Raw genomic sequence first — 142,322 nt, 5'->3', positions numbered from 1 at the left:
TGGTCATACCACTGTTCCGGGACCATTTGTGGAAAAGAGCACCCTTTCCCCTTTGTTAAAATCAATTGACCTTATTTGTATGGAGCTTTTACTGGACTCTTCTGTTTCATTTATATACCTATTTTTGTACCAATACCACACCATCTTGTTTACTGTGGCTTTAGAGTAAGTCTTAAAACCAGGTAGTATGTGTCCTCCAAGTTTGTTCTTTTTCAAAGTTGTTTCAGCTATTCCAGATCCTTTTGAATTTACATATAAATTTTGTAATCAGCTTGTCAGTTTCTGTGCATATACCAAAAAAACTGCTGGGTTTGATCAGGATTGCATTGAATCTATAAATCAATTTGAGGAGAATTGATATTTTAACAATATACAGATCCACGAACACAGTGTATTTCTCCTTTTATTTAGGTCTTAATTTCACTCAGCAGTGTTGTGTAATTTTCAATGTTGGAGTCTCGAATATCTTTTGACAATTTTATCCTTAAGTATTTCATATTTTTGATGCTATTGCATGCGGTTACTTTTAAAACATGAATTTCTAATCATTTGTTTCTAGTATATAGCATACACAATTTCTGTATTATTAGTACGTGAGATACAATTGATTCTTGCACATTGACCTGGACCCTTGTCAAACTCCCTTTTCTTCTTCTTCTTTTTTCTCCTTTTCCTTCTCCTTCTCCTTCTCCTTCTCCTTCTTCTTCTTCTTCTTCTTTGAGACAGAGTCTTGTTCTGTCACCCCTGCTAGAGTGCTGTGGCATCATTGTAGCTCACTGCAGCCTCAAACTCCTGGGCTCAAGCGATCCTCCTGCCTCAGCCTCCTGAATAGCTGTAACTACTGGAGCACGCCACTACACCCACCTAATTTTCCTACTTTGAGTAGAGACAGGGTCTCGCTCTTGCTCAGGATGGTCTTGAACTCCTGAGTCAAGCAGTCCTCCTGCCTTGGCCTCTCAGAATGCTAGGATTACAGGTGTGAGCCACTGCACCTGGCTTCCCTTATTATTTCTAGTAATTTTTTATAGGATTTGTAAGATTTTCTACATAAGTGATCATGTCATCTGTGAATAAAGAAATTTTACTTCTTCCTTTCTAATCTGTCAGCATTAAATTTCTTTTCTTGCCTTATTGCACTGGCTAGAGCCTTCAGTATAATATTGAACCGAAGTGATACAGAAGACATCCTTGCCTTGTTCCTGATCTTAGAAGGAAAGCATTCAATCTTTCACCATTCAGTATAATATTAGCTGAAAGATTTTTGTAGATGTCTTTTTCAAGTTGAAAAAATTCCCTTCTGTCCTTAGTTTGCTGAGAACAATTTTTATCATGAATGGAGACTAGTAGATTCTATCAAAAATATTTTTCATTTATTGAGATGATTGTAGTTTTTTTTTAAGTTGTTAATATGGTGAATTATAGAGATTGGTTTTAAAGCATTAAACCAACCTTACGTTCCTGGGATAAACTCCACTTGGTCATGATGTATTATCCTTTTAGATACTGTTGGATTCCACCGGATAAAGTTTAATTACGAATGTTGCATCTATGACTGGAACACAAACCATTCCTTATTTGTGTGGGCTCCAGACATTGCTCCCCTGTTGCCTTTGGGTGGCTCTTCCTCAGCCTCAGGGGGACTCCTCACACACATACACCGATCAGTTCTCAGCTGAAGGCACAAGGGAGGCCCTCTGCAAATTGCCAGAACTTTCTTTCTGGGCAGCTCTCTCTACTTGGATACTCTGCCCTGTGAATTCCAGCACCGTGGCTCCCTGGACTTACCTCTGTTTCCTCGACACAGGTGACCAGGCTCCGCCTGGCTTCCCCTCTCTGCCCTGCAGTCTGAAAACTCTCCACGCAGGCAACTGGGCAATCAAAGGCTCGCTCCATTGTGTCCCCTCTCTTAGGGGCCACTGCCCTCATGGCCTGCTGCCCAGTGTCTGAAATCCACTGTTGCACATACTTTGTCTGGTGTTTTAGTTGTTTCCGGTGGGTGGCCAGTCTGGTCCTTGCTACTCCATTATTGGATGGAAGCAAAGTTCCAGGCTTTTTTATGTGAGAAATTTTTTCTATTTTTAGGAAGTTGGGATCATCTGGCCATATAATTTTATATCCTATTTTTCCCACTCAGCATTTTAACGTAAGCATTTTCATGTGATTTTAATCTTTCCCTAGATGTCAATTTGAGGGAGGTGGAATAGTCCGTCAAGAGTGTGGCCGAGTTGCAATGACTCTGCCCCTGTGTCCGGACAACCCCCACGAAGCCCAGTCCGAGGGGCGGGGCCTCCGCACGTCAGGGGCTCTGCCTCCCTCCCAGACTTTGCCTGTCACTCTGATGACTTCCTCAGCGGAAGACATTTTGCACCATAAACTTCAATAAGGTGGTAATTAAGGACTGCAGAAGAAGTGCTTTTCAATTTAAACCTATTTTTTTTCCTGAATGGAGCAGGTGTCTGGAAGTCACAGTTGCAGGAAAGAAAGAATCACATTATTCACAGTGTGCCTGTAATTAAACTCATCCACTTTCTGAATGAAGCCCTGTGCCCAAAATAATAACAAGTAGAGCTCCCACGTGAGGAGCACTTACTGTCTTGGCACCAGCACTGTCCTGGGCCCGGAGCTGGGCTGTGGTTTGCTCCGGATACTGGTGAACCCCAAGAAGGCTTCTCCTGAACTCCTGCTCTGACTGCCCCTCCTTTCCTCAGGCGCCGCTGGAGATCCGGAGGAGGAGGTAAAGGGAGTATGTTAGCAGGGTACTGACAAGATAGACTGAGCGACAACATAATGCTAAGGCTACCACTTACTAAGGCTCATCCTCACAAAAACCCTTTGAGGGACAGGTTGATATATTATGGCTCAGAGAGGTGAGTTGACTTGCTCAAGGTCACACAGCAACTTGGTAGCGTTACTGGGATTATAGCTTGGACAGTCTGATCACTCCAGACCTGTTTCTTTTAGCCACTATGATCTGTTTAGCTAATAGAAGCCATTCACCCTTCTCTCCACAAGAAGCCCAGGGGAGCCAGGTGGCCGGGACAGCCTGGGAAGTGCCGAGCCCCAAGGAACACTTCAGCTCTGGGACACCATTCAGTGGCATGAGCACACCCAAAGCCAAGGGCCACACCGAGGCCATGCTTCCACCCTGGAGGGAGTCGAGTGGGCCTTCTGCCCCGTGCAGGTCTCTCCTGCCCCCTATCCCAGCGCCCTTTTCCTGCCCTGACCTCTGAAAGAACCAGAAAATTCTTTGGTGAGGTCAGCCGTCGTCCTGCCCACCAACACCACGAATGTGGTGCGTCACCGTAGTCTCTTACGAATTCTCTCGGTGTTATCCTTTCAACTTTACCAATAAGGAGACCAAGGCTAGGACGTAGGGGATGGTTTGTCCAAGACAGTGATGCAGACAGAATGTGAACTGAGATCCGCCAAGGATGCTGGTATATGTGCTGCAGTATGACCCACTGGGGGTGAAATTCTTCGTAATTGACTGACAGCCTTCGGGTGTCTTATCTCATTTGTGAACCTCCAAGTCCTTATTGAGCAAGTGGAAACAGAAGGCGCTCTGTCCCTCTTGGCGGGAGTGGAGGATCAGAGATAACGGATATTACATTCTTAATCCAAGGCAGCTCTGACCACACAGATTGATTCTGAAGCTTCCTCTAAAGCGTTCTGTGGATTAATTATGGCATGTACCAGTCAGGGTCCTTGGTTAAGGACGAGAAAAACAGACTTAACCAACCTAAACAGGGAAGGGGCTTGTTGAAAAGATATTGATTTGAGCCAAGGTTGCCAGGCCCCTGAGGACCCAGCCACCGGCCCTCAGCATCAGCCTGCTGCAGGCACCTCTGCCTGGAGCCGGGCCCTGGGGGGGGGGGGTCCCGCCGGAGACTGGCCTCCCCCTGCAAGACTGCGGTCGTCACCGCCACGAATAACAGCAACAGCTCATCTTCCCTGAGCCCTCACCAGGTCCAGGCACGCCCCAAATGCTTTCCCTCTGTTAACTCATTTTATAGATGAGGAAACTGAGGCACAGAAAGGCAAAACAAGTTGCCCAAGATTAACAGGCGGTAGATGGGAGAGCCAGGCCGCCCGGCCTGCTGGCTCTGGAGCCCACACCCTTAACCACCGTGCTTTGCTTTCTGCCACCGCCTCAGACGGTCCTTCTGTGTCTTGTCCCTCCTTCAGGATTCAAGCTCCCAGCCTGGTTCTGAGCTGAACCCGTGTCCCATCTTTCCGGGGGAGGGGAGGAGCCCAGCAGTTCTGCCTCAATTTCCAAAGTGGGAGGTGTGGCCTTGCAATTCGAACCCCCTGAGATTCCCCGCAGGCGGAAGGGGACTCAGACGCTGGGCAGGCCTCAGGGGTCAGTGGCTCCCACATGACCGAAATGACTCTGAAGGAGAACCCTTTGCCAGGTCCAGCCCTCACGACCACAGGCCCCCAGGCGTGAACCTAAGATACACAGACTTTGGGGTCCTTAGCAAGTAGGGTCATTCCTGAGTTCCAGAGTAGACCGGGTAACTTGTGGTGTGTCCTTCATGGGGACAGCTGGGCTGGGGTCCCCCACGTGCCTGGGGGCCATGTGCGTACAGGCTAGAAGCAGCCCCTGCCCCCAGAGCCGTGGCGTCTCTCACCCCATTTTCCTGAGAGACTGGCGGACGCTTCCCTCTCTCTGGAAGTGCATCTCGAGGAGAGCAGAGCCGCTATCTTTGTCTGGCATTTTTTAATGTCAGCAGCAGAGAAGCAAAATCAGCCCGAAGGCCTGTTTAATTGCAATGTAAAAAATCATGCTTTTTCAAGGGAAAAAAGGAGAGTTCTCCACCCCACCCCTCCTCCCCCCCAGTTTCCAGTGCAATACTGTGTCTGCTGATTCCGTCTCATTCAAATCCAAACAAGCACATTCATCATCCCAAAAAGTGCCATTCAAGTGCTGCTCTCCACAGGGCCGTATTTTGCCTCAAATGTTCCCAAGCTCAGTCAAGCCTGGTGCAAGCTACTGAGCCCAGAGGAGTGGGTGCCGAGGGGAGACGCTCTGACGGCTCCTGGAAAATGCTGCCTCGCTCCTCTGGTTCCCCCGGGGCAGAAGGAAAGTCGGCAGGAGCCCTGAACCAAATGCCAGCTCTGACACGGGGCATGGCCCTTCCTTCCCCCCTCTGGGGCTCAGTTCCCTACCTGTAAAAACAGAAGTTCAGACCGGAGCCGGGATGGCAGCCAGGTGATCCATGCACCCATTCTCCCCCCCTTGCCTGTGCCAACATCCCTAATTACTCAAGGCTGTATTTACTGAGCCCAGGTTCGGTCTCCGAATCCCTCCCAACACTGCACTCCAGGCCACCGGCACTTGAGATGAAGTGTGATGCCACCCTGGGCTGTCTCCCGGGTCCCTTCCAAGTCACACACTTGAACTTTGACAGCAGTGGTAACAGCCAACAGACCCTCACTGTGTCCTTCCTGCGGGCCAGACTGCATTCTAAGTGCTCTGCCTCCATGAATACTTACTGAACACACCCAGCAAGCTCATGCCTATTACTAATGTCCCCACTTTATGGACAAGGCACAGACAGGGTAAGTAACTTGCCCAGGGTTAGCAGCTGGTGAGTGGAGGAGTTGGGATTCAGACCCAGTTTCAGCTTTGGAGCTCTTGACCTCTCACTAGGGTGTGTGTAAGTCAATCAACACAAAAACCAGCCTCTGGACAGAGATGGGGCCACACCTGGGTCATCTTCATGTCCCCGTCACTCTGTACTCAATGTTTGTCGAATAAGCAGATGAACGAATGAATGAAGTGAAATCCAGAACAACACTGGGAACAACACAATAGCACTGATATTATTATAATAATGGCTGCTGTTTATTAAGTGCTTACTCTGTGCCAGATGTGATGCAGCCGCACTTGGGAGGAGCCCAAGAAGTATTTGTTGAAACATGAGGATACTATTAATAATACTTGCCCTTGGCATCCCAAGGGCCGGGAGCCAGGGAAGGAGACAGTCTGACCACACTCAGGCACAGGCTTTTCCATTTTTTTTGACTGTGACCCACAGAAAGAAATTTGTTTTATACACATACCTTGAGACAACAGTCCCACAAAGCAATATTTACCCTTCCTAATTGCGAAGTATTGTGATAACTTTCTAGTCTATCCTATCAGAAGAAAACGCTAGTGGTGACGCACTAGGTTGGTTTCAGGGCCCATTAGTATGTTGTGTGATTTGAAAAACACCACTCGAAGGTCATGCATTAATACCAGCTAATATTCACTGAGCGCTCACTACCAACTGTGCATCCAGTGACCCGTGTGACTCAAACAACAGCTCAGTAGTTAGGTCACTACCGACCCTGTTTTTCAGAGGCGGGATCTGAGAGCGTAACTTGGCAGTGCATCCCTGAGGTCTCGGTCAGCTCCTGCAGGACAAACAACTGCAGACTCTCAGTGGTGCAGAGCAACACACATTTGCTTCTCACTCACAAGTCTGTGGGTTGGCTGGAGTAGCTCTGTGCCACGTGTCTCTCATCCTCCTCCTGAGACACTGGGCCAGCCAGGACACAGTCTGTTCCCGGCAGTGGCGGTGCACAGAACAAGCCCCACTGCAAAGCACATCTCGAGCCTCTGCTTGCTTCATGTCTGCCAGCTCCCAAGTCCCGGGGATGCACCGCTGCACTTTCAATCAAGGCTTTGGGCTCTTCAGAAGAAGAGAGAGGACACAGACCCCTGCATTTCAGCATGGCAGCACCACACGTTGCATTCAGACTGCTTTTGGGGTGTGGCGTCAAATGAAATCAGCATGTGAAAGCCATCCATCTGGCAGAGAGTAGAATGATGGTTTCCAGAGGCTGGGAAGGGGTGTGGGGAGTGGGCATAAAGTGGGGATGGTTAATGGGTACAAAAATATAGTTAGTTTGATAGAATGAACAATATTTGATAGCACAACAAAGTGACTATAATCAACAACAAGTTAGGGTGTACTTTAAAATAAACTAAAAGAGTGGACTGTGAATATTCCTAACACAGAGAAATGTTAAATGCCTGAGGTGATGGATACCCCAGTTGCCCTAATTTGATTAATTCACATTGTATGCCTGTATCAAAACATCTCATACACCCTGCAAAGATATACAACTATTATGTACCCATAATAAATAAAAATTAAAAATTTTTAAAAAGCCATCCATCTACATACTTTATGGAAAGACTTACAATTCTTTGTTTCTGTGCTTCCAGTGAATTCATTCCTTTGAGAAGAAAGGAGGGGGGCAGGGACGAAGGAAGGAAGGAAGGAAGGAAGGGGAGCAGAGGGAGAGAGAATCCAGAGAGTGGACACGTGGGCAAATAGCCTCCCATCTCTGAGCAGAGACTTCTTCACCTTTAACACGATGATACAGATGAATATACATGTTAACATGCCGCTGAGTGACAAAATTAGGTTAGGGCACAGCATGTAGTGTAGTGTCTCATTTTTGCGGCTATGTGTTTGTATTTAATGTATATGCATGTGCATGCATATTTAGGTGCTCAGAGAGATCTATGAAAAAGGTTCACCTAAATCTTACCAGTGGTTGCCTCACAGTGGTGGGATCTGGAGTAATTTTTTGTTTTTTTCTGTGCACTCGAGCTGTTCTGCATGAATGTTTTTACCAGGAAAATGCATTACGTAGGTCATCAGAGAAAGCAGCAAGGGCAGTCATATTTTGCTAATCAAAACTAAAATTCCCAGCACCTACGCCCCATCCCCAGTGCCCTCTGAGGGGGCACCCCCCACCCCCAGCTGGCCCTCCGTTGAAGCCCGGAGTTATCTCCTGGACAGGGTGCATCCTGGCCGCCTGTCCTTGTTCCTCCCGCTCACCACCCTGAACACTCTGGACATCTTATCTTTCATAGTCTGTTTCCCTTCCCCATTCCCATGACCTTTAACAGCATGGAGTTCATCTTCACTAGCACCCTGTGAAGTTGGAAAGCATCCATTCATTCATTCCTTCATTCATTTTTCCATATGTTTGCTCATCCATCCATTCACCAAATATTCACTGGCAGTCACTCCGTGCCAAGGTCTTTGCTGGCCGCCAGGGACCCAGAGATGAATCAGACACCAGCCCTCAAAGCACACCCAGTCCAGCATTGGTGTGTACCAGCTAACAGTGCACAAAATGCCACAGGAGCACAGAGGAAGACTTTGCTTCTCTTGGTCTAACTCCCGGGTTTGCAAATCGGGAAGTATTGATTATCACCTCCATTATACAGACAAGGCACAATAGAAGCCACAATGTCAGAGCTGGAAGGTCCTTAGGAGAATCTATTAGGGACGCCAAACACAGGGTGTAATGGCATGTGTCCTCTCATCTCGTGACCATGGCAGACATTACTAATCAAACAGGCATCTTTCCCAGGAAGCCGGGGCACCTTTGAATCATGTCAGGACTCCTGTTCCAGGCAGCCATACCAGGCAACTGGAGTTGGCGTGTGTGTCAAGTCCAATCCTGGCTTGGGGAATGGAGATGCTGAGAGGCTCAGAGGTACTGAAGGTCACTCATTGAATTTATGTCCCCGCTCCCAGCTCTTAGACACAGAGGGGTCATATTAGAGTTTACTGTGCGCGGCTCCAACCTGCCTCCCTGCACCACTGACGGGTGAACTCATTTCTGAGCCCTGGTGGAAAGAAAGCAAGGGGGATGATCTTCAGCTGAAGAAACCCAGGAGGCGTGGCAGGTGGCTTTTTAGTGGGCCCCATAAATTGCCAAGTGGATTAGGAAGGATAAAGAGGCCAGAAGGCGTCAGGCCCACACACGGTAATGGGACCGGCTTGGACATATTTCATTTCTGATCACACCGGAACTGAGCAAGATTATGAACAAGGTGCATAGACCTAAGCAGCCATGCCTGATAATTTACACTGCTCACTGTCATTTTTAATGTGCTGCGTCTGCCTCGCTGCAACCTGGGAACACTAAATCCAGCTGCTTAAGGAACCACTTCATGCTGCAATATGCCAAGAGTCTTTCTCAACACCTGGCTGGTTCCCATGGAGCATCCACACACATGGGGAGCCCTGGGCCCTCACCCCGTGACCCTGCTGTGGGGACCAACCGAGAGGCTGTGTCTGGCGGAGAGGGTACTCGACACGTGGTCCATATGTTACACATCAAACCTACAAACATTGCCCATCCCACAGCCCTTCATTCTCAAGCCCCATCACATCGTAGGCGTTAGGAGTTGGGAGCACAGACTTTGGAGTCACCTGGACTTGGATTCAAGTCCTAATCCCCCCACTGATGAACGGTGGGACTTTGGATGAGGCATTAAATCCTGCTCAGCCTCAGTGCCCTCGTTCGTAAATGGGCTAGTGAGGTCCACTCGTGGGGTTGCCGTGGGGAGCCCATGCTGAGAGTGTGTGTGGGACACTCGGCTCAGCTCCTGGCACCCGGTCGGTACTTACCATGGAAGCTGGCGTCGTGGGTCGTGTCCAGACACAGGCTGAGGGACTCGCCTCCTGGGGCTTGACAGAGCCACTCCCAGCCACGGTTCACAGAGTCCCCAGCTGGACACAGAGGATGGATGGACCTGTCTGTAGCGGACGGGTGGACGGATGGGTGGGTGGCTGTGTGGCTAGGTGGAAAGATGTCTGAATATAAGTTCTATTCTAGCACAGAAAATACCAAAGACGGGATTTGACAGGGCTCGAAATTGGCCTCCCTCGTGTCAACTTCAAAGGTCACATTTCCTGTTTCCCTCAGTAACCCACCGCTTATCCATATCAGAGAATTTCCGTGAACCCTTCCCAAACCTAGCTAGGTCCTCAGCAGGCTTACACAGACCCCGCGTCCCCTAGCCTTGTTCTGCCACCGCCAGTCTGAAATCCTCAACTTGGTGCTCAAGGTCACCAGGGCCAGGCCCATCCCCCTGCCCCCGCTGGGCACAGCAGGGCACTCTGTGGGGGCAGGCACGGCCCTGGGGAGGTGTTGGAAGCATGGCTCTGGGCTCCTGGGGAAGGACACCTGCCTGCGGGTGTGACAGGGTGAGGCTCTGGGCCCTTCCAAGTCTGCGGAGCTGCTCAGGGCCTGGGGTCCTCAGCTCAGCCCGGCCGTGGGCACCATTCCTTCCCAGCTTCAGTCCAAGGCTGCGAGTTGTCCTTTCGTCCCAGCCAGCGCAGGGCGGCGCCTTCACGCATCTCCTGCGGTCACTTGACACGCAGTAAATTGCTTTTCATGGACTCAGGCAGGAGGCAGTCCAGGGGGAGCCACTGCCTCATGACCAGTGACACCCGCAAGGTGCAATCTTCATTCTGTGCAGACAGGACTGGGGCTGCGGGACGTGGAGAGCAGCCCGAGGCAGCATGGTGCCATGGCACAAGGCCCCCTGCCCTGCCACCTGCTGTGTGAGGCCAGGCGGGGCTCCACGGGGGAGAGACATCAACAGAGACGCCGGTGGAGGTGGGTGAGGCGCCCTGAAGGAACCAAATGCCAGCTGCCCACCGCTAGTTCTGACACTTGGTTTCTTCCTGTCTAAAATGAGTGCAATGGCCTCTCCCACTTCACGGTATTATTCTGAGGATTAAACAAACAGGAGTCATAACAATGATAACAATGCTTGCATGGGTACAGCATGCTGCAGTTAACAAAGCCCTTTCCTTGCCAGGAATACAATTCAATAAATATTTCCCATCCGTCCCCTGTGAGCTGCTGCCTAAAACTGCACCGTGAGACCTGCATTCCTTCAGCCTCAGCCTCACGAGGGCAGGCGGGCTCCGTGGGCCACAGTGGGGGCTGAGGGCACGTCCAGCCAGGCACTTTCCTCCACACCTGCTTGCTGTGAGGGCAGCGTCAGTGAGGAGCAGGGAGGTGCTGGGTGTGGGGGGCGGGTCTGGGGAGAGGCACCCCCAGAGGATGGCAGGAAGTGCACCGGCACACCTGGATGTGAGTGTGAGGGGCCACCCCTTAAAGTGTCCTGTGACGCTCCAACAACCACCGCCAGGTAGGTACAGATGGACACCTCCACTTCACGGGTAGGGGACTGAGACTCTGAAAGGCCAAGAAGCTGATCCCAGCCGCAAGGCCAGGAGGTGGCAGAGCCAGTGTCCAGACCTGTCTGAAGCAGGGGTGTGCAGGTGGGGGAGCAGATGGACAATGAGAGGGGTCTTGGCTATGTGGAGAGACAGGTGAGTAGGGAACGGGTGGGTGAGGGACGGTGAATGGATGAAATTTGGAGGGTCAGGTTAAGCCATGAGTTAATGGCAAAACAAAATCTTGAACCAGGCTACAGCCCTGGAGCCCAGTCCTGTTCCCGGACTCCCTCTGGTCTGGGCTCCTCTGGGCCTCTAATCAAGGCAGGGGAGCCTGACACTGGCCACCGCCTGCAGGGAGCCTGGGTGGGCAGGAGAGGAGGGACTTCCCCCACTCCCCCTTGGAGGGGCTCCCCGCTCCAGCCCCACCCTGCCCTCCTGGCCCTGGAGGTGTGAGCACACAGGCCCGGGGCCATCTGCCAGGAGAGCTGTAGTGGGAAGGCCTGCCAGGCAAAGTCTGTATTAGAGAGGCTCGAGCCTCTACAGCAGTCACAGCAATACTTCTGCTGGAACAGAGGACGGCCACCTGGTGGGCGTGGAGGGGGTAAGGATATGTCCCCTGGGAGTCCTGGAGTGGCCCAGCCAGCGCTATTCCACCTGCCCTCCTGGTTGTGGCATCTTCTCATCATCAAAGGCTCAGCCTCCTCCATTATTCACCAGAGTCAGGCCCCCCCCTCCCCCACTGCACTCGGGCCCACCCCTCCCCAGCTCCTCTCAGCCCCTGGGGCCTTGTACATCAAACACTTCTCTCTCCCTGTGCCCTGTTTCATTTTTAAATATACTCATTTCCTTCCTCATCTCCTAGTCCATCTGCAGGAACAGCTTTTCCTTTAGTTGCTCAGGCCAGAAACCTTGGAATCATCCTAGGAGATTTTCTGTCTCTCCTACCTGCACCCACCTGCAGCCCATGGGCTGCTCCTTCAGACCCCAGTGCCCACCGCACCTCCCACCCCCGCCTGAGCATGCCCAGGCCTGGGCCACTACAGCCACTGCTCCTCCCGTCCCCCCACTTCTGCCAGAGGCCACTGCAGCCTCTTCTCAGCTCAGCAGCAGAGTGAGCTGTGCAAGCCCAGGTCCGATTGCAGCCCCCCTGGCTGGACCCCTGCGTGGCCCCCAGCCCACTCCTGACTGTGGCCCTCAGGCCCCACCTGACCTGGCCTGTTCCCTCTCTGTGTCGCCCCCCTGTCCCTGCCCACTCGGCTCCCACCTCACTGGCCTCTTGGTGGCTCCTGGCACCCCCAGACACACCCCCACCACAGGGCCATCCCCAGGTATCCTAGGTGGATATCCACAAAGGGCGACCTGCCTCCCGGCACAGCACACCAACCCCCTACTCCTCTCCGTCCTCACTGGCAGTCAGTACCTTCTAGCAGCCACATCGTTTACTTATTTACCGTGTCTACTGCTCAGCGTCCCCTGCTTACGCGCCGCACAGGCGGGACTTCTGTCTGTCTCATCCATCTTTGGATCTCAAAGCCTAGAACCGTTCCTGGCACACTGTAGGCACTCAATAAATATTTGTTGAATGAATAATATAACTGTCATGAGACATGTTCTCACCATATAAGTAATGATGTTATCAAAGTAAGGAAACCATGTTCTAAAAATAAGGGAAACAGAAGAAGAAGATTAAAATGACTCAGAGTCTTATCACTTAACACAGCTTATCACTAATATTTTGCGGCAGTGTCTTCTAGTCCCTGTCGTTAGAATTTACATAACAAGTACCACGAATTGCTTGCCAACTACATGCCAGACACTGTCCTGGGCCATTTTCAAATGTCATCTGATTCTTTTTCACAACAAGCCTTGTGGTAGGTGTTGACCTATTTTTCAGATGAGGAAACAGAGGCCCTGAGAGGTGAAGAAATTTGCCCATGTTTAAACCGTTATCTTGACAATTGTGTGAGTATTAGATATAGCATTTTTTGTCCTGCCTTTTTCACTTAATAATATCATGATAATGTCCCCATGTCAGTAAGACTATTTGCGAACACAATTGTTGGAGGCTGCATAATACTCTGCCTAAGAGGACATGCTATTATTTCCTAACCCATCTCTTATTGTTTAGAATTTTGGATATTTCTAAGTTTTATGATTATATATAATACATGGATGTTCTTAAACACAAAGCTTTTCTTACATTTCTGATTATTTCCTTCATCCTGATTTCTAGAAAGGAAAACCCCAGAGGTAAAGTTGTACAAATTTTCAAAAAGTCTCTGATGCCTGTTACCAAAAGCCACGTTGACGACTGCAAGGGGTGGGAGGGGATGTGTTGGGGTGACGGGGGTGGGAGTGGGGTGTCTCAGATGTTTTCCTGTGGTGTCTTTGTCCTCCTCACGGGCTAGATGGGTTCACGTTTCTCCAGGCGAGGCTGTCCTTGGTTATCGGAGCCCCAGCCCTCGGCGTGGCTGCAGCCAATGCCTCTGGCCTGCCACATGAATATTGCAGGCAGGGCTCCTGACGACCTAAATATTTGATCAGAGCGTGTGCCGGGCTGCCAGTGAGCTGTGTTCAGAGCAAATTAGACTCTCCTCCCCTCTGCTGTACCCAAGGCGGCCTGCTCGGGGCCCAGCCACCATCAGACAATGTGGCCAGTTGTCTGTGGAAAGCTGATCACTGTGGGGAAGACAGGTTAAAACGATAATGACACGGATTACAGCAGCCTCAGGCTCCTCTCTTTACATTCCGCGCTGACATCCTGCAACAGCCTCGCTGCTGCCCGGTGGGAGGGGAGGCGGGTGCCACGACACCGAGTCCAAGGCCTGGCACACAATAGGCACACAGTAGGCCCCGTGAGTGAATGACTTGTCCCTGGGAACTGGGGATGTTCATTCAATTCATTCAACCCTTCCACTCACCACTTATTAAGCACCGACTGAGTACCCAGCTTCATGCTATGCACTTTGCTGAGATTAGCTCAATTGTACTTAGAACAGTGCCTGGCACATAGTGTTTTAAAAGTGTCAGCTGTTATGATTATAGCAATAAGTGCTATTATTTATTATTTATGATCTCAATTCTGTGAGGGAGGTGTGATCATTATTCCCATTCTACAGGTGAGGAAACAGAGCTCACGGACTCAGCTAAGGAGTCAAGAGGCTGATCGCGGTACAGTGTCCATGACGATTCCTTCCACACCTAGACCTGGACGGGGATGCCGTGGCCTGGCCCGGGCTCTGGGGCTGCCTGGGACTCTGTGGTCATCCATCCGGTGGCTCCGGCCCCAGCTGTGGCCGTGCGGGGAGACGGACAAACTCCTGGGGCCGGTGGATCTGCCTCACCGCCCCCAGCGGGCACGGCCCTGAGGGGGAGGACCCTGGGTTTCGTGGAGGCGGCCCCAGCCCAAGCTGGCATCCAGCCTCTCGTCTGTTCAGGAGCCCCCAGGCCTGGCAAGGGCCTGGAAGTAGAGCAGGGATAAGGTGTGGGGTGAATGAGGGGTGATACAGTACAGAGGACAGTGACAGAGGGGCCTGGGGCACATCTCCGGCCCTCAGGGACACTCATGCAGAGCTGGCACCCCGAAAATGAGGCTGTCTGGGGCAGCCACATCCCAGGTCCCAGTGAAGAGTGAAGATCTGCAGGTGCCCAGGAAGGGGCCACCCCAGCCACAGCTCACCTACCTGCCTAGGGGTCACCCCCTCCTCGCCCTGGGCCTTGCCGGCTTCTGACAAAAGCATCCTGCTCCCCACCCTCTCCCAGCTCTCTCTGTGGCACCACGTGCTGTCCCATGTCCCAAGAGTCATAATTATTGCCACTTCTAAGGGTGTATTCTGTGAAAATACTCAAGGAGTTTTGCAAAGATTTAGTCACAATGGCGTTCATCATGGTGGCGATGATACACTGCTACGTCCACGTGACTGGATCACCCATGCACACAGTCATCCATTCCTTCCCTCCCTTCCTCAGTCACCCACTCATTTGTCCACTCATTCATTCCTCAGACATGTTAGGAGGAGCAGGGTATCACTCCTCTACCTCAAATCCCCCAGTGACTTCCCACACATTTAGAATAGAAATCAAACTCCTCACCAGGCCCACAGACCCGTAAATAACCTCTTTCTCTTCTGTCTCCCTGTTTCTCGATTAGCATCGGAAGTTCCCTCTACCTGACACTCTTCCCACATCTGCCCATCCTCTTGCCATCTCAGCTCCGCCTCCCCTCCATGGGCTAGCCGACCCCAGCTTAGGGGGCCTCCCTACCTCAGGTCACTTCCTCCCATTACCCTGTTTCGGTTTCTCCATAAATTATCTTAGTAAATCATCGTCCACTCAAAATCTCAAAGCCCCAGGAGAACAGGGCCTTGTCTTGTTCGCCGCCGTACCCCGAGTGTTCACACTCATCCTGTATTGCGGACGGAAAGAAGGAAGGCGGCAGGCTGGGGCAGGCTGGGGCCAGGCAGACCCAGCAGGCTCTCTGCGTCAGCTCGGCCAGCAGAGACTGGGCGTGGAGGGGCAGGAAGGGCGGGTGTGTACCAGGACCCACTGTGCCCAGGGCCTGTGGGGTCCCCGGATCTCTTTACCCCTCAAGAGAGGAACAGGATGGGTGTTCCTTTGCCCGTTTTACAGATGAGCCTTGGGAAGGGATGGCTGGGCCCAGGGTCAGAGGCCTGGCCCCCCTCCCCCAGCTTGCCCAGGCACCCCCACCCCAGCAGCCAGGTGGGGCCACCTGCCCTGCTTGTCATTCCAGCCGCATGGCTTCCTGCCCTCACACTTCCCACCACACCAGGAGTGGATTTGTGATAACATCCGAATAAATTATTGAAGCGACTTTCCTCAAGGTGGGATAAAACTCCAGGCTGATAACCGGGTATAGGGCCGGGGAGGCTCAGGGCTCCTGTGCCTGCCAGGGCCATTTCCTCTGGTTTCGCATGCTAATCACCCTGGCTGCAGAAGGCAGGCCAGGGACTTACTCTCAGGCTCAAAGAACCCACACGAGGAGGCCAGGCCAGGGCCACAGCCTGAGAGGATGGGTGGAGCCTAGAGGTGGAGTGGAGGGAGGGTGGGGGACCCCTGTGGGGGGCGGAGGACGCCCAAGGGGGCTGTGGCTGTTTCTTGGGGAAACACTAGGGCAGAGATAGAGGCTGGGCCGTCCTCGGCCTGGAGTGGGAGGTGCAGGGGCCCAGGTGTGCCTGTGGGATACCAGCAGTGCTCCCAGGTGACCGGGGAGGGGCAGGAGGCTTCAGACAGGTCACTTGCTCTCTCTCCTGGAGGATAACAGCACAGCCTGTCCTGGAGACCAGGGGTGGGGCGGGGCTGTGCCCACTACGCCCAGGTGTGTGAGTGGCGCCTTCCTGTTTTTCCTAAAAATCAGCTTACTCTGTCCAAGGTGGTGAGAGGGGCTTGTGTCTCAGGCTGAGGCTCAGGGAGGGCCCACCAATTACTGCTCCCACCCACCTGGCGCTGGCGTGCCCCGTGGCTCTGTGGCCATGGCCAGGGCCATGTGGGACCTGGGTCTCTTGAGAGGCTGGAACCCCATGGCCCTGCCTGAGGTCCTGTCATTTCAGGGTCCATGTGGTCCCAAACCCTCCAGGGAAAATTCCTTCCTCCTCTCTTCCCAGGCTTTCCTCAGAAGGCCCCCTCATTTCCCGAAGGAGCATTTGAAATCCGAACCAGGAAGGGAAGGGTCTAGCGGCAACTTCTGCTTCAGACCCTACCACAAGCCTCCCCTGAGTCAGGAGAACAGAGCCCCTCCTTCAAAGAGGAAGAGAAGGGGAGAAATACCCCAGAAAGACAAATCAGTATCTCACCTTGTGTTCCTGCCCATCTGTATCGTCAGTAGCTGCAGCATTCTTTGGGGCTGTCAAGATGAATTCTTTCTTCGTACTAAGGTGGGTGATCAGGCAGTCTGGGGCTCTGAGGGACAGGGCAGGAGTCATGGTGGGAGGAGGGGTTCTCAGCTGGGGAATGGGCACCTGAGCCTTGGGTTTCTTTCTAAACATCTCAGGGCAAGTGGGTGCCTAGCTGGTGGGCTCTGTTCAGGACGCCCTAGAAGCACTGCTGTTTGGCAGTGTGGGGCAAAGGACTCAAGCCAAGCAGGTTGAGGCCCTGGCTGCCGTGTGCCAGCTGTGTGACCTTGGTTGAGTGGCCTGACCTCTCTGAGCCTCCACCTCGTCGTCTATAGCTTTAATGCAAAGCACCTGCGCCTGCGTGCAGTAAAGCCCAAGCCCCCTCCTGTGGCCCCAGAGCTGCGCAGTCTGGCTGGGGGCGACTCCTCAGTGCTCAGCACAGAAGAGGTGCTCCTGACTCCCAGAGGACCTTGAGGTAGCAAGCTGGTGTGGCAGCTGGTGTGGCAGATGAGGTGCCAGGAGATGAAGAGGCAGGAGTGGGGCCAGCCACAGTCTGTGGTCCCTTCCTGGGCCTCAGTTTCCCCCGCCCCAGTGGTGATTGTCATCCCTGCCCTCCCCACACACAGGACATGGGAAACAATAACAGCGAATCCTCATGGAGTGGCTCCTGGGGGCTCTGTGCCCTGAGAGCCACACACGGGTTACCTCGTTTAGGCCACACAACAGCCCTGTGGGTGGACACTGTTTTCCACTCTACAGAAGAGGACACAGAGGCACGGAGGGTTAAATAACTGGCGCAGAGACACAGCCAACTACTGTGGCTGATGGTGGCGGCGGCCGGCTTCGGAGTCAGCACTTTTGACCAGCACTGCGCAGGTGGGGAGGGAGGGAGGGAGGGAGGATTTGCAGTCCAAGTTCTCGGCTATCAGAGCTGGCCCTGGCCACCTCCTAAGACCCCGACACTGGCAGGAACTGGAAGGGCACAGAGCCTAGTGGTGCCCAGGCTTCCTGGACTGGGGGGCTCTGCTCGGCCCCCTCACAGAGGACCTGGAGGAGGCTGAGCCCCAGGACTCAGGCTGTGGGTGGGACTGTGGGAGGAGGAGGAGGAGAGGAGGTCTGGGGCCAGGGAGTGGGGGACAGGACAGATTGTCAGCAGGCAGCCGCAGCCTGCGATTCCAACCCCAGTCAAGGGCAGATCTGTGTCACCTTCCCCCGCAGCCGCCTCCCGCCCCGTGCTAGAACCCTGCAATTGCTCCGGAGGGTGAAGAGTCGCTGCCGCCATGGGAGGGATGCCTGAGGCTGCCACCATGGGAGGCCCAGGCGCCCATGCCACCTGGCTCCCAGCCCCTCCATGGCGAGGCTGTAAGGTGCAGATGGTTGGGTGGGCAAAAGAAGGAAGCAACATGCCCACAAAGCCCCTGCTGGGCTAATCCTCACTTAATCTTCATGCAGCCTGCTGCGTGGAATTGTTTGGACAGCCCATTTAACAGAAGAGAACTGAGGACTAGAGAGTGTGGGAAGAATTATACAAGAGAAAACTGAGAGCTGAGCAGGGAGAGTTTGCACCCTGGGCTGGGCCCTGCAGGCGGATGTAATACAAAGTTGCACCCGGCTAAAGCCTGAGAGCAGCATTTACCCGGCAGCTTCTTTCGTGCCTGGCAATGCGCTGGGCCCTTAGCTTCATTTTGCAGATAGGCAAACTGAGGTTCAGGAAAGAGGGCGTGGCCCGGCCCAGGTCACACAGCCTGAGAGCTACTCACTTGCAGTTCTTACTCTCCTAGAACTTCTAGTCTGTTGAGGGAAACAGATTTATAGCAGACCCAAGGCAGCTCAGCTGCGACTGAGACATGAACCGAGTCCTCTGGGAGACTAAGGCAGGGAGAGTGACGGTCAAAAGGGTTTCGTGAAGGAGGTAGCGTCCAGCTGGGCCATCTGGGCTGCTGTGCACCACTTCAAAGGGCAAGACGAGGGGAAGGACTTCCAGGCATGGGGACAGAGGACACCGAGGCAGGGCAGGTTAGGGCCGTGCTCGGAGAATTGTGAGAGGTCCCCGGTGGCTGGAGCACTGGCCACAAGAGCAGCGGAGGGGAGAGAAAGGAGAGTGGGGGAGCAAGGGGCAGGGAGGGGTTCCCTAGGGAGCAGACAGCCTCCTTAGGGGAGAGGTCTGCAGCATGGGAACAGGAAATGGCTGAGAGGAGGGTGAACAGGGCACAGGCCACCGAGAAGCGAGAGCACCAGAGCCAGGTGTGGACACAGGCACTTGCAGGGCTGCTGGGTTCTGACAGCGGCTGTCAGGGGCTCAGGCTCCGGCATCAGGCATGCCTGGGTTCAAGTCCTGGCTCTGCCATTACTAGCTGGGTGGCCTTGGGAAGTTGCCTGCCCTCTCTGAGCCCTGGCTTTCCCCTTCTGTAAAGGGAAATTAGCCACAGAACTACCTCCTGGGGTGGTTGTGGACGGCAGCTGTGAGCACCCAGGGCTTTTCATTTAAGCCCTCTGACTGGGGAGGTCGGAGCTGCCGTTACCCTCATTTCACGGAAGGGCAAACTGACCGTGACTAGGATATGAAGGTGCAGACAGTTTGACCTGCCACGGGATAACCGAGATGGGCACGTGGGCTCCGGGGCTGGCTGGAGCTCTGCTGCACCTGCATCGCATTCCCTCCGTGCCTAACCCTGCCTCCTCCCTGGCCCTTCCCACCTGCTGATCCCTAATAAATATCCTCCACATGAAGTCCATCTTGAGATCTGCTCCTGGACAACCCCGCCTGTGACAGAGCCCATTTATGTTCCAGCCAGCGTGGCAATCCTGAGTCTTGCACAGTGCCCACAGCCTGCTTCGTGGGCAGCATGGCCTTCAGTGGCCAGTCCTCAAGCACCCCCAACTCGAGGAGGAGCAAGGACCAACCCACAGAAAAAAGGACCCTGCCTGCCAAGTGAGCCAGGAAGGGGCCTTGGAACCAGCCACATTGGGCTCCACAGGGGGATGAATGGTCACCCCCAAAGGGAAATGTCCCTGTCCTAATCCCCAGAACCTGTAAATATTGCCTTATTTGGAAAGAGGGTCTTTGCAGATGCAATTAAGGATTTTGAGATGAAGAGATCATCCTGGATTATTCAGGTGGGCCCTAAGCCAATGACAAGTGTCCTTGTAAGAGTGAGACAGGAGAGAGACACAGAAAAGAAGGTGATATAAAGACCTAAGCAGAGATTGGAGCGATGTGGCCACAAGCCAAGGAAACGGATGTAGCCACCAGAAGCTGGGAGAGGCAAAGGGAATCTCCCGCGGAGCCTCTGGAGTGGGTGGCCCTGCTAACACCTTGGTTTCTGAATTCTGGACTCCTGCACTGGGAGCAACTGCGTTTCTGTTGTTTCTGAAGCCACTCGGTTTGTAATTCATTACAGCAGCCACAGGACACGAAAGGCCCCTCCTCCCGTTTCCACGCCACTCCCTTGGGAACTGGGGAAGCGCTTTCTGGAGCCCCCAGGGGTGAGCACGGAGCCGCTGCGCAGGGTCAGAGGAGAGCAGGATGCTCTCTGGGGGAGCCTCCTTGGTCTTGGATTTGGACCTTGCGTAGGAAGTGTATCAGGGAGGGGAACATAATTTGTAACAGCCTGGAGAATTGAAAATCATGGTGCTTCCTAGAAAAGTTGACTTGCAGATATGGTGGGAGTGGGAGGTACCCAGAGGAGAGAGGAGGGGACACAATTCAACAGGGAGGCACAGGCCAGACCGCAGAGGCCACCAGGTGCCCGTGTGGGGCTTGTTCTGGATGTGAGGGTTTTTTCCAACTTTGTATTTTAGAACAGTTTTAAATTTCCAGAAAAATTGCAAAGGTAGTATAGTTTCCATACACTCGGTTCCCATTATTAACATCTTGCATGAGTATGGGTCCATTTGTTACAATTACTGGACCAATGTTGATACATTATCATTTATTATTTCCTTTGTTGTTACCCAATGTCCTTTTCCTGTTCCAGGGACCCAACGAGGACACCACATTACATTTAGTCATCACGTCTCCTTAGACTCCTCTTGGCTGAGACCATTTCTCAGACTTGCCTTGTTTTTCGTGACCTCGACAGTTTTGAGGAGAATGTCCCTCAACTGGGACTTGTCCGATGCTTTTCTCATGATTAGACTGGGCTTACAGGTTTTGTGGGGTTTTGTCCCAGAGGCAGAGGGCAGTTTATTTTTACGCTATAATAAGGTGCTTACTCTCAACATGACTTACCACTGTTGTCGACCTGGGTCACCTGGCTAAGGTGCTGTTTGTCAGGTTTCTGCACCGCTACTCTAGTTACTGTTTTCCCTCCCTTTCCGTTCTGTACTCTTTGGAAGGAGGTCACTGTGCACGGCCTGCACTTACGGGGTGGAGTATTACTTCCTTGAGAGGTGAGGGGTTTTGAGCAGCAAATTCTCATGGTCAGGTTTTCTTCTTAAAACCCAGTGTTGGCCAGGCATGGTGGCTTGCGCCTGCAATCCCAGCATTTTGGGAAGCTGAGATGGGAGGATTGCTTGAAGCCAGGAGTTCAAGACCAGCCTGGGCAACACAGTGAGAACCTGTCTCTACTTAAAAAAAAAAAAAAATTAAAAATTAGTGGGAAAAAAAATTAAAAAGTTAGCAGGGCATGGTGGCATGTGCCTGTAGTCCTAGCTACTTGGGAAGTTGAGGCAGGAGGATCACTTAAGCCCAGGAGTTTGAGGTTACAGTGAGCTATAATGCACTCCAGCCTAGGTGATGGAGCAAGACCCTGTCTCAAACAAACAAAAAACTTTTAAAACCCAATGTTGACAAAGATGTGGGGAAATAGACACCTTCATATTCTGGGGATGGAAGTGTAGATTGAAACAGTGTCTTGAGGGGACAATTTGATACATCCTTCAAATGTTAAATGTATATGCCCTTTAACCCAGAAAGTCGATCCTGCAGAAATGTCCAGCCACAGTGATACTGGACAAGAATTCCTGTGGCAGCCACCAAATGCTCATTAATAGGGCAATGGATGATAAAACTGTGGTAGACTCATATCACGAAATACTAAACAGCCCTCAAAAAGAAGGAGTCAAACGTTTGCATGTGGACATGTGAGGTTCTCCAAGGTATGTTACAAGTGCAAAAGTATTTGCAGGCTTCTATGTATGACCCATATCCATCTGTGTGAACCAAAAAAGTGTAGGTTGATATATGCACGTAAGAATAGAAGATGTGTGGCAGGACCCACAAGGAACCAGAACATGGTGGCTCTGAGGAAAGGGACCCTGGGGGGCCAGAGAAGGAGGAGGTTTGTATTCACTTTATACTTCTCTGTAGTGTTTGATGTTTTGCACAATAAGCAAAAATTATGATAAAATGTTTTAAATATTAAAAATATTTTTTTGAAGACTTCCATTTGAAGGGACCCATGTGGCTGCCTGTGAAGGATGAGGTGGGGGAGCCCAGGTGGGGTGGAGAGACCAGTTAGGAGCTCTCGGGGCGTGTGGATGACACAGGGGGACAGGAGAAGAGGGAGAGTTGGGGAGTTACGGAGGCAGCACTGAGAGAACGTAGTGATTTGGGGGTGGGCTGGGGTGGGGAAGGCAGAGGGTGTTCACGCAGGGCCCTGGCAGGAGGCAGGTGGTGCACTCAGACGGGCTGAGGGAGTTTGACAAAGGGACTGCTTATGAAAGTCTAGGTACACTAAGGGAAGCCCACAAGGGATGGTGCTGTGCCAGGGCTAGCCACATCTGGGAGCTGTCACCACCCCAGGCCTAGAGACAGAGGGAGGGCAAGGTCACTGGAACTGGGGGGTCATGGGAGAGGGTGCCTGAGTGGTGCTGTCACTCAGAGGGACCAGCCTATCTGCGGCCTGGCAGGGAGGGAGTGTGGGAAGCAGGTACCCCAGCCTCGCTCCTGCCTGCCCATCTGCTGCTGGAAGACTGTACCTCCCATTGGCCAAACCTACCTGGAGGCCAGAGGACAAGTTCATGCAGGTCAGGCACCTGGGTGACAGCAGGAAAAGGGTGGAGGGACGCAGAATGGAGAGGGAGGGCCTTGGCTGATGTCCAGACTCCTGGCCTAGGTGTCTGAGGGATGGCGCGCCCCTGGGAGATGGGGCCACAGCAGGAGCAGGTGTAAGGGAGGATGAAGAATTCCACTGGGGTCTATTTCAGACAGGGTGGGCGACCTGCTTCCTGATGGCCCCAACATCTGTTGGGAGGATATTGAGATACTGGGTTGGAGCTTAGATACCAAATGACCTAGCTGCCTGTGGCAGGCCCCCTTCCTGTGGTGACCCCTTGAGATCACCCCCCACCTCCACCTGCCCAGGCACACAGGCCTCTGCCTGAGGTGGGCCCTGGATGGCTTCTGTTGGGGGGCATATAGCAGGTGTAGGGCCTCCCCTAGTTCTGCAGCTTGCCAGGGTGGCTGTTCTGGGACTCATGGACTCTGTGGGTGTAGTCAGGCCCGGTAAAGGCAGCCTAGGGCCGCTGGGCCTCAGGGCTGGGTTAAGCTGATCTCACTCAAAGCTGCTCAGACTAGCCTGGGGCTGGGGGTCCTTGGGCCGCTGTATCGAACCCAGGTAGGGGGAGATCTTTAAAGAGCTTGGCTTTCTCTGGAAGAGTCAGCTGCAGGAGAGGGAGGGGCACGGGGCCTAGTGGGACTGCAGGGGACTGGGGCTCCTCCAGGATGGCGACCAGCTCCTCAGAGCCATGGAGACCCCAGAACAATGCAAATGGAGTGTCTGCAGGGAGAACAAGGAGCCCATTGGCACTCTGGCACATTCCACAGGGCTCTATAATCAGATTAGCTCTCAGGAGGGCCCAGGAGGGATGGGGTGATGGGTGGGGAGAGCAAGTGGGCAAGGAACCAGCCTCCGCACTGCGTTTTCCTACTCCTGTCTCTCCAGCCCGTTCTAAAGCTTCAGGATCTCACCATCTAATTACCCTCACTGACCATAGGGGAAGCTGAGCCCCTGGGGGGAAAGGGGCTTGTCCAGGGCCACACAGTGTCGGGGTAAATCCCGATCCCCTACTTCTGCCCTTCCTCTGTGGGATGTTGTTTTCTCAGCCCCCTTTGGTGACAGGCTCGCCCCCGCCCTATGCGAGACTGACACATAATTTTTGGAACTCAGTGCAAAACGAACAGGTAGGGCTCCTTGTTCAAAAATTAAGAGCATTAAAGCCTTCTGAATGCGGGCGCCTGTGTCAGTGCACAGACTGCCCACCCCCCGCTGGCCCTGAGCCCGCGCCCAGCCCTCAGCACTGCTTAGTGGCCTTACTCTGCTTTCTACACACCCCCGACCTACTCACCCCTGCACCCCAGCCCCAGCACCCCACCTCGCTGGGAGGGAAGGCTTCCTGGGCTCCGGGTTAGGTCGGGGCTCCTCTGAGCCTGCAGCCCCTGGTCGGGGGGGGCCCTAGATGGTGCCGGGGTCAGCATTGCTAACAGTCTGTAGGCTTCCCGAGGGACTCCCCCAGCGTCTCCCACACCCCGCACCGTGGTGTATGTGGTAGAGCACATTTCTTCCAGCAAGGACATTTGGGGTGAACTTGGAAGCCCCTCCCATTCTGACTCCCTGGGGCACAGCCAGTGTGGATGGCGGTGGGGCGGGGGAGGGGGGGTGTCCCAGACTCAGCACTTCCCTCTGGGTCTTCTCAGAGGAAAGTCAAGACCTCTCTCCTCTCTGGTTTCCTGCAGCTGCAGTGGGGTGGGATGGCTCCTCCTTTTCTGGGAAAAAAGTAAGGACTAAGGAAGATTAAGGTGACAAGGGGATTTTGCAGAGAGTAGCTGTAAAGCTCTGTGACGGGGTAGGAATTAGTAGATTAATGTCCAGGGCCAGGCTCCAGGCTCTGGGCCCCGAGCCCACATCTTTGCTGGTAAATGTTGATTCCAGTTCAAGAAGTGTAACTCCCTGGGTCCATCTGGAACAGCGAATTGACATTATTTCCATTGTACAGATGAGAAACTGAGGCTCAGAAAGGTCCAGATGCTTAAAAGTGGCTGAGGTGTGATTTAAATCCAGTTCTGACCCAAACTGCCTCCTAGAGCTGAGCCAGGCCCTGTCCCCACCCTTGTGGCCCTCACTATCTAGTAACTGAGACACAGGGAACTCAGAGGAGGGAGAGATCGCTGTGACAAAGGCAGTCAGGGGAGACTTCCTAGGGGAGGTGGAGGAGAGAAGCACATGAGCTGTCTTTGAAAGTTAATCACCATTCTTTTCAGGAGAGCACCAGGGTAGCTGTCACAGGTGAGCAGAACAGCCAAGGGGGTGGAGGAGGGCTGGGCATGGTGGGTGTGGGGTCTCCATACAGGGCCTAGTAGGACAGAGGTCCTGGCAGGGGGCACCAAGGACAGCGACCAGGCTGAAGCACTTAGCGTTGGTCCCTGGGCCAGGGGAGCTCTGGGTGGGGGCAGGCTTGAAACTCTGGGAAGCTACGAGCAGGCAGGGGCTCCACTCTGGGCTTCAAGGAACAGGGGCCAGCTGAGCTCGCAGAAAGCCCACAGGGTCTGACTTGGATCATCCGGGAGCCACCAAAGGAGATAATCAAGGGCCTGTTTCTGCAGAGTTTGCCGATGATTAGCTTCGGGCACTTGGCCCAAGGATCTGCAGAAATCTCAGTTCCGGCAAGCGGCCCTCACGGCACTGGGTGAGAGCAGGGCAAGAGCCCAAGAGTCCGTCTTCTCTTGCCTGCGTGCCTCACACAGCCCAGGCCTCAAGACGGAGTTATAAAGAAGTAAGACAGTGATGACAAAGGCCCCAGAAATGCCCATTTGGCGGATAGGAACACTGAGGCTGGCAGTGGGAAGGAACTTACCCTAGGCTATACAGCTAATGGAGGGAGTGGTGGGCTGAGAATGTTAATCTAGGATGGGTCTTTTAATTTTTTTCAGGGAGAGGAGCAAACATTGGTGAGCACGCACATTTCAGGGGCCTGTGGGGCAGGAATTATTGTTCATCTTGAGGACGCAAGATGACATCCAAGCTCAGAGAGACCAAGTCCCCTGCCCAAGGGGCATACAGCTGAAAAGTGGGCAGGTGACTTCTTTGCCGAGCCTCGGTTTTTGCCCCCTCCCAGCCTGATGCAAGGGGGCATCAGGCTGGAAGGGGCTCGCAGGGAGTGACGGAGGGGGTCACACTTGCCTGTGAAAACTGGCTTGGACTCCAGGGTTAGATCTAGAAGCTTGATCATATTCATGCTGATTTTCTAGCAAAAATAATTCATAGGAAGTGTAGTGAACTTCCATCAAGAGGAATAAAATGTCTGGTTGTCCTCATTTTGTAAATTTAGCAGTTAGTGAAGAACAATGACTAGATCCATTTTCTCATTATGTCTTTAGGGCTTGCAAAATGAAGATATTCTGATGTATTATTCCTGTATCATTTGTTACCCAGAATATTTCTATAGAGGGAAATTCCCCTTTATCAACTTTGAATTTACCTTGAGGCACAGTCACTGCAGGTGTTGTAGTCCAAGCAGGTATGTGACAGGGTCCAATTTGCCTGTTCTGAAAGAAAATCTAAAAGAACAAAAAAGCATAGAATAAACAAAGAACATTGTTAAGGAGCTATTCCCTCAAACCAATACACTCTAAAGATTCACAGGTGAATTCTTCTAGGCCTTTCAGAAATAGGTATCTTCAATGCTATGTAAACTGTTCCAGAGCACAGAGGTGGGAGAGCTTCCAGGCATTTTCACAAAGGCAGTTTAACATCGATAGCAAATTACAAGAAAGCACAGACTAGAAAACAAATCAATCTCACATAGATATTGGGGATGCAACTATACTAAGTAAAATAATAGTTTTAGGAATATACTTTAGAATACAGAAAATACATTAAAAAAACAGCATATTGTTGTAACTAATCTTTGGAGTTTATACCAGAAATTCAAGGATAGTTCAAATTTAGAAAAGTCTACTAATGTAGGTTAATATCAATTATATAATGTTAATATTAATGTCATTATTAATAGATCAAAAGAGGAAAATCATGTTATTGTTTGTATAGATACTGAAAAGGCATTTGATAAAATTCAACATGTACTCCTGATTTTTAAAAACGTCTTGATAAAATAGAAATAGGTAGATACTTCCTTAAAGGGATAATATATGTCAGGGAAAATGCTGTCAGTATGCATAATGGTGAAAACTTGAAGCACTCCCAATAAATTCATGAGCAAGACAAGGATATCCTCTCTCACCAGTCTTGTTTAACATTACTCTAGCAACTATAATTTCACAAGAACTAGGGAGTATGTTAATAAATATTAGGAAGAAAGAAAGAGATATAAGTACTATATTATTTACATATGCTATATTAATAATTATATACTTGAGAAACTAAAAAAATAATTATTACAAATAAGATAATTTGGTAAGATAAATGGGTAAAAATGAAAATGTAAAAATTAATATATTTCCTATATAACAATGAGTTAGAAAAGATAGTAAAAGGAAAGATCCCATCTGCAAAAGTAGCAAAAAACATAAAATATCTTGCAACACATATAAAAAGGAATATGCAAAATCTATATGACAAAAATTGTAATGCTACTGGACACCTAAAGCAAAACAAAAGTAAATGGAAAGCGGTACCCTATTTTTGGATAGGAAGACAGTATTTTAATAAAATCAGTTCTCCCTAAATTAATGTATGCATTTAGAATGATTCCAATAAAAATAAAAATGAGTTCTTCCCCAAGCATATAGTGGCTAGAACATGATAGATTATTTAGATAGGTTTATTCTTAGCTTACATGAAGTCCAAAATAGATGGTCCTGATTGGTGGGCCTCTCTCTCTCCCTTTTGTCTCCCTTTCCTTCTTTCTCTCTCCCTCTCTCTCTCTACTCCCCCTCCCCCACTCAGATTTCTTTAATCTTATGTCTCTGCTATTCCCAACACTTTGTTTCCGAGGTGATTGTGCTTATCTGCCTCAAGCTGGTAAAGGAACATGAATGATCAAGGATACGCCAGTCCTAGAAGCGATACACACCACTTCCACTCACGTTCTATTGGGTAGAATTCCATCATATGACCTCACTTAATTACAAGAAAGGGTAGGATATGTAGTCTATCTGGGTGTTTAAGAAATAGAAGAATTAGCTGAAGCACTCTTTGAAATGGGAAAATTGACAGATTCTAAATTTCATATGAAAAGCATACGAGAATAGCTGGGGAACATTATAAACAATTTTATGCAAATTTTGGCAGCTTAGATGAAATGGCCAAGTTCCTTAAAAGTGCAACTCCAGCAAAACTGACAAAAGAAGAAATAGAGAAACTAAATAGCCCCATGTCTATTAAAGAAATAAAATTTGTGACAAAAATCTTTCCCATAAAGAAAACTCCAGGCTCAGAGCGTCTTTACTAGTAAATTTACTTTGCTAGTAAATTTAAAGAAGAAATAATACTAGTTCTACACAAACTCTTTAGGAAATAGGGGTTTTAAAAATCAGCAATAAGTGTTGATTTTTATCATGAGTATAGGATAATGTGAACACTTTCTAACTCATTTTGTGAGACCAGCATAATCCTGATACTAAAACCCAATAAGGTATTACAAGAAAAGGAAATGCAGACAAATATTCCTCATGAAGAGATGTAAAAACTCTTAACAAAATATTAACAAATTGAATCTAGCAATATAATAAAGGAATAATATATCATAACCAAGTGAGCTTTGTTCCAGAAGTGCAAGGTTAGTCTAACACTTAAATCAATCAATATAATTCATCATATTAATAAAATAAAGGAGAAAACTCACATAATTGTTCCATAGGTGCAAAAAAATTTGACAAAATTCAAAATCTTTTCATAATAAAAAACTGTCAACAAACTAGAAATAGAAGGGAACTTTCTCAATCTGATAAAGGGCATCTACAAAAAACCTGGAGTTAATACCATGCTTAATGGTGAAACATTAAACCTTTTTTCTAAGTTCAGCAACAGAAGCAAGAATATCCACTCACACCACTTCTATTTGGCATTGAACTGGAAGTTTTAGACAATTTAACAGCTAAGAAAAATAAGTAAAAGGCATAAGCATTAGAAAGGAATAAGTTATAATGTTAGAATTTGCAGATGATGCATTATTTAAATAGACACCCCTATGGAATCTATAAAGAATTACTAGAACTAATTTAGCAAGGTTGAAAGATATGAAGTGAGTATATAAAAATCAATTTTATTTCTATATACTAGAAAAAAAATTGGAAAGTGAAATTTTAAAATGCCACTTAAATTTGTCATCAGGAAACATCAAATACTAGAAATAGCTATTAAAATATGTCTATATGTGTATCCAAAAACTACAAAATATGGGCAAAAGAAATTAAAGAAGATCTAAGTGCATGGAGAGATAAACCATGGATTGGAAGACTTGATATAGTTAAGATGTCCATTCTCACCAAAGTGATTGTACATATTCAATGTAATCCCTATCGTAATCACAGCAGGCTCTTTTAAAGAAGTAGACAAGCCGATCCTAAAATTTACGTGAGAGTTTAAGAGTCTAGAATGGCCAACACAATCTTGCAGATGAAGAAAAGGTTTGAAGAATGAATACTACCTGACTTCATGACTTCCTATAAAGGAATGTGGTATCGATGTAAATATACACAAATATGGCAAAAGAATGGAACATAAAATTCAGAAATAGACCTCACATATATGATCAATTGAGTTTCAACAAAAGCACCAAAACAATTCATTGGGGAAGGAACTTCTTTTTAAACAAATGGTGTTGGAATGACTGTCAGTCCACATGGGAAAATACTAAACTTAGTCCTTATCTCACTCCAAAGATAAACATTAATTTGATGTGGATCATAGACCTAAATTAAAAAGCATAATCATGAAGCTTCTATTAATAGAAGAAAACATAGGAGAATATTTTGGGGGGCCTTAAGGTAAGCAAATATTTCTTGGAGGTCAAGACATAAAATAAGCATAAAAGAAAAAAATGGATAAATTAGACTTTGAAATTAAAAGCTTCTTCCATCAAAAGACATCACTGAGGAAATGAATAGGCAAGCTACACATCGGTAGGAAATATTTGCAAAACATACATATATATGTTTTGCCAGCCTGAACACTTAAAAATCTATGCATTTTATTATATCTAGATTATACCACAATAAAAACAAAAAGAATAGGTGGGAAGATGATAAAAGAAATAAAGAATCCAGAACTAGATACAAACATATGAGAATTTAGTTTCATTTCTAATGAATGGGTAAAAATGGATTATTTAATAATGATGTTGAGGTAACTGGAAAAAGTAAGTTGGAACCATGTCTCACTTCTTATACCAACAATTATTCTAGATGGATCAAAGATTGAAAGATAAATAAATGAAGCCATGAAATTACTGAAGTAAACATGGGTAATTCTTTTGTTGGTCTTAGTTTGGAAACAGGACATCTTTCTTAAAATGATTCAAACCCAGAAGCCATCAAAAAAAAAAAAAAAAAAAGACGAATATGGCCCCACTAAAATTAACCACATCTGATTGGGGAAAAATACCATAAATAAAATTAAAAGAAAATTAATAAACTATTACATAAAGAGAGACATTTTTTTTTAAGATTAATAACCCAAGAGAAAAATGGCCACAGGACATGGACAGATGGTTCACAGAAAATATATGCAAATGTTTTCAAAACAGATGAAAAGAGGTCCACACTCAGTTACAGTAAAAAATAACCGGTAAAAATGACATCATTACCATTTTCCCCTATTGGATGGCATAGATCAACATTTTTGATAATATCTTGTGTTGGTGAGAGTATAGGGCAGTAAGCTCTCTCCTGCCTTGTTGAGGGGAGTATAAATTGATCTACTTCTTGGGAAGACAATCTGGTGATATCTATCAAATATAAAACTGCACTCACCCTGTGACCCAGGCATTCAGCTTCCAGGAATTAATTCAACAGATACACTTCCACATGTCCAGAAAGATGAATGACAAAGATATCAGTGCAGCAGTGTTGACAGTGGAGGAGGCTGGCTAAATAAATGACCGTGTCTTGGTAGAACAGAATTCCTTGAGATTGCTTGAAGTGCACCATAGCAGTCCAGTGTGGTCCCTCAGAACACAGACTCTGGAGCCAGGATGCCTGCGTCCTGAGCCGAGCTCTGCCACTTACTCACTGTGTGACCTCGGACCAGTTCCTTAACCCAACCTCTCTGTGCTCTAGTTTTTTCTTTTAATCTCTGAAATGGGATTGGTAATAACAAAAATAACAGCAGCAACAGCAATAGTTATAGTAATAATAATACACCTACCTCAAAACATTGTGCTGAGGATTGAATGAGTATTTAGACCAATGAGGCATTTAGACCAGTGCCTGGTATATGGTAAGTACCAAATAGGCTAGAATTATTACTTACCTAAAACAATCTCCAAAACATACCAAATGCAAAAAGCAAGACGTGGTTCCAGTTGTATAAAACTGGGGTGTGCAGGATAGTTCTGCATATTTATGCTTGTATATGCATAAAACATCTCTAGACGGACACACCACAAACTACGAACTGCATCTGAGGAGCAACCAGGGGTGGGAGTCACAGTTCTCACTGAGTAACTTTTCTGCCTTTAAGCATTTTTTTTTTACGAAGTATATGTATTTTTTTTTTTTTTTTTTGAGACAGAGTCTCACTTTGTTGCCTGGGCTAGAGTGAGTGCCGTGGCATCAGCCTAGCTCACAGCAACCTCAAACTCCTGGGCTCAAGCGATCCTACTGCCTCAGCCTCCTGAGTCGCTGGGACTACAGGCATGCGCCACCATGCCCGGCTAATTTTTTCTATATATATTTTTAGTTGGCCAGATAATTTCTTTCTATTTTTAGTAGAGACGGGGTCTCGCTCTTGCTCAGGCTGGTCTCGAACTCCTGACCTCGAGCGATCCACCTGCCTCGGCCTCCCAGAGTGCTAGGATTACCGGCGTGAGCCACCACGCCCGGCCTTACGAAGTATATGTGCTATTTATTCCAAAATATTAAAGTTAAAAAAGACATATTTTGGAAAGAAAGCCCCTTGGGGTGATAGAACTCTTCTGTATCCTGATTCTGGTGATGGTTATACAAATTTATACATATGTTAGAATTCATAGAACTGTACATCAAAAGAAAAAAGTAAATTTTCCTGTATTTTTTTTAATTAAAAAAAGAAAGCCCCTTTGCCTCCAATGCATAATACAGAGCAAGCCTGGAGGACGGGAAACCCGTGAGGAGGTGACTGCATTTTGTGGGGAAAGAAAGTCTTAGAGCCCAGGGACCGAGCAGCAGCAGTGGGAGCAGAGAGGAGAGAATTCAAAACTGCACAGGGAAATACTGTGCTTCACTCTTTCGTGAAACACACGCTGTTTGCCAGGCACCATCCATGCGCTCTCTCCTCACAGCAATGCCCAGGGAGGGCAGCTATCATCCCTCCAGATTTCTAAATGAGATTAAAATGCCTTGCCCAAGGTGTAAGCAGCAGGGCCTTTGAACCAGGCTTGTCTGACTCTAAAAGCTGTGCTCTTTTTAGCACAGAAAGTTCCTTTCCCCTAATAAATTAGATACAGGAGAGTCCGGGAAGGCTTCACGGAGGAGATGACATTTGAAGTAGGGTCTTGCTGAGTTTACGCAGGCCTTCTGTCTTGCATAATTCCAACCAGTGCCATTCACAATGTGGTCTCTCTGACTGGCTCCCCTCACAGTTGTGCAGTGCACAACCTACACAGCCATGGGCAGCAACTCTGAGTTTTTCCCACAGAGATGGAGAAGTTGTATCCATTAGATGTTGCTGTGCAACGAACCACCTCCTAAATGCAGTAGTTGGTTTAAAACCGTAAGCATTTGCAGGCCAGTGGGACAGTTCTTATGACCTCAGCTGGATTCGTTCCTGCACCTGAGCCAGCCGGGGGATCAGCTGTAGGGTGATAACCACCCTGGTTTGCCTGCGACTGTCCTAGTGATAGTACTGAAGACCCGTATTCCAGCAAACCCTTCAATCCTGGGCAAACGGCGACAGCTGGTCACCCTCCTTGACTGGGGACTCTCAGGTCTGGGTTGGCCCGGTTTGGGATGGCTGGGGCCTCCCTCCCGCAGCCTAGCCCAGGTTGTTCTCGCGGCAGTGACAGGGTCCAAGACAGCGAAAAGAAGCTACTAGCAAGGCCTCCTAAGGCTCAGAAATGGGCCATCATCACTGCTGCCACTTTCTGTTGGTCAAAGCAAGTTGAAAGCACAGCCCAGACTGAGGGGTGGGAAGATAGTCTCCCCTGTGGAAGGGAGGAACGGTGAAGTCACGGGGCAAGGGGCACGGATGGGGGAGGTGGAGAACTGTGGCCAACTGTTTCCCAGAAGGGAAGTCCTGACCCTGGTGCAGCCGTAAACACGTGAGATCAGAGCTGCCCGCTGACCTGTAAACGCTTGTTGTTTCAAACCCACACCTGCACTGGGGAAGTGGTTTATTATACAGCAAAATCTGATTGACGCACCTTCCCCATCTCAGGCGATGGGCGTGGGGCGTGGCAGGAAATTCGGCGCGGCTGGAGCATGGCAAGGCTCCAGAGGTGGGGAGAGAGAAGAGTATGGCTGGGGCCAAGTGCTTTTCTAATCGCCTGGACTGGCAGAATGAGAACAGGTGCGGGACCACTATTCCTTTCTGCAGGTGAGGGAGGCTGGGGCCTGGAGCCGGCAGGCGTGCGCCCACAGGCTGAGACTGGAACCAGGGCTTCCCTTGCTGGGCCCAGGGGGCTCTAGGGTCCTTTCACGGCCTCTTTCCTTGAGACGGAGTGGCCCTCAACTATCGGTGAAAGACTGGGAGGTGGGCTGGGCCGACAGAGACGGGTGGGACTGAAATCCCCGGGATTCCCCATGGCACCTGCACGGCTGTGTTTATTTATTCCTTCAGTTTGAATGATTGTTTTTTCCCTTCAAAAACTCCCTGGGGCTCCCCCTGTGTCATTAGGTAGCAAATGGAGTTGCAGGTATTTAATTAGGCTGGAAAATTATAGACAGCCAGAAGCCTTGACCAGGATTCTCTTGCCTCCTGGGGAGGCCCCTCAGGCCAGGAAATCAGGCCAGTTCCAGAGAAAGGGCCTCCTGCCAAGGTCCTGGCCAGCCCCACTGACCTGCCTCCAAGCTGCTGTGAGTGACTCTGGACTGGTCGCTTCCCTCTCTGTCCTGGGAAGGGGTGAGTAGGGGAGACGCAGCGTGGTGAGATTTGCCACAGCAAGGAGCATCTGGTGTCTCCGGTGGGAGGCCTGGCGTGAGCAAACTGCTGGTGGCAGGACCCACAGGGACCTGCGCTGGGGACACTACTGCCCCCACTGTGGCTGAAGCAGGCATTGGTAGAGTGTGGCCCCCCCGCCCATAGCAGTGAGGAGACAGAGGGGGCACAGTCCTCTCTTGGGAAGGGCAGACGATGCTGTCTGACCAGCGAGCCCGCTGTGTGCCCAGGGCTCACACACACCCCACACTGACCCACTGCGCTTCCCCCACTCCTGGGGAAAGTACTCAGATACCCCAGTGGGCAGATGAGGAAACAGAGGCTCAGGGGAGGAAGTGATGTGTCCCAGGTGACACACGGGCAGTCTGACTCTGGCTTCAGGCTCTTTCCAAAATCTACAAGCCCTCCCACCAGCAACTGCCAGGATGAGAAATGTGCTGCGCTTCCCTGGCCTCTGGCTTCTTGGTGTCCGGCCAATGGGAAGCAGTGGCTGGAGCCGAGGGTGGGAGGGGAGAGAGGTGGGGAGTGACTCCCTGCTCCTGCCAGGAGCCACCGTGCTGCTCTAGGGAGGGAAGGCCCCAGGCCCTCACCCCTGCCTCACTCTTCAGGCCCAGGGGGTACCTGGTCCCCGCAGTTGCCAGTCTCAGGCATCTCGCCACCCCTTCACCTCTCCTTAAACTCACTTCTGTCACACCTGGGAGAGGGACCCTGGCAGACACCCTCAGGAGGCTGTCCCCACCCCCAGAGAGCTCTGGGCCTGTCGCCCAGGGTTCCTCCCGGGTGTTCCGAGAACAGGGTGGATCCTGATCCGGGCTGGGAGGGAAGCGGCCGACAGTGGTGCCCAGCAAAGCAGTTACTTCCCCCCGATCTGTGCCCGCAAATCTCCAGAGCTGGTATTTGTTTAATATTTTCCTTTCATTGACTTGCTTTTCTCTAAAACCTTATTTTTTAAATCGAAGCAGGAGGGTTTTTTTGTAATAAACTTTTTATTTTAGAACAAGTGTTAGATTTACAGAAATTTTGTGCAGACAGTTGAGATGGACTCACTTCTTAAACTTTATTTTAAAATGAAACATTTCATTATTCCCGCAAATGGAAAACCAGCATGACTTGCCTCAACTAGCCTTTAATCTTAAAAATGAGCAGTGAAAGCAAAACAATGTTATTAAACTTTCAAAATCGAAATAAAAAATTAACAGCCTGATACAAGTAGTAGTAAATCTGATCGACTTACAAAAATGCAGTCTGTGTGCAGTCGGCTGGGGTGTGTTGTGTGTGTGTGTGTGTGTGTGCGCACAGGCGTAAGAGGAGGCAGGCAGAAACCCCTCCACAGTGCTGGGCCATCACCAGGTGCCATGCGACGTTCCCCATGGCCCACATTAATGACCCTGCTGAGAGCTGTCCAGGAAACCCGCCAACCATAGCACAGCCTGCATTTACGGAGCGCCTGCCTTGTGTGGGCACCACTCTGACAACTTTCGCACACTAACCCATCACAGCCTCCCAGCAACCCAACGGGGTGGCAGGTACTGTCATTACCTCCAGTGGTAATGAAGAAACTGAGGCAGTTTAAGTAACTGGTTCAAGGCCACAGCCAGGAGCACCCCAAGGCAGTTGGGCTCCAAAGCCTACACTTTTAACTGCTGTGTTCTGCTACCAAGAGCAGAAAAAAAGAGGAACTGCCTTTTAAAGGGTAATTCAAGAGGAATCTCTTCGTTTTTATTTCCCCTGACCAACTTTGTACTCTGCAATATCTCAATTACATAGAAAAGTTAAAGAGCAGAAAAATGAACACCCTATATATATCCTTCTCCAAGATTCAACAACTGCTAACATTGTCTCTCTGCGTGTGTGTACTCTTGTGTTTCGAACTGAGATAAACAGAGCCTTTTCTCCATGTGTCCTTGGCAATGATACCAGGTTTGACGTGCTTGTTATCTTTTTTCCAAATACATTTAAAATAAAGGCATTGCTATGAAAATGAGATGTTTGTCCACGTACCTCCTAAAATCACCCTGTGCACCCATAATGGTATGCACGCCGCACACAGGGAAAATCGAGCCCTACAGCAGGCAGGATCTCCGTGGATGTCTGTGGTCATCAACAAGGCTGCCCAACCCCCAGCTCCCTCTGCTGGCAGGGCACAGGGGCTGTGCGGGGAAGATACTGCTGGGGTCAGGGTCAGGGAGGCAGGGAGGTCCTGGGGGTCCACTTCCTAGACGGGGACGAGGGCCGTGGACAGGATGTGGGGCAGTGCAGACATGGGCTTTACACTGGCTGTTCCCTGTGCCTGGATGCTCTTCCTGCGTGTTCAGAGGCTCTTTCTCTCCCTCCCTCCTTCTTTCCACTTGAGTGTCTGTCTGCTCAGACGTTCCCTCTCAGAGAGCCCTTGTTGGCCACCCGGCTACAGTGCCCCCCACCCCAATTCATTTTTCTTCAGAGAACTTCGAACCACGACACTGTTTTGTGCACTGGTCTATAAACTGCACAAGGGCAGGGACACCTGTCTTCACTCAGCACTATACCTGTGCCAGGCCCAGAGCCTGACACTAGCATGCGCTAAATAGATGCTTATGGAACAAGCAGGTGAATGAATGAATCAGTGGCCTGGGGTTCCAATTCAGACACTAGGTCTGGTGCCGGGGACATTCTGGCCTCGGCTTGCTTGCCTCCTGTGATAGGGAGCTCAGTCTCTCCATTCCTGAAAGATGACTACATTTGGGTTTTTTTCAGACTTTTTCCATAATGTCCCTCCAAAAATTGAGATTTATATTTATTTCAAACAGCAATGTAACTCCTTGAAGAACTGAGAGGGAGTTTGTGCCCTTTATAGGGTGCCTGCCAGGGCCTCAGTGAGGGCAGGGACCCTCCATCTCCCCTGGCTCCTGAGCCGGAGGCCATTTTCCTACCAGACTCTGAGCCCATGGGGTCCTCACTCCTGCTCCCCAGTTTGCTCCTTCCTCCACCCTCCCCACCGATGGAGAGCGGGGAACATGCTCCTCTTGGCTGGGAGGCCTTGTTGACAAAGTCCTGAGCTGGCTGTGGCAGTGGGGAGTGCTACAGCTGAGACGCAGCAGTCCTGGGTTCTCTGCCGCAGACTCACGGTGTAACCTTGGGCCTCACCTTCCATACCTGCAAAATGGGGACAGTGAGCTCGCTCTAGGCCCAGGGATAAGGAACTATTCTAGGTCAGATCACCAAGCCCTGGAGGCTTTCTGCAAATAGCAGCAGAACCACGGCATCCCCTGGGGCCTTGGGCACAAATCAGCAGCAGAGAAACATCTCAGGGCCAAGTTCAGGTAAGCGCAGGCAGCATTACAGAGGAGCCAGGCCAGGGGCTCCACAGCAGCCTAATTCCGAGCTGTCAGAGTGATGCATGGGACAAATTAAGTGCATAAATAAAATAACAGTGGGCTGTGGCAACTTGGCTATAAACCACACTCCTTGGGCAACCTTGGCTGGGGGCAGGGGAGCCCCTTGGAATGCTCAGCCCAGTGTCCTCCGTGTCCACGTGCCATCCCCACAGGCCACGCAGAGGCTGGTCATCAGGTCTTTGCTTGGCCGTGTTCCTGCCTGTCGGGCTCTCCCTGACTGGCCCCAGACACAGTGACCTGCCGCCTGCTGCCCCGGCCCTGGCAGCTCCTGATCCGGGAGAATGGGGCCTGGTGAGAGTCGGGGGCTCCTGGCGGGGAGGTGCCTGGGCCAGTAGTCTGGGTTCAAAGCTTAGTCTTGGGGTAAGGGTTGTTCCATTGCCCCATGGCTGGCACCCAGTAGGTCAGGAGCGAATTAACTCCCAGCCTCCATCAGGAATCCCTCCTACTGGGGCTCTCACACCCTGCGTCGGAAACGCCCTCTGCTCCATCCTTTGGGATCATCACTGGACACTTCCTCCAGGAAGCGCTGCTGGAACGGCCCAGATTCATCCCCTTGACTTCCAGATGCACAGGCTTCTCCCAAGGCAGGAAGGTCCTGGGCTGGGCCCACCAAGATCCTCCCTGCCCGCCCTGTTTAACATGCCAGCGTCCTGCCTGCCTCGGCGCTCCCAGTGCCCATTCCTTGCTTTACTGTGTGAGCACAGTGCTTATTGCCATCCGACATGATTCACTGACTTCGTTTGCTGATGTGCTTGTTTTCTGGCTTCCCCCTGGAATGTAAGCTCATTTGCTTTTGTATCTCTGTGTGTAGAGCAGCACCCGGCACACATAGCCTAGATATTAAACGAAGAACCAGTGCAGGGAAGGGTGCACAGCCTGTGCAAGGCTCAGCGGTGCGAGAGGCTTGGGAAGTAAGACGGTGCGGAGAACGCGCGAGTCCAGGGTGAGGTCCTGCAGAGGAGAGGTGGGGAGGGCAGCAAAGCCCAGACTGGGGAGGGCCTGGAGTGCCAGGCCAGGGCTAGACGGTGATGGGGGCCATGGCAGGGTGTTAACTGAGGCAAAGCCAGGGATATCTGGGTTTAGAACAACCCCTCCAGCTGGGTGGGAAGAGGGACTCCGGGAGTTCAGAGTGGAAGCAGAGAGACCAGCAAGGAAGCCATGGAGCTTGTCAGTGAGGGAGAGAGTGTATCTGGTCCAGGGTGGGCAGCCAAGGGGACAGTCGTGGTGGAGTGAGGAGTGTGAGCGGAGCCAGGAGCCCCCGGGTGGGGCTGAGTGGCTGTGGGCAGTTGGTGGGGAGCAGATGGCCTCTCAGCCCAGGCTCCTCCTGCCCAGCCCCTAGGCCAGCCAGGGGTCTGCTGGGGAAGCTTCACCCCAAAGGGCTGCTCCAAGAGGCTGGAGAGCTGCAGGCTCCAACCTGGCATCGCCTCCTCAGGACTCCGGGGATACATGGAACCTTCTGTTAATGGCAGGACACTGGAGCCAGTATCTGTCCATCTTGTGTCTGCCATGCTGAGTGTGGAACAGTGAACCAAACCAGTGGGAAGTTCGGCTGAAACCAGTGCCTGGCCCCTGGAGGTCTGCGTGTGCAGCCCCACAGGAGGAGGGACCTGGCACTGGCTGAGCACTCACGATGTGCCAGGCATGCGATGGCTGTGCTTATACGCATTCAATCCTCACAAACAGCAGGGCAGGTATTACCTCCAGTTTACAGACAAGGAAACAGACCCAGGGGGCTAAGTCACTTGTGAGGGTCAAACAGTGGCAGAGCTCGTTCCGCTCTACTGCACTGCCTTCAGAAAGGAGGCTGGGCAGGAGGCACGGGGCGGGGTGGGCTGGGCCGGGCCAGGGATCAGCCACCAGGAGTCAGGGTTCTGCCCAACACAGTAGGTCCTCGAATAAGATCATGCCGTTTGACATCATTTTGTTAGAATGTTGATGAAAAGAAAAATCAATCCTGGGGCCACCATCTGTGTGGAGTTTGCACGTTCTCCCCATGTCTATGTGGGTTCCTCCGGGTACTCCGGTTTCCTCCCGCATCCCAGAGATGTGCGTGGCAGGTGAACTGGCGTGTCTGAGTCATCCCAGCGCGAGTGAGTGTGCGTGTGAGTGCGCCCTGCGATGCGAGGTCGTCCTGTCCAGGTGTGGTTCCCGCCTTGAGCCCTGCGCTGCTGGGATAGGCTCCTGCCACCTCCAACCCTGCACTGGGGTAAAGGATTGTCTGACCTGTGTTTACTAATCTGTCTTAAATGTATGTGTAGCTCCCATGTATTTCAATGTTTAATATTTGAAGGGTTTGGGGGCTTTAGTTAGAAGTGTGATGGTGTTTTTGTGACCAGAAATATGCCACAGGAACTTAACTCATGTTTATAACAATTCGCCTATGGTACGATGGGTTTCCTTATATGTCATTTCACTTTAAGTCTCGGTCTCCAAGTACCTATCAACGGACTTTAAGTGAGGACTTACCATACAGAACGGGCACATGGGATCGTCACAGCGGCTCAGCAGTGGGGGGATGATCGGCCTGTGTGACGTGCAGAGGCCAAGAGAATGCCTGTGCGTGTCTCTGTGGAGGGCGGGGGTGGGCCGAGCTGTCTTCTGGGATCCCTTCCAGCTGGGGGATGGGATCAGTGCACCTCGCAGTGTAGGAAGGACCCAGCAGAGGGGCAGCCTTAGCCTCGGCCCTGTTCCAGGCCCCCTAAGACCCCCTGCCCAGGAGCAGAGCTCCCCTCCTGAGGCTGGGCTGACACTCTGCAGAGCCACACGGCTGCCACGTCCACAGCTCTGTATCACGGGGACCATCCACTCTGTGACACAGATGGGAAAACTGAGGCCCAGAGTATAAATGAGACTGGCTCAAGTCACATCTGTGCCACTGGAGGACTAAGTCAAACGTCGTCCGGTGGTGTGCAAGGGCTTTGGCCACTGTCTGATCAGCTGGGTCCAGCCCTGCCCTGGCCACCGAGATCGTTGACTGCTGGACATACACCTGGTAGTCGGAGCGTCTCCGGGAAGCAGGAAGCTGGATTTCTGTGATTTCCCATTGCTGTCCCCAGGCCTGCCCTCGGGAACTCTGCAAACACCAGCACAGGTGTATAAGCAGGAAGTGTGGGCGGGGCATCAGCATCTCATTTCTCAGCACAACGTGAGCAGGCTGAGGGCTGGGCTGCCTGTCCTAAAACTCCTTTCCCAGGGCCGGGGGTTCCACAGTTACAGCAGTGTCCCTGAGCCTCAGTGGAGGCTGGTCCCCACCGCAGGGCTAGTGACTGAATCTACTGATTCTACATGTTCTGGACCTGGTGGAAGGGGCCATGGGCTCAGGAGTCCCAGTCTGCATCCCAGCCGTGCCCCTTACTAGCAATGTGACCCTGGGCAGGTTCACTCACATCTCTGGGCCTCAATTTCCCAGAGGGTCCAAACATGCCATGGGCAGGATACAGCCTGCACAGCAGTTTGTTTTAATCAAATTGGTTACAACAATTAAATTAAATTAAATTAATTTATTTATTTAAACATATAAAAGATAAAAGACCAGGACATGTCACACAAAAACCTAGAATCTTCTGGATCTTTAGCTTTCCTTGAAAAATCAGAATATCTGGTTTCTCACTGGGTCCCCATCCCTGCAAGGCAACAGCCCACTGGAGTGAGTCTCACTCCCAGTCCCTGCAGACCACACAGTCCCTGGAGGACAGTGGGCTTTCTGCCCCTGAGTCGAGCTGGGAGCCCTCCTGTCTCAGAGAACATGGCCCACACCTGGCTGTTGGATGGATGCTGGCTGGCTGGATGAATGAATGAATGCAGCAAAAATAATAATAATAATGCCTGCTCCTTGTTCCCCCCTTCCCAGCGGAGCATGAGGAGGTCCTGGTGTTTGGAAAACTTGGAAATACCAGGAATAGCAATAACAATAAACATGTATGTAGAACTTGCCAGGTGCCCAACCCTGTTCAAAGCAATTTTCTTCCATTATCTCGTTTGTCCCTTGCCATGGCCCTATGAGATGGGACCTTTTCCATCCTGGGGAACAATATGCTACTTACAGGGATGGTGGGAGGATTAACTTAATTCATGCAGGTAGAGTGCCTAGAAAGAGCCTGGCACACAGCAGGTGCTCAATGAGTGCTAGCAGGACACACATTGATGCACAAGTCAGACACTTTCACCAGCAGTGAGCTTGGGTGGTGCCCAGGGGAGGCCACCAAAGCTGGGAGAGGCTGAGAGACTCACCCACGGTCACAGGGCAATTGGTGGGGAGCAAACAGATGGGGAAAGATGAGACTCCTGTCCCGGGGTTACCCACCAGGGAGCCCGTTCTGGTGAGGCGGCTCGGTTCAGGAGTGGGCCTCTGGGGAGAGCAGAGGCTGGGCCACAGGAACGCCATTCTGCTCTAGGCTTCCTCTATTCCAGCTCTGCAGCTGGTGCCCGGAGGCTGCTGCTTTGCAGCCTAAACCCAGCGCCCTCCATCCCGCTGCCCACCAGCAGGCCCTCTCGGTTCAGCAACTCATAGTACAGGTGGGGAAACCAAGGCCCAGGGGAGAGGCAACTGGGCTTCAGGCCAGACCCTCCATGTTCTGGTCCCAGCCCTGCTCCTTACTAGCTCTCAGACCCTGGCCATGCCTCCTAACCACTCGGATTCTCCAGGGCTCGTCTTTTATGGCCTGTGAGGAGTGTCTGCCCTGCCCCACGAGTGCCTAGGGCACTGGGGCACTGGGCCTGGCTTGGATGGTTCCTCATCCTGACCACAACCTCACTTCATGCATGGGGAGACCAAAGCCCGGGGAGGGGAAGAACTTCCAGAGTTCACACAGCTCAGGGTGGATTCAGAGTTGGGATTTAGACCCAAGTATGGGTGAGTCCAAAGCTTGTGTTCTTGAAACGAAGTAAGTAACGTGGGCTTCATATGGTCCTTGTGAGAATGTCTGAGATCATAAGTAACAAAACAGTAGCCAGTGCTTCCATGGCCTTTCTATACTGGGGCAGGTGCTATTCTAAGCATTTTAAACACATTAACTCATTTGACCCACAGATCAACACTGTTGACAGGCATCAGTGCTGCTATTACCACCCACTATTATAGATCGGAAAACTGGCACAGGCCAGGCGCAGTGGCTCACACCTGTAATCCTAGCACTCTGGGAGGCTGAAGCAGAAGGATCACTTAAGGTCAGGAGTTCGAGACCAGCCTTAGCAAGAGTGAGACCTCATCTCTACAAAAATAGAAAAATTAGCAGGCCATGGTGGTGTGCACCTGTAGTCCCAGCTACTCAGGAGGCTGAGGCAGGAGGATCACTTGAGCCCAGGAGTTTGAGGTTGCAGTGAGCTGTGATAATGCTACTGCACTCCAGCCAGGGGTGACAGAGTGAGACTCTGTCTTAAAAATGAATAAATAAATAATAAAATTAAAAAAAAGAAATAGAACACTGTGGCACAGAGAGGTTGGGTAATTTGCCCAAGCTCACAAACTAGGGCGTGGTGGGCTCAGGATTTGAATCCAAGCCTTCCCTTGCTTCTACCCACCCACCATGAGTGCCGGCCTAATGGTGAGTGCTGGACCTGACACCCCCACGGACTGTCCTCACATCTCCAGCACAATGATGTCAGCATCAGAACCAGCAACTGGGACACAGGTTGCAGGGATCCCTGTCCCGACAGCACAGGCCATGACCCTGGGACCGAGAATGAACAGCCTGAGAACAAGGCAGGCCCGTGCCATCCGTCTCCCTAGACACCGAGGCAGGGCTCGCCCAGCTCATGCAGGCGGAGGGAGTGTCAGCACCTGTTCTCCACCCTCACCTGGACACTTCCTTCCGTCTCTGTTCCTTGAGCCTAGACCTGGGGCCCCATAGCAGCCCCCAGTGGGCCATGATCTCACTCTTCGCCTTCTCCTGTCCTATGTCCTGCCCCTCCTGGTCCTCTTAAGTGAGGACACTGCTATAATCCTGCTTCAATGTGTGCTTTCCAAGTTCTGAAACTTTTCTCCCTTTGCCTGAAGACTTCCATCTCCCTGTAGGTAAGAGTTTGTCCCCTTTCTCTGGAGCTCCATGACCCCAAGGCCCCCAGGACCTCTGTCATCCTCCCCACGCCCAACACCACTGGGATTGTCTCTGTGTGTGTCTGTCTCAACTCCTGGACTGTGCGCCTAGTAGTGTTGCACAAACATACAAACCCTTCAAACACACAGTGACACACTTAGAAACATGCAACCACACAGAAATATACCATAACTCTCTCCTAGGGAGAGACACTCAAAGGTCCAATTCCACAAAGGCACAGGCATGCACATATGACCCCCTAACGAGGGCATCCATGTACACGCTTATATTCAAGCAAGCACCAAGGTACCATCTGTGAGTTTACACACATACATTCACAGCATACTTTCAGGCACACACAGACACAGCTACCAGACAAAATCACATACAGAAATACCCTCTGCACACACATATACACACAAATGTACAACCATGCAGAAACACGCACCACCACCCAAGTGGGCTCACATGCAGAGATGCCACCTGGTGCCTACACTGGAGTCAGTCCCTGGGCCGGCTAGGCTGGGCCGGCTTTGGCCGGAGGCTGAGAAGGCGTCTCCTGGAGACAGGCTGGGAGGCCCCAGAGATAGGGGCTGGGAAACCAGGCCACCACCTCCCGCTGGAGCTTGTTCCTGGAGGGGAAGATAAATGATGTGTCTACTGGGCTCCTGGGCAGAGGGTGGTCCTCGAGAGAAGGGGCTGCCTGGGCCAGGGCTGGTTCCCATTTTCTTCTTGCCCCTTGTGCTTTCAAGGCCGCCTCTGGCCCAGCAAGCTCCTGCCCCAGGCCATTGCTCCAGCACCCTTGGAGGCCTCTGTCCCTTAAATAATAAGAGCTGGCTTTTACCTGCATTTGCTGAGCACAGGGCCAGACTCAGGGAGAACTTGCTCCTCAGGCGCCTCCCAGGTGTCACCCTAGTCCCTGCGCTGACGGCGCTGCTGCACGGCCCACAGGGTGCTCTACTCCAGGTACCTAGTCTCTCATGATCCTCTTGACACCTCTGACAGGTAGGGATGATTCCGCCCATTTTAAAGGTGTGAAAACAGAGACTCAAAGAGGTGAAGCGATCCCCTCCCCAGGGGGCTCCTGTCCCCTGGGCCCCCAGGCTGGGGCTGGGTCTCCCTCAGCCCTCGTCACGCCTGGAGAGGCTGCCCACGCAGGGCACCCGGGGCAGGGCGGCATCTTTCCTGGGTCCAGGATGGATGCTGGTGAAGACAGCCCAGCTTTTCTAGCTCAGAGAAGCCGTCTCCTCAGCTTCCAGGAGACGGTCCCGGGCTGAAAGCCATAGACACTGGCAGGATAGCAGTGGCTGCTGTTACCTGTCCCCCCACCCCACCTCCGAGTCCTAACAGGCTGTGGCTGGGGTTCCAGGCAGAGGCAGTGTCCCTGGAAGGTTCCTGTGGGCCCCAGGCTCTGGAAGCCCTGCCCTGAAGGAAGGAGCGTGGTCTCAGGCCATCTGGGCAATGCAAGAGCATGGGCCAGAGCTGGCGCCAAGGGTTTAAGAGATTAGGACAAGAAAAGCTCCAAACTAAGAAACTTCCCTTCCAGCTGATCGCCTTTAAGAATTAGGCAAGACAGCCGTGAGCAGACAGAACTCGGGTTCACAAGAAGCATGAAACCGCCGCTGGCCTGACCCCGGCTGGGCCCTGGGCTCTTCCCCTGGGACCCTGAGGAACATTCTCCTGGGTCTCTCTGGATGCGGTTGGACAAATCCTGCCCATCTCAGGGCCTCAGCCTCTCTGGCCTCTGGACTTGAGTGGAGATTCTCAGCTATGTTCCCCATTTTGGGAGAGGCCTTGGGGTGCTGCCAGCTGTGGGGTCTGGAATTCCCCTTCACCTTCAACAAGAGCACGCAGTGTGACTGCAGGCTCACTGGTCTTATTTCTTCTTCCTGGACCCACAGGAAGACTGCCTTTTCCCGCCTAACTTGCCAGGGAGACCAGGGCCTGTACCTGGGTTCCGACGGAAGGAGTATGGGCAGAAGAGAGGTACACCAATCCCAGGCCTAGCATTAACACCCTGCAGGGACACTCCTTGCTCTTTTCTTTGCCCCCCTCCCCCCCCCCCCCGCCACGATGACAATCATTGAAGACAGCAGTGCTATGAGATAGAACTTGAATCCCTGAGTCAACGCGTGGAGGGGACGCTCGGGGAAGCCACTAACCCACACAGCGTTCATGTGAACGAGAGAGAAACTTTCCCTGGGTCTCTCCATTGGGATTTTAGGGTTTGTTACTTCAGCATGGCTTAGACTAGCCTAATAAACTCCTGTTTACTGGATTTTATAGTTGTAGGTTTCACATAAAATTATATTTGGAGAAAGAGCTCTGTGGCTAAAATCCCGCATCTGAGATGTTTCTCTCAGGGTCTCCCAGCTCTGCTGTGCTGGGATTCTGTATTCAGACAGAATGTGGCAGTGGAAGTCAGGAGTCTTGAGTGTGGCCGTATATCCTGGCTGTGTGACTCTGGCCAGGCCTCACACTTTTCTGAGCCTTCGTGTCCTCACTTGCAAAGAGGTGATGGTGCTTCACCTGCAGGGGGGTGTGAGGATCAGTGAGGACCCATGGACTGTTGGGACGGGCGAGGGGGCACCGGTGGGGCTACACGTTCCACTCGCCACGCTCACCCTGGCAAGGGCGGGGAGAGAGGCCACAGGGCTTTACTTCTAGACGGAGTACCTGGAATTCATGAGATTTCATCCATTCATTCATTCATTCATATGGCACATATTTATTGAGTCAGTTTTCTAGGAGCAGAGGCACAGCAGTAAACACACCAAAGTCCTTGCATCTGGGTATATCTACCAGTGAGGACACATCCAGCCCTGGGTTACTGGGGCTCCAAGGCTAGTCTCTGCCGTTAAACCTTCCTGTCCTTTCTCCAGTTTCTTCTCTCGCAGATATCGTCTCCTCTGTTTTGGAGGAGAGGGGGTGGTGTCGTCTCCTGTGACAATGATGGCTCACGTTCACTATGCACTCGCTATGTGCCAGGCTCTTCATGACTCCGTGAGCCTCCACGAGGCAAGTATTTTCCTCATCCTCCTTTGCACACAGTGGGAAGCCGGACACACGGAGACATTGAGCCACCTGCCCAAAGTTACAGAGGCAGGACACGAGGCCGGGCTGGGATTTCAGCGTAGGGAGTCCTGCGCACAGACACGGAGCTCTTCTGCCTCTTCCCACTCTGCAACGGTGTGGCTGGTGTGCGGCTGCAGGACGGGGAGGGGAGGCTGTCAGGGGAGTGGGCTTCCAGGACCAAGCAGAACAGTAAGATTTTTCTGTTGCTTTGTCTCCTTCTGTCCCTCTGACTCTCTCTCCCCAATTTCCTTCTTACCGCATATGATATGACTCACCTGGCCTGACAGTTCTCCTTGCTTCACTCTGATTCCTTCAGTGCATCCTCACTGCCCTCAGGATACAGTCCAGGACCCTGGGCTTGGCATTCGAGGCCCCAGGAAGTGTCCTTTCCAGCCCCACTGCTGCGACGCACTGCCCTGCGCCCTGTGCTCTGCTTGGATTGAAGTCTGGGCTGCGTCCCCAGGCCCAGCCTGCGCTTTCCCATACCGTGGCTGTCTCCACGCTGCTCCCTCTGCCTGGGAGAGAACATTCCCCATTTGTCCCACTGGCTCACTCCCATTGGACTTTCAAAACTCAGCTCCAGGGAGCCTTTCCTGGGCCCCCAGGTTGGGCTAAGTCTTCTCTGTGTTGCCACAGCCTGGGCTGTGTCACAGCCTTCATCCACTGGGTTGTCACAGTCTCCATCTCTGCTTGACCCTTGGCAGATGGGTCCTGGACGTCGCCCAGCAGAGGGCCTGGCACAGAGGGGATGTCAGAGACCTTGTGAGGACCTGGACTGTGGGCAACGTTCCAGGGTCCCCTGGGAGATGGCCCCACATAGAGTGACCATGAAGGAGAGGACAGGGTGGAGCCTGGGGCTGGTGGGGTGTGAGGACCAGGGCATAGGGAGGTCAGAGTGGCCAGAGGGAGTCTGGGGACTGGGCTCCCCAAGGCTTGGTACATCTGGGGCCCCAAGGACAGTTACCCAGCCTGGTTCAGAAGGAAGCCAGGGCCAAACCATAAACATCCCGTAAGACCATGACCAGGCAGTGGCCTCAGCATTAAAAACCATATATATTATATATAACAGATACATACAAAAGTGAACCATGTTGCATTTTATAAGAAATGGGTAGGCTAGTCATATCATTTATTATGCACATCGGGACCTCTCTGAGAATGAAAAGGATTGCAATGGATAAGTATAGTGGGACAACAGACATAAACCAAGATCATGCTGAGAACAGCGGATGTATGGCCACCTTGGACACGAAGCATAATGACAGTGAACACTTTGAACCCAACTTAAACATGAGAAAGTGACTAATACTGTGGGCTTCTTCCTTATCCCATTCCCTGCCTTCCCTATAGAAGTAACCTCTATCCTGAATTTTGTGTGATTCATTTTTCTCAGCTAAAAAACAAACTTGTATCACATACATATGAGAACCTAAACAATACATTTATTTTTGCTTGTTTTTGAGCCTCACAAATGTTGGGGCCAGGCACGGTGACTCACGCCTGTAATCCTAGCCCTATGGGAGGCTGAGGCGGGCGGATTGTTTGAGCTCAGGCATTCGAGATCAGCCTGAGCAAGAGTGAGACCCTGTCTCTACTAAAAATAGAAAGAAATTATATGGACAGCTAAAAATATATATAGAAAAAATTAGCCGGGCATGGTGGCGCATGCCTGTAGTCCCAGCTACTTGGGAGGCTGAGGCAGGAGGATTGCTTGCGCCCAGGAGTTTGAGGTTGCTGTGAGCTAGGCTGACGCCAGGGCACTGTAGCCCAGGCAACAGAGTGAGACTCTGTCTCAAATAAAAAAAAAGAAACAAATGTTGGATCACGTTGTATGTAGTCTTCTGCAACAAGCTTTTCTCACTCAGCATTTTGTTTCTAAGATTCCTTGACATAGTTGGCTACAGCTATCTTTGGTTCATTTTTACTGCTGTATAGGATTTCATTACAGGGAGATGCCACAATGAATTCATTTTCCTGTTAAGGGCGTTAGGGCAGTTTCCAGGTTCTTGCCATTATAAACAGCACTGCCGTGAATATCCTTGTACGTGTCTCCAGGTACTTGTATGCAAAAATTTGTCTAGGGTTCATGCTTAGAAATGTGATGACATAGTAATGAAATCACAATGAAGTCACAATATTCCAAAGTGGTTGCAGGAAATTACACTGCATTAGGAGCATCTGAGAATTCCTGCTGATTCCCACCTCACTAGTGCTTGCCACTGTCAGAGTCCTTTCCTGAGGAAAATGTCCCTGTAGTCTTAATTTGCATTTTCCTGATTTCTATAAGGTTGAGCATCTTTTCTTCAGGTTTATTTTCCATTCATATTTCTTCTCATGGGAAATGCTTGTTCATATCTTTTGTTCCTTTTTAATTGAATTATTTGTCTTCTTATAGACTTGTAAGAGTTCTTTATGTAGTCTGGGTAATAATATTTTGTTATTTGTGCTATAATATATTTTCCCAGTTTGTGGCTAATCTTTTCAACAATTATTAATAGAAAAAAGTTAACTTGGAGGAAGCAGAGACTAGGCATGATGAGAAACCAACAGAAACAGCAATGAAACACTACTAACATACTCAAAGAAATAAGAAAAAATATTGCATCCATGAAAAAAGAACAAGATACTATTTAAAAAATGAATAGTCAAAGAACAAACAAAAAGATCTTGGAAACAGGATGAGAAAATTTTAAAAAACAGCAAAAAACTCTGAGAGAGTTAAAGAAATTTTCCAGAATGCAGAGCAAAAAAGGATGAAAAATAGGTGAAAAAAATAAAGAAATATAAAATACCAGTCTAGGAGGGCCAGTATTTGAATAATTAAGGAGTTACAGAGAGAAAAAAATTAAAAAATCATTATAGAGGTAGTTCTAGAAAATGTTCTGCAAACTGAAGATGATGAGTTTCAGTCTGTGAGGCCACGCCCAGAACAGTCAATGGAAACAGATTCACCTCAAGACACACTGAAGAAATGAAAACCTAAAAGCTTCCAGAGAGAAAGAACAGGGTAGTTATAAAAGACTGGGTAACAGAGTGGCCTTTGCCTTCTCAACAGGAACTAGAAGATGGTGGAGCAAGCCTTCAAAATTCACATGGAAAATTTTTTCCAACTTAGAATTCTGTACTTACTCAAACTATCGATTAAATGTGAGGCATTTTAGAAATGCAAGGTCTTAAAAAATCTACCTCAAATATCTCCTTTTAGAAAGCTGTATGTATATGTTCCCCAAAATAACGCAGTGAATCTAGCAAGAGGAAGGCATGGGATCCAGGAAGCAAGGGAGTTGACCCAGGAGAGAAGTTCAGAACAGCGCCCGATGATGTGAAGGGAGATCCCACAATGAGAGCTGAGCAGCTGGCCTGGGCATTCACCAGTCTAGGATGCAGCGGGCAGAAAGCTCCAGGAACTTCAAGAGGAGTAAACTGGTAGAATACAGTAGCCCCCACACTGTTATCCGAGGGAGATACCTTCCAGGACCCCCAGTAGATGCCTGGAACCTTGGATTATACTGAACCCAATTAACTGCCATTAAACAGAACACATCTGTTCATGCCTTCCACCCCCAAATTTAATGCCTTTTCCATTTTAACTACGCATTTACCATGCATTGTGGCTCTAACTTGCAGGGTAAGGTATGACAGCAAAACTAGCATGGATTTCTTATTCCTTCTTCACAATTTTGTGGATAGAAGATTCAATTTTACTGTAGATCTTAGCAACCTTAGCATGTGATTTTTTTTTCTTTTCTTATCAAATGGAGAACTTTCTTTCACGTGAAGCCCTTGATAGCCTCTCTTTGGCATATCCAAATTGCCAGCATCACTCTTCTTGCTCTTTGGGACCATTATGAAGTAAAATAAGGGTTGCCTGAACACAAGCACTGCAATACCAAGACAATTGAGCTGATAAGCTAGAGGGTGACTAAGTGACTAACCTGCAGTAGCGTCTGCAGTGCCAGAGAAGGGATGATTCACATTCCGGGCAGGACGGAGCCAGGTAGTCTGAGATTTCATCATGCTACTCAGAATGATGTACAATTTAAAACTTACGAATTGTTTATTTCTGGAATTTTCTATTTAATATTTTTGGACTGCAGTTGACCTCGGATAACTGAAACCATGGAAAGTGAAACCACGAGTAAGGGGGAACTGCAGTACTGAACGTGAGTGATCGTGTTAAGAGGAGATTTACACAAATGAGGGAGGGTTTGGAGAGGGAAAGAGATGAATACCTAGAAAACTAAATAAGAAATAAAACAATAAGCAAAAAAATAGCAAATATTAACTCCAAGGAAAATGCAAAATTGTGCAGAAAAAAATAATCATTGCACATTGTGAACAGCATTCATTTTGTTACGAGCACATGGAAATCTTTTCAGGATATGACACCAAAAGCATAGGCAACAACAGAAAAAATAGACAAATTAGACAACATTGAAATTTTAAAATGTTGTGTATGAAAGGACACAATCAATAGAGTGAAAAGGCTACACACAAAATGGGAGAAAATATTTGCAAATCATATATCTGCTAAGGAATTAATACCTAGGATATATAAAAATTCCTGACTCAACAACAAAAAATTAAACAATCCAATTAAAAATGGGCAAAGGACTTTCTTTAATAGACATTTCTCCAAAGAAGACATGTAATTGGCCAATAAACACATGAAAAACTGCTCAGCATCACTAATCAAGGAAATTAAAACCACAATGAAAAAAAAAAACCCCTCACACCCATTAGGATGGCTGTTCTATTAAAAACAAACAAAAAAAACCCAGAAAATAACAAGTGTTGGCAAGGAGATGGAGAAATTGGAACTTTCATGAACTGTTGGGAATGTAAAATGGTACTAGAATTACAATATTCATCCAGCAATTCAACTTCTGGGTATATTCAAAAGAATTGAAAGCAGGAACTTGAAAAGGTATCTGTATACTCACATTTATAGGAACATTATTCACAACAGCTAAGACATGGAACCAGCCCGTGTCCACTGATGGATGAATGAAGAAACAAAATATGGGACTATCCATACAATGAAATATTATTCATCTTAAAAAGGAAGGAAATTCTGACACATGCCACAACATGGATGAACCTTGAAGAAATTATGCTAAGTCAAATAAGCCAGTCACAAAGGAAAAACAGTGTATGATTCCACATATATGAAGTACCTAGAGTACTCAGATTCATAGAGCCAGGAAGTAGAATGGTGGTTGTCAGGCGCTGGGGAGAGGAAGGAATGGGGGGCTATGGTTTAATGCACACAGAGTTACAGTTTTGCAAGATAAAAAGTTTTGAAGATGGATGTTGGTGATGGTTGCACAACAATGTGAATGTACTTAATGCCACTAAACTACACTTAAAAATGGTTAAGATGGTAAATTTTATGTTATATGTATTTTAGCACAATTTAAAAAAAAATTTCAAATCACAAAATCCCAGTCATCTTGGAAGGATGGGTGGGAGTTGACTCAGTGAGTGTGTGTCTGCACATGTGTGTGGGTATGTGTGTGTGTTTAGGGGTGTTGGGGGTGTGAGAGCTAAATCCTCATCTTCATGGCGGGAAGTCAAAAGACAGTGCCTAAAATGGAAAGATCAAGAAATAGAAAGAAGTGTGTTATGTAACGATATGGAGGTAAATACCAAAAGAATCAGCTAAAAGAGCTGACGGTGGTCCTCTAGGGAAAGGCAAATGCAGGTGGGGAGTGAACAACTTGAGTTTTTCATAACTAGCCTTGCAGAACAATTTGATTCTTTATGCAAAAATAAAACTTTGATTTAAAAAAATGAAAACTAAGCCCAAATAAAAGCAAACAGAAAATTGCTGAGCCTGTCCTTGAAGGCCCTGAGACTCAGGCAATGGGCACCCAGGGCCTGCGCCTTCTCCAGGTCACCTTGAGGAACACCTGTTATTATGACTCCTGCCCTTCATGCTTCCCGGAATAAAGGAGGGGTGTGCGCCCTTAGAGGACACATCTGCATGAACAGAGATCCATTGTTTACTTGAATAGCTGCACATGTATTTCAATGTGTATTGGAAAAATGTAATTAGCATCTCAAGCCTGTGATTTCATGGAGATTATTGCTTAGGATGCAGCTAAATTTATGAAGTGAAAGAATTTAGGGGAACTACTAGGATGACTGTAGAGGAGGTAAGTGGAAATGGAGAAAGTCATTCAAGGGGCCTGGGAATGACTGAAGTCAGGGTGAGAAAGGAAACCTGCACACACTGCTTAACACAGAGTCAAAAAGCCCCTAACTGTCCTGATCAAAACCAGGATTTGCTGACAGAACAAGTTAAAATTGGTTGGAACCAAGGAAGCAAAGAAATATTTCAGTTCTTGACCTTGCAGCTCATTATGCTTTAATTATAATGCACTAGCATGCTAAAAGAAACTCCCATAGACACCAGGACGGTTCCGGGAGGAACCTTATAAAGTAAAGAAAGGGGAGGGTCCCAGTTATAAGAAAGCATTGCCCCTTTCCCAAAATTAATATGAATATTCCTTCCTTTCTTAGCTTATAATTAAGCCATTGCTTAAATAAAGAAATCAAAAAACCACAAGTGCTGTTCTCCTCAGCAGGGAGAACTAGCCTCTGCTCTGTCTGTGGAGTAGATCTTCTGAATAAAACTTGCTCTCACTTTACACTGTGGGCTCACTTCTGAATTCTTTCTCATGCGAAGCCAAGGACCCAACTGGACTTCAAGTGATCCCAGCATTGGGAATCTCTTTCATGCGTCAAGGGAAGACACTGACCTAGTTCAACTCCAAGCCGAGAGAGGGAGAGGGACCCGCTCAGTGTCCTACAGTGAGGCAATGGAGGAAGCAGTCGGGACCCCTGCTCTCCCGAGAGCACGTGGCCAAGAAGCAAGAAACGGAGGCTGGGTTTGTCCAGCTTTTCTATGAACCACCTTCCAACTCTCAGTTCCTCTGTGTCTTCCTGTGTACGACGAAGCGGTTCTGCAGCTAATAGCAATAATGCTAATGATAATTGTAGATAATCCCTATGGAGTTCTTGTTTACTATTTACCAGAAACAACAACAGCAGCAATAACAGTAGCAAAGACTTGTTTACCATGTGCTGAAAACCATTCTAAGAACTTTATATATATAGTCGGCCCTCCATATCTGTGGGTTCCACATGTGTGGATTCAACCAACTGCATATTGAAAATATTCAGGAAAAAAAATTGCATCTGTACTGAACATGTACAGGCTTTTTTCCCTTGTCATTGTGTCCCAAACAATACAGTATAACAACTGTTTACATAGCATTTACACTGTATTAGGTATTATGGGTAATCCAGAGATGATGTAAAGTATACAGGAGGATGTGTGTGGGTTATACGCAAATGCTATGCCATTTTACATCAGGGTCTTGCGCATCTATGCGTTTTGGTATCTGAGGGGGTCCTGGAACCAAGCCCCCATGGAACCTGAGGGAGGACTCTATTAACTTATTTCACCCTTACGGATCTTGTGAGACAGCCCCAGTGAGAGCCACCTCCTGGGAGTCACACTCCTGTGAAGTCCCTTCCAGCATAGCATAGGGCTGACCTCTGTAACCAATAGGATGTTGCAAAAATGAGAGAGTGTGACTTCCACGGTTAAGTCATAAAGGACACGTGACTTTTTCCTTTCTCTTTTTGGACCAATCACTCCAGGGAAAGCTAGCAACTATGTCATGCGAACACGCTAGCAGTCCCATGGAGAGATCCATGCAGAGAAAAACTGATTCCTCCTGCCAACAGCCAACATGGACTTGCCAACCACATGAGTGAGCCAACCCGGACCCTCCGGCCCGTGACGCCTTCGGAGGACTGCAGCCTGGCCAACACCAACTTCATGAGAGACCCAGAGCCAGAACCACCCAACTCAGCTGCTCTCAAATTCCTGACCCACAGACACTGTGAGAGACAATAAATGTTTATTGTTGTTTTAAGCTGCTAAATTTTGGGGTAATTTGTTAAGCAGCAATAGATAATCAATAGTATTAGGTTATATTATCGTCCCCATTTTATAGATGGGGAAATTGAAGGACAAAAAGTTCATGTAACTTGCCCCAGATCACACAGGTAGTGAGTGATTTAAACAATGGCAGTTTGGATCTATATAAAGTTCACGTAATGAATTACAATATCTGTTTTACAGGAATCAAGACACTCTACCTGCTCAGACAGAGAGAGAAAGAGAGACAGACAGAGACACAAATACAAAGAGACAGTGACAAGGAGAAGGTATTTGGCTCACATGAAGGGCGGGGCTCCACTTCTGGGAGGCGGAGGGAGCGGCTGTGGACAGCGCCACTGCCCTTGCAGCTCAGCGGTGATTGGCTCGGGCCGCGGGTCTCTGACTCGGGCTGGGCTGGTGACCAGCCTTGGGTGCCTGGGGGTGGCAAGCTGGTGCCGCTGAACAGCCCCCTCCCTGGAGCTTTTCTCCCCTTGTGCTGTTACAGACATGTCCCAGACTGTCTCTGCCTCCAGAGCAGAGATCCTCAAGGGCAGGGATGGAGCCTCGTTTGTGTCCCTCGCTAAGCACAGGGGCAGCCAGAGCAGGCTGGGTGAGCTGTGTGCAGAAGGCTCTCTGGCTCTGGCCTTGGAGAGAATGCGTTTGGTCACCCCTTCCTTTAACAAGTCATCACTGGTGACACGGTAAGGACCAGGATGACCTAGTTTCTGACTGAGGAGCTCCGCATTGGATGGAGGATACAACCACAGCCCAGTGTGATCAGAGAGATTAGGACACTGGGCTGTGGGAGCCTGGAGGAGGGGGGAGAATCTCTGTGGAGTAGGCTAGAAGTCTTCCTAGAGGAGGAGACATTTGAGCTGAGGCCCAAAGGATAAACAGAAGTCAGGCCGGGCATGGTGGCTCACACCCTATAATTCCAACACTTTAAGAGGCCGAGATGGAAAGATAGGTGAGACCAGGAGTTCAAGGCCAACCTGAGCAGCAAAGCGAGACCATGTCTCTACAAAAAAAATTAAATTACCCTGTAGTCCCATCTACTCGGGAGGCTAAGGCAGGAGGATTGCTTGAGCCCAGGAGTTGGAGGCTTCAGTGATCGTGTCACTCCAGCATGGGTGACAGAAAGAGGCCTCATTTCTAAAAAAAAAAAAAGATAGGGAAGTCAATTCATGCAGGAGTGTTCTAGGCAGAGGGGGACAGCCTGGCAAAGGCCTGAAGCTCCAGTTCTTGGGCAGCAGGAGGGGAAGCCTCCAATGGCTGTGGAGGCCAGAAATGCATGCTCGGGAGGGACAGGCTGCCATGCTGACAGCTGGTGGAATGCCACTATGGGGAATTCATTGCATTTGGGGTTGGATTTCCTTTGGAAACCCAGAGGTAGTCAGGGCCCATATGCTAGAGTCAGCCCAAAAGGGAAAGAGGGGACAGATGAGGACAGGAAGTCACCTGGGCAGCAGAAGCTGTACCAAGGCCTCAGTGTCTATTTGGTATCTTGTGTGCTCCAAGAGCTAGGCTTTCTCCCTCTGCTCCTCACAGGAATGAACCAATTTATGTGCCCTGGAAAATTCCCAGTCCAGAGGCTGGTTCTGTCATTTACTAGCTGTGTGACCTCTCCACTGCTTAGTTTGCTCATCTGTACAATGCGGTAAACATAAAACCTGCCTCATGGAGATATTATAAGGATTAAATTAATGAAAGAATTTAAAGCACTTAGAATGGTGCCTGACCCCAGCAAATGTATAAGTATTAGCTACTATTATTATTTTATGTGGTTTTCTTTCAACTTTTTCAAGTATTTAAACATAATTTATCTGATGCTTGTTATGTGCCAGGCCTTGTATTTACCTTCTGACGACAAAGATGAGTAAGACACAGTCCTCCTAGGGGTACAGAAACCTTCAATGAAGGCAGAAACAAACGCTGGTCAAATGTGCCCTTTGCCAGGGACCCAGGGATACGGGAGAGCTGGTTCCAGTCCTCCAGGAACTCACAGGCTGACTAGGGGGACAGGTGTATAAGTAGCAGCAATGCAGGGTGATCAGGGCTGTGACAAAGGGAAGCCTGGGGACTGCAGGGGCTCAGAGAAGTGACCCAAACTGGATGGGGGCTGAGAGGAGCCAGGAGAATCTCTGCTGAGGGGGCTGTTGAGAGACAAGGAGTTGCCCATTTTGGCAACTGGACGTGTGTGTAGACAGTACGAGCAAAGACTCCCTTGGGGAGGATGGGGAATGTCTGGGCTCAATCTTGATTCTCCAGGGGTTTGCAAACAGGGAATTATGTTAGAATAATTGTAACAATAACTAATATTTATTATGCACCTATTAGACACTGTATGCTGTGTGTACATAATCTCATCTAATACCATCCTTACCACAACGCTGTGAGGTGAGCAGAGTCACCATCCCCATTTTTCAGGTGGAAAAACTGAACCACAGAGGCTGAGATGCCCAAGTTCACCTAACTAGGAAGGGAAGGAACAGACGCAAACCTAGGTGTCTGACCCAAAAGCCCATGCCCTTAATCTTTCTACCTGCTGCTTCCGAACTTCCACCCACACAACCATCTTGAAGTTGGAACGAACCTCAGGAACTCCCATCTCCTCCACCTCGCAGATGAGAAAGTGAGACTGAGAGATGGGACTGGCTTTCCCAGGACCACAGAGGGGAAGAGGCAGAGCCGAGCTGGACAGGTCAGTCTGGGCTGCAGCAGGGGCTTCCATCCCGGGTTCCACAGTCCTGCCATGCTGCTGTCACAGCGGTCCTCACTGTGCTTGACACGAAACCCGAACTCCTTGCTGTGGTCTACAAAGCCCTCATGTGACCAGGGCCCTGCTGTCTCTCTCCAGCCTCACCTGGTGCACCTGCCGCCTCCATCACCTGGTGCCCACCTTGAGGCCTCTGCCAGGAATGCCATTCTAGCTGATCTTCATCTGGTCAGGCTCCTTCCTGAAGTTCAGTGAAATGTCATCTCCTCAGTGAGGCCTTGCATGATCACCCCCATCACTCTCGTATCCATGCTTTATTTTCCCATAGTAGTTATGATGATCTGAAATAATCTTTTTTGTTTTCTTGCTTTTGTGTTTGTCTCTCACCACTAAGACATAAGCTGCAGGAGAGCAGGAAGGGGCTGTATCTATTTCTACACGGTATCCTTGAGCCTTGATCAGTGCTGGGCACATATGGGTGCTCCTTGAGTTTTTGTTGAGAGTATGCCTGCATGTCACCATCCGTGTGTTGTTGGTCACCAGTCAGGGGCCAATACCATGTCTGATACACCTTGGCAATACCAGGCCCAGCACAGGGTTGGCACAGAATAGGGCCTGAATATGTTTGTTGAATGACTGAATGAATAAGGGATAGAGGGGTGATGGCATGAGCACCCTGCTGGGCTCCCTGGGGTCTAAGCCCTTTCTGGTGAGGTGGCCACAAACATTGCCAGTGGGCTGCAAAGGAAGTAATAGGGCTTAGGAGGCTGCTGATGAGACAGAGTGGCCTCAGGCCTAGGGCCAACAGCTCCCACCCATTTGCTGGGGAGGTGAAGAGACAAGAGGGGAGGGGAGGACAGACCTAACACTGGCCCTTGGCACCCACCAGCCAGTCTCTTTAGCAGCCAATGCCCTGAAATCTCATTCTCTAAAGAAGGTTGTGCCAGTCTAATCCCAACTCTGCTCTCTGCACCCCTTCTCCCCTGCGTGGGTGAGGCGGGGCTGCAACCCTCCAGAGGAAGCTCCTTCTCATTCATGCAGAGGACAGTAGAGGAGGACAGCCAGCAGCCCTAGGTGTGCCTCCCCTAGCGGCAGGGATGACACATCCCTTCTGTGGGCCCTCACAGACCTGGCCTTTCTCCATCACAGCAAGATTACCTTGTCTTCCCTGCGGGTCCCCCTGATTGCCCCTCTGCCTAGGCCCATGGAGTGTACTGAATGAGGACGAATGAAATAGTCCTAGGCACTAGGACTAGGCCCAAGCTGCCTGCCTCACATCCCTGCCTGGGATCACAAGAGCGTGTGACATGAACAGATATACCTCGGGACAGAAACAAAATCAGTCACAGCCACATAGACTTGTGATATCCCCATCGGAGCCAATGACAGGTGCAGAGGTCCTGCCTCGCCGCAGCTGCTCATTGATCATCCACATCTTGATACCCCAGCCCCTATCCTCCCCGACACCCCAAGCGCTCACTGCACAGGTCTGTGCGCCCTGGAGCATCGTTTCCCCTCCTGCCCAGGCATCCCTCTGTCTCTGATCGGCCTGTCACCTCCTCCAGGAAGCCTCTGCTGCTTCCTCTGGACCTGCCACCTCTGCGGGCAGGGGCTCACCTGGCTCATCGCTGCGTCTGCAGCGCCCAGCACTCGGGCGGGCCCAGAGCAGGGTCATAGAGTGCCGGCTGAGGGAGGAGGGAGAGGAGCTTGGGGCGGAGGCGGCAGCGGGAGGGAGCGCGCGCGCCGGCGGCGGCCGCCCAGGGCCGGGGCCGCGCGCCCAGCCTGAGCCCGCCCCGCCGCCGAGCGTCACCGAACCTGCTTGAAATGCAGCCGAGGAGCCGGGGCGGGCGGCAGCGGCGGCGGCGGCGGCGGGGGCAGTGGCAGCCCCGGCGCCGCGGCAAGGACTCGGAGGGCTGAGGCGCGGCGGCGGCGGCAGCGGCGCGGGGTGCGCGGGGCGCGGCGGCCGGAGCCCCGGGCCCGCCATGGGCCGCCCCGAGCGGGGCGCGCTCCGGCCGCTGGCGATGCTGCTGCTGCTGCTGCTGCTCCAGCATCTCACGGCGGCTGCAGAGCCGCTGCACGGCGGCCAAGGTGGGTGCTGCTGGTCCCTGGCCCGGCTCTGCGCCGCCCGAGCCGCCAACAAAGCGCGGCCCGGCAGCGGGGGATGGCTGGGGGGCGAGTTTCGGGGGGGTCCCTGAACCCTTGGCTGGCGGGGATGCTCGGGCTAACAGGCTTCTCAGCACCCAGCTGTCCCTGAATTGGCCCTCGGCCCCTCGCCCCGCGGCTCCCAGCGTTGAGGGCTCTGCCCCCGGGGCACCCGCTCTTGGGGGATGGATGCAGGGGGTCTGGCCTGCCGGGAACTTTGCGGGGGGCAGGGGCGGTGGTTCATGGTTTCGGAGAAGCTGTGTGATCCTCGCGGTTGGGGTTTATTTGACACGCGCTCTCCGCCGCAGCAATGAGCCGGGCGGCTTCTCTGCCTGACAATGCGTTTAGAAGACCCTTGCGCGCAGCGGAGAGAGGGGCTGCCTGCGAGTGGGATGTGCTCACGGCGTGTGTCGCGCGTGTGCGGGTGCTCCCTGTGGGCTGTGTCTGCGTGGATCTCTGACTGTGGGTCGTGTGCGGTTAAGTGTGTCTGAATGGAGGGTATACCCAAGTCGTGTGACACCCACTGTAAGTATGCGCCCGGTCTCGGCGTGCCACCCAGAGGCCCGCCATCCGAGGAACCCCTGCCACCCTGCTCTCCCTCAGGATCGTGTGTGCCTGAAGCCCCCGGGGTCTCCAACATCCCCCTTTCCTTCACCCGGGGAGACCCTTCCCAGGGTGCCAGGGCTGCGGGGGGGCGGGCGGGGGGAAGTAGGGCTCGAGTCCGCTGATCCATATCACGCTCCCTCCCCCCGCAGGGCCGGTCAAGGAATGCGAAGAGGACCAGTTCCGGTGCCGGAACGAGCGCTGTATCCCCTCTGTATGGAGATGCGACGAGGACGACGACTGCTCGGACAACAGCGACGAGGATGACTGCCGTGAGTGGCCTGCCGGAGGGAACAGTGGGGGGCGCCATGCCCTGCGCGCACGTGGCTGTAGCCGCGGTGCGGCCACCTGCGCGGGCTACGCAGCCGGAGCCCACCGCAGGGAAACCGCCTGGGCGCCACTTCCCTCGGGGCAGGGGAGCTCTCAACTACCCGGAGGGAGCAGGGAAGCTGACGTGCACTCTAGGGGCCTGGGGCGGAGTCCAGGTCGGTGTGCCGGGAGGAGGGTGCGCCACGCTGGGGCTGCTGGGCCGGAACTGTGGGCGGGGATGCGGCAGTCCCTGCTAATGTCCACCTTCCAGCGGTACGGCCCTCTCGGACTCCCGCTCAGCCCCGCGGGATGCGCGCGTGTTTCAAAGTTCCACGCAGCTCCGGGCCGCACTGCGCTCCTTTTCCTGCTCGGTTTTGTGAATGAATAGGCTCCCCGGGGCCCCTGATTGGCTGGGCGAGGACCACCCCATAGGCCCCCGTGGCCGGAGCGGCCAATCGCGGGGCGGGCCAGTGTGTAGTATTCGGGCGCCCTGGGCGCCGGGGTTCTGCCCTGGCCCCGCCCCGGCCACACCCCCGCGCGCATCCCCAGGGTAGTAGGTGCAGGCGGGGCCCGGCCGCGGCCTTCCGCTGCTTTTCTGCCTAGTCACTGTGGAGACCTTTTTTAGCTACCCTCGTTAGAGACTGCGCTCTCCTGCTAGCGCGACCCGGCTATGAGTCATGGGCACACCAGGAAGGAGGGAACCAGGAGTAAGGGTTTGTTTCCTGGAAGGGGCCCAGGAACCCCAAGGCGGCACCCGAACCCCTGGCGTGTGCAGGTGGCTGGCTGCCTTTGCAGAGCGTGGTGCGCGCTACTAATTTTGAAGTTCCTTATCAGGGTTTCTGGTGTCTGTGGGACCGGAAGCTTGTTAGCAGGCAGTTGCCACCGCCGAAGGAATGTAGTTCCAGGAACAGAAAAACAGTCTGCTAAGACAGACTTAGGCAGTCATTCATTCATCAGTACTGAGCACGTGCTGCACGCCCGCGCAGAGGCGCAGAGGCAGCAGAGGCACGCTCCGCTCCAGACCCGCCAGCCCCGCCTGCCCGGGCGCACAGACAGGGTCTGAGGGAGCGAGGTGATAGGTGGACAGGCCCACAGCTCACACCGTGTGCAGGAAGGCAGAGGGACGCTTGGACAGGGACCCCTCTCTGTTGAATCCTTGAGTTTTGGGACTGTGTGCCAGTCAGTCTCCGCCGTTCACTCTCAGACTTAACCCACAATTGGCTCTGTGACTTGGGCACATAGTTACTCCTGTCTCAGTTTCCTCACCTGACCACTTGGGCTAATAATTCTGGCTCTGGCAACCTCACGGCACTATTTTGAGGACCAGTTCTAGAAATGTAATTGGAAGTAATGAGACTAACTTGTGCCGACCACGTGTGCCAAGCACTGTGGTAAGTGCCTGTCTTATATAAACTCCTTTAATCTTCACAACAGTCCCATTTTACAGACCAAAAAACTGAGGCACTGTGCAGTGACTTGCTCTACCGCTACTCAGCTGCTATGTAGGAGCTTGAACTTAAGCTCCAGAGTTCTTAGCCTAATCATGACCCGGTGCTACTGAAGTTATGAAAATGGCTGTGCCTGAGTGAAATAATATCGTGCGTTTCATCACTGGGAATTGTTTTCTTGGTCCGCTTAGAGTGGGCGTGCTGAGGAGGAGGAAGGGAAATGAAAACTGCGCTTCTAGGCTGGCTATACCTTATCTCCCTGGCTCTTTATAACAACAGTTCTGTGAGGGTGGCTGTGAAGAGCAGAAGCTCTTCTTGCTTTATAAATAAGGGTGCTGGCTCAGAGAAGCTGAGTGATTTGCCCAGGGTCGCACAACTCAGAATGACAGAACTTGGTCAGGATCTCTGCCTGCCTTCTAGTTCAGGGGCACTGTCTGCTGTGGTGGGGAGTGTGATGTGGAAGGACCCAGCAGTGTGATTGAGGAGCTGGAAAGCCATGCTGTACATGTTGGGCTTGTCTCATTTCATCTCCATGTGAGGCCTTGGGCAGGATGGAGATATGAAGTAGCCAAGTGGCTGGGTGACCCCACATGGGGCCAGGAGAGCTCTGATGGCCAATCTGGGCTCCTGCACTGGTTTTGAGATGGATGGGATAGAGTCATAGGCAGAGAGTTATTGATCAAAAGCAAATGATGTTGAGAGCTTGGAGTGGAAAGAGTGGTGGCTTTGTTGTTAGTACCAGGTATCAGTTGCACAGGGCTTAACTTTTCTGAGCTTGTTTCCTCATCTGCCAAATGGGTAGCTGTCCCTCCATCATTTGTTATATCCATAGAGGGTCTTCACACAGGGCTTCGAGGAGAAGGGAATGGTGGGGTGTTTCCACCTATGTGGTCTTTAGGAATGGACTCCTAGTAGCCACTAAGGGAAATTGAAGAAATGGGGTGAGGCTTTGAGTGGCTGTGTTGGGGCCAGATGCCTGAAAATGTTCTTTTCTCAGCCCTTCCTTCCCCCTCTGAGGGGTTCCCCTACCTCCTTTCTGGGCCACCTGCCCAGACTGCATTTCTTTGAATTCTTCTCCCCTCAAGGCTGTTGGCTTCTCCCTGAGCCGCCTCCCTGCCTCAGACCTGACCACTGCCTTTGGCACTCCACCCTGCAAGAGGGCCTGGGCTGCCCCACCTCTGTACCTCTCTGGGCCTGCAAAATGGGGTTGGGATTTGTAGGTAAAGTCTGTATGAGGCAAAATGAGCCCAAGCCCCCAAAGGGATCAGAATGCCACCCCTGAATACCAAGAGGCTGATGGAGGCTGGAAGGAGGGAGCTTTCGTTTTGAGGAGGACAAGGAAGGCTTCCTGGTGAAGGAGACAGCTGAGCTAGGCCTTGAAAGATGGTAACTAATACCATTTCCTTAAATGTGTTAGTTACCCTCTTACCAGGGCTTAACATTTTTAAATAGGTGGTATGATCTCTATATTGGAGAGGACGCTGAGGCTCAGAGAGGTGAAGTGACTCCCCCAGAGTCACAGAGCTCCTCAGGGTTGGAGCTGGAGCTCAAACTAAGGCCTTCTAAGTCCTGATCCTTATCCACAGTGGGTGGGACTCGGCCCTTGGGAGACACAGATAGAGCTTGCAGGATGGGGAAGGGAAGAGCTCATGGGGCTTTAGTTCCTAGCTCAAAGGACCTTCAAAGTGGAGGAAGGAGCTGGAAGCTGACGGGCCAGGCCCAAGGAAGCCCAGGGGCGGCCTGGCCAGGGGAATTCGGTGGGATTCCTGTCTGTGGACCTGGGTCACGTAGGCGAGCTGGCCCCAGTTTCCTGTTGCTTCCTAGTGTCTGGGGGCAGAGGCAAGGATTCTGGTCTCTGACCAGGCCTTTACTCCCTGAATAACAACAGTACCCATTAACACGTACTGAGCACTTGCAATGGCCCAGGCATTGTGCTGACATTTTACATGCATCACCTTGTGTTCTACAAAATGGGGCGACCCTGTGATGTACCTGAATTATTCCCATTTTATAAAGGTACAGAGAGGTTAAACAACTGTCCCAACAGTGTATGGTTTTTAAGTGAAACTGCTGGGGTGTGAATGCAGGTACCCAATTATGGAACCTATGCTGTCTCAAGCGCTAGCTGGTGACCTGGGGCAGGCCCTCCCCAGGCCTTCTTCCCCACCTTGAGATGACATCTTAGGGCTCTTCTGCCCACTCTTCCCCCTCCCTCCTCACTTCCCGCTCTGGGAAGAATTTCGTGCTTCTCTTCGTGGAAAGACGGGGGAGACAGGTGGGCCAGTGTTGCACTCATGTACCTCTACTTTGTCCAGGCTTCTTTCAACTCGCTTGTTGTCCCGCCCCTGTCACTCCTCCATCCCAAGTTTAATAAAGAGTGACTGCAGCAAGGTCACGCACAGCCGAGAGTTCACTAGCTGGACAAGGCCGGGCTGCAAGAGTGCTGAGGCGTTGCTGGGAAGCGTCCTGTAAATAATTAAAGCTCAGCCACAGCTCCCACCTGCCATAGCCTACGCCCGGCCTTCGGTGTGCGGCCAGACGCGCACTCCTGACACCGGGCACAGCTTCATTACCTCTTGTGGATGGAGGCATCCGACAGACAGGGCTGCTCTTCTCTGCACTTCGGTGTCCTCATCTGACAGGCACCTCCACCATTCAGAGCCCCTCTTGGGGCTCCCAAGTACCCAGAGGATCAAGTCAACTTAGACTCTTCTGCACTTGGCACTCTGTGACTGGCTCCTCCTAACCACTCCCCTCCAGCCTCTTCCTGTGAGCCTGGGACACCAAACCTTAGTGTCTGTCACATTCTCCACTTCCTGCTGCTTCTCACTTCCAGGCCTTTGCACGTGCCAATCCATCTGCCTGGGATCCTCTTTCTACTCTCTCACTGGCTACATTCTTTTTAGGAGATTCAGTGCTGATGTCACCTCCTCCAGGAAGCCTTCCCTGATACCTCCTCTCCCCCAGGCTGAGATATAGGAGTTGAGATAAGGGACTTAGGAACCCATGTCAAAATCACAACTCAATGGGGCCCTGAATCAAATACACCTGGTTTTACATCCCAGCTGTCACCTCCTGGCTGAATGGCCTTGGGGGTGGTAATACCCCTCCTTCTCAGAGAAGTTGTGAGGATTAAATGAGGTAATGTGCCTGGTAGGCAGCAGGTGTTCAGTGCATGGCAATGGCTATGATTGTTCTTGGAGGAGTTTCACGGAGCTCTCTAGGCACCTGACTCTGGTCTCTGCAGGCCGGCCAGGACCCCCTGCTTCCCCTGCCCCCATCTGCTTAGCCAGATGTTGTCTGAGGCTCCTGCAGCTGGTGTTTGCCTCAGCCAGTGGGTTGCCCAGCAACAGTGGAGGTGGCCTCAAGGCCACTGGGCCCTGAGATGGACCTGGAGGTGGCAGAAGCTGCCCGAAAGGAGCTGGGGGAAGAAATGAGTCAGACAGGCCCAAGGTCTAGCAGGGCGGGGCTGGCTTCCCTCAGGCTGTGTGCTTGTCCTGAAGGCTGGCGCCTGTGGCTGTGCCTGGGAAGGAGAGGAAGGCCTCCAGCCTCCAGGGCTCTGCCCAGCAGGCCCCATGCTTCCCTTCCTGCTAGACCCAGGTCTGTGCGCCTGGGGCTGATCCTAGCAGCCTTGGGAGTGTTTGTGAAGGTTTTCGCTTGGGTCTTTCCAGGGACCCTCCTGGGCCAGAGTCCCTCTCTGGAACCTCTTGAGTTTTTTAGGCCTGCTTGGGGTTTTGGGTGCCACTGGCCTCGGGGCTGGGCGGCTTCTTCCTCCCCAGTTGTCTGCTGGTGGCTGAATTGGCAGCTTTCCCTCCTTGGAGAGATGTTGGTAGCAGGTGAAGCCAGAGAGAGACCCCCAGGGAGAGAGTGAGGACAATAAGAACCCAGAGGGCTGATGGAGCAGGTGCCCCTTCGAGAAATGTGACCAGGTGGATGCTCTCCTGGCCCCGGGTTAGTAGTCACACCCTCAGGCCCATGCTGCCCCAGGGAGCCAGTCCTGCGCCTGTGGGGGGGCGTGGGGCTGTGTCCTGGGGGCTGTGGAGCCAGGCCCTGGGGCCCCAGCTCTAAGCAACATTGGTAACACCTGCCCTGGAAGTGCCCACACATCTAGATCACCCAGTCTAGGCCCCGCAGGGATGCCACCTGCCCCAGAGATGCCTCTCCTGGCCTCTGTCCTCCACCCCTCCGGCCCCTGAGCTCCCACAACATGTCCTGTTCTTCCATTGGTCACAGACTCTTCTCCCCAGGGTGCTCTGCCAGCCTCAGGCTGGGCACGAGGGTTCCGAACCAAACAGTTCCTTGAGGGATTGCCAATAACAGGCATCGGCTGCTCGCCCCGTGCCTGGCACTGCGGGGCAATTTGCATTCCCTAGCTTGGCCACTCACGACCCTGTGAGGGCCATTTTATTATTTTTCCCATTTTGAAGATGATGAAACTGAGGCTCAGAGAGGAGAGGTGACATGGCCAATGTCATGACTCTTAAGTGATGGAGCTGGGATTTGACCCGGGTCTGTCTGGTCGGGAGCCCAGGCTCTTCCTCAAGCTGTTCCTCTCTGGGCTCTGTCCAGCCCGGTGGGGTCAGAGGGCCCTGTGCTTGGGGGGTGTGGAGGAGGTGGGGAGTGGCCACAGTGCCCAGCAGGGTCCCCCTGGGCTATGGGTTTCTGGCCTGTGGGGAGTGGGGAGGGACCCTCTTCTCTGGAGACCTCACGGAGCCCCAACATCAGGCTCCTCTTTTCCAGCCTCCCATGGATATGACCCCCCACAATTTCCAAAGGTTTCTCTCATCTATTGCCTGTGAGATGGTGATGATTCTTCTAACCGTACAGAAAGGGAAACTGAGGACCTGATGCTGTTGTCACTGACGCAGGTGACCTCAGGGAGTGTCAGCCTCAGTGTTGTCCTCCTTTACCGTCTGCAGTCACACCGGGCCTGGCTGCCGCCCCGCACCCAGGCTTCCAGCGCACGCCGTGCAAACTTGGGCGCTTTTCTAGCCCTAGGCTTCAGAAGGTGAAACTGAGGCCCTGGTGGCCAGAACTCAGTTGCAGGTGTCAGTAGGGACCCATTCTCAGAACTAGGGTGTCCTCAATTCCTGGGCGGGACTGTAGTTAGAACAGTATTCACTCCCAGCTCCCATCCGCTGCCGTACCCACCCCCACCCCCTCTCTCTGTTCCCTGCTGGATCCAGGAACAAGGTGTTCTCAGGCTGAGGAGTGGACACAGGCCTCTTTGGGCACCAACACTGGAACTTCAGGCCCACCACTGCCCCTGGCTGGGCCCCGCTTGCCCACCCCAGGATTGCTGGGAAGTCACCTACAACACTCACGTTGATATTAGTAAGAGTTGATCAAGCTCACTGCTGGGGTTTTCTCATACAAGGCCTCCTTCAGCAGTGCCTGGAAGTATCATGACTGCACGTCACAGAGGAAAGTGCCGAGGCTCCAAGAGCTGAAGTCACTTGCCCCAGGCTGCCCGACTGGTCTATGGCAGGCCTGGGCCACGCCTGTCCTGGCTGCAAAGTCTAGAGCAGGTGAAAAGAAAAGATAATGCATTCATAGCGACAGTTACGTGTGGCTTAAGGGTATGCCGCAGCCTCTCTTCCTTCCCGGGCACCCCAGGCGTCCCTCTTTGCCAGCTCCTGCCAGTGGGGATGCCAGCTCCCTCCTGGGGAGCACCAGCCCCTGGGGTGCCCTCAAGCATCAGCTGGGCCCCCAGGCACCGGTTTTAATTATCAGCCCTGCTCACCCTGGCTCCTCTCACGAGCTGCCGTATGTCACAGACCCCAGGAATAGCCGCGCAGCCGGAGTGGCACGGGAGGGGCTGAGGGTCTTCAGGGGAAGACTGCCGGGTCCTGACTGAGCTCCTCACCTGCTGCACCCAGCTGACCTCTGTGTCTCTGGGGCTGGGACAGCTGGGCACTATCAGGCCCCGCGGAATGCCCTGGGGTGACGAGGAAAGTCACCCCACAAGCCCAGGGCTGCAGGGCTCTCAGGTCTGCGCAGTCCCCATGACCCTCCTGGCCTCCCCACATCTGCTCCTTGGGACATGGACTGTGGCAGGACGGACAGCCCAAAGCCTCCCCGGGAACTGCCAGTCTAAGAGTCCACGGGAATGGTCACTGGCCCTGAGGTGCCACAAGGGACTTCATCCCAGCCATTCTGGAGACTGTGTCAGTTTCCAGCCCTCTCGGCTTGTCATAACCATAGTGTGACCTTTTCCAGTTTGTGTCGCACAGGGATGCTCCTGGGAGGCCGATGGTGCAGGAATTAATCATCATCCCTATTTTCCTGCTGAGGAAATTAAGGGTCAGGGGTGGGTGCTGAGGGGGAAGGGACTTGGCCAGATATTGGGAGTACTGGAGCTAAAACTCACCTAAACTGATTTTATGTAGTTAGTTTTCCAATGGAAGGAACTTTTCCTGAGTATATGAAAGCAATTTCATACTTGTAATAAAAAACACAGATAATAAAGAAAAGCAAAACGAAGGCAGCCGCAGTTGCCCTTGGTAGTATCACTATGTAAGCATCATGTTCTTCCAGAGGTTTTTCTCTGTATGTGAGCTCGTGTGCGTGAACACATGTATTTTTTTAATCAAAAATGAGGTCATGATATGACAATTGTTTTCACGCATGGCTTTCTATGTAGAGTCCTGTCATTGTTTAAAGGGATAGATAGTATTCCATTGTGTGGCGCTTCCATCATGTAATGGTGTGTTCTATTGACAGGTGTGTGTTTAGTTGCTTCTGTTTTTTCCCTGTTCTGCACAGTGCTGGGATAGACATCCCTGTGCTACATCTTTGTGTATTTGTCTGGTTCTTTCCTTAAGACAAACGCTTAGGAAAGGAATTTCAAAGCATGTGCATTTTCATCATTGCTGTGTCACTCTCTAGAGAGACTTGTTTCCATCTCACACCATCACTCCCTACATGTCCCCATGGCCTCCCTTTCCAGCAGGACGAGCAGTCTGAAGGACCTCCCTCTTCTCTGAGCACAGGGTCACCTCGTCCTGGCCCTGTGGCACAGACAAAGTAGCCATATCCGGGCCACACAAAGCAAAGCCAGGAGAAAGGACAACTGTGTTCTGGCCCCAAGGACTTCTCACTCCCACCAAAATAAACCAGAAGAGAACAAAACTGTCCCTTCATTCTTCTCGAGATATTGGTAGAACCCATCTCCTCCATAGCATTATAATAGTTTTGTCTCTGCCCTTAACTTGCTGTGTGACCCTGGGTGAGTGGCTCTCCCTCTCTGAACTTCATTTCCTCCTCACTCATTGGTCCTTGCTCCACCTGTGTTGCCACCAGCACTCCGAGCAGACTCCTTCTGCCTAGAGCTGGGCTCAGGGCTAGAGCTAGCTGGTCCTGGCCTGGGTCTGGGGGACCTGCGCCCTTGGAGTCCCTTACTGCCTGGTGAGGGTTAGAGGAGTGTAGTGGCCAGCTGGGCTAGATTCTGGGCCAGTAGATGGAGGGTAGCTGGACTTTTTAGGTCCACTTCCAGAAGTTGGCCCTGGGGCCCAGTTTCTTTGGGCTCCTTTCCCTCTTGCCTCCCTCCTGGGCTCAGGATTGGGTTGGGAGCCGTGCAGTGATGGAGAGAAACGGAGTCAGGCCGACCCGCCCCCGAGCCCGCACGGAGGAGGTGCGCAAGCTGATGTACGGCGTCTCGCTCAGAGCCTGGCCCTGAAGATGAGCATTCCCGTTCCCTTTCCTGAGCCCGTGATTCCTGCACAGGGAAAGGCTGAGTGGCAGGGGCTGTCGGCAGCGTCCCTCCTCCTCCAGCAAGGACACGCACAGCAAGAGAGCGGCTGCTGAAATAGCAGCAGGAGAGATGTAGGTCAGCTGGCCAGTTGGGAGGACTTGGCTGCCTAAGAGCACAGCAGCTTCTTGGGTTGGGAGGGATGGTAGGAGTCGTCTCGTCCACCCATCTGCTGGGGGGCCCCAGGGTGACTGCCTCCTGGGTGGCCCTGGGGGGCTGGTTGACGTCCAGGCCTGGCGTGGTAGTTACCCACGAGGGGCCTTCGTTCACCAGTGGGTCCAGGTTCCCATCAGAGACTTGGCAGCTGACGAGAAGCAGGAAGGCCCCGTCAGGCCCAGGTTACGCTGCTGGACTGAATAGCTGGAGCCCAAGGGTGGGCTTTCCTGGTGGCCTGAATCCAGGAACATTCAAGCCAGCACTCCTGCCCCCTCCCTCCCCTCTTCCTGGACCCTGAGCTGCCATCTGCTACCGCATCACCCTCAGAGCCCTTTCTCAGCCATGGGCACACGTGCATGTGCTCCGGGTGTGTGCTGGAGAGGAGGGGGTGTGTACCAGGCGGGAGATGACTATTCTGGACACAAGGAGGCTACTGGGCCAAGGTGACGCTCTTCCTCCCACACCCCCCCAGGCTGGCCAAACCAAAGCCCCCCATTGGGCTGTTGTGGCGGGGAATTATTTGTAGCTGGAGAGGTGCCAGAAGTCCCTGTTCCCAGCGTGTCCCCTGCCACAGCAGCCTCTCCCCCAGGCCTCTGTCTGCAGTGTGCGCGCCAGCCGAGGCTGTTAGAAAGAGCCGGGCCTGGGCGTCGGGCCTCCTCCGCTCCCACCTTGCCCAGTGGCCGTTTGGGTTCTTGCCCCTCTTGGGGCCTCAGCTCACTGGGAGTGGGGCCTCTCCAGCCCCTCTCAGTCCAATTCTCCAGGATTCTTTTGTCTTCCCCTGAGAGCCAGGGCATAGTCAGGCCCCAGGTGTAGGGGCTCCAAGGAGCTCCCCCCTGTTCCCTGAGGCCCAGGAGGCCCAGGGCTGGAAGCAGGGGGCAGGGGCTGTGAAACCCTCCCCTCGGGACCCCCAGGAGTCTGCTCCAACTCCTCGCACAGGGGATATGGCCTAAACCGTATGCACAAAGCCGAAACCAACTGGTTATTAGCAGAGCCTACATCTACTTGGGGTTTTTTCTGCCTGCTTAGTTTTTTACTGAGCTCTGACTGGACTGATTTTTTAATGCCTATGAGGCAGTGAAGGCAACATGAGCAGCCTATGTGCTGTGCTTTTGTCTCCCTCCCACTCCCCGCACCTGTCCCTGCCGCCTGCTTCTCCAGGATAGGGGCCCCGTGTGCGGGGGCTACTAGTGTGTCCTCTCCGGTGGCCAGACCTGGGTTCCGACTGCAGCCCTTGCCGGTTGGGAGGCCCAGGGCAAGTCCCTCCAACATGGCCCCCAGGCTCCTGCTCTGCACGATGTAGGTAATAGATAATTCCTGGCCTGTGTAAACCACCAGAAAGCTCACCAGCCCTCAGTGTGCAGGCCCCAGAGCCAGTTGGTTCCTCTTACACCAGTGAATTGGACCAAACCAGGACAGCGAGGTCCACCAGCCCGTGTGGTCTGAGCCCCTGTTCTCTTTGCTGCCTCCTCTCCTGAGCTGCCCGGCCGGGTCTCTCTCTGGTCTTCAGCCTCGCCCCCCCTGGCAGACCTCCGGACACAGAGGCCTGAGCCCTTGTTGCAGTTGGTTAACTGAACTACCTGCCTAGCTAGTTGCCCCTCAGGCTCTCAGCACTGCCCCTAGGAACCAGGCAGCCTCATCTTGTCACAAACTTGCTGTGTGACCTGGATGAGTCCCTGCCTTCCCTGAGGTTCTGTCTCCCCATCTGTACTGGGAGAGAGTTAGGACTGAGTCACTTTGGGCAGCTTTTGAACTTCAGCCCCAGCCCCTTTCCAGGCCCGACACCAAACCTCTGCCTGGTGCACAGCCACTTGGGAGCTGTAGATGTGAAAATCCCCAGGGCCCCTACCTCATCCCTGAGAGGCTCCACCGTGACGTAGATGACAGCAGGGCGTCCCACCGGGTTCCTAGCTGGAACCACCTCCCTGCTACGGGACCCCGGCAAGCTACTTCGCTGCTCTGAGCACCTGCCCCATCTGCGCAGAGGAGCCGTCAATACCTACCCCTCGCCAGGTGGTTGTGGGATTATGTGAGTTAATTTATGAAAAGCACTAAGAGGGTTGGGCGCGGTGGCTCACGTCTGTAAACCCAGCACTTTTAGAGGCTGAGGCGGGAGGATTGCTTGAGCCCAGGAGTTCGAGACCAGCCTGAGCAAGAGTGAGACCCTGTCTCTTAAAAAATTTAAAAATTAGCCAGGCATGGTGGCGTACACCTGTAGTCCCATTTACTCGGGAGTCTGAGGCAGAAGGATTGCTTAAGCCCAGGAGTTTGAGGTTGCTGTGAGCTATGATGGTGCCACGGCCCCTTCTCTACCTGGGGTGACAGAGTGAGACTCTGTCTCAAAAAAAAACAAAACGCTAAGAGCAGTGCCAGGGACACGATCAGTGCGCAATTCAAGATCAACTAGGCTTATTTTGACCTCCTTCTCTGAACCTCCTTCTCGCATCCATCTTTCAGGAATCCCCTCTTGTACAGAGCTGCTAGGTGGAGTGGGAGGAGCCAGGGAGCCCCCAGAAAGGCTCCTTTGTACCCCCTTCTCCCCTGCTGCCCCAGGCCGTAACTCACTGGCCCAGTTTAATTAGGGAGAGTCCTTCCAGGACCTCATTAGGAAATGAGCCCAGAGCCTTGGGGACCTGTGGGAGGGGCGGGGTGCAGGAGGTTACACTGTGTCTGGCACTGCCCAGCCCTTGGCCCTGTGCCCCAAATATGCCCAGGAAAGTGAGGGCACTCTGTCCTTTAGAGGGCGGGACAGAGAGAGACCTGTGACACGGAGCATGGGCAGCCAGGGCTGAAGGGACTGACATGCCTCCATCCTCAGCCCCCTGCCCTGCTCTGGCCTCACTTCCTGGAAGCGGTGGGGAAGGCTGAGAGAGGAGGCTTCTCCGGTTCTGCTCCACCCAGCCCTGGGGCCCACTCTCCTGGCCTGGCACGGAGCAGGCCCCAGTGAACTGTGCTGAGTGAATGAATGAGGGAGCTGTGGCTCTGGGGACTGGGGCAGCATCTTCATTGGCAAAGCAGCCTCCCCGCACCCAAGCCAATGCAGGAATTCCCTCAGCAGCCCTGGGCGGGTGGAGGTCGGGGTGTCTAGTACCTCTAGCGACAGGGCATTCGCTGTCGGGGCAGCTCGTTCTGTCCCCAGACAGCTTTTCCCTGGGACAGCTAATCCCAGATCTGCCTCCTACAGCTCCCCTGCCCCTCTCTGAGCCCAGAAATGGGGCCTCTGCTTACAGAGACTGCCCCCACCGTTCACACCAGGCCCGCCCAGTGACCCCGTCTGTGCTCCTGCCACAGCCTCCAGGCTTAGGGAGGTGCAGCCTGTGACACTGACTAGCTGTGAGGGCTCAAATAATGCCCGTCTTCTCTGGGGCCACACTCCTCTGCCTCCCCCAGCGTGGGCTGCTGGGGGACACACCCCCAGGCTCTGTAAACATCAGCTGCCTCTTGTGACCCTGACTTACTTCCCAGGGCTTTGAAAAGTGGGGGGGTGAGGACAGAGTGTGTACCTGGAGGTAAAGGCGACATCTTTACAGACAGCTTGGTCTCCTGGGTGGCAGGGCAACCGTACCCAGATCCTGCATGACCTGTGGCCCAGCACACAGCACTGGGGGGCTGTGGCTGAACCTCCTCTGCCCCCTTGGACCAGTCCATAGCACAGGCATTGCCCTGGCCTTGGTCAGGAGCCTGGGAGTTGTCCCAACCCGTCTCTTCCTTCCCCTGAGCCCTCACTTCTAATGGTCCCCAAGTCCTTGGACTCCTCCCACTGCCTACCTGCCAGTCTGGGCCTTTCCCCACCCCCTTTCTGGACCACCACAGCAGCACCTGCGTGATTCCGTTCTCTCCCTCCAGTCCGTTCTCTGTTCTGCAGCCGAGTGCTCTTTTTAGAGAAGCAAAGCTACGTCTTCCCTTGCTCAGCATTCCGCAGCTCGCCCACCCTCACGGGATCAAGTCTTAACTGACACTCAGAGCCCTTCAAGGCCTAACATGCACCTCTCTCCTCTCCAGCCCCAGGTCTCCCCGTCCACTGCCCCCACACCCCAGGGCTCTATGCTCCAGCCACGCCTGGGAGGAGAAGCTTCCTGTTCTCGCACACGCAGTTCCCTTGGCCTGCAAGGCCCCACCTTGGCTTCTCCAACCGCACTAACCTCTCGAGTCACCATTTCCAGGGAGCCCCCAGCCCAACCGCAGGTGGGTCAGAGCCTCCTCTGGGCTTTCCCTCCATCTCTGTCCTTGTCACTCTTTACCATGTTGGCCTGGTTTAAAGTCTGTGGTTCACAATGTGGACCCCGAGCCTCGGGGGAACAGGGGCGAGCGATGGGAGCAGGGGTAGCTGGCCGGGGCCTGCGGAGGACAGCGGTGCGGGGTGGGGGGGGCTATCTCTGGGCTTTGAACGTGCCCACTGCCCTCCCTCCCTGGGCTGAGTTCCCAGCTCCTCCTGCCGTACATGCCGTGCTTGGTGTTTCTGTGAGTCCCGAGGGAGTGCCTGGTGTGGACTGCAGCTTTGAGTCTTAGCTCCAGTGCTCCCTGAGGGTTTGTTCTGTGCCAGGTGCCCTGCCCAGACCTGAGGGGGATTGACAGGTAGAGAAGCAGGCCCTGTCCTGGGAGCACTGGCCCCCTAACTAATGTGTGGCCTTCTCTGAGCTTCAGCTTCCTCTGCTGTGAAGGGGGTAGAGGGCCCAAGACCCCTCCCCGTGACCTTGGGCACATCTGTGCTGTGGCTAGCGTCAGGTATGGCCTTGCAGGACCCTGAGAGTACAGTCTAGACCAGAACTTCCTCTCTGCCAGACCTCCGCAGCCCTGGGCCCAGCTTCGCAGGGGCGGGGTGGGGGGAGGGGGTTGAGCAGGGATTTTCTTCTCTTTTTCATGAAAATGCCCCCTCTGTGTTTGCCCAATGCTTTGGTGCTGCCACGTGCTTACCCGCGAGTAACGTGACCAACTCGTCCTGGTCTGCTTGGAACTGTCGGGGGTTTCTCTGGCAGTCTTCCTCAGAATTCATATCCTGCTTTTAAAACTAAAAATTGCACATCTCGGGAATCCCTTCAGTCCTGGGCAAACTGGGACGCTTGACCAGTCTACCTGCACCCCGCAAACCCCAGCCACTGCCCTCCCCAGGTCTGTAGCAGGGCTTCCCGTTCCTTGTGCACTCCGCCAGCTGGGCACGGCTCCCCTAAACACAAAAGAGAAGGCTGATTTCTTCCCCCCGTTTTGGGAACATTCAAAGGAGAAATAGAGCCCTTGGAAGGTCTGGAAGAATCAGGGCCGAGCCCCCTGGGTGGGGAGCTGTGTGGACAGGGCCAGGAGGCCTGGCCACTGTCACAGATTCTGCCACCCACACAGCGGTGCGACTGTCCATCTCTGCCCGGCTCAGCTCACAGAGATACGGTGAGAATCACAGCACTGATGTGCCCGCCTTGTGTTCCTGCTGCCACGTAGACTCTGCAAGGCCTTCTCCTGTCTGTCCATGGCCCATTTCGGCCTCACTCCTCCCAAGTGGAGGGCAGGACTGAGATCCTCATTCTCACCTTAAATAGGAAGAAGCTGAGGACACTGATCATTTGCCTTGCACAAGCCCCTACAGTTCACAAAGCCCTTCCCACGTGTTGCCCCCAGCCTCACGGTAGCCCTCCGGAGGCGGCCCGGCAGGAATCACTCTATGCGTTGTACAGATGGGGACATCTGGCTCCGCACTGGTGGGGAGAAGGGAAGACAAATGGGTGGCCGTGGTGTATGTGTTGTAAGTCGGGGGGTCGCTGGCTGGCCGGTCCTCTTCCCCCGCCCCCACACCCACTCTGTCAAATGTCTTCATCAGTAGGAAGAGATGGAGACAGATGGAAGCGAAGGGGGAGACACGGGAGGGGCAGAGGGGGATGGGTGGGGTGGGGGGAGCACGGGGGAGGCAGGGGGAGGGGAAGGGTCCAAGAGTGTCGCCACTTCCTCTTGTGGTTCTCACAGTCTGTCTGCACCGATTCCTGACAGATGGAGGGAAGGGGAGAGCCGGTGCCAAGAGGCTGTCACCGCAGGCGGGCAGAGCTGGGGGAGGGTGCTTTGTGGCCAGGGTTTGTATGGAGAGGGGGAAGCAGCTGGTGGTCTGGCTGCTAGGCCTCCTTGGAGCCTGCTCCCCAGGAACTGCTGGGGGACAAGAGAGTGGGCGGGGGGTGAGCCTGCCACCTGCCTGGGACTGGCTGTGCCCTTGCCTGCGTCCAGGCAGAGGCGGCTACCCCTCCCTCCTTCCCTACACCCTGCTGGGCCCTCCCACCAGGGATACCTCCTGCCCAGCCCTCACTGGGTGTTGGGGGTAGGCAAGGGCTCCGGGGGCTGGTGCTGAGCTATGGTCAAGGTGGGCCAGGACAGGGGTCCTCGGGATCATGGAGGGCAGGGAGTTCAGAGCAGGGTAGGGCCCGGGCTGCACATCTGTCGGCCAGAGCCCTGCCCCTCACTGAGCTGCCCCGCACACTTCCCAAGTCCCCTTCGTGGCAGAGGGCTTCCTGCATGTCCCCTGGCTCTGACACATTTACAGGGGCAGGCAGTCCTGACCTGAGGTGTCTTCAGAGTGTAGCTTTCTCCAGATGGGGTTGGCTTCACACCCCTTCCCACCCCCTGCCCCGTGCCTGACACAGGGCTTGGCACAGAGGAGGGGCCCAGTGACTGCTTATTGAAGGAATGAATAGATGCCTTGCTTGCACACCTCCTGGGACAGAGACCTCACTCCTTTATAAGAAGGTTCTTTCTGGTTGCGTCCTGAGAGGCCGTGGGTCCCAGGCCTGCACAGGGAACACACACCCTGGCTGACCCTGCTGCCTCAGAGCAGCCCTGGAAAGGCCAGAGGCTCCTGGTCCCAACAGGCTGGGTCCCGAACCCCCTGGCCCCGACGGGCTGGGTCTCCCTGCACTAATCCTGGTCATCGGTAGTCATAGCCGTCACATACTGAGCCCTCACTCCGGCCAGGCGATCTCTCATTCAGTCGTCACAGCAGCCCCATCAGGCAGGTACTGTTTTTATCCCCATTTTACAGAGGAGAAAAATGAGGTAGAAGGTGATTCCCTGGAGGTCATGCGTGCTAGTCGGGAGATTAAATGTCCGAGTCAGGAGGGTAGGAGGTGGGCTGGGGTGGGCCAGGAAGGCCTCCCCCTGGAACACGGGATGGGGGGCACTGGGGCTTTCCTGGAGGTGGAACCTGCCCCTGTCCCAGCCCCTGTCTCCTCCCCTCTCCCTACGCTGTTCCCAGGTGAGACCCACGGTCCTGGGGCCCAGAGTCCCTCCTGTCCCCTGGGAGGCCAGGGTGTGAGTGTGCTCCAGGGTGGAGCCCACAGTGTTTAAACTGACAGGACAGCTCACTGCCCTGTTCAGCAACCACAGATGTCGACAGGGTGACAGCTGGGGCCTGAGTGGCTGCCATCTTCTCTGGTGAGGTGTCGGGGCAGGTCGGGGGGTGGGGGGGTGCCGGGCCTCCTTGCTGCTGAGTAGTGGTCTGCTCAGAGGCATCGTCCCTGTTCGTATTAACATGGTAGTCATTAATGATAAACGACAGCATGCCTGCCCTGTGCCACGGCTGGGCCGGGTGCCCGGGGGAAAGCTGAGAGGAGAGGAGGTGGCATCACTCCCAAGAGCAGGGGGACCCTCCCACCATCTTTCTCTCTTCCCCAGAGCCTGGCATGGCTGGGCGCTCAGGGGCAGCGCAGTAAAGTCTGGAAGACTGGAAAACAGGGCCTGGGCCGCTCTGATGCGATGCCCACCGCCCACGGGCACCCCGCTCCCCTTCCTACGTCGTCCACAGATTCACTCTGGGAACAGCATCGCAAGCCCTGTGCCACCCCAGCACGGCCCCATGCCTGCCCTTCCCCTCGCCGTGGCCTGGCCTCCTCAGCCCCACCTACTGTGTGGCGGGGTCTCTCAGGGGTGTGACCTACTCACCCAAGGTCACACAGCAAGTGAGTTGAACAAGTCACCTCCCCTCTGAGTGCCTTGGTTTCCTCACCTGCGCAGTGGGATTATGGCAGTCCCCACCCAAAGGGCTGCGGTTGGGAGGATTAAGTGAGGGGTGAGCACAGCACCCAGCTTGCCCTCATGCACCTCTGCTCTCCACGCGTGACCTCAGGAGTCCCTTAGCAGCCCTGTGATGGGATATTTGTCCTGTCCCTTTGCTGAAGAGGACGGAGAGGCACAGACTAGCGCCCAAGTGCACACAGCACGTGAGTGGCAGCAGCAGAATTCGAACGCTGGTCTCTCGCACTCCGAGGCCCACGTGTGTTAGCCACTGTGCCAGGCAGGGGACGAAGGACTCGGCCTGCAAGTGCCCTTGGCATTGGAGTTGCAGAGGCTCCCGGCTCCCTGTGCTGATCTCCTGCAAGCCCCCAGCCCCCTGCACATCTGCCAGCCGCTCTGAGAGCCCTCCCTGGGCCTCCCGCCTCCCACAGGAGCAGGGAAGCGGCAGGCAAGGTCCTCAGTGGCGAGGACGGGGGATTTCCCAACTCTAGTTGAGATCTGTCACAACATTAATGTTAATTAAGCCTTGTTAATTCAGCCCTCTGCTTACACAGAGCCCCTGACAGCAAATTACTCATAAGTGAGGCAGTAAATTTATTGCTGCATTTTCCCAAACATTCGGCAGCAAAGACCGTGCCCCAGGTAAGGCAGAGGCAAGGCCTGGAGGGCAAGTGATGCTTGGTGGCTTCTAGGCTGAACCCCCAGGACCCTCATGACCGGGTGGGGCTCCCTGGGAGACCTGGGTGAGGATCAATTCTGGTCCCCTTGGATCAGGCTGCCTGGAGACTTAGCGAGCTCCCCGTCGCAAGACAGGGACGGGGCGGGGACCTGTGGGCCGAGCAGAGGGTCTGTGATGCCTGCCTCATCCCTGTCTTGCACAGCAGATGGCTTTGTAGCTCTGTGCTTTGTACGCATCCTGTTCCCTTTGGTTCCTCCCACAGTACCTTGAAGTGTGCTCTGCACACAGTAGGGCTCAGTAAAGGTGCATTTGGATTTGAATGTGAAGCCCCCAAGTCCACCTTGGTGGCAGTAGACACCTTCTCACTGCAGCTCAGTCACAGAAGCACCAGTGGCCCCGCAGGGGCGGAGCTCCCTGTGTCCTGCGGCATTCAGGCAGCACCAGGTGCTGGGAGGGGGTCTTTCCGTGTCCTGGGTTGTGGGGGCACGCTTGGAACCAGGAGCAGGCCCACATTCTGGGCAGGAGGGCTGTGACCCCAGGCCCCCTTGCTAGGCTAGGTATCCACCTATCGGGTGAGGGGGAAGCCTTTCCTGGGTACAGTGGGACACCCGTGTCTCCCCCTAAGACCTGCTTCCCTCCTTGGCCTCAGGCTGGGCCATGCCTGGGCATTTGGAATAAACCCAGCCTTCGGGTACCTAGAATTTTTTTTTAATTAATTAGAGCATTAAATGGTAGCCCTCGGGGAGAATCCCACCATCTGGCTGTCACAGGAGAGGCAGGAAAATCTATGCATATTTGTCTGCAGTGTGAGTGAGCATCATGTGAAGCCAACTGTGCGTGTGTGGGTATGTGGTCTGTGTGCTGCGGTGTGTGCACAACATGGCATGTGCGTCTGTGTTCGGTATGTAGTACACATATGAGTGTGCACGGGGGCAGTGTGTGCCTCACTGTGTGCACATGTGCCCATCTACAAGCACACGTGCTTGTGTCTGCACGTCTGTCTGAGCACACTTCTGCGTGTGTGGTCTGTGCCCAGGCCTGGCTTTTTGGCACAGTGAGTGAGGCTGGGCTGTGTGCGGAGAGAGACTGGGCCTCCAGACGCCTCCTGGCTGAGGTGGTGGTCACAGATAGCTGTGCAGAAGGTGGGACAGGGGTAGGTTTGGCAAGTGCACAGCTGGCCTTTGGGGGTGGGCAAGGCAGGAATCCTTGTCCCTTGTGTGACAGATGGGGAAACTGAGGACTGGGGCCCAGGCTCTGGGCTCCCTGTGTGGTGCTCTTTCTGTTCCAGTGGGTCATTGCCCTGGCCAGCACCTTGTGCCTTTGGCATCCGTTATGCTGTTGAGTTTTCGTGGTGGCTCAGAGAGGCTCCTGAGACAATATGACCCCCATTTTTCAGTGTTGCTCAGGGGCGAGGTCAGGACTCCCCTGCAGATGCTGTGTTTGCCCCATTTCATGGAGAAGGCATCTGGGATGCAGGAGAATGCTGGGCCTGATGGCCTGATTACTTGCCGTGTGACCTGGGCCCATCCTGTCCCTCTGGACCTCACAGGGTGGTTGTAAGAACTAAAGAGGAGATGTGCAAAGGGCCTTGTAAACCACGAGGTGAGGTTAAGTGGACAGACAAGGGCCTGGCCCAGAGGTAGCCATCACGCTATGATCAGGACCAGAACTGACGCCTGAGTCCATGTGTCCCCAGGGTTTCGTGAGGAACAGGCCAGGAGGTGGGGCTCAGGACAAAGGCTGGTGCCATCCCCAGCCTGGCAGACTGAACGTTTCCCCAGAACATCTGCCTGGTTGCTAGCACTGCGCTCCAACTCCAGCCCCCATGTGCGGCTCGTGGCGATGAACCAGAGCAGGAATGGGCTCAGAGGGCAGTGGGACCCAACCTTTCATTCAACAGATGGTGACATGGAGGCCCAGAGAGGGCGAGTGGCTTGCTTGAGGCCACACAGCTGCTCAGGGGTAGAGCTAGGACCAGAACCCCGGCCTCCTGGCCCCTGGCTCTGTTCTCCTTGGTACTGCACCACTGTTTTGGAAAGGGAGAAAGGGCACACAAGAGGTGGTTCATATACCTGGAGAGAAGGATTGGGGGTGCCACCCGCCTGGAGAGAATTTAGAATGGACTGAAGCCCCAGGTCATTATGCATGAACACAGGATTTTAAAGCAATGTTTTAGCAATTATTGTTTTTACTATGTGTACAGACTGCTGGATGGTAAATATGGTTTATATCTTGGGCTATAAAGTCTGTATAGATAGAAAAGACCCAAGCCTCAAGATTGCACACGTTCGTTCATTCACATATGCGCCCTTGGTGCCTGCCTGCGAAAACCTTGTCCTGCTTCCAACGAGCTGCTCGTCTGGTAGGGAAAGATGGTGGAGTGACAGCAACACAGGGGGATGCGGCTCTGGGCCAGAAGAGGTCTCTGATCCCACACGGGGTCATGGAAAGCTTCCCAGTAGAATGGAGGAGGAGGGTCCTCCACTCCCAACTCCCAAAGAATGAGGAAGGGGTGCACATCAGACACTCTGGCCTCATATGAGCTCAACCCTGGGCGGGTTCACCATTCGTCCAGAAATGAGGGGCTGGGCACCTCCCAGCCCCGCTCCCCTCCCACACCACTCTCCCTGGGCTGGGGCCCTGCGCATGGTGGAGGAGAGGCCGTCCTAGAGGAGCTCTCTGTGGGGCTTAGCAGAGACTGGTGTGGGGCAGGGGTGGAGGCAGCAGGGAAGGTAGGTGCTGGACCTCCTTGTGCCCTCCCCTCGCTGCCTGTGCATCCAAGTGGGCCAGTCTTGGCTGTGCCCTGCTTGGGGTCATAATCATTGTGGGATTAGCTGGGGAAGCTTCTGAAATGGCCGCCCTGTGAGCCCAGCCGGCTGCCCAGTGATGATTCCACCCTCCTCCACCCTCCTCTCCAAGGAACAGCCCTTCTGCTCTATCCATGGAGAAAATGAGTCCGAGAACCAGGTGGCCCAGGACGGCAGAGGTTAGGCCTCCCGATGGCCTTTAAAAATTGTAAGGAAAACTTCTTGTGTACAAGCCTGGAGGCGGGGGTGCTGCCACGTTGGCTGCGAAAAGTGAGCCTCTCTCACTGAGTATTTCCTCTGCGCCAAGCCCTGTGTCGGGCACTGATACATGTTATCTAACAACCAGCTCCCCTGTGCCTCAAGATTTCCCATCCCATTTTCAGATGAGGAAAACACAGGCTCAGAGAGGTCAAGAAACCTGCCTGAGATCACATAGCTAGTGAGGGACAAAGCCAGAATTTGAGCCCTGGGTTCCTTAACCTGTTCCCGGTGGGAGGAGGGCCACAGCAGGCAGCAGACTAGAATCTTCCAAATCTCTGTGCTAAGGAGGGCATGTTCACTTGGAGAAAAGACCAAGGTGAGCGGAGCGGAACATCCCCGGGCAGCCGGCAGGGCCCATTCGGCCTGCTGTTTCAGAAGTGCCTTCCCCTTCCTCCAAGCTGCAGTGGGACCTGTCTTACTGGGGGAATCACACCGGCTCAGGACCCCAGGCTGCTGGGTACCCTGGGCTCTGAGAAGTGGCGAGTGTGGCTGAGGTCTGGGCCAGGATGCCAGTAGAGAGGGAGGGCGTGCCGGGCACCGGACCCTACCTCCCCCTGCTCGCCTCCCACAGCCATGAGGCTGGAGGCACCGAGCCGTGGCTCGGGCCATTAACTCTGCTCGTACCACTTGCCCTGCAGCAGGCCTCACGTGGGTCCTCCCAGGACGAACACCCTGCGACACGGCCACCCCCTGAAGGTCTTGCTAGCACCTAGCAGGGTACCTGGCACACAGTAGGCTCACTACTTGATTCTTTTGGCTTCCAGAAGCAGAGGCCTGAGACCTTCCAGTTAGGACAGGCGTCAGTGGAAGCTTGAGACTGGACAGGGCTGGGTGAGGGGAGCTGTCCTGAAGTGGGCCCGGGGGCCCCCGCCCCGAGCATTTGCCAAGCGGCCAGTGGCTGCGCGTGGGCCTGCCTCTCCTCCCCCACTTTGGCATGGCTGTCTCCCAGGAAACGGAGAATTCTCCCTCATTCCCATCATTAGGGTGCCAGGGCAAACAGACGGCCTAATCCAGATGAGCCCTGGGCCACAATCACATTCTCTTTTGGGTTGTTTCCTTTATTTCTAGCAATTTCAAGAAGCCTGAAGTAATTGGTATTCCACACGGGTTCACAGAACTGCTGCCTCCTCAGTATTATGCCTTAATTTCCTTTATCACGTAGCACGTTGGAATTAATCGCCCCTCTCCTTCCTTTTCCCACCGAAACCTATCACCAGCCTGTCTGCCGGTTAAAGTCATTTCGTGGCAGCTCTTGGCTCCTTTCCACTTCCCTGGGAATCTTTCCGACCAGAGCCAAAGAACAAGGAGGGGTGAAAAATCCATTTGTACAAAGTGGGGATCTCCTGTTGAGAACTTATTTCCCTCCCTGTTCAAGAGGAAGGAACGTGTTCAGCCTCCAGCCGGCACAGCTGACTGAGTCCCCTGTCGCTGAGAGCATTCAAGAGGGTGGAACGGCCATATGTCAGCGGTGGCAACGAGGATTCCTGCACTGGTGGGGGTGGGGGAAGGGGCGGGCCTTTGCCACCCCTGGCACCTAGGTTACATACAGTCTGTGATTCAAAGCTTCTAGGATTCTGTTCTGTTAGTGAGTCTAAGATTTGTGACTTCAAAATTGGAAAGATTCTGTGACTCCATGGTCCTAACATTTGGCCAAATAGGTGTAAGTACTTTTTAGATTGTGGGTTTTATGCTTCTAAGATCCTCTCCTGACATACGAGATCCTGTTCTGCGATTCTAAAGCCATCTTGCCATTCCTTGAGTCTCCTTAAGCTGCAGTTCTGTTCCTGACTGGGTCTCGGGAGGGAGTGTAATTGCTTTGCTGAAGCTGCCTTGGGAGTGTGACCTCAGGTCAATCCAGGCTTCCCTGGCCTCATTTTCCCCGTCTATGAAATTCGAGGGCTAGGCCACTTGGCCTCCAGGGCAGAGTTCCAGGTGTGTTCTGCCTGCAGCCCCCTTTGGCTCCTCTTGAGTCCTCCCATAGAGCCCCTGTAGCCTGGCCAGTCCCCAGGCCTCTCCCACTCCAGCAGGAAGGCAGGCCAGCACTCCCCCAAAGTCCCAGCAGGAAAGGTGGGGGCGTGGGGGGTTGTAAGAACTAACCTGTATCATTGACAAGAGCTCTGCCTGCCTTTGTGGGGCTGCACCATTCTTGATTTAATTTCAACATGTGCAGTCGCCTTTAATCCTCACCACCTGAGATTGTTAGCCCCGCTACATAGGTGAGGCTCTGAGAGGTTAAGTAACTTACCTGTAGTCACATAGGTTGTTCTCAGGACCTCACTTTTTTTCCCCAGACAGAGTCTGGCTCTGTCCCCTGGCTGGAGTGCAGTGGCATCATCATAGCTCACTGCAACCTCAAACTCCAGGGCTCAAGCAATCCTCCTTCCTCAGCCTCCCGAGTAGCTGGGATTACAGGCGCGCACCATGATGCCCGGCTAATTTTTCTCATTTTTTTTTAGTAGAGACAAGGGGCAGGGGCATTTGTCTCACTCTTGTTCAGGCTGGTCTTGAACTCCTGAGCTCAAGCAATCCTCCTGCCTCAGCCTCCCAGAGCCATCTCGCCTGGCCGCAGGACCTCACTTTGAGTCACTTGCGGTGAGCTCAAGCCACAGGTGCAGGCTGGAGTCCAACCGGACAGAAGTGGCCACTGTGATTTCAGGGAGGGCTCCTGCCCCGGGGTGATTTCTTCCAGGAATCTGCTGCTGAGTGGAGCTCACACTTCCCTGCTGGCACCAACCCCTGGGGAGGTTAAAGGGCTTCGGAGAATGGGCCTCATTTCCTTCCAAATGCACCAAGAAACTATAAACAGCCTTCTCCATCTGCTTGGAGAATCTGCCTTTTTCTTCTGGATCAAATAAGATTTTTCAGGTTGGGCTTCTTAAGTCCCCACCGCTGCCAGCCAGAATCACTCCTTTCCTTGAGGTCCAGCGCAAAGCCTCTCTCTTCCAGGCAGGGTACCCCCAGCTCTGCCTCCTCCCTCCAGCAGCTCTTGCTCGCAGAGAAGGGGTTGCGTCCTTGTTCTACAGCTGGGGGCCCTGAGGCCCAGAGATGGCAAATGAGAGTCTCCAGCCATTCAGTGACTTCATCCTCAATTCTAATCCAGACCCACTTATCTTGTCCTGGTTGTGGCTGCTATCTCTGGGGTTCTTCTGTCCTCAATTGGTCTATAAACTCTGTGAAGGAAGGTCCACCTCTCGTTTTTTCCTGTCCTTATATGGCACTAGGGATGAGACAGCCTGGGTTCTGGTCCTGCCTCTGGCTGTGTGACCTTGCGACAATCATTGCCTTTTAAGGGTTTGTGCTTCCTCACCTCTTAAAGGGGTGGTGACCTCTGCCTCTGCCCACCTCGCAGAGTTACCCTGAGGAGCCAGGCTGAGGGGCTGGGGCTGGGGTCCCCAACCTGTCGCTCCACTCTGCGTCCACTTCCCCGTCTGCTAGATTTCCTCAGGGCTCACCACCTGGCAGCACACCTGTCTCCCCTCCTGGAAGCGGGTGCTGACTACACTGGCCCACACCACTCAGCCCTGCCCCTCACGCCAGAGGGTCCTCGTCCGTCCCCTGCACTCCCACCTGTGAAGCGACCAAGGCAGGCCCTCTGATAGTACACATGGGAAACCTGTCCTCTCCTGTCTAGCGAGGAGACCGAGGCACAGGGGAGTCAGGGACTCGTCCAGGGCCGCCCCAGAGGTCAAGGGCAGCCTGCAGGAGTGCCCAGGGCTCCCGAGGCCCAGGCCATTCAGAGGCTCAGCCAACCAGGCCTGGCTTTGTGGAACTCTCCAGAGAAGCCCCGTGAAGGGCTTTTCCCACAGCTGAGGGCTCAGCTACCACGAGATGAGACAGGGAAGGGTTTGCATGTCCCCGAGCCCAGCTCTGTGACGGTGGCTGAGCCGTGAGCCCAGGTCCTGGGCTGGGGCTCTGCTCGCTCCTGCTTTGTCGAGGGGTGGGGAGTATTAGGTGGAGGCCGTTGTCAGACACATCAGCAGCTGACGCTTGGGCTGGCCTCGAGGGTGGGGAGAGTTTCGCCAGGGGGAGCTGCACGAGTAAAGGCACCTGGTTTGTCCGTGACCGCTGAGTGGTTGTGGGAGCAGTTCGCAGGGCGGCCTGACATGTTCCTGGGCACACGGCTAAGGTGCTTCAGCATATCCTAGGCCAGATGCGAAGGCTGCAGGACAGGGAAAGATGGCCTTTGGGAGGACAGTGGCAACCGGCTCTGGATTTACAGCCCCTGGTGCCACAGGGGTGGACTGTGAGGGCCTGGGGACCAAGCCATCGTCCCCTCCCTGTCAGCCCTGCTCTGGGCCTGGTGCTGGGTAAAACTGTACCTAAAAAGGAGAGGAACTTAGAGCTCATCTTGTTCAATCCATCATGCCCTGGAGGAAGAGGGCAGGGGACTTACACAAAGGCCACATAATAGAGCCAGCACCGCAGGCCAGAGGTGGCAGATAGCCCTATGCTAACCCCACTCTCGGTGAAATATTCTCAACCTCTCTCAAAATAAGCCGCAGCCTCTCTGGTACAGGGCTGAGCAACTTCACAGGGTGACACTTTAGCCTGCAGACCTCCTGCTGGGCACCCAGGTGGGCAGAGGCTCCTTGGGTGCCCAGTGTAGGGCTGGGGGTGGCAGAGAGCTTACACCAGCCTCCTGGGCACGGCCCGCCCCACACTCCCTGGTGAGAAGCCCAGGGCCCAACACAGGGGAGCCCCCCAGAGAGGCAGCAGTCCTGGCCCCAGGAGATGGATTTCCCAATTACAGGTGTCTCTGCCTATATGTCACCGGGATGGGTCACTGGGGCTCCTCTTGGGAAATGCTTCTCTTACCAGCCTAGCTGGTGAAAGCATTTGCATTTTCCACTTAGCTAGGGCTGCTTCCCAGCCCGTGCAGCCACTGCCCAGTGGGCGGAGGGTGCTGCATCAACACTGCTGGGACAGCAGGGCCAGAGTGCCCTGACTGCCTGTGGGTAGAGCGAAGGGGAAGGGACTCGCCGCCCCTCCCCCAGACAGGCAGGGGGCACGGCTCAATCATTCCCTTCCTTGGAGGCAGCATCTGCACCTGTGTGTTCTCCGGCCCCTCTGGCCTGGCCTGTCTCCTTGGCCCTGGCTGCAGAGTTCCACTCTGGGGGCCCTGGGCTTCCGGCTTGCAGCTGTTGGGGTCTGCGAGCCCAGAGAGGCCTGCCCAGTGTCAGGTAACGCAAAAGCAGCAGCAGCAGAGCTGCTCCTTCTTCCCTCAGGGGCCGGTGGCAAGGAGAGCAGGGCCTGGAGTGTGGGGGTCCTTGGCAAACTCCAAGGTCTGCCCGAGGGAGGCAGAGCCATGGACCCCTGAGTTCCAAGGGACCTGGGGGGTTAGCCCGGAAGGCCTCCTGGTCAGAGAGGCTGCGTTTCCACTGCGGTGGGTCATGTGCTCCCGCCCGCGTGGAGGGAGCACTGAGGCTGGGAGCCAGGCAGGACTCCGGGCTCGAGGCCCCAACACATTTCCTAGCCTTGCCGTCTGCCCTCTGAGGCTTCTACTTTGAGAATGCCATGAGTTTTCTTCTTGCTGTTTCCCTGGGACCTCTAATCCCATTGCCAAGGGGGCGGCCGCAACCCAGGGCGGGGCTGGTCTGAGCCTGGGAGGTGGGCAGGAAAGGGGCCACTTCCTCAGGGTGCCGCCCGCTCCCTAAGCAGCACCCCTGGCATCACGCGCGGTCCCTTCGCAGGCGCCAGCAGGGACCCACCCCGCCCACCTCTCCTCAACACCCACCTCCTCCCAGTCCCCAGCTGTCCCTGGCTCAATACCTCCTGCATCCGCAAATCACTGGGACAGGAAGATGCCTTTGTCATCTGTCCCTCGGAGACGCTCATCTTCCCTGTGGCGACAGGGAGGCCCACATACCCCAGTGAGGGCCTGGGCCTCCCTTGGTGACAGCGGGGCCGGCGTCGGCAGTGTCCATGAGCAGCTGGGAAGTACTGGGGCCTGGAGGAGGGACTTGGCTGTGGGAAGCCCCAGGGGACCCTTTTGGAGGGCTTGGAACAGCACCAAGAACCACAACCCATCTGTGTCGTGGGGTCTCAGATCCAGAAAGTCAGCTGGAGGGCCCGTCAGAGATTTGTTCATGTGAGGACACTGAAGCCCGAGTGGGAAGAGGTCACATGGCTTGTTAGCAGTGTGGGGCCACAGATATTCTTGGGGCGCCCGCTTGGCATCAGACCCTGTGTGAGGTGGTGTGAGGGAGACACTGAGATGAAGGAAATGACTGTTGTGGGGCCAGGGGACACTCGGGCTGAGGACATTGAAGAAAGAGCCCTGGGCCAGGGGACGGGGGCTTGGTTCAAATTCTGGTTCCGACCCTACCGGCTGTGAAGTCTTGCTCAGGTGCCTGTCCCTTTCTGGGGCTCCCTCCTGTCCTCATCTAGTGGGTGGCACCACCCTGGAAGGGCCACCAGCTGAGGTCTGCTGAGGGTGAAGACCCCATCTCTTCATTTGGGACAGTGGTGTGGGCTGCTCATGGAGTGACATCTGTGTCCTCCACCCCTGCGACAGCCACTCCCGGTCTGCCCTCAGCTCAGCCTCCCCCAGGAAGTCATCCCTGAGGCTGCCTCCCCACCCTTCTACCTCATTCTGACACCTTGGTGTTTTGTGGGTTTTTGTCTTATGATGTGGCCTGGTTGGAATGTGTAACTCTCAGTGGAATGGGTTGGGGGAAAAGGGAAGCTGGAAAGTTCTGAGGGAAACATTTCCCAACCTAAAGCGAAGATGCCCTTACCAAGGAGTGTTTCCCCACAGCGCCCGCCTTGTTCATTCACCCTTTCCCTGGAGGCTTCGTGTGTCTACGCTCCTCCCCAGCACCTGCAGCTTCCTCCGCTCCTCCTCCTCCCCAGGTGGGATGGGAGGGTGGGGGAGAAAGCGAATTCAGATGTCACCTGCTGATGGATGTGATGGATGGTGGTGGCTCGAGCCCCGGAGCCCGCTGGGCAGCACAGAGCCGGGGGCTGAGCCCCGCCCTCCACACTGGTGGGTGCTGGCTCCCCGCGCCCTGCCGTCAGGACACTGCGGGAACAGTTTGCATCCTCGGCACCGCCAAGGGCCAGAAAGTCAGGGACCATTGGCATGCAGGCGCTTGGACTCAGGTAACAGTCCTTTGCAGGGAAGGCACTGGGGCCATCCACCGCATCTGGGGTCTCTGACACCGGCAGCAACTTCACAGAGTCTCATGACAGGGCTTAGGGCGTGCAAATCCGAGTGTTGCCGTCTTAGAGCCTCGGGGCCTCAGCGAGTTAGCACCGGAGACATATGGAAGCTGTCTTAAATGTTATAGTAGACCCGCAGGATCCTCAAACCAAGGGTTTTGGGAATATCACACGTCCAGGGAGGAGTTAGGATTTGAACCAAGTGCTGCCGTACCCCGAAGCTGCTGGCGGTGGGCTGCGAGCCTCAGTTTCCTGGATGCCGCAGCAGGGCTGCTGAGGGCTTGGTGAGGAAACAGCGGGTGCGGGCCCCGCCCTGCTTCCAACAGCGCAGCTCCATTTTTATCTGTTCTATATGTTGGAGTTTCACTTGGAAAAAGGGTTCTTCTGCTTAAAAATCAAGTTTGCCAAGCCCTGTGCTGTGCCCCAGCTCCGCGCCAGGGCTCGCCACAGCCTGAGAGGGTGGCTCTGGCCGTGGGCGGACAGGCGGCAGGCCAGGGCCTCTGGGTGGGGGCGCGGGTTGCTCTGGGCCACCGTCTCCTCCCCCTCTCACTCCTGCTGTGTTGTTGCTGCAGCCAGAGAACACTCTGGGTCTGTCGTCCCGTTCACTGGGGTGGCAGTTTAATAGTAGCTTCCTGGGCTGTCATTTAAATCTGCCTGCCAGGTTAGTAGGCCAGGGGCGGGCTGGCACGCCCCCGGCCCCCACCCCGGATCTCCGTTCTGCTGGCAGCAGTCGTCTTGGCAACGCCAGGGCCTGGTGAGCTCTGCCGAAGGGTACCCGTGGGGGGAACAGCCCTTTCATCTCCTGACTCGGTACAAGTGGCCCAGCTGCCTTGCGGCTGGGCTGAGGGGCTGGACCAGGCTGTGCTGGCCCAGGCCTGCAAGAGGAAGAGGGAATGGCCCAATCCCTCCGGGCACCGGGCTCCAAGGTGGGGGCTTTTTATCTTTGCTCTCAGTCTCTCAACTACCCCAGGAGGGGAAGGGACCTGCCCCCACCTTTCTTATGTGTCCCTGCTCTGCCCTCAGAGAATATTCCCTGGGGCCCAAGACCTGCCCGCAGAAACTAGAGGGCAGACAGAGCCTGTGTGTTTGACATCTCTCTCATCTCCCTGTGCCCGGTGGTCTGGTATCATTCCCCTCTCTCCCATCCTGGTCCCTGCTCTAGACACATCCCTGCTCTGAGGACCCCCACCCTCCAGTGGGGTCCCCTCAGCTTCACTCTGGGCGCAGTGCTCTGTGAACACCTTTCCCTATTTTTCATGGCCTAGTGGGGCTGGCCCAGAGACAGGTGACGGTACCAGATTCTGCAGTGTGAACGTGGGCCAGTCCTTCCCTTTTCTGGGCCTCATCTTCTCATGTGCAGGATGAGAGGTTTGCACCACAGCAGTGTTCTCCCAGGTCGTGGCATCGGAAAAAGGAGTTCTTTGGTTAAACAAGTTTGGAAGTGCTGGAGGAAACATAGTCAATCAGATATCTTTACTGCAGGCCTTCTCAGGGCCTTTAGTAAGCCAGTTGTCATCATGAATCTCCAAGGGGGAAAGTAGTAAGTGCCTATCCCAAGTGTCTGGCTGGATGGCCACCCCTGCTCTCTCTCCTGCCCTCTGCCTGTCCCTGCCTTTGCTAGGGCCAATTGTCTGTCTTGCACAGCCTCACCAGATCCCAAGGGGGCTTGGGCAACTTGTAGCGATGGGTTTTGTTGGCTGCTAGACAGCAGCCCTGTGCTTAGCAAGAGGCTGGATGAATCCCTGCGTGAGCTCAAGGAAAGCCAGGCCCCTGTGCTGGGCCTCGGAGGGCTAAGCCCCTAATGGCCACTCTGCTGGCTCCTCCACAGCCCGGGCCCTGTCATCCCTCTTCCCGGGATGCCCTTCACTGGTCTCTGCACCCCAAGGCTTGGCTGACTCCTCTTCCTTGAACACAGTACCCTCCTCCAGGAAGCCTTCCCTGACCCCTGGGCTGGGGCAGGTGGCCCTCCGCTGGCTTTCTGGCCACACAGTGGGACGGGGCGTCAGTACCTGGGTTCAAGCACAGCCCTCCCACAGAGATGTGCTGTGACCTCAAGCAGTCACTTCTCTCTGGGCCTTGGCTTTCGGGCGTATAAGACGGGAGAGTGTGTAGGGGGCTTCATGACTCTGGGATCTGACATGGTGGAACATTCTGGTTGCTGAATGGAAGCTGCACCGGGCAGCCCCGACTGGTCTGTTTTGAAGCTTCCTGTCTGCATGAGGGCTGCGGGATGAGCATGGGTAGGGGACAACAGCATGCAGGACGTATAGCATCTCAGGGCAGGACGCCTCTGGCGGCAGGGAAGCTGGGAGGTGCTGAGGGGCCTTAAGACTTAGTCCGCACCACTCCTCCATTTCCTGATGAGGAGGCCGGCCTAGATGGGTTGACTGATGGACCCAGTGTCACAGACGCAGCAGCTGGGGCCAGGGCTGTGACTTCACACACCTCAAAGTTGCACATTTTGCTTTTCAGTTCATAAAGCTCTGGCACCATCCTTAGCCCAGTTGCCTCACAGCAACCCTGTGTGTTTCATGAGGTGGGATAGATCCTTGAATGCAGATGAAGTGAGACTCAGAGAAGTTGTGTAACGCGTGAAGGTCACACAGCCTACGATTGGCAGAGCAGAATTTGATAGACCGTGGACTGTCTGACGCTTTCCTCGGCCTGTGTTCTTGTTACAAATAGCAGCTCCCACTTCCTTTGTCCTGCATTTCCCACTCTCCCCCGCTCTGCCCTGGGGCTGGCCCCCCCTCACTGCCCTCTGGAATCCCCAGTCCTTTGTGGCAGCCCATCTGTTGCCATGGCACCAGATTATGATGTCGCAGACCCTGGATGACTATGTATCACTCCTGGGCTATGGAGTACAGGGACTCACAGAGGTGGGCATTGTCCAAGGGGCAGACTGGCATAGAGGGACATAAATCCCTGGAAACAGGGAGCCATGGCCTTGAGCCCAGCTGAGGAATCGCCCTGGGAACCGGAGCCAAGGCCAGGAGAGTGGAGGTCTGGCATGGCTTGCTCTGACAGCCTTAGGACGACTGCTCAGCCCTCATCTCTTGGCTGGGCTGATACGGCCTCTTGATGAGGGACTGTGGGCTCGTCACACTGACTGACCTGACACTGGATGTTCACTGGGACCCCCCAGCGGAGTCTTTTGCCTTCTGTCATCGCGGCAGTGCTGCGTGGGATAGCCACATGCGCACTTTCCCAGAGAGGGAAGGAACTTGCCCAGGCTCACCCGGCGAGGCGGTGGCTGTGCCCGTGTTCAGGGCCCAGGTTACTCTGCTGCGTGCTTCTGGGCACGCTCCAGACCTGCATTTGCCTCTCTGGGGTCCTCGTTCTTAGCCTGGTAACACCGGGGCGGCTGAGGGCCGTCAGTGGAAAGAGCCCACGCTTTGGCAGCTGCCACACAGAGTTGAAATCCCACTTCTGCCACCTACCACCCTCACCTCTTTGAGCCTCAATTTCCTCTTCTGTGAAATGGGATTAATAACAGCTACCAGGATAGCTGCGAGGAGTCGCTGGGATATTAGGTGAACAGTGCCAGGCCAGAGCCAGAGTGGAAAATGTCCAAACTGGTCTAGACAGTGAACAAATCTGTTCCGCAAAACACCACGATGAGACACCCGTCCCTGCAGCTGCCATTTCCTGGGCCTGGCTGACCTCAGAGTTGCCCTTCAGGGCTCTGCTGGTACTTTGGCTGCTCCGGCCTCCCTGCCCAGTGCCTGCCAGGGCTTGGCACGTGGAAGCCAAGCTCACCCCTGGGCTTCCAGAACGCCAGAGAGGGAAGGGTTCTTGGAGGGCATCTGGCTGTCCTGCGCCCAGTGACAGCCCCTTCATCACCTTCCTCAGCCACCTTGTTGTTCTGGGCACTGCCAGGTCACGCGTCCTTGCCAGACTTGCCCACTTGTCTGAACTGCCAGAGACTGAGCTGGGCTGATTCTCGTCTGTGTTCCCAGAGCAGAACCTGGAACAGACGAGAGGCTCCTTGAATGCCCAGCTGAACTTCCACAGGCCTTTGCCACCTGCTTTGGGGCTTTTCTTCCACATCTAGTACCACTGAGGAAACCCTGGGCCTGGCTTTCCTGACGTGTCAAGTGGGTACAAAACAGGCCCTTTGTCAGGGGGTTTCCTGGGTGAAGCACTTGGCACAGAGACTGGCACACAGGGGGCGCTGGACAGAGGTTAGAACGGGAGGGAGGAAAAGCTAGAATGCCCCGTTCTCCTTTGGACGCTGGGCTTGTGGTGGGAAATGCCCGGGTGCTGGGTTGATTATGGTACTTACTTTCCGTGCATACAGCAGGTGCTACTGGTATCTGTCAAGGACAACAACCTCCCCTGCCACAAAGGGCACAGGGAAGGCCACTTGAGGGCCCCCGGGCTAAGAGGCGAGAGAGCTGGTTCTTATCTTTGCCTTGCTGTGTTTCTCTGGGCCAGCCCCTTTCCCTCTCTGGGCCTTAGTCACCCCATCTGTAGGTAGACTCTGATCCTCTAGTTTTTTCTAGCCCTGCACATACAGAGGCATTCATCTAAGGCAAGTGTGAAGAAAACTCATCCCAGAACACAGATGTGTTGCAAGGATTCCATTGAAAAGAAAGACAGAAATGGAACAGGGTCAGGGGACTCAGACTCTCTCTCCAAACCTCTGCCAGGCAGAGCAGGGAGAGCTGTCATGTGGCCCCAGAAGCCGCCAGAGGCCCCATGAGTAGATTAAATAAAGCCGGCCCGTGGGAGGTAGCTTCCCAGCTTGAAGGTGAGTCCCAGCCCTGGAGCTGTGGGCGCAGAGGCCGGGCAGCTACGTTTCCATCTGGGTCAGTGTCCCCCACTGAGATCCACCTGAGTTCGGTCTTTGCTGAATCTGACATAGTCCCTGTGCTGGAGGGACAAGGAAGAAAGCAAATCATGTTGGACTGTGTGGATCAGTGAAGATTTAGAGCAGAAGTCATCAAACTACAGAACACGGGCCAAATATAGCCTATCATCTGTTTTTTAAACAAAGTTTTATTGAAACACAGCCATGCTCACTCATTTACCTATTGTCTGTGGCTGCTTCTGCCCCTTAATGGCAGAGTTGAGTAGTGTGACAGACCATATAGCCCTCAAAGCCTAAAACATCTAAAATTTGCCAACCTCTGCCCTAGAGGGACATTCAGGGGATTCTGGGAGTTCGTGGTGGTGGGGGCTGACCAAGACTGGATGTGATCAGGGACGGCTTCTTGGAGGAGGTGGTATCTAAGCCCAGTGTGTAATGGAAAGTAGGCAGAGTTGGGGAAAATGGCTTTCAGACAGAGAACAGCTTGAGCAAGGCATGATGGTATAGTATAGTGTGGGGGTGCAGGGACACCCCCCCAGCTGTTGAGGTGGGGCCAGATTGGGAAACGTGGGGAGGGGACTGGCCCCTGAGCCCCTGGGGAGAGGCCACATCCTGGTGGCCCCTGAGGTTACATCTAGCCCCAAGGTCATCATTCAAGGGGGCGGGGGAAGGACTTTGGAGGTCTGGGCTCCAGGGCCTGGGGTGAGTCCCTGCTGTGCTGAGCTTTCCTCCTTTGGGCTGAAAGGAGACCTCCCCCTCCATTGCTGGGCCTCCTGATCTGGAACTACCATACTGGAAAGACCATATCTTACCAAATCAGCCCCCTTTTCCTGATGAAGAAGCCGAGGGCCAGAAGGAGCAATGATTTGCCTGAGGGCACACAGCAAAACACAGCACAGCCTAGACTCATCCAGCCCCCCGACTCCCTGCCCAGCGCGCTCTCTCTCACCTTGCTGCTCTGGAGCAGATCCTGACCGACGGCCCACGCATGGGCAGGGTGCGTGTAAATTGAATGCATATTTGATGCAGATGCACCCCCCACAATTTGGAGGCCCAGGGCTGCTGTGGAAGATGCTATGAGTCTCGGCTGGGGTGCTCAAGACCTCCTTCCCAGTCCCTCCCCCCCTGCTGGGGGTAGCCTGGCAGCCCCAGACCCCTAGTGAAAGCCTGTCAGGGCCACTGCCCTCACCCCTGCCCCACCTGCCAGATGTGGTCTGTGCTGGGTGAAGCTGCTTAGGAAGGAGCTGGGGCTCCAGGACAGCACAGAGCACTACTAACGGGGCATCCTAGGACATGGACAGCCCTCTTTTTTCCCTTCCCCGACCCCGAAACTCTGGTTCCTCTCAGGACAAGGCACAGGGACAAGGCAGAGAGTCTTGGGCTGGGGCTGGTACCCACAGTCTTGTCCCAGCTCTGCTACCAGCTGTGCGATCTCAGCCTGCTACATCCCCTGTGTGGGCATTGAAGCCCCATTTCTTTTGCTTCTAATTTCAGACTCAAAGCATGAAAACAGCAATAGCTGCTACTCACCAAGCATCTGCTCCGTGTCAGAATCTGCTGCACGTTCCTTACACACTATAACTTCTTGTTACTCCTCCTCAGTCTTTTGTTGTCTTCTCCCGGTTATATAGATAAGAAAACAGGCTCAGAGGTTAAGTAAGGTCCTCAAGGGCACACAGCTAGAAGGCGCAGAACTGGGATGCAAAGCCCGGTGCAGCGTGTGGCTTCGGGCTGTAAGCACCTGGGGGCAGTGACTGATCTGGGTGTCTTGACCAGCAGATCCTCTCCCCACTGCCGAACGCCAAACACCTCATTACTCTAACCACAAAGCATCGTCTGTGTGTGGGACTCAGGGTCACAAGCTCCCTGGCGGTTGCAGAAGGGGCCTCAGCTGCTGGCCTGGTTGGGGGAGGTGGGGCAGGCAGGTCAAGGGACTGAGAACTGGCTCAAGGAGCTAGAGCAGCTGCCGCAGGGCCTCAGGGAGGGCTTCCTGGAGGCGATGACAGGGGAACTGGACTTTGAAGGAAGAGAGGGATGTGGTGAATCCTGTCACCCTTGCTAGACTGGAGCTGTTTGACTTGGAGGGCAGGGCCAGGTGTCACCTGTCTCCACGTGGTGTTCAGTAAGTGCCCGTGGAATGGTTAAGCGTTTGTCTCCTGTCCTCTCGCCTTGGTCTGCGAGGCTCCCTGGCCTCGTGGGGCTGTGGGAAGTCATGTGGTCCAGCTTTCAGACCAACCACATTCTGGTCACCCCCTGCCACCTGACTGTGTGTCCTAGAAAAGCCTCCTGTGCCCGCCAGGCACATCATGCTCTTCTCCTTGCCCCGCAGCCAAGAAGACCTGTGGGGACAGCGACTTCACCTGTGACAACGGCCACTGCATCCCCGAGCGCTGGAAGTGTGACGGCGAGGAGGAGTGTCCTGACGGCTCGGATGAGTCCGAGACCATCTGCAGTGAGTCCTGCCCCTTGGGCTGGGTGGGGGTGGGCCTCGCCCTGGGCCTCAGTCTCCTCAGCAGATCTTCCTTGTTGGGAGGTTGGGAGGCTCACGTGGGGTGATCAGTTGAACACTTCATGCCGTGTCCTCGGGGGGCTCCTGGTAAATAGTCAGGCGTGTCCAGCTGCTGGTTTCTGGTCTCCTGTTTCTGGGCTTTCTCTTTTGGTGGCACCTGGCCCTGCAGCGCCGGGAGCTACGCTCACGCTCTCGGCGAACATCTCCAGGCCTCCCCCACTGCGGTTCCTGAGGACCCTGATTGTAATTCCGGGACTGCTAATGGCAGCTGGCACTTAGTGAGCACTCACTGTGTGCTCAGCTTTGTGTGCCTTGATGCCTTTTATACCCCCACAGCAGCCTCCTGAGACGGGTGCTACCACGTTCTGAATTGTGTAAAGGAGAACAGTGGAGCTCAGAGAGGCTGAGTGACTTGCCCAAGGCCACCCGGCCAGAACTCTGAGGCCCCGCCCTTTCCTCTACCCTGGGTGGGCTGAGCCTAGGAGCCCCCGCCTCCGCGGTGGCCGGCAGGGTGGCTGCAAGGCAGCCAGGGGTGAGGTGGGAGGGCCGGAGCCAAGCCCCAGGCCTGCCTCCCACACTCGGGGCTTTGTTTCTCCATGATTTATTTTCCAGGCCCTAATCCTCAAAGCAAACTTACACCCAGCAGGTCATTCCGTGACATTTGTTAAATTAAAAAGGAGATGAGAAGCGGGCAGGGAAGGACCCAGCGGTCGGGAGGCAGAGCTTCAGTGCGAGCCTCAGACAAAAGGCTTGGGGTGGGGGGACGCGTGGAGGGTGTGGGGCTGGCAGAGACCCGAGATCCCCTCCTTAGGGGTAACAGTCGCCCTAGAGGCAGAGGTGGGGACAATGGAGACCAGAGTCCCATCCAGGGCTGCTGCCGGTGATAACTGGGTTTCCTTGTCTCCTAGCAACAGAGCTACCAGTCTCTGCGTACAGGAAAGAGAAAGGGAGAGAGAGAAAGGCAGAGCAGAGCGACCCCCGCCTGAGACAAGGGAGCCCTCATTTCCCGTACAGCTGCCCCTGCCCTCAGACCCTCCTCCTCCTCCGCAGTGCAGGGCGGCAAGCGCCATCCCTTCCTCACCCCACCAAGCATCCAACCTCCACGCTGTCCTGGAGGCGCCCAGGCAGGAGGGAAGCCCTGTGCTTTGTCCTGAGCTTCGGAGGGAACAAAGCCCTGCCACGCCCACTTGTGACTTTCATCCTCCTGGCAGCCTGGGGAGGGAGGTGGATCCCCACGCAGAGAGAAAGAAACTGAGGCTGGAATAGGTCCGCCTACTTGCCCAGGGCTGCCCCGTGAACAAGAGGCAGAGCCAGGCGCAGCCTGGAGTATGCATTTGGGGAGGGGGGCTGTGGCCACAGGGGCTTTTCCACCGCTGCAGTCAGCCAGCTCCGCCACCATACCCAACTCCGGCAGCTGCCCCGGACACCAGGGGCAGACAGGGAAGGAGAGAGGAGCCTCATCGTGGTCGCTGGTGGGGACTGTCTTGCTACCTGAGGGCTGTGCTCCCCCTTCTCCCTGCATCTCTGTCTCTTTGTGTTGACGTCCCTTTCCAACTGGGACCGCCCACCCGCCTCCCTTCCCTGCGCCTACACTCTCCTCCTCCTTCCTCATCTCGCCTCCCTGTCCTACCCCGTGTTTCCCTCTGTCCTTCTCCCTCTCACCCATCCCAGCACGTGCTGCCTTCCCACCCTCTGGGCTGTGCAGAGGCCCTCCTGCCTCACCCCTCCCGTCTCCCAGACCCACTTTAGACAGCTGAGGAACCGGAGGCTCAGAGAAGTCAATAGACTTGTTTCAAAGACACACAGCTTGTTCGTGGCAGGTCTACCTTCCATGACAAAAGACAGGCTTCTCGAGCTCCCTGAGGTTTAACAAGGCACCCGTGGGAGCAGCAGCCAAGTTAGCACCCTCGGAGACAAGAGACCCAGCTCCCCTGTGGGCTGTCCCAGTTATTTGCTGTGAGGTCCTGCATATACCTTCCCACCCCTCTCAGGGACCTTATCTGTAACATTCCAGAATTCCAAAGACTTCACAACTCCTAGATTCCTGAACTCTGTATTCGGAGACCCTGTTTCTCCCTTGCCTGTGCCCAGCTCGGGTGCAAGGGCCAGGGTCCCCACTTTCTGTGCAGTTACTTTGGTCAGAGGGAGGCAAGGTCTGTGGGTGGGGAGGGGGCTGCCTGGAGGAGGTTGGCCAGAGTGGGACCTCAAGGGTCAGGCAGAATTTAGGGCACAGGACCTGGTAGCAGGTTTGCTCGCTGCTTCCCAACTGAATGAGAACCCAGCAGCCAACCTGCTGTCCATCTAATTGGTGTTGCCTTAGCAACTAACAGCCTACCAGGTTCCTGGAGCTATGCCAGCTCCCAGGATAGAGCCCCATTCCCCAACCCTAAAAGAAAGATTATAGATAGTAAAGCCAGGTTAGTTTGGTATCTGATATAGTTGGGTTCAGGTCCTTTATTTAACCTGTGAGACCTCAGGCAAGTTGTGCAATCTTCCTGAGCCTCAGTTTATTCACCTGTAAAATGGTATCACATAAGTGAATAGTATAAGTGAGAGGGAGATGGGAGCAGATCCGAATTCTTGTGTTCCCCGCACTGTGTTGTCTGCCCCTAGCTGGCCCGGGTTTCTCCCACCTCTGATTCTCTCTGGTTCTGGGTTCTGTACCTATCAAATATAGCCAGGAATCACAATGGAAAAGCCCAGAACATTTCATTTGCCTAATGAAAGTAGCATTTCAGCTCTAATTATAGCTCACTTGATTGGGAACTGTTTCTGACCCACCTTTAGACATCTGTTGGGAGGGGTAAGGGCTGGGCGGGGACGGGGAGGATGGTTCAAGGTGAGTTACAGTTCTGGGTGCTACTTATTTGAATGTGGAGGTTTTTTTTTTCATGCATCTTAGAACCTTTCCACCTGCAAGGAGGACCTCTCTGATTACATAGGCTATAATCTACCTATTATAGACCAGGAAATGGAGGCCCAGAGATTTTCAGAGACCACCCAGCAAGTTAGGAACTGACCCAGCTAGAAGCATTTTGCCCTGTATGAAGGGGCTGGATAGAACTACCCCTGCACAGGGGGATGGTCCCATGCTGCGCCTCCTGGGGCAAGAGCTGGAGTGAGTGACAAGGGCAGTTCCCACCACCTGAGTCTCTGGCTGTTGGAGCTGGCAGTCCCCATTTGGAGGTTGCCCCTAAAACTCGCTTAAGTTGACACTGTAGATGTGCTCGACCAACAAGCATCCACCAAGCACTTTCATTCTTTTATTCAACATTTCCCCCTATGTTAATGTGTCAACTTATAAACTGGGGAAAGTACCAATGGATTTGGATTTCTGGGGCAGGATTCTCTGGGAATTTATACAGGCCTTCAGCTACTCCGGGATGGAGTTTCAAGCCCCCTTGCCAACTTTGGAGCGTTCCTGTTGTCTGAGAGTCAGTGGGCTTCTTCACTCCTGCCTCTCAGAACCTGGGGTGCTTGGACAGCATCTGTCACAGAGGGGGAGGCTTCTCTGGGAAGGGGCTGTGTCATGGTGGCCCACGTGAACTCACCACGTACATTCTCCAGTGGTGAAACTGAGCCCCCCACCAGCCAGCCATTCATGAATAAAACAAGGACAAGTGTTTTCTGAGCTCCTAGTTTGTTCCAGGCTCTGTGTGTAGGGATTTCCATATATTTCTTCATTTAAACTGCCCACCAACCCTAGGAGATCATTCAACCCCATTCGCAGATGAGGGGAGCCGGGGTGCAGAGGTGAAAGTGACTTGCCTAAGGACCTTAGTGTTAGTGAGTGAAGTTTGAACCCAGGTCTGTCTGACTCTAAAACCCCTGCTCGTTCTCCTACCTCAAGTTGCCTGGGGCCTTTGGCTCCATTATCCTGAAAGTGGCCATCAGATGGCCATTGTGTAGAACCTGCCTGAGCAAAGGTTCAGAGAGCCGCCTCCCTCCAGTGACCCCTCTCCAGCCCAGAGCTGCCAGGGAGGCAGCAGTGTCCACCTGTCTCGTGTGCCGTGGGTAGACGCAGTAACTTAAGCAGTGTGCTTGGACCTGGGTGGAAGTCCAGCTCTACCTCTCACCACAAGACTCTGAACAAACAAATTACTCTCTCTGGGCTTTGCCCTCTTCATCCATAAAATGGAGGTAATCGATAGGTAATAATACCGTCCACTGCATAGGGAGATGCTGCATGTCAGTATTTAACCAGCCCAGCTTCCCAGGGCTATGCCTGGGAGGCCCCAGAACCAGGCCCGAGTCCTAGCTTTGGGGAAGAGCTAGATCACAGGAGAGACAGTGAGGTTCCAGGGGTGAGAGGAGTTGGAATACTCAGCATCCGGTATCACATGACCCTAGGCAGGTCCCTTCTCCTCTCTGGGCCTCAGTCTCCTGCCACTGCAAAGGATGCTCACCCATGTGACCTCCAAGGTCTCTCATGTCCTGGCATTCCAAGAGCCTTGGCTCTTTGGGCAGTGGGGGCTGCTATCAGGCACTGCTGAATCCTCGAGAGCCTGTAATTAGAGCTGTCTATTTAGGGACACAGCAAATGTCTTATTAATTATAAAGAAAGGAAGCAGACAGATTGTTTAATCATTGTCCTTGCTGAAAGGTTATGCAATTAACTGTATAAATATTCATCAAAAGTTCAAGCGGCTGCCTGCTGCACTGGGGTCTGCAAAACCAGGCCCCTGGAGGTGGTGCATACAGCAAAGGGCCATTTAAGTCACCTGGACTTTTAGGAGGAGAGTTTTGGGCTGGTTCTGGAGTGTGTGGGGTTGATGGAGAGGGCAGGGTTCTAGTCACAGGCACCCAGACTCTGTCTCTCACCTGCTGTGCATCTTTGGGCCAGTTCCTTGGTCTCTCTAAGCCTCAGTTTCCTCATCTGTAAAATGGAGCACTTACCTGCGGGACTACTGCCCTACTCTACTCCAGGGGTGCCACTGACATGGCACTCTTTGTGAATGGCGCCCCTGGAATTTGCACTTGCAGCCTGCAGTCCTGCTTACCTGTCAGGGTGAGGGTGAGGGTGTATTTTAGTCCATTCTGGCTGCTATAACCAAATACCTTAGACTGAGTAATTTATAGACAACAGAAATTTGTTGTTTATAAATTACTCACAGTTCTGGAGGCTGGGAAGTCCAAGATCAAGACATCAGCAGATGCATTGTCTGTTGAGGGGCAGTTCCTTATAGACAGCACCTTCTTGCTTCGTCCTCATATGGTAGAAAGGGAAGAGGATCCCTCTGGCCTCTTTTATAAGGGCACTAATCACATTCCTGAGGGCTCCACCCTCATGACTTAATCACCTTGTAAAGGTCCCGTGTCTCTTAATACCATCACATTGGGGATTAAGTTCCAACATGAACTTGGGGGGGCGGGGACACCAACATTCAGATCACGGCAGGGTGACATGGGAAAATGTGAAATGTTTGGCATGGAGCAGGCTGGCACACTATAGGTGCTCAGTAAACGTGGCTCCCTTCCAACTCCCCTGTGAGCTCCTCTCTCCCGAGGCCAGGCTTGGGGATAAATGGTCACCTTGCCCTTCCATCCTGTTGCTCTCTCAGGGGCTTGCAAACATATGGAACACCCGTATCACCCCTATGGTAGTGAACATTAACCCAGGGGTTCCCAAACAGAGGTGCATGGCAATCACCTGGGGTTGGGTGGGGCGTTACTGAAATGCAGATTCCTGGGCTGTGCCCTCAAAGTCTGGATTCAGTCGGCATGAGCTGGGGCCCAGGAACGTGCACTTCCAATAGCTCCTTCACCCCTTAGCCAGAGGTCCCTCAGGAAATGCTGGTCAGCTTCAGCTCCGTCATGTTTTGATCGGCCCAGAGGGGAAGCGCTTACCTGCGGTCCTGCAGTGTGTTGGTGCTAGAGGTGCCCTGGAAGGACCTCATCTCTCCATCCTGGTCTCCCTTCACCACCCCACACCACAGCCCTGAGGTGGCTTTTTTAAAAGGTCTTTGAGGCCGGGCACAGTGGCTCATGCCTGTAATTCCAGCACTTTGGGAGGCTGAGGCAGGAGGATCGCTTGAGGCCAGGAATTCAAGACTAGCCTGGGCAACATAGCAAGATCCCATCTCTACAAAAATATTACAAATTAGCCAGATGTGGTGGTGTGTGCCTGTAGTCCTAGACACTTGGGAGGCTGAGGCAGGAGGATCGCCTGAGCCCAGGAGTTTGAAGTTACAGTGAGCTATGATCGCATTCTAGCGAGGGCAACAGGGTGAGACCCTCTTTCTAAAAAAAGGTCTTTGAGTGTCAGTGCTTTCCAGAGGTCTACCTCTCTACCTGACAGTTATTTGTAAAGGGAAATTTCTATAAAATGAATCCTACAAATCCTGTATTCCCAAGGGATTGCCTTATACTCATGAAATGTATTCCTAGGGATAACTTTGGGGCCCACACTTGGGGGGGGTCTAGGGTACTCTTCTCCCATAGCAGTAGTAGTTTCTGGGGAGCTTGACTCAGGCAGCTGGCCCCTCCCCAATTTATCTGTGCCCTTTTCTCCATCCCTTGTGGTCTCTCATCCCAGCTACAGAAGTAAGAGGAGGGGCAATTGTTCTGAGACCAGAGAGCAAAATTGAGGGTGAGGCATGAAGCCCACTGGCTCCAGGGTGAAACGGACTGTGCCCAGACTCTGGCACCGGACACAGCTGGCTTTGAATTCCTACACCGTTCTTTACCGCCTGTATAACTGGAACTCAGTGCTCACCACTGTCTGGTACACAGCAGTGCTCAACACTCACTGCATGAATAAACAAGACCCCGAGCCCTCATCAGTTAATGTGGGTAATAACAGGCAACACGTAGTGAGCACCGGGCTGGCTGTTCTCAGTGCTTTATAGACATGAACTTAGTCGTCATAACAATGCTATCAGACAGGTAATAGTGTTATCCCCACTTTATTGGCACAGAGATAAGGATTGTTGGCCGATGTCACATAGCGAGTGAGTGATGGAGCTAGGATTTGAACCCAGGCAGCCAGGCTCCAGAGCCTGCGTCCTCATGCTGGAGGCCAGGACATAATCCTCTCACCCTTCCGGGCTATTGTGAAAATTAAATGGAAGTGTCTAGCACCATGCCTGGCACAGCCTAGAGACCGCTGAGACTGGGCCTCCTGCACACCTGGAAGGCAGTAGGGAGACAGCCATGGTGGTCCGAGATGCATCTGCCTCGGCTGGGCCTGTCACACAGGCCCAGGAGAAGCTCAGGATAAGAGCTGTCCCTAGCCCTGAATAGGGTTCTCATTCTTTCTTCCAAATTGAGAATCAACCCCGGGGCTTCAGGCCCCTGATTGAGTCAGCCTCTGATTGCGGCTGCAGTAATTATAGCTGTGCAGTCCCGCTGGGCCCTCCACGCAGCCCTCCACGCAGCGGCTGCTGCAGCGGGCTCAGCACTGTCACTGGGGGAGGGGAGGTTGCAGGGGTGGGGGGTGGAGCTGTTGGAGCCTTGTGAGCCCTCCAGATTTACAGGTTCAGATCATGGAGTCGTGATCTGGAAGTCAAACTGAGGCCCCGTTGGGGAATCCCCCTCCCAAGGACACGCAGTGGGAAAGGGCCGAGAAGCGTGCAGGGCCTGGTGGCTCCACGTTGCTGGAGCTTACAGAGGAGGTTTGGAGGGGTGGGAGGTGCAGCCAGGTGAGGCAGGCAGGGGTCAGTGGATCAAGGAGGATTAGAGTGCCAGGGACCAGGGGGCAGTGAAAGAGTGTGACTCAGGGCAGTAATGGATTTGGAAAGTCCCAGGGGAAGACAGGGGCTTCTTCTCAAATGAAGAAACTGAGACATGGGGCAGGAGGGCCCTGATGGATTCTTAGGGCCTTGGGCCAAGTGGATGGAACCGGGTGGTAGGACTGGTTGGCACCATGCCCTGTGTCCCCCTTGGCTAAGCCACGCACGGATGTCTGTCTCCGCAGCCAAGCAGGTGTGCCCCGCAGAGAAGCTGAGCTGCGGACCCGCCAGCCACAAGTGTGTGCCTGCCTCCTGGCGCTGCGACGGGGAGAAGGACTGCGAGGGGGGAGCGGATGAAGCCGGCTGTGCTACCTGTGAGTCCGGGGCCGGGTCCCCAGGGTCTGCCAAGCCTCAGCGACTGGCAGCCACTTCTGGGGAGGGGCCTAGTTCTCTGAGGAGCTTGATAGGTAGAGAGGAAAGGATAACGATTGGGACACCAGCAATGGCCAGACACTTCGGAGACATTTTCTGTTTTCATCCTCACAACCGCCTCATGAGTAGCCATTATCATCCCCATTTTGTAGGTGAGGAAACTGAGGCTCAGACAAGGGAGGAAAAGTGCCGCATGCTGGGTGATGAAACTGAGATTCACATTCAGGTCTGGACAGCAAAGCCCATGAGCTTCTTACCACGCCTGACATCTGCTCATCCATCCCACAAGTCTGCTGATCTCCGAGCAAGGGCAGGGGGACCCGGGAGGGGGCTGCACTGAGAAAGAGGTGACCTGAGCCAGGGCACTGGCAGTGCTGGGGGCGGACGGATTCCTGACGTGTGAAAGACGACTGTTGCTGAAATCCCAGATTCGAGCACAAATGTCACAGGGTGGGGAGAACATTCCCAGCAGCCCCGGCAGGGACAGATGGAGGTGGTCACTGGGACAGTTCCACATCACTGAGCTTCAAACACAGGATTATCTCCTTCCCAGAGAGTGGGCCAGCAGGGCCTGCGCCAGCCAGTGGGGAGCGTGACCCCACCGCACTTGTTTCAATTTGATGGGCACCTACTGTGTGCCAGGCCTGGAGCCAGGTTCTGAGAGGGCCAGCGAGGTGAATGCTATACTGTCCTCCCTCTGGGCGCACGTGATTAATGGGGGAGGCAGACTGGCCGTCACTAACAGGCTGTGAGGCTGGGCTGAGGTATGGGCGGTCACTCAGGAGGGTCACTCAGGCGCTTGCCCGTCACTGCCGCTCACCCCCACTCCCATCCACGAGCGTCTATATTTGCATCCTATCCATCCTTCCGGGCCAGGGGAATTGCCGTCTCCTCCAGGGGCTTCTGAGTCACAGCACTCTCAGATTCTAAGTCTGGAGTCCCGATGTGTCTGAAGCAGGAAGCATTTGGGGATGGTGGGAGATCCTGGCGGGGACCCGCAGTTTCAGAGCTCCAGTGATGGCGTTGGCTTGTTTCTTCAGCTGAGATAATTTTGCTGGGATTCACTGGCCAATGAGAATCCTCTTCCCTCCTTACCCCTGCCCCCATAATCAAAGGATTCTTCTAATATGAAGGCAACAACTGTGGGCGGGGGGCAAGTATCTGTAACTAGGGCGTGCTGGGACTGGAACATTCCCCATATGGGAGACTGAGGGGTTAGAAGGTCTCACTAGGCTTATCTGCTATGGCTCCCACCTGCCTGGGCAGAGGAAGAAGAATCCTCCCTTCTCACCTCTCAGAGCTTCTCCCATTTGTGAGTGCTGGGAGTGGGGTCTCTGGGCCTAGGTGGGCCTGAGAATATGGACCTTAAGGCTACTCTCAGCTTCCAAACCTCGGAGGAAACTCAGTGTTAAGCAGCACTTCCTCTCAGAACTCTCAGAAAGCAGCGGGTCCTCCCTCCTGGCCACGTGAACGCGGGTCTGCCAGGCAGGAGGGGCTGCTGCAGGGACCAGCGTAATCTGGGGAGCGACAGCCCTGCGAGCGTGTGCTGCTCTCACCAAGGCCCAGCGCCCCAGAGGCCCAGAAGGGGAAACAAAACTGTCAGAAACTTGGTAGAGCTGTCAGAAACACATGACACGAACTGCCTACGTTGTGAAACTGAAGACATCACTCTATTTTATGTTCAGTAACAATGAGAGTTGACATTTTTCTGTCAGAAAATAAAAACAGACTATGAGCGCCCCCCCGTGGAAAGTGCTGGAGCTACCGCCTCCATGTTACGTGTGGCCACAGCCACTGCGTCCCTCCACACCTGCCCCCAGGCCTGTTCCTGGCCTGTGTATGGGGACACAAAGGCGGGAAGGAGGTGAGGAGGTCCCTGCCCTGAAGAGAGCTTACACTCCAGGAAGGGAGAAGAAAACCAGAAAAGCTGAGAGAAGTCAGAGTAGGAAGGAAATACCCCAAAACTGAGTTCTGGTTTTCTTGTCTCGATGGACTATGTAACCCTGGGTGTGTTGCTCCCCTTTCTGGGCCTCAGTTTTCCCGTCTGTAAACTGGCAATTGGGCTGGCTGGTCTCTAAGGCCCTCTCTGCCTCTGAGCTCAGACCAGCCCACCAGAGAGAAGCCTAGGGCCGCAGGGTGGGCCATGACCTGTACCCTTAATTACTGCACATCCCATAATGTGCAGTATGGGTCAGTCCAGTACCCATCCACTGCACACCCACTCACGGCAGGGAGCTCTGTGCCAGGCGCCCAGGACAAAGGAGGGTCATCCCCAGGCCGTTTGTGGTCGTGGGATAGATGGAAAAGGACATGAGCCCAGACACAGGAGCAGGCTGTGAAGGGCAAAAAAAAAGAAAGCCGAGGAAGATTTCCTAAGCAGGGGAACACAAAGTGTGTTACAGAGGAGGAAGAAGTTGGGCCCTTGAAGGAAAAGAACTCACCATTGCTACATGTAGCAACAGCGGTGGGCAAGAGCGTTTCCAGCAGACGGAGCAACTTGAGCAAAGGCCCAGGGCTGGACGCCTGTACGCTGGGCCCAGCAAATGATACAGGGGTGTGTGCATGAGCCAGGTTCTGCAGCCAGAGTGGTGGCCCAGGAGACACCTGGAGGCCAGGCAGGGCACTTAGACCGAGTAGTGCAGGTTATGCTGTGTACAGCTGTGCTACAAGGGGACAAGCCCAGACCCTGTTCCCTGGGAAGAGTCAGTGCCATGTGACAGGTCATTTCTTAGGAACATCACAAGGTCCTTCAGGCAGTGCTGGACAGCTTTATAACCCGCTCCTAGTCCCCCCAGGCTGGCGGCAGCAGTGCGGGAGTCCTCACTCAGCCACCGGGGAGGCCGGGGAGGCCGGGGGCAAGTGTGCTGCCCCAGCACGCCGTGTTGGAGGCCCCCTTCGCTGTCCACCGTCAGCCCCCCAGAGGGACTCGTTCCGCCCGTAGGTGAGGGTCAGAGCCCCGGTACAGGGCGAGCGGGGCCCCAGGTTGGCCGAGGAGGTGGGGTCGGCGGGCCGACCGGCTCTCTGTCCCGCGCAGTGTGCGCCCCGCACGAGTTCCAGTGCAGCAACCGCTCGTGCCTGGCCGCCGTGTTCGTGTGCGACGGCGACGACGACTGTGGCGACGGCAGCGACGAGCGCGGCTGTGCCGACCCGGCCTGCGGGCCCCGCGAGTTCCGCTGCGGCGGCGACGGCGGCGCCTGCATCCCGGAGCGCTGGGTCTGCGACCGCCAGTTCGACTGCGAGGACCGCTCGGATGAGGCGGCCGAGCTCTGCGGCCGCGCGGGCCCGGGGGCCACGTCCACGCCCGCGGCCTGTGCCGCTGCCTCCCAGTTCGCCTGCCGCAGCGGCGAGTGCGTGCACCTGGGCTGGCGCTGCGACGGCGACCGCGACTGCAAGGACAAGTCGGACGAGGCCGACTGCCGTAAGCCCCCTCCATTCCCCAGCCCCGCCCGGGGATTGCGATGGTGCAGGCTTCCTTTCCTCACCTTCCCTGAATCAGTTGCCCCGTTTGCCTACAGAGGACACCGAGGTAGGGAGAAGTGAAGTGACTTGTTTGAGGTCACGTGGCTGCCAAGCTGCGAGCTCAGGTCTCACTCCAGAAAGGACACCCTCTTCACTGGTACCTGTGTCTCTGCCATGACGCACGCCCTCCTTGTTGCACCTCCCACCCGCTGCCCTTCCCTGTCGCAGGCGGTCACCCACTGGTTCCTCTGCCCTGACACCTCCTACACTCCGGAACTCTGCCGCACTCCCCACCTGCTGGGCCTGCTCCTCCTTCCAGGCCTGGCCCAGGCTCCTCTGCGCTTCCTAGCTGGGTTGGGTCCCTCCACCCAGCTCCCGCAGGTCCCTGAGCTGCCCCCTCTGACAGCACATCTCACACTGGGATGTCCTCATCGGGAAGTCCCTCAGCCCCGCTCTGCACTCTGAGCTCCTAGAGGATGAGGGGGCCCTTAGGAGTTTCTGGATTCCCCACCCCCACACTCCGGCACAGTGCCTGGCTCAGGAAGGGTTTGCTGAGTGCATGAAGTCATTGAGCAGGGAACACCAAGACTCAATTAGGAGGCCATGTGTCTGGAGGAGTGGCCCCAGAAAGAGGCAGTAGAGAGGGAAATAGGAGACCTGGGTTTAGTCCTATCTCTGCCAGCCAGAGTGCTGTGTGACGCGGGGCAAGGCCTTCTCCCTCTCTGAGCTTCAGTCTCCCCATCTGTACAGGTCTCCTGAGCTCATCCACTGGTTCTGTTCTTGCCAAGGTGGATATGGCATGGGGACGAGGGAGGGGAGGAGGAGAGCTGTCCTAGTGCCACATTGACCCTGACCCTGACCCTCTTCCCTTGCCCTCTCCTGGCAGCACTGGGTACCTGCCGTGGGGACGAGTTCCAGTGTGGGGATGGGACTTGTGTCCTTACAATCAAGCGCTGCAACCACGAGCAGGACTGTCCAGACGGGAGTGACGAAGCTGGCTGCCTACAGGGTGCGTGTGGTCGGGGCAAAGGGGCAGCATCCTCGGTAAGGAGAGGCCCTCGGGTCTCTCCTGAGTGTGGAGAGAACAGAGTTGGGGGAAGTCTCCCCTTGGTCCCTGAGATGTGTTTTCCCTCAGAGTGTCACTTGCCCCTAAATCACCTGGCCCCCCTTCCATGGGGTCCTACTGGCACCAGAACCAGTTTTTTAAGGACTTTGCAAAAGCTGAAAGAGGCCTGGGGGGACATGAAAGACCACCGAGGAAGTCCGGCCCTCGCCATTTGTCCAGGTCCAAGCCTCTGAGCGGCTTCCCTCATGAGTTCCCAGACTGAGCAGTAGCTGAATCCTGCTCCCCAGGGAGTCCCCTTAGTTCTCAGATGGCTGTTATGGTCAACACCGCCCTCTGCAGGAGCAAGGACTCTAACCACTGGTCACCTGGGGCAGTGGGTAATAGGCTGGGCAGTGAGGCAGCCTCCCCTGTCTAGAGTCCATGGGGCTAACGTCCCCCCCAGGAGGTGGTCAGTCCAGCCTCCAAGGTCTCTGTAGAGCTGCTGTCCGGTCCCTCCAGGGCCTTAGTGCTGCTAGATCAGACTCAGATCCCATGGGCCTGCCCAGCTAGATGAGGCTTGGCACCCTATTCATCCTGGGACCCTGTCCTTCTGTGAGCAGAGCTCCCACAGGCCCTGGGTTTGGCTGTCAATCCTGGGCCACCCTCTAGGGACCTGTGGCAGCTGGAGCTGCAACTCTGCTCGCCCCCCGTGGGCCCTGGCCCAGCCCAGCCCTGCGTGTCCAAGGTCTCACAGGCACTGTCCGCTCTCTTGTCCGGCCCAACAGAGTCAACTTGTGAGGGTCCCCGCAGATTTCAGTGTAAGAGTGGCGAGTGCGTGGACAGCGGGAAAGTGTGTGATGCTCAGAAGGACTGCCGGGACTGGTCAGATGAGCTCCTGAAAGAGTGTGGTACGGTACCTGTCCATGCCTGACAGCTGCACTAACCCTTCTGCCATGACGCCCTCTCCCAGCATCCGGGCTCAAGGCCCTCGAGTGCCCTTCTGCTCTGACACTTTCTGCCCTGACCCTCTCTCTGATCTCACGTACTGTCCTCTGGCTTCAGATGGGGCCCTTTGCCCCTGGGGCCTCTTGTTGTGCCTCTCTACAAAGCTCCAAGGGCCTTTCCTTTCCAGCACAGATGCTCAAAAATTATGCCTCCTCTCACAAACTTGGCCTCTGCTCCTCATTCCTTCCACGTTCAGACCTCTGAGTGTGTGTTCTCTGGAACTTTCTCTTCCTCAGTATTACTGCCTTGTTAACCTAGCCAGGGCTCTGGCCTCTGAGGTCATCCAGCCCCCTGAAGGAGACCCTGCATGGGGGTGGAGAGCAGCAGGGAGGCAGCCAGTTGAGGCCAGGCCTGGGCATCGCTCAGGCCAGGCCTGGGTGGGAGCGGGGCAGAGCCAGTAGCAGGCGTGGCCGTATCCCCATCCCTGAGCAGCTCAGACTTGCTGAGACCAGGCTTGTGGCCGGACTAGTGAGGAAAGGAACGAAGCTGTGCTGGTGGCTAAAGATGGTGGCTTCCAGGCCAGAAAGAACAGAGAGTGTGGGCTATAGGTAGGATGGGCATCCCAGAGAACATGCTGGAAACCCAGTGTGGACTCCAGCAAGGTTCATGAATCATTTTTTTACTGATCCCAGAAGGTCAGAGCTAGGAGAAGATTTAGACAGAGAAGCTCTGGGAGGACAGAGCCCATGTCGGCCTCTCCCTCTTCTACGTCCTGGCAGAGTGTTTTCCCCAGCGCCTCCCATCCGGGCACTCAGAGGGCTTCGTTCTCTGGAGCTTTTCAGGAATAGCATCTTTCCTCCTCTTTCAAAGATTAAAAAAAAAAAAAAAAAAAAAACTAATTGTGAAAACAAGAGTGGCTGAGTGAAGGTCATTCCGCCCACACCTGAGCTTGCGGGAGACAGACACCCCCCTGCCCCCAGGCCCTGCCGAGAGAAGTCCCCGGAGAAGGAACCCGTGGAAGAGGGGACAGGGCAGCAGGAGCAACCGAGCTTAGCTTCTCCTACACACCCAGATCTGGAGTTAGCTAGAGACTGCTAACCTACTAAACTCTTTCTGCTCTCTCGTCTTTTGCACGACACACCAAAGAGAAGTATGTACGCACGTGTTTGTGTCTGTGTGTGTCTTTCTGTTTCTGTGGTGGTGACAGGCCAGTGTCTGTATCCACGTCTGCTTCTCTGAGTAAGGCGGGGGACTCGCACTCGTGCGTCTCTGCATGTGGTCCCACGTCTGCGTGATTGTGTCTCGGAGTCTGTGTCCTGTCTGTGCCTCTGCATATAGGCTGGTGTGTGTGTGCATGCGGGTGTGTGCATGTGGGTGTGTGTACGCTGGTGTATGCACACAGGTGTGTGCACCTGCTGGAGAAAGTGATGCCGCCCCTTCCTTCCATGAAGGAAGCCTCAAATGCTACTCAGGCCTCTCCAGAGCACCTCACCCCTTCCCATCCTATCCCAGCTCCTCAGAAGAATCACTTCCGGGCTAAATAGAATTAGGAAGGACCGGAGTCTTCCCTTCGGGCATTCCAGGAAAGGGCTGGCAGGGATAGCTGGGTCCAGACCCGCTATCCTTTCTCTCCCTGGGCCCACCTCAGCCCTGGAGGACTCGTGCCTTCCTCCAGAAGCCAGAGTCACTTTGAGCTCTCCCCTTTTCCCTTTCAGAGCCATCCTACACATGCCATTCCAGCAAGTGCTCTGTAAGTAGAATTGCCCAGTTGCTGCTACCTGCAAAAGGAGAGGAAGGAAGCGAGTGGATGAGTGACTGAGGCAGCGAGTGGGAGAAGAAATGAGTGGACAGTGCTCAGGGAATAATACGGAAAAGAAGTCAGAGAGGGCTCGGAGTGACAGAGGATTCCTGGAGGTGGTGCCCCCCGAGACTACTCCAAAGCTACTGTGGCTCAGCCCACGCCCGAGAGTCTGGGGCTCCCCAGGGCTGGACCTGGCTGAGTCACCCCCAGGTCCTCCAGTCATGAGGTTGCTGTGGTCTTGTTCTTTCAGTTCTGCCAACATTCCTGGGAAACAGGAGGAGGCCCAGGGGTAAAGGGGACATTCCCTAAGCATGGCTCAGGCTGGAGGCGGGGGCAGCCCTTAGCTGTGCATGGCATGGGGTGGGCAGCTTAGACAAGCTGTACGCATGGCCATGGCTGGCTCGGCTCAGCTCTGCTCGGCTTGGCTAGACTGGCAGTGCATGAGCCTGGCGGGCGGGGCGCATGGCACCTTCCCTCGGCTTGCGGAATTAACCTGTGATTCGAAAGCTCAGGAGATGCTCAGAGAACATTGGTCCTGAACTCCCTGACCTCCCCCAGGACGCTGCCAGGAGGTAGTGAGGGCGTGGAGGATGGGGACCGGCCTCAGGTGGCCTGGCCTCCCTTATCCCTCGCAGCGGTTGGTAATCCCGGGACCAGGCCCGTGACTAGATGGAGGAACAGAGACAGGTGCTGAGAGGAGAGGCGCTGAAAATAAAATGCATCGTATCAGTTCAGAGTAGGAAAGAATTGACTTAACAACAGCTCTGTGTGGAAAAAAGGCCCGGGAGTCTTGAATGACCACAAGCACAGCAGGGGCGTCCTGTGCTGTTCAGACTCCTGGGCCTGTCCAGTGAGGAACATGGGCAGATGGAGAGTCCAGAGGACAGCACCTGAGGGCAGGAGACCAGAAACCAGCACTTGAAGCAGGCTGAGGGGGTCTGAGCCTGGCCAGCCCACGCGGCGGAGCTGGGAGCGGGGGCGGGAGGCGCGGGAGGCAGCAGCTGCCCCGTGCGGAGGGCAGGCAGTGCTGACCCGGTGCAGCCGGCTCCTCTGGGGGGAAGTGGCTCCCCAAGGCTGGAGACGCTGAAGCAGGGGCATTTCAGAGGGATTCTGGGAGTGTCCTGAGGGCTGGACATGACACATGCGGGCCCCTGCAACTCTGAGGTCACAGGGAAGGAGGAGCTGTAAGAAACATGTTTGTGAAAGGAAATACCTTAGGCCGCCGGGGAAGGCTAAGCTGCCTCCAGCCTGGTGGTGGACAGAGCTCTGGCCTGGGAGGCCGAGGACCTGAGTTCTGGTTCCATTCTGTCCCTCTCTGTGTCTGGCCTTGAGCAAGGACCTGCTCTTTCTGCACCTGCTCTTGCCTGGACACCTGGGTCATGAGGCTGAGGTCACCTGGCTCTGTGGGAGTCCCGCTGCCCTGAGGCTCTGCTTCTGCTCTGGGCCCCGCCCCTGCCCTGCCCCCACCCTTTCTGGGCTCCTGGACCCTCAGGAACCTATGTCCCTCCCCAGGGCTGAACGAGTGTCTGCACAACAATGGCGGCTGTTCCCACATCTGCACAGACCTCAGGATTGGCTTTGAGTGCACCTGCCCAACAGGCTTCCGGCTCCTGGACCAGAAGACCTGTGGTGGTGAGACCTCCCCCAGCACCCCCAAGCAGAGGCGGGTCCTCCTGCCAGTTCTGACCCCTGCTCCTCCCCACAGACATCGACGAGTGTGAGGACCCAGATGCCTGCAGCCAGATCTGTGTCAATTACAAGGGCTACTTTAAGTGCGAGTGCCACCCTGGCTACGAGATGGACATACTGACCAAGAACTGCAAGGCTGTTGGTATGGACACCCCAAGGGCAAGTGGGCAGCTCTGGAGGGGGTACAGGAGGCAGCGTGGTTCCTCCTGTGTGAGGAGCAGATGCACACATGTGCAGACACACATAGAAAGCAGGTTGCACACACGGTACTAGAAGTGTAAATGTACATCACACACACAATGCATTGCACACCAACACCCGCACAGACACTGGCTGGAGCCACGCAGTGCAGCCCACAGAGGGTACACTCACACAACAGAAGGTATGGACACAAGCTTGGACCGTGCCGACCATGCACACAGCGTAGGCAGCCCACACAGAGGATGACCTGTGCAGACTTACACATTGATCAGTCCAGCCAACTGAATTAATCTATTTTATTCAGTTGTATATATGGAGAACCTAACATTGTTGTAGGCACTGAGAATTCCGAAGTAAGCAAAACAGACACAAATCCCTGTCTGCCCTGGTGGGACTTATATTTTAATGGCTGAGACAACAAGAAATCAGATAAATATAGTGCGTGGCAGATGGCGATAAGGACTAAGGAGAAATATGAAGTAGAGGTGGAAATAGGGACGTCCGGGGGGCAGTGGGTGATAGTTTTAAACAGAATGGTCGGGGAAGCCCTCACAGAGAAGGTGGCATTTGAGTAAGAAAGGCGAGGGCGTGAGCCACAGTTATCTGTAGGAATAGCATTTCAGCCTGCAGGAACAGAAACCCCAGAAGCCTTAGGCAAGAGCGTGCCTGAATGTTCAAGAACAGCAAGGAAGCAGGTGCAGCTGGAGCAAGAAGACTAGGAAGAGATGACGTCAGAGAGGTGACTCGGGCCAGATCCCAGAGGGCCTTCTAGATCACTGTAAGAGCTGATTCTGGATTACACTCTCAGTCAGGGGGAAGCCCTTGAGGGTTTTGAGTAGAGCAGGCCATGATGGCTCCCTCTGACTGCAGTGTTGAGAACAGACGGAGAGGGCAGGGAGGAGGCAGGGAAACCACTGAGAGGCTGTTGCAGGAATCCAGGAGAGAGGTGACGGTGGCCTGGCCCAGGGTGTCTGCCGTGGGAGGAACGAGAAGTGGACAGACTGCAGATGAATTGGGAAGGCAGCCAACGGGGTTTGCTTATGAGTTGAATGTGGGATGTGAGAGAAAAAAAGGAGTCAAAGATGACTCCAAGGCTTTCAGCCAAGCAACTGAAAAAATAGAATTTCTATTTATGGATCTGAGAAAGACGGTGAGACTGCTTTGGACGTGGTATGTTTAAGGAAACTGTTTAGACTTCCAGACAGAGATACTGAGTAGGCAGCTGGCTGTACGAGTCTGGAGTTCACATGTGCAAATACAATATGCAACATACGGATTATCTCTTACAATACAACAGCTACAACACTGGACACGTAGCCCACACACCCAAAAAGCATATACCCAAATTGTACAATACACAAGACATACATTAGTGTATCACATGTAACATGTGCCCTGTTCTTGCCCCCACACAGGACACGTGTAATGTATGACACAGATTATATACAAGCAGCGTGGAGAACACACAACTGCCCATGCATATGTAAACTCTACACATAGGAATATCTAAAGTGCCATTACACAAAATCTCAACTCATAAGCACACATGGTCCCTGTCACAGACTCAGTTCTCATTGAAAATCACGTCAACATGCCCCCTCTAACCTCGTTCCTGCCTTCAAGGAAGTAGAGTGTCATTGCTCTCATTTCGGGGTGAGAAAATCACAGTTTGTCAGTGGCAGAGCTGGCCCTAGAGAGAACCCAGCTCTTTGCCCCTTCCTACACTTTGGGCCCATTTTCTGTGCTCTCTATTCATACCACACCTTGCACCTCACCCCCACCCTGCTTTAAAGTAGTCTCCGTCACTACATACAGATCACACACCCAGCCCCAGCCCCCACATGGCTCTGTGCTGGTCCCACCCTGCCCCTGGGGAATACACAGCCTGGCACAGATGAATAATGACAGGGACCAGGTGGCCGGCAGAAGTGTCAGCTGGAAAATAAGAGAGGGAGAAGGCACAGGCAACTTCATGGACAAGTGCGCTAGGAGCTGCCACTCAGACGGTGTTGGTGCCTGAGAGTGGTCCGATACATCTAAAAACAGCCTGTGGGAGCTGGCGTTGGGCCCTCATGGGCCTGTGGGACAGTGGCCTTCCGTGTGGAGTAGCCAGGAATGTCTAGGTCACTGACGATCTTCTTAAAATCTAACCCTCCGTCTAAAAGTGGGTTTTGTGTATATATGGGCAATTGTGTGTTGTCTGCTCCGCATGTATACAACCTGTGACATATATCACACATGTCCCATCTCTGCCGTTGGCTCAGGTTAAAGAACAAACTCTTAACCCAGCTCACAGGACCCTTCGTGATCTGGCCCCCTGCCAACCTCTGCAGCTTCACCTCTTGCCGTCTCCCCAAACACTCTGCATAAACTATAGACTCATGACAACCTCCTTGAGGATCTGCTCCCTCTGGTCTCAGCCTTGCTGTCTGTCCTCCGTACTGAGTTATCTTTCTAAGACAGTTACTCGCTCAGGTGGATCCTTGAACTATGGCAGTGGAGCCCCAAGCAGAGAAGGTGGTAGTTACTGGAAAGAAATGCACGCTAGGTGGAAGCGGCAATTCAAGCAAAGGCCCTGAGGCAGCAAGGCCTTCCTTGGCTAGGTGATGACAGATACCTGGTAGCTGGGATCAAGGTCTGTTAGAGGGGCAAGCAGTGAGGCTGGACAGGGAGCTGGGGGGTCGCACTGCAGAAGGCCTTCGGTACAGACCGAAGGAGGAAGTGAGGAGTCATAAAAGATTTGGGGGCATTTATATCTAATAAAAAGGATAAAGATCCTGTGATGCATGGTGCTTTGCATTTTAAGCTTTTTGTACTCATGATTTCATCAGCTCCTCTAACCTGTGAAGTAGGAATTATCACCCCTATTTTATAGGAAAACGAGGTATCGCCCAGCAAACCAGTGGCAGAGTCTTGGTGTCCAGACTCCCTGCCTCTTGCACTGACCCTTTCTCTCCCACCCCCCTGCGTGGCAGCTGGCAAGAGCCCCTCCCTCATCTTCACCAACCGGCATGAGGTGCGGAAGATAGACCTGGTGAAGCGGGACTACTCTCGCCTCATCCCCATGCTCAAGAATGTCGTGGCACTAGATGTCGAAGTTGCCACCAATCGCATCTACTGGTGTGACCTGTCATACCGTAAGATCTATAGGTGAGTGGCATGTCCCCTGCAGCCAGGCCTACAGAGGTGGGAGTGGTGGGTGGCTGACAGATGAGTAGAGGAAGGGTGGCCTCTGCCTCTAGGGTTTCTCAGAACCGAGTGGGGCTTGGGGACGGATGCAGGATCACAGTGGATGTGGAACCTTTGAGAGTTTACCCCCTGGGCTGGCCTAGGCTGAGGCGTCTGGTTGGGTGAGTGCTTTGAGCCCCAGACACCTGGACCTTGTCTGACCTCTGGTGGCCGACTGGGGAAGTGCAAGACACGGAAAACAGCAGAAAGGAAGAAATTCTGGCTTTAGGGAGGACTTTCAAGGCAGCTCACGTGTATCTGTGTATGGGACCCTGGGGACTCAAAGATGACTCAGACCTGGTCCCTGCGGGGCCGAAAGGGTCCCACTCATAATGAAATCCACTGTGATGATCACAAGGGAAAGTACAGAGGAGGGCTCTGACCCAATGTGGGGGTCTGGGACACGTTCCTGGAGGGCGCTACCCCCAGGCCAGCCCTTCACTGCCCCTGTGACGCCACAGTCAGTGGACTTTGGTGCTTGGGAAGCTCCTCACACACTCGAGTGTTTCTCCTCGGGCATCTCAGATGCCACCAGGCTGCCTCCCTGCACGTCCAGACCTTTGTGCAGTCACGTCCTTGCTTTGTCCTGAGATTCACCTGGCAGGACTGCCGGTGACGAGGCACAGGGAGGACGCCGAGTCACTGCTGAGTGACGGGGTGGATGGGTAGATGAGTGGGTGGAAGCAAATGCACCAGGTGCCACTCACTGACCACTGGGTCCCTAACGCGGACACACTCAGCTCACACTGGCACCCCCAGGAACAGCGAGAGCAGTGCGCCTGTCCAGCAGTGACTGCAAGAGGCAGGATTTGGTGACAGATTGAATATGGGGCTGAAGGAGAAAGAGTCAAAATTCACTCCCAGGTTAATTTTGGGAGTTTCAGATTTCTAGCCTGGGAGGTTTCATGGACAGTACTGCTGCTCTCCGCGATGGGACGCGCTGGAGGATCGGGTCAGGGTTGTGCGGTCTGTGTGTTTGGCTGAGCAGTTGTGGACACGTTGAGTTCAAGGTGCCCATGGGACATCCAAGGGGGGTGGTTGGCTTTACAGTCTGGAACTTGAGAGGGTGTCAGGATTGGAGGGTCAGTTAGGGAAGGCAGTGGGCACTGTGGGACTAATTACCCCGGAAGGGTGTGGGGGGAAGAAGACCTTGGAGAACCCAGTTTGTGGGAAACCAAGTCCTGCTAATGTCACGTCCCAAGTGTCTACTGTATTATCCTCCCTTCTCTCCATTCTCACCTGGACGCTGCAACAGCCTCCTAACCAGTTTTCCCTGCCTTCATTCCCTCTCCTTCCAGCCCGTCCACTCCACTCACGCCACAGTTATCTAACGTGTCTACTCGGCTATGTCCTCTGACCTGCTCCGTGACCGCCCCTGCCCCTCACCCCACGATAAAGCTCTAATTCCTTAGCGTGGCACTCAGAGCCTGTCAGGATGTGGTCCCTGCCTACACATGTCTCGAGTCTTATGTCCACACACCCAGCTCTACCCCACTGAGTATCTCACTATTCCAGAACATACTCTCCCTGGGCATTTGCATGTGCTGTCCCCATTGCCTGGATGGCTTTCTGTCCTTTGTTCCTGGTGAGTTAGTCCTTCAGGACTCAACTGCAAAGCCTTCTCCTACCCTCCCAGATGGTGTAGTCTCCATGTCTCTGCTGCTGTAGCCTCTGATCACATTGTATTATATCTGGCTGCAAGATTCTGTCCCCCACAGCTCCTCCAGGGCAGAGACTGTGACTGATTCAAGCCTGTGTCCCTACTCTGGTGGCCCAGGGAATGTGTTGAATGGAAATTAGCCAAGTTCCTCTAAAATCCACTGCCATGGCCCAGAAGGAAGAGAGAGAGGGGAGGGGCGCACAGGCAGCTCCAGATGGGCCCATGGGTGGAACATCTGCCCCACGGCCATCTCTGGTTTCTCCCAAGCGCCTACATGGACAAGGCCAGTGACCCGGCAGAGCAAGAGGTCCTCATCGACGAGCAGCTGCACTCCCCGGAGGGCCTGGCGGTGGACTGGGTCCACAAGCACATCTATTGGACGGACTCGGGCAATAAGACCATCTCAGTGGCCACAGTTGATGGTGGCCGCCGATGCACCCTCTTCAGCCATAACCTCAGTGAACCCCGGGCCATCGCTGTCGACCCCCTGCGAGGGTGAGTGTCCCCTCCCTGGACTTCCCATTCTCAGCATACGTGCTCGATCCTCGTGTCTGTCGCAAGAGCTATCTTAAGGGCTCTAGAAGGCCCTGGGCTGCTCAGACACAGGCCATGGGGAAGAAAGCCCGTGCACTCCCTTCATCCTGTTAGTCCCTGACCAAGGGTTTTTGGGGATTGGTCACCAGAGTTCTCCCTGGCCCCTCCTGCTCACTCATGTTATCACAGAATCAGAGCATCTAAGAGCAGAGCAGAGCTTCGGAGATTGCCTGATAGAAGCTTCTCGGGAGGAAACCTTTCCTCAGGATGCTGCGGGTGGGCGTCTGGCAGCTGCTTGCATACTTCCAGAGACAGGAAGCTCATTATTTCCCTTCCCGTAGGGCCTGTTTTGTTGTGGGGCAGCCCTTCCCATTAGAAAGTGGTTTTTTCCCCCTCATAATCCCAAATCTGTCTCCCCATGGCTTCCTCCATTGGCCTCTGGAGTTACACAAAGTATGTCTACTGCCTGCCCACCCCAGCCCCACCCCTCTGCCCTCCGTCTCTGGGCCCTTCACCCCCTCGGCTACCCAGCTCTGGCCACACCTCAGTTTCAGGGGTTAGGAATTCTGAACAGAACAGGACCCCTCTCTCCATCAGGGGGAGTGTCTTGAGATGACATCAGGTTTTTAGCAGCTGTATCGTGTTACGTTTGCCAGAATCACCAGCTTCTTCCTACTGCTGTTTCCTTAATTGTTAAACAAGGATAGGAAAACTCTCTTCTACAAGTGAGGGTAGCTGGTGAGGGGAGTGGCCACGTGAGAGGGTATCGAGGACTTGGGAAGTGGCTGACAGCTGCCATTTGCCCAGCGTGTGTCAGGTGCTCCCAGCACAGTCCTGGGCACTCCGACACACGCTGAGCCTTCTCCCCGAACTCTCCCGCCAGCCCTGCTCCCTGTCTACTCTCACGCAAGACCTAGTGCCACATCAGCCACACCCTGCCCCCGGACCATGCAGTTAGGCTCAACCCAACCCCAGTCCACTGGGGATCTGTCAGGGTTCCAGCCAGAAACCCCACCGCACACTCAACCCAAGATAGTTGGAAGAGGATTTAATAAAGAGACTATTTACAAAGGAGCGGGCAAGGTCTAATGTACTATCTTGCATTAGTAACAGTGGGCTGCTACCAGCCCTCGTAGGCCCGAGGAGACGGGAGCAGGGAGGGTTACCTGGGTTAGGAAGATCATCCACTTTCTTGTCTGTAAACCAGGACAGGGAGTGTTGACTAGGGGCCCTTCCCACACCGACACTCTGAGGCTCTACTTACAGCTCCCAGAAGTGGGAGAGTCGGCTGTTCGGCTGAGGCTGGGTGGAATGTCGGGGAACACAGGCTTCTTTAAGTTCTCAAACGAGGTGAAGGCTAACGTGCCTGCTAATTCTGAGACTTGATGGTTCCAAAGGATTTCAGAGGTCTTCCCAGTGCCCACTAAGCATAGTCCTCAACGATTCAGTGGGTCATTAAGCCTATGACTCGGACCACCCTAAACGTGTCCCCAGCAATAAGTCAGATTGGGTTCTTTTGTCTTTTAGGTTCATGTATTGGTCTGACTGGGGGTACCAGGCCAAGATCGAGAAGTCTGGGCTCAACGGCGTGGACCGGCAAACACTGGTGTCAGACAACGTTGAATGGCCCAATGGAATTGCCCTGGGTGAGCCCTGCCTTTCCTGGGTGGGGCGCCTGTTCTAGCTCCTGATCCTGACCTTTGTCTGGGACTCCACAGTCGTTTCTGGGTCCCCTCACGGAGCCAGTGCCTTTGTTCCCTCGTGGTTGCCCCAGGCTGGCCTCAGTCTGAGGCCTGGAAACGTGGGCAGGGAGGGACACAGAGGAGCAGAGCTCCAGGCTGGGCTCCCAGGTTCACGACCTGATCCCTCCTCCCCTCTTCCGTCCCAAGATTTGCTGAACCAGCGCTTGTACTGGGTAGACTCCAAGCTCCACCAGCTGTCCAGCATCGACTTCGGTGGCGGCAACAGAAAGATGCTGATTTCCTCCGCTGACTTCCTGAGCCACCCTTTTGGGATCGCTGTGTTTGAGGTGAGTCCCGTGAGGGGAGGGAGGTCTGGCCCCACTAGGGAGCTAAAGCCAAGAAAAGCTTGTTCAAATAGAACTACTCCCTGAGACTCAGTGGAAACAAAGGAACAGGGAAACCCGCTGCCTTGTTTGTACGCAGTCTGTGGGCTGCCTGCGCGCACGGGCTCTGCAGCCCCGCCTGCCTGACAGCCTGAGCTGCCTTCCCGAGTCCCTGTCTCAGAGCAGCGCTCACAGGTGGGTTGCCAGGCATGTACGTTTCCTCCCTGCACCCCGGCACCCAGCACTGAACACATACACAGCAGGCACCCGAAGGGAGCAAGGGAAGAAGGAATATACATCTCCTTAGAATCACTAACTGTAGGAAATGGCCTGAGAGATGCTGTTGGATTCAGCACACTTTTATTGACCTTTGCCAGACTCTGGGGTCATAGAAGTGAATCAGACACTATCCCAGTCCTCAAGAAGCTCTCAGGAAGGTGAGGAATCAAGACCTTCCTGTGCCCTGACCCTAACTCTGCCACCAAGGAGAGGGAAAGCAAGGGGCCAGTGGTCTGTGACGGGCATTGGCGGTATTTGCTCGCAGCAGCATCACCCAGCACTGCTCTGAAATTGTGGGCAAAGCTCCACCTCTAAGTCCAGCCCCCAAAAGACAGGTGTGTTGGGACACATGTGTAGGTGCTTGTGCATATAGGTGGCATGTACATGTAAAATATATGTATGTGCATGTGTATATATAAATGCATCAGGGTAAAAGTGTGCATACCTATATGTGCTGGTGCTTATGGGTGTAAACATGAACACCAATATGGATTTAGACTGCTTATTTAGGCACAAGTGTGCCTTTGTGTGTATAGATGAGCATTTAGGTGATCTAGAACTAGATTTGTGGACACATGATTTACCTATAAATGTGGACTTGCCTACAGATGCATATCTAGGCTTGTATGGAGACACCATGGAGACTCATATGTAAGTGCCCGGAAGCCGTAGGCGGCCCAGCAGGCTACAGCCCTTAGTAGCTCCACATCCCCCTCAATCTTGGTCCCAGGCCCAGTGATGGTAATAGCTATAGAGAGCCAACTTCGGGTTTCTGCTGGGCTCCAGGAAGCAGACCCAGCCAAACGTTAACGAGTAGCTCTGTGACCTTCAGGCCAAAGCACAGAACCACCAACTAATCCTCTACAACAGAGAAGAACTGGGAAAGTGTACGTCACGGATCAGAGACTGAGAGTCCCACTGCGGACAGGATGGCTCAGGGGAGATTTCAGGGCAATTCTTGTGGCCACGGTTTGGGGCTGAGCTCTGAGACTGAAGTCATGGGTTCAGACTCTAGGCCTCCCATCCTTTGCATCTGTGCCCCACAGGACAAGGTGTTCTGGACAGACCTGGAGAATGAGGCCATTTTCAGTGCAAATCGGCTCAATGGCCTGGAAATCTCCGTCCTGGCTGAGAACCTCAATAACCCACATGACATTGTCATCTTCCACGAGCTGAAGCAGCCAAGAGGTGAGCCATGTCTGGTCCTAGGTCCCAGGCCCCCTGCCTGTGTCCTCTCTCTCCCACTAGGTAAGCTGTGTTCACATTCATACCACAACTCAGCACCACAGGAATAATAACAACAATCCTCTTGTTGGCAGAGGGCTTTGTCATCATATGTTTTGTCTCATTTTGCCTCAAGCTCTTTGTGAAATAAGGCTGGGTATAAAAGAATATATAAATGTCTAATTTTTGCTAATCCTATCAAGTGTGTGGGTATTCCTCTTCTCTTTTAACAGTTGAGGAAACTGAAGCTCAGAGAGGTAAAATAATGTTAGCAGGTAGCAGAGCTAAAACTTAGCTCAGCTCTGTCTGATTCTAAAGCTCCTTCTGGCATGACACATTGCATCTCATTTGCTATATGTACCCATTTTGCAGTAGTATTAATATAATGTATCCTAGGGCCACATGAGAAGTCAGCCTGTTTGTTGGGAATAGAATCCAGGAATCCTATCACTAGGTTGTCCCCTGCTCGATCACTAGGATATACTAATTCCAACTGTAACAGGTGTTGGCTGCCAGGGCGAAGGTGGGAAAGCAAAGGAGGGTAAGGAGATTGGTGCCTGATTCTAGATCTAGAAATTTAAGTGAGAGGCACAGCATGTGGCATAGGCAGGGAAAAAGAAAAAAACCTATGGGCTCTCAATTTAAATTGTCTCTAAAATTCTTAGAGGTATAGCTTTGCTAAGTCTGTTCTCTTTGAGCCTAGGCGTCTTTATCTGTCAATCTGGGACATAACACCATGTTGTAAGGATTAAAGGAGAGTGTACACGTACAGTACTGGATGGCACCCAATAAGACGTGGTAGGGATAGCTTTTTGAGCAAGCCAAGCGGGAGAGGCACCCTCGGGAGGCAGGAGGACCCGGCATGTCCCGTCTGTGCCCCACCTGTCTCTCTCTCTGCATTAGCTGCAGATGCCTGCGAGCTGAGTGCCCAGCCGAATGGAGGCTGTGAGTACCTGTGCCTTCCTGCTCCTCAGACCTCCAGCCACTCTCCTAAGTACACGTGTGCCTGTCCTGACACAATGTGGCTGGGCCCAGACATGAAGAGGTGCTACCGAGGTAAGCAGAGCTTCCAAGGGGGTGGCCCCTGGCAGTGCCAGACCCTACCCTGCTGGAATCTTCCCTTGGCTTCTGGATCCAATATACTCCTGGTTTTCCTCCACCCTCTCTGGCTACATTTTGCCTTTGCAGGCTCCTCCTTTTCATTTTCCTTGAACGCTCATGCCCCCCAGTGTCCTTTTAAGGCTTTCTCTTCTCACTCCGAAGAAAAAATGCATATCCACATAGAACATTTTTAATTCAGTTTCAGGGAGTTTCTGGAACCCCTTGGAAACCTGAAGTTAAGAACCCTTAATCTCCGTGGCTTCAGTTACTATTCATATGCAGATAACTATGTGCTTGCCTATTTCTTACTTAATACACCACACAGAAGCCCTTTGCAATATGATTGGCCTAACCCTAATAGTCAATTAATACTTCACCATATAAACAATTATGCTCATTTCCAATCTTGTTGTACCGCCAAGGCCTTTTATTTGGGCATATGTCTGTTGCCTCCGGGTTCAATTGTTTCAAGTGGAGTAAGAATTTAGACCTAATGGTATAACAATATGAGTGTAAAATCCTTTCTAGATTTATATGATTTTCCCTACCTTGCGTCTTTGACAGTGGTCTTGCCAGTCCCTAATTCTATAGTGTTGTATTAATGACTCATCTTTATTGAATCCAAGTGAAGTGCTTAGGATTCAGCTAAGGAAAAGATCGTAGCCCATTCGGGGTATTAGGAAAGGCTTCCCAGAAGTGGCATTGGAGCGTAGCCATGAGGATGAGTTCCTAAGTACAACTCAGAAGCGATAACTTAGGCACTAAAGCAAGAAAATTCTCTGTCCAAGTGACCTCCGTGGTATCTCCCCTCCAGCACCTCAGTCTACCTCAACTACGACGTTAGCCTCTACCACAACGAGGACAGTACCCGCCATCACAAGAGCCCCTGGGACCACCATCCACAGCCCCACCTACCTGAACCGCAGCACAGAGACACCAAGCCCGGCGGCTGCGGTCCCAAGCTCAGTTAGTGTCCCCAGGGCTCCCAGCATCAGCCCGTCTACCCCAAGCCCTGCAACCAGCAACCACTCCCAGCACTGTAAGGAAATGAGTTCTGTGTTCTTTCATGCCATGGGAGGGGGTCCTAGGGAAGCCAGGAGGGGAGGCTATGTGGGAAGAGAAGAACATACCAGAGCTGAATACTCTGTATCTCTGAGGAGGAAGCAGGGGAAGGTAGAGAGCCGGCCTGCGATTCAGGCCTCTTAGCTGCTCCTACCTGATCGAGGGTGTGGAGGAAAGCAACTTCCTATCTAAGCAGCAGTTTCCTCTCCTACCAAGCGGAAGTTATAATAGCCCTTCCCCAGTCTGCCACAACATGGCCATGAGAGACAGAGGAGGCAGAGTGACCGGAAGTGCTCACGCACACAGCCGCTGCTGGCTCTGCACATGCATGTGTTTCAAGAGTCACTGACGTGTTTATGAGGAGGTGTCCCTCAGGTTTGGAAGCTCTGATCTCAGTTCCCACAGCCTGTGTAAGCTCCCAGATAGCAATATCCATAACTATGGTCTGCTCGTGCCTCTATCCAAACCCTGGGATGAAAATAATTAAGTTCATCACTTATTAAATCATCGGGAGCAGTAACTGTCACTGCTAGAAATGTTCTATCTCATTAACCAGCAAATACCTTTTTAATTGAGTTATCTGCCAGGGGGAGTTCATCTAAAAGGATAAACTGTCTTGTAAATTTTTTCCTGTACTTGGATGGCCCAGAAACCAAGCAGCTTGGCAGCACCTGTCTGATCAGTCCTGTTTTGCCAGCAGACGCTGGGTTTTCAGAGTGGAGCACTTGCCCTCCAGTTTGCAGAGGCAGGTGGAATAAGTGTGAATTCCAGTTCCTCTCTTCTGGGGGCAGAGCCTCTGACCAGCCTCTGACCAGCCTCTGCCCACAGGCTTCATCATGCTCTAGGTTTCAATATCACTGTCCAGTGTTTGCTCTGGCCCCGGAGCAAGAGGAAAGTGGCATTTCCACAGTTAGTTCTGTAAGCAGAGCGGCTCCTTCCTCCCACTAATAGCTCGATTCCCTTGGAGTAATGTGGAGAAACAGACGCATTACAAGGATGGGATTTGGGCCATTGCCGGGGGCAGTCGTCTCCTCACTTGGAGCAAATGCAGATGGCAGCTCCCCTTCCCACCTCAGAGGGTCGTCAGGAGGACCCAGGGAAAAATGCTTTCTAAACTACAAAGTGCTGTGCAAATGTTATAGTTAAGATGGCTGTAAAGGTGAGAAAGACAGCACAACATATGCTTTCAAAAATACAGTATAAGCTGGGAGTGGTGGCTCCCGCCTATACTCTCAGCACTTTGGGAGGCCCATGCGGGAGGATTGCTTGAAGCCAGGAGTTCAAAACCAGCCTGGGCCACATAGTGAGACCCTGTCTCTAAAAAAAGATAAAATTAGCTGGGCTTGGTGGTGTGCACCTGTAGTCCTAGCTAGTCCAGAGGCTGAGGCAGGAGGATCACTTGAGTCCAGGAATTCAAGGTTGCAGTGAGCTATGATCATGCCACTGCACTCCAGCCTGGACAGCAGAGCAAAACCCTGTCTCAAAAAAAAAAAGTATATATATATATATGTATATGTGTGCATGTATGTATATGTATATGTATATGTGTGTGTATATATATACACACACACAGAGTATATTTTCCTAGCACTTCACAGTTTAGAATGTGCTTTTATATATCTTTTCTTTATTTAGGCCTCACAACAACCCCAACCCCACTCTCCACCCTCTCTGAATTAGGCAAGGTTGTGCCAGGCACCGTGCCAAGCATTTTTTATGAATTAATCTTTACCATATCCCTAGGAGGTAGGTAATATCATTACCCCCATTTTACTGATAAAGAAGTGTAATATAACATGTTGTATTTACCATATGTAATACCTTGGCCAAGGTCACATACGTAGTGAGCAGTAGAGCTGGGATTTGAATTCAAGAAGTCTGACGCAGAAGCCTGTGCTCTGGATTCCCCCTCACTACACTATGTCCCATTTTAGTTACTTACGAAAAATAAACTGATGATGCAGATTGAGACAGACCACCAAAACAGCACTGACCAAGTAACAGATACTGGCTGAAAAAGGCAAATGACCTGGCTGATCAGCAACAGAAAGACCTAAGTGCTCACCTTGCCCTGCACAGCCCCCAGCTTCCTACCACCGTGATGCTGTGGGAAGGGAATGGGACTTGGTCATGAATCCTGGGTTCAAGTTCCAGCCCTGCCACTTATCTGTGCATCCCCAACCCCCTCAGTAAGACTCAGTTTTCCCATCTGTGAAATGGAGATAACCTCTGTTCTACTTGCCTCACAGGAGTTTTGATAGGATATGGAAAGAATTATTAAGCATTAGCCAGGATCATCATTTTAGAATGAAGATGAGAAGCAGTTGGGTGGTTCTTACTGCTTGAAGCCAGGAAGGGCTTGGACTCACAGTGACGGAGCATCAGTCTGCAAATGTTTGTGTTTTGCAGATGGGAATGAAGATGGTAAGATGGGCTCAACGGTCACTGCTGCCGTCATTGGGATCATCGTGCCCATAGGTGAGTGTGGCCCCAAGTCACTGGGGACAGAAGAGAGACCCTGCCCAGGCCTGGGGAAAAGCACTAGAAGGCTGGAAAACCTGGCACACTGACCTGCTCCATTGTCTTGTTCTGCCCTAACAGCCTTCCTGCCCTAATCCCAGTCCTGATTTAATTTGGTTTCTTAGCCTGGCACCAGGCTCTTCAGGACCTGGCCCCAGGTGACCGTCCAAGTGCATTTGCCATCCCCCCTCATTCACACTCCACACTCCAGCCAGGTGAAGTGTATAGTACGCTCCCTGGGGATAGGGCTGCTGTCTCCCTTGCTTACCACTATCCCAGCTCCTAGCAATGGCTGGCACCTGGTAGCAGACCAGATGTTTGTTCAATTAATTAGCAGAACTGCTTGCCATTCCTTTAATAGGTCATGCTGTCCTGCTTTCTTTCTGTTTGGTTTTCAACAAACATTTGTCAAGCAGCTACTATGTGCCAAACTGTGATAAGGGGAGAGAAGGTGGTTAAAGATGAATAGGACGAGACCCTGTCCTACGAAAGTTTATAGTCTTGTTGGAAAGGTGCACATAACACAGATAAGTTCCTTATGACTTGGTAAATCCTAAGACTCAGCTGTATGTGTTGAGTTCAGTGAAAGTCCTGGGGATGCACCTGGCTTTGACTGGGGGAGAGGGGAAGAGGGCAGGGAAGGTTTCCTAGTGGAAATGATACTGGAGCTGAGTCAGCCAAGAGAAGAAGGACCAAGAGCAACCTAAGCAGTGAAGACAGCATGAACAAAGCCAGGCATGGGAAATGGCATGGGCAGGTGGGGTGGGGTTAGAACTAGGAGCTCCATATGGCCAGAGTATAGCATTTGGTTAAGACCTCACAGAGAACCACGGGGGTTGACTCCAGTGTTCACATAGTATCCTGTACATCCCGTCTCTCATACCAGCCGCATCTCTTAGCAGTATCTTTGAACTCTGATCGTCCATTCGTAGGTTTATCTCCCTTACTTGCTCATGAGTACCTCAAGGACAGGAACTTTGTCCTTTTATCCTGGCACTCCTCAACATGGTGGTGAGTTAGTGAGTGAATGTTTTAAAAACTTCTTCCCTGTTTTCCCTTAATTCAAGACACTATGCCAAGTGCCCACGACCCAGGGAACAGTAAGATAAAGACTTTAAGAGCTTTCGGTCTTTAATCAGACTAAGCATAAATAAGTCCTGCAAGGTAGATGTTAATACATACAATAATATTCTATAATAGGGACATGTTAGATAGAGACACATGCTAAGGCTCCATATTCCTGTGGAGGAACAGTGGAAGGAAAGGTAATTCCAGAGTAAAAGTGGAGCTTCTGGAGAAGATGACATTTGAATTGGCCTTGAAAGTCTTCGCCACAAAAAATGATAATGAGACTATAATTTCAGGCTTATTTTACGTGGAGTGGGAGAAAGACAAGTGTACCCCTTTCTCGCCCTCCTATGCTCTATAGAAAGAGGCACCTGTGTGCTGTTCTGCTGATCTGGCCCACTCTGATATAATCAATATTTTTACTTTCTGCTAATCTGAGGGGTGCAAGATGACTGTTATTTCCCTGATATTTCTCTTTGAGATAGAGTATGTTTTTGTAAGATTCTTGGCCATTTATTTACATTTTGTCATTTATGAATTGTTTATTCACCATCTTTTCATATTTTTCTATTGGTTATCTTATTCTTACTTGTAGAAATATTTGTACATAATGAATATTAAGCCTTTACAATATATGTTACAAATATTTTCTCCCAGTCTGACACTTCATTTTAAAATTTGATTATGCTATCTTTGGCCATGCATAAATTTTAAATTTTTAAAGATCTTTTAAATTTTAAAAGATCTGTCAATCTTTTGTTTTATGATTTCTGGGTTTTGTGTCTTGTTGAGGAAGGCCTGCCTCACTCTAAATTATTAAAATACCTCCCAATATTTTCTCCTTCTATTTAATACTTTAAACTTTTTTTAGTATTTAGATATCAATCCATTTGGAATTTATTTTAGAGTATGGTGTGAGTTAGAGGTTTAAACTATTTTGTTCTACATATCTGTCTAGTTTCCCCAAAACCATTATTGAATGGCCCATCCTTTCCTTCTGACTTGAGTTGTCATCTTTATTATAAGCTACATGCCCATACATACCTTGATCTGCTTCTAAGTTGTTTACTTTTCTCCACCAATTATCTGTCTGTTCCTATATACTAGTAGCACAACTTTGTGATATGTTATATTCAGAATATTTTCTTAGCTATTTTTTTCAATTTCTCTTCTATGTGAACTTTAGGATATTCCTGGCAATTCTATAAAAACTTTGATGGAATTTTTACTGAGATTGCTTTGGATGTATAAGTTTATATGGAGAGAATTTATGTTTTTATAATATTACAGATTTCTATCCAGGAAAGTGACCTATCTCTCTATTTATTGCAGTCTTTTTTCTGTCCTCCAGTAGTATTTTTTAGATCACATAAGATTTGCATGTTTCATGTTAGTTTATCCCAGGTATTTTATAGTTTCTGTCAGACTATCATGAATGTGTTCTTATTCCATTATATTTTCTAATTAGTTCTTGCTGATTAAAAAGAAAGCTATTGATCTTTTATGTTGATTCTTGATTAACTAAAATTATTTATAATTTTAGTAGCTTTTTACTTGCTTCTCTAAGATTTTCTAAACATACAAATAGCTGTTAATAATAGTAGTTCGGTTTCTTCCTTTCCATATTTATACCTTTAAATTTTTTTCTGGTCTTACTGTATAGTAAGATCTCCAGTACAGTAAACAATAGCAGTGATAACAGGTATCCTTGCCTTGCTCCTATTTTTATGGATATCAATTATTGTAATCTTACTAAAACAGAAATGCCCCCATAACATCCTAGCCAGGTGATCCTCCAGCCTCCACTTGAATGCCCAGAGTGATCGCTTACTATTAATACCCTACAAAGCTGCTTGCCCCGTTTCTGCCCAGCTCTGTTGGAGAGAGGGTCCTCCTTTACTGATTCATTTATTCATTTATTCTAACTCAGAGCCAGTGTTGCCCTTGCTGTGTCCCCTTCTAGCGATGCTCCCCTTCTGGTGGAGTCCTACCTTTGGAAAGAAACATCCCATCCCACCCCATCTCACGTTTCACCCTCCAATTTTGGGAGAGAACGGTTTCCTAGAGAAATCCAAGCATTAGGGTAAAGGCACGGTAAAGAAATTCACTCATTCATTCATTCAGCACATTACCGAGCACCTGCTTAGTGCTGGGCACTGAGCATAAAGAGATAAAAGAGACACAGTCCCTGTCCTCAAAGGGCTCAGTCTAGTTGGGGGTACAGACATATAAAGTAAAGTACTGTGGTCTGGGAGCACCCATGAGAGAGCAGCTGGCTCTGCCTAGAGCAGTTGGGGAAGACTTCCCATTTCAGCTGGATCTTGAAGGGTGAGTCGTTAATGATGGAAAGAAGGGATGAGAGAAGGGCTTCCAAGCAGCAGAAAAAGAACACACAGAAACAGAACCTGAGGCGCAAGGGGCAGTAAAGTTGGAGTGGTGGCAAGCTATGCACTGATGTCTGGGCAATGGGCTGCAGCCTTCTGGAGGTCCAGCGTAATGTGTCCCTTCCTCCAGCGGTGATAGCCCTGCTGTGCATGAGCGGCTACCTGATCTGGAGAAACTGGAAGCGGAAGAACACCAAGAGCATGAATTTTGACAACCCAGTGTACAGGAAAACAACGGAAGAAGAAGATGAAGATGAGCTCCATATAGGGAGGACTGCTCAGATTGGCCATGTCTATCCTGCAGTAAGTTTTCCTGGCTGGGAGAATTGCTACCTTCCTGTCCTTCCCTCCTGTCATTCTTCCCTCCCCCCTTCCTTCCTTCTTTCCTTCCTGCCTGCCTTCCCTCCTTCCTCCCTCCCTTCCTTCCTTCCTTCCTCAAACATTTATCAAGAACCTACCATGTACCAGGCACCGTTGTAGCCCCTGGGGAACACAGAAATGCCGGGCAGGTGGTTGGGGTAAAGGCTATCGGGACCATCCTGTGCCTAGAGGTTCCTCCTGGTAGTAAAGAAGCCAAATGTCTTTCTTTCTGCTGAGTTAGTTTTCAGAACCTTTGGCCTGGGAGGGTAACTGCGGCCATTTAATTCAAATGTATTCACTTCAACACTGTATGCCAGTTATGTGCCAAGCACCACATTAGACACCAAGTATTCAAAAGTGAATAAAGAATGTACTTGCTCCCGAGGAGCTGGTGGGGGAGTTAGAAACACTAACGTAACAGTTATACAACTGTGTGCTGAGTGACGTGGTGGACGCTCAGGAGTCCCCTCTTCTGGGAAACTTTCCCTGGCTTTGTTCTTCCACGGTCTCCTGGACCTCTCTCCATCACAGCACTTGTCACACTATAGTCCACTTCTCCTTTACTTAGTGGTCTCCCCACTAGACTGTGAAATACTTGAGGACTGATTGTCTGATTAATCTGTTTTCCTGGCGCCTAGCACAGCATAGCTGAGCTCACTCCCAACAAACATTTATTGAACAACCGCTATGGAAACAGCTACAAGGGAGCTATTAGTTCTGTCTGGGGAATCAGGCAAGGAGTACCTCACAGAGAAGGTGACATGTGAACTGTGTCCTTGAAAGGATTAATAACAGTGTTCCAGGCAAAGGAGGAGGGAAATGGCATTCCAGACAGATGCATGTACAAAGGCCTAGAGGCACAGCAGAACATGGCTTGTTGGGGGAGCAAGGACCACGAAGTGGCTGCAGCAGGTGTCATTGTTGTACAGCAGAGTCAGGGGGCTGAGTGTGACCTCAGAGGTCATCCAGTCCATCCCCCTGTCAGGCAATCAGCAGCTTTGATCGCCCACTGTGGGCAGAGCCCTGTCTTGGGGAGACCAGAGAACTGGAAGACCCAGCCCCTGCCCTCAAGGAGCTTTTTGTCTTGCCGGGGGAACCAAGGTCACAGCTGCACCAACTCCCGAAGAACCCTCTTTCCGAGCTGCCTGTCGTCAAGTGCAAGGTAGGGCAGTGCCACTCTAAGTCTGAGGGGCTGGTGAGCGAGGGCATGAACCCAAGCAGGCGCAGCCAATCCTAGAAGGCTTTCTGGTTCTGGAAGGCTGCGGATTGTAAGCTGGGTGTCGGGGCAGAGACATGGGTTAGTCACAGACCAGGGAAATGGCATGTGAAAGAAAGTGATGGCGTTTGGGGCAGGGAAGACAGAATTGCTGCTGGAGCAGATTGTTCATGAAAGGGAGACTTGGGAAATGAAGTTGAGCAAGTGAGGGGGGGTGTAGCAGATGGCCTTGAGGATCCTTAACCTCGGCCAGTCAAGGAAATAGTTGCTTAACCAATTTTTTAAGATCAGAGGGGCCACAGTGGAAGAAGCATTAAACCTGGAGTAAGAAGATGACTTCCAGTTCCACCATTCCACAGCCCTATGATCTTAGTCACTTCTCTGCTCACTGTTATTTTAAAATGAGAATAATAACCCCCATGCTGTCTGCCTCCTAAGCTAATAAAGTCCAAGTGAGATCGCACATGTGAGAGCACTTTGTGAATTACAAAGCATTCTACACATGGAAAGTGGCATTATTTCCAGAGAAGGAAATGACTTGGGGAGTTACTCCTGTTGAGTCTAAGGACCGAGTAATAAGCTCTTGCCAGTTGCAGAGAAACAGAGCAATAGAATGAGGAAATCAACCCTTAGTGAGCACCTATTATGTGCCAGACACGTTTCTCCGTGTTTTACATACATTTTCTCATTTAATCTTCATAGTAACCTTATCAAGGTGATATTATTGGCCCCATTTTTCAGATGAGGAAACTGAGGCTCATAGAAATTGAATAACTTGCCTAAGGTCATAGCCAGGAAGTGGCAGAACTAGAATTGAAACTTCAGTCTGTATGTACACAAAAGCCATGCCCCTTCCATTATATCATGGGGTAAGTAGCCTTGCAGCTCTGGAAATCAATATTCTCAACAACCTGTTCTCTCCTCTGTCCATTTCTCAGGTAACTCTACCATCACTGCTGAGGCCTGTCTTTGGCCCAGAGATCTGTCCTAGAGAGAGTGGGAGGGTGGCTGGACTAGAGTAATGTAGTCTCAGATCTATGCTAGTGGACCATGGCCGTGACATTCATAAAAAACCACAAATAACCCAAAGATGACTTGAAAGGCAGTGGAGTTACTTTTTATCCTGTGTGGAATGTCCAGAGATGGAAGATACTAGTCTGATTCTATCTTATGCTGGTTAGGTTGATGTAGAATACTCTGGACTCTATGTGGTGTTAAGTACTTTATTAAACACTCTACATGCTCTATCTCATTTGATTTCCCAGCAACCGTATGAGGTAGGTCCAATGATTATTCCCATCTGACAGATGATGAAACTAAGGCTCAGAGGAGTGAAGTGGCTAGCACAAATGCACATAGCTGTAAAAAAGATACTGAAACTAGGGTCTGTCCGAAGGAGAGTGTCCAGGAAATGGAAGAGTGACAAACAAGATTACATCAGGACCAGTGAGGGAAAGTTAGATGTGTGTCCTGAGAAGAAAATGCTCAGAATGAAAGGCAAGGAATTCAAATACCATCTCTAAATTTCAAGGGTTGTCCTATACAGAACTCTTTTTGAGTCTAAGAGATAGAATCAGGGAACACCAGAAAACAGAAAGAAACAGATTTCACATTAATATAGGAAAGAATTTAAGTCTACTGTCCATAAGGGAATAGACTAGCTCAGGGGTTGGTGGGCTCACCATCTAGTGGTCAGCGTTTGTGGCAGAGGGGAGGCTAACGTCTAATGACTGGGAAGTAGGGGTGAGAGAGAGAAGGATTGAATGTAATTGACCTGCATTGCCTTCCAGTTCTGTTAAATCAGTTGGGAAAGGCGCAGCATATTAATACCTTCCTAATTGTGATTAGCATGCTAAAGACAAGTAGCTAATAGCCTGGGATCTGACGTTTGCCAAAGCTAACCCACTGAAGTTGACCAAACCTAAGATCCCGTAAGGGAGGATTGAGAAGGTTTAGATCTCTGCAGCTCTCCTTTACGAAGAGAGAACAGAATGATGAAAAAGCTACAGCTCTGTATTCACACAGACCTGGGATCAAACTTTAGTTCAGCCACTTGCTATGTGATCCAGAACAAACAGTACTGAAGCTCATTGAGTTTCAGTTTTCTCATCTGTGAAATAAATATGATAAATCATGTCTCATGGGATAGTTTAAAGATTATATGAGCTAATACTTGTAAAGTAATAGTATGTCTGGTACTTTGTTGATATCATAAACAGTAGCTCTTATGGATCTAATGATGATTTTCTGTGGTCTGTCTCCCCAGCGAGTGGCATTAAGCCTTGAAGATGACGGACTACCCTGAGGATGGGACCACCCCCTTCGTGCCTCATGGAATTCAGTCCCACGCACTACACTCTCTGGATGGTGTATGACTGGATGAATGGGTTTTTATATATGGGTCTGTGTGAGTGCGTGTGTGTGTGTGTGTGTGTGTGTGTAATTTTTTTTTTTAATTTATGTTGCGGAAAGGTAACCACAAAGTTATGATGAACTGCAAACATCCAAAGGATGTGAGAGTTTTTATATGTATAATGTTTTATACACTTTTTAACTGGTTGCACTACCCATGAGGAACTCATGGAATGGCTACTGCTGAGTGACTAACATGATGTACATAACCAAATGGGGCCGATGGGACAGTACCTTCCTCATCATCTAGAAACTATATTTACAGAGGATGTTTGATTTCAGGGGGGCTGTTTTTAGGTTTAGGGGTTTTTGTGTTTTGTAAATAAGATGATTATGCTTTGTGGCTATCCATCAACATAAGTAAAAAAAGAAAAACCATTTCAACTCCCTCCACCATTTAGATTATTTATTAACATATTTCAAAAATAAGATTAGTTCTATAAGTAATTTAGAGAAGTGAGAGTATTTATTTTTTGTATGATTGGCCCACCATGCAGACTGTGTGTGTGTACATGACTGTGTGTTTCTATGTGTATGTGTGTGACAGAGAAAAATCTATAGAGAAGAGGCACACTTATGGCTATTGTTCAAATACGTAAAGATAAATTTATTTTAAAGCAGTCCACAAGGGGGGTATCCATAGTTTTCAGAGACGACTTAGGAAATTAGACTCAGAAAACGTACCGGTTTGTGCAAACATGTAGTGGAAGAGGCAATCTTTCCACCTCTGGTTGTTCCTGAGACTCCAGTAGGTCAGGAAAAGCCATGGCTGCTGTGACTTCCACCTGGGCCTTCTTGGCAGTGGCTAAGGTCAGTGTGAAGACATGACAGTGCCAAGAGCTCTCACGAGCTCGAGACAGAACAGGCCTAAACCTCAGCTACTCTTTGTCTTAAAGTTCAACTCTTTGAGTAACTTCTTCAATTTCTTTCGGGACACTTGGGTTAAATCAGTAAGTTTCCTCTGAAACACCCAGAAGGTTGCCATCCTTACTTACAGAGCTAAGTGGAGATGTTTCCAGAATGCCCCAAGTTTACTGTGAGACTGGCCCCAGGCACTGAACCTCTGAGACATGCTGTGGATGAGGAGAAGGATGGTGGAGTAGATTTTATTACATCTCTTATTTCTCCCTTCCCCTTACTCTCTGCCATTTCCTTTAGGTAGGGAAAACATTTTAAAGTAATAAATAGGTTTCTTACCATCATACATTCATGTAGATGAAACTAATTTTTGGCTTAAGTCAGAAAAACTAGCCAAACCTAAAGTCATATTTGAGGGGGGAAATGGCATACACACTATTATAGTACATTGGATATCTATGTTCACACAGAAATTTGGTTTACTACTTTGTAAATAAAAGGAAAAACTCTGGGTATATGTATAGATTTTTTTATTATGGACACCTTCTTTGCTTTTCCTGGGCTTTGGGGAGATGGGGAGAAGTGCTGTTTTCTATTTGCGGGGGTCTACCATTGAAAACATAATCCTACAGTCCCGGAAGGAATTTAATCCCCAAGGGCTTTCTCATCCAAAGTGTGGCATTTTCTTAACTCTGCTGCTCTGCTACTTCACTCCCGCTAGACAACCAGTGACAGGTGTTACCCAGAAGTGTTTGGCTTAAGTAGGAGCAGAGGACATGTATCTAACTTTAACATACCTGGAACTTGACACAAAGATGCCTCCTCACCCCCATCCTCCAGATGTCCCAACTCAGTGAAGCTTGTACATCTCACCAGCTTGATACCCTCTGAATTTCCAGGCAGACAATCTGGAGTTCTAACATCCTGTTCCTAGGACCTTCCTCTATGTCACTCATGGTCTCCTAACCTCTAAGAAGACAACTGTGTTCAGAGCTTGGACACTGTGTTTTGCATAAGCCCACAATTTTCTCACGATATGCATGTGTTGACAGTCCTGACACATGCATTGTGAGGGTAAATGCTGTTGACCTAGGATGACCAAATACCAAACAGAATTTTAAGAACAGGCAGCCAACTCCTATGGAGCTTAATCATTTACTACTATTCTTTCAAGAATGGAAAGTAAAATTATTTTTGACTGAAGAAAAATGTTGACAGTGAAAAACATTGAAATTTACACAAAGCAAGTAACTTTTTCTGTAACTTTTCTCCAAAGAAATTGAATTTCCCAGGGAATTAAATGATAACAATGGTTAATGCATATTTTCTAAACTTTCAGTCAGATCCTGACCTTCACAGAAAAAAACAATGAATGGGGTCTGGACATATAGCCTGAGATCTCAAAATGATGATGAAATCCACAGGGTTCTCAGAAAAATCCATGTGTCCTGTATATACTTCAACTGCAGTTTGAAAGAGGCAGCTATGGGAGCAACCTACAAGAAACAAATTGTGAAACACGTGTTGGATGGCACGAAATAAAATGAAATCTGAGGAGTCAAATTTACCTTCCCCTTATTCTTGGAGGCTTTTGAGGCTTGTTTTGAGCTATATTTCTGTTGCCTTTTACCCCTACACATAAGTATCAGACGATAGTTTCTTTATGTAAAAGAAGCCAGTCCCAGCCCTTTCCCCCACTTACCTTTTCTAGGAGACTACTACTTTGAGCTGCCTGGACATTGTGTCCAACTTGCTACCTATCCTATGGCCTGTCTTTCCAGTGGAATTATAAAGGCACTGGCTGAAATGGCCTTCCAGAAACAGGGAAAACTGAGACTTTATTTACTCTTGATAGCATGATTATTTATAAAACAGATGAACCTGTAACCTCAACTGGCAAAAACAGAATGAGATCAGATTTGAATTTATGGCAATAAGTACTATTGATCCTTCTGGCTGTCTCTGTGTGATTGCAGTATATTCATTCACTAAAACCATTCACTGGGTACCAACTGTGTGCCAGGCACTGTAGATGTAAAGGTCAATCACGTTTTTCTGTCTTTATAGAGCTCACAGTAGCAGTAGAGGAGGATATAGGTGGAAATAAAAAGGAATAGATTCTATTCAGAGTGTATAGTTAGGGCACAAAGGAAAAGAGGGGTCATTCTATCTGAGGAGATGAGGAATAGGGTCATCAAAGGAGAACTGACCTTAAGCTAAGTCTTAAAAATTAAGAAGGGAGTCCAAGCTGCTTCAGGCAGAAGAAACACTGAGCTAAGACACAGAAGCATGAAATAACATAGGGACTTTATGGAACTGCACATAGTTCATGATAGGAGGAACAGAAGGCTCGATGGGGATATAGCAAGAAATGAGGCTAGGTGAGAAGACAGGTTTAATGTAAGCACTTTATAAAATACTTACAGTTAATTTCCGATTCAATTAAGCAAGCATTTCTTGGTCACTTACTGTATACAAAGCACTAAGCGTATCATGGAAAATTGATCAAGACGTGTGTGCCAGCACTTTGCAGACGACATTCAGCCTCAAGCTTTGCAGTGGCCAAAGGAAAATGTTGACTGCTTCAAAGATTTTTGATATGGTCAAGGAAAACTCAAATAAAGGGAGTGGGATTTTCACAGAAACATACCGTGTTGTCAAGAGCCTCTTAGATTTTCTCAACTGTGAGAAAGAAAACTGGAAATTTGGAAGACGTGGAGTCTGGAGAGGGGATCCCCAGTCACGGTCCAAGCAGGCGCTGGTGGGAATGGGGAAGGCACAGGACCGTGAGCCTCTCCACCCATTCTGCAGCCATGCACTCATCTCACAGAATATAAATGAGTTAGCATTAAAAGTTTCAGAGTAAATAATTTCCTTTCCCATTAATGCATGAAGATAGAGTATCAGAGTCTTCTCACTGTATTTTTAGAGTACTGGGTGTTTTCAGGAAAGGGAGAATTTAGAAGATGGAGGAATTACAGCTTCAAATTTTTAGCTAATATAAAAAATCAGGAAGCTCTGTTCATTCAGGCTATGCACCATGTGCACAGTCAAGAATCAGCAGAAACCCTCTGCATTTACAAACACTTTTGTGCTATAAAAAGTAACTTTTAAAAAGCCACCTATATAAATATATATTTAAAGACAAGGTTTTGATACTTTTTTATAAAAACTACAAGAGAAAACAAATACCTGTACAAACCATGTACTTTTAAAATAGGATTTTGTTCTATACAAGCTGTTGTTAATTTGGGGGTAAAGTACTGGTTTGCAAACTCCATCACATTGTACCCAAATGGATTTTCCTTGTTTGTCTTCACCCCACCCACCCCCAGATTGCTGTATTTGATGTAACAGTCAGGCATGTTAGAAGGTTGTGTCACACTAACTGGTTCTACTCTTCTTGTCTTGTCATTCCGAGTTCCGTTAGCTTCTGTACTCGGTGCCTTTGCAGTCTGGTTTCTCTTCCAGAGGCAAAGGGACTGAAGGTGGTGTGTTGCCTCTCACTAGCTGTACTGACATCATCTTGGTAAACTGAAAACCAAATGTGGACATTTGTAAAATCAGTGCACTGTTTCTAGAGAGAGATTAAATTCATCTTTTAAAATCATTAAGTATTGTTTCATTGTGATGCTTTAATGAGGGGGAGAGTGAATTACCACTAATTAAGTCCCTAATGTGTGCCAGGTATTCTACATAAATTATCTCAAGCTTTGGCAACAATCCTGCGAGATAAATCATATCAATATTATCCATTCCCATTTTATAGATGAGGAGATGGGTGAAGTAACTGCCCAAAGTCACAGAGTTATTGTTAGTGCTCCCAAAGAGCAATTTGCACGTGTATTAATAGCATTCTCTGCCTAAATTTTCCTTCTCTGCCTCTATCTGGCTAACTCCTGTTCATCCTTGAGTACTTCACTTGGGTAATGCCTCCTCCAGGAAGCCTTCCCTATTCTCTCAGACTGGGTTAGGTAACTCACCTCTGGGCTTCCATTAGAATTTTTGCCTACTTGTATCCCAATACTTCTGCCCTGCCACTCACTCCCATGCCATTGGGGTTGCCATTACCAAAGTCATCCAGGACCTCCTTGGTTATAAAACTTGTAAACACTCTCATTCCTTATCTTCCTTGACCCAGAAACAGTATTTAACACTGTTGGCCACTCCTTTCTTGGCATACTCTTATTTTGGATTCCCTGATATCATACTCCTGGTTGTTCTCCTACCTCTCTGGCCACATCTCAGTCTCCTTTTCCCACCCCTTAAAATATGGTATTCCATCTCAAATCCGTCTACTTTTCTGTCACCATTGCCACTACCTGAGTACAGGTCATCATCATCTTGGATTAACACCATCTTAGATTATTTTATCAACTACTTTTTCAAATATCATACTTCTAGTCTTTCCATTTTCCAATCCAACCTACAACGCTGCAGCCAAAGTGATCTTTCTAAAGTGCAATAAGTCATGTCACCACCACCTCTTTCCACTTTCCTGCTTAAAGCCCTTCAACTGCTTCCCTGGCATTAAAACCCAATATTTTGGGGTTTGCCCAAACTCTTTAAGATGGCTTGTAAGGTCCTTTGTGACTTGGTTTCTGCCCCTGCTCCAACCTCATCACTCACTAATCTAGGGGAGGGGAACCTGCAGCCTTCAGGCCACATGTGGCCTTTTAACTGAATCCAAATTTTATAGAACAAATCCTTTTATTTTTATTAATACATTTTTGTTCATCTTTTATATTTTTATTTTTAAAATGAACGTATTTAAAATACCAGAGAATAGGCCGGGCGTGGTGGCTCATGCCTGTAATCCTAGCACTCTGGGAGGCCGAGACAGGAGGATTGCTTGAGCTCAGGAGTTGGAGACCACCCTGAGCAAGAGTGAGACCCATCCTGCACTCTTATAAAAATTATAGCTGGGTGTCGCGGTGTGTGCCTGTAGTCCCAGCTACTTGGGAGAATGAGGCCGGAGGACCACTTGAGCCCATGGGTTTGAGGTTGCAGTAAGCTACAACGACGAGCCACTGCACTCTACCCAGGGTGACAGAGTGAAACTCTCTCTAAAAAAAAATAAATAAAAATGCATCCTCAAAGTTGTAGGATGCTTAGAGCCTGATAGTGTTTCAAAGTACAAACAACTGCCTCTTTCAAGGAGAACCATAACTGATTGGCAGCATGAATTAGCCTTCAACTTAACAGAACTTCATGCAATACTTCAACAGGAAAATATAGGTGTTATCAGGAGATTGCCACAAGGCTTTTTTCCAAGAGTAAAATTATAAAAATTACAATGTAACGGGTGAATCTGGGCATCTGCAGATGTGCCAAATAACAAAAGTGCCAAGAAATTTAAAGGACTCATTCCAATCAGGTTGGAAAGTAAATCCAGGTTTTTGGGTATGAGACAACATGGTAGAACATGGTCTGTGTGTATGCAGTGCCTGAATTCAGCACAATTCATGACACTAGGATGTGTCATGGTGGGGGCTACAGTGGTGAGCAAGACATATCTATAGGGCTTGCAGAGGTGGCGACTAAGGAGCATACAAGCAATTACAATGTAGGGATAAGATTACCAATAGGGGAAGCACAGAATACTGTGGAAACACGTGGGGTGGCTCCTAATCCAGCCTATGAGCCTAAGGGAAGTTTTCCTGAAGGAAATGTTCCAGAGAGAGGGTCCAGAACTGTGGTTAGAATATAGATTAGTTCAGGGGTGGGGAACCTGCTCATGTTGGAAGGCCACATTAATTTAGCTATAATCAAATAAGGCTGCATTCAACAAACTTCAATTAGATACACTTTAAAATGTACATTATTTTGTAAGAATCTAACTACTGTGTATTTAATAATTTCAAAAAAATGAAACCTATTTGTTAATTTTAAAGTTAACTAACCTTTTAATGACTTTGTTGTGTCTGCTTTCTGTTGGAAAGCATTTGAATATTTGCAGCATGGAGGTCCACAGTCTCAGTTATCCTCTAGATGGGTGTCAGTCATTTGTGACCTTAGGGGTGTCTTGATTTGGGTGAGGTAGGAGAATGTAGATTCACAGCAATAAGTGGTTGAAAAGCAAGAAAGCATTTTTCAGGTACGTTGTCCTGGGTATTCTGCATTTTTCCATATTTCAATTGGATCTTTCTTAGCATCAAACAATGACTTTAAAATGTCATCTACTGAGAACTCAATCAATTCCATCTGTAGTTCTTTAGGTGCATTGGTGATATCAACTAGGTGAGGCTGACTTGAGTGTGATGTCATAATTCTCAAAGTCAGTGAACCTTTCATTGTATTCTCTAATTAATAGGTCTATAACAGCTGCATGTTCTTCAAATGATTTGCATATATCTTCCTGCTCATCAGTGACCTTTGCTAACTGGAGAAAATATTCATCTGAAATTTCCTTTTGAAGAATTGTTTTGAAGAAAAGATAGCTTTTTTGAAATGCTTCAATTTTTTTGTCCACATTTCTTACATAGACTTAGTTTTACCTTGCAAAGACATATTCAAGTCATTTTGATTTGACATATCATACAGAAATGCTACATTCCTATAGAAATCTTTCAATAATTCACATTGCTGGTTCTGTTCTTCATAAAATTTAACTATCTGTTCTTACAGAGATAAAATTTTGGCTAACATCTGTCCCTGCGATAGCCAAAACACTTTAGAATGATATGACAAAGCCACAGTGAATACTTCATCCTTCAACTTTAGTGTGCTACAAAACTGAGGATGCCGTATTGCATTTGCTCAAATATAGTTAACGATACTTATAACTTGTTGCAAAGTGTCACTTAAAATAGTAGCTTTAGCACAGAGATTTTGCTGATTCGAGATACAAAGAAATGAGAGCATCTGGATATGTTAATACTTTTTTTAAATCTGTGCAATAAACTCTTCGTGTTTCTTGTCATGAAAGGTGCACCATCTGTATATACACTCACTAAATTTACCAAATTCAGTCCAACTTCACAACATTTATCTCTCAAATTGTTGAAGATATGTATTCCCCACGTTCTGTTCGTAAGGGTGCCCAAAGCAAGTAACTCTTCATAGCAAAGAAAATCTTCTGTTATGATCCGAATGAAGGATAAAATCTACACCAAGTCAGTTGTATTGTTCTTTGTGATGATTGAAAGAACAAGCACACGTAATGGGGCTCAGCTGGGGAGCTGATATTTATTAGGTGCTTAATACCTTTCTTCCTTTTTTTTTTCATACAATTCCTTGTTACTACCCAAATCCAGTGTTTTGTCATAAAAATGCCTTATGATTTTATAGCAGTTTACA

At 52.1% G+C, this 142,322-nt stretch overlaps 1 protein-coding gene across 4 annotated transcripts; it reads left to right on the top strand.

Annotated features, from left to right (window-relative positions):
* The first annotated feature begins 59,177 nt into the window (after window positions 1-59,177).
* On the top strand, window positions 59,178-134,058 carry LRP8 (LDL receptor related protein 8). 4 transcript variants are annotated; one of them, XM_069479988.1, is made up of 19 exons: window positions 59,178-59,283; window positions 60,093-60,212; window positions 95,631-95,753; window positions 103,726-103,854; window positions 106,947-107,330; window positions 108,258-108,380; window positions 112,675-112,794; window positions 112,868-112,993; window positions 116,028-116,202; window positions 118,208-118,435; window positions 120,002-120,120; window positions 120,364-120,503; window positions 121,865-122,006; window positions 122,946-123,098; window positions 123,958-124,182; window positions 126,615-126,683; window positions 130,308-130,480; window positions 131,523-131,699; window positions 134,020-134,058. In XM_069479988.1, exons 1-19 carry the CDS (start codon window positions 59,178-59,180, stop codon window positions 134,056-134,058), a joined length of 2,871 nt encoding a protein of 956 aa, XP_069336089.1. The 4 variants fall into 4 exon arrangements, with proteins under 4 accessions (XP_069336089.1, XP_069336090.1, XP_069336091.1 ...); XM_069479989.1 differs by lacking the exon at window positions 131,523-131,699; XM_069479990.1 differs by lacking the exons at window positions 106,947-107,330; window positions 108,258-108,380.
* Window positions 134,059-142,322: the final 8,264 nt, after the last annotated feature.

This window comes from Eulemur rufifrons, chromosome 8 (assembly GCF_041146395.1).
Source record: "Eulemur rufifrons isolate Redbay chromosome 8, OSU_ERuf_1, whole genome shotgun sequence".
NCBI classification, from domain to species: Eukaryota; Metazoa; Chordata; class Mammalia; order Primates; family Lemuridae; genus Eulemur; species Eulemur rufifrons.
Note: the sequence above shows the minus strand (reverse complement) of the source record. Positions and strands in the feature narration are given on the sequence as shown.

Bases quoted from the DNA above. Each gene is read 5' to 3' on its own strand.
- LRP8 (XM_069479988.1), top strand. From the start codon at position 59,178: ATGGGCCGCCCCGAGCGGGGCGCGCTCCGGCCGCTGGCGATGCTGCTG. The intron at 112,994-116,027 runs GTATGGACACCC...CCTGCGTGGCAG, and splicing joins CAAGAACTGCAAGGCTGTTG to CTGGCAAGAGCCCCTCCCTC. The intron at 118,436-120,001 runs GTGAGTGTCCCC...TTTGTCTTTTAG, and splicing joins GCTGTCGACCCCCTGCGAGG to GTTCATGTATTGGTCTGACT.